The sequence below is a fragment of the Camellia sinensis genome, chromosome 13 (genome assembly GCF_055761805.1).
Source record: "Camellia sinensis isolate YWXY chromosome 13, ASM5576180v1, whole genome shotgun sequence".
In the NCBI taxonomy this organism is placed as follows: Eukaryota; Viridiplantae; Streptophyta; class Magnoliopsida; order Ericales; family Theaceae; genus Camellia; species Camellia sinensis.
In genome coordinates, this window is record NC_138973.1 from 124,611,717 (window position 1) to 124,755,895 (window position 144,179).

Consider the following 144,179-nt stretch of genomic DNA (forward strand, 5'->3'; position numbering starts at 1 on the left):
GTTCGAGTCAAGTTCTCTAAATCCCCAACAGAGTCGCCAGAAACTGCGGACGTGCTTGAACATCCCTAGAAAATCCCGTTTCGTTCATTTGGGCTTACCACAGTTCGGACTCAAATGTCACGGTTCTAAATCTAATCTCGCAAAGTGCAATGCAAGACCGATAAATCACCAAAGAGGCTAAATCCGGCAAATCGTTTTGGAAAACTGATTTTTAAGAAATAAGTGTCAAACATGGACTGTTTTGCCAGATACAGAGTCGCTACCTAAATATTTTATTTTGGAGAAATTTAGGAAACCCTGACTCGTGCTTAAGGCCACGTGTCCGTCATCACCAAAGTTGCCTCAGCTCGAGAACTTGGGTACGAGAGGGGAAGGTCATGCAATTAGCACCCCCGCTCGCCCGATCAAAAATCGGCCTGTACTAAGCATGATATCTTATTTTTGAAAACACATGCGTTCTTATTCCGGTTAGTTACCTAGAATTACTATGTGATGTGCACAACACACAAGTATAGGCTAGATCGCCTAAGTTGGAACAAAACATTGCATATTCGTTTGTTTGAAAACGGTTTGAAGTTTGCTACTCGCAAGTAGGCTAAATCGAGGATTTCAATGAATTGTTCCAATTCAAGTAATCCAACCTTCACCCACAGGCATTCAGGCAGTTTATATCAACTAAGCAATTAGCCTTATGGCAAGCATGCTAACATGGCAACATTAACACACATGCAGTATGCTAAAGCATAAACACTTACAGTGTACTCCGAGCCAAAATAGAGAACTAGTTAGAAATCAATGCATGACCCTAGTTCATGTTAAGATGGATAATGCAACACATGCAAAATGCAACTAGAAATAGGCTCGGCTATTCTAAGATGGCATATGAGATGCGACAACTCGATACATGTATTCAAGTAGGAATTGAAATACAATGCAGTTAGTGTGATGCGCCGAGCCCGGTGCATGCAATACAGATGAATGATGCAAACATGCATAGCATAAAGATGCTAAATGAAATATGCCCTAAAACTAACCATTGTAAGCGGTTAAGTAAAAAGGAGAAAGACGTGGGGTTGGAAAACATGCATCACACACACGCACACTTATTACAACAATTGGCCCTCTCAACGGAGGGTCCGAAAGAATAATACAAATCAACTAATTAATCAACTAACAAGCTAATTAATTATTACATAACTCTTAACTAATTAAACATATTAATTAAGCTACAAAAACAATAAAGCGGCCTCAACAAGAGGGACAAATGCATGCTCGATTGGCTTCGCTCGGAAATCTGTTGCCATGCCTTATGTTGCCTCTGTTTGCACTGTTTTGCACCCCTGAAAACTGTGAAAAGTCCTATGATGCTCTAGAACCACTTCAAGGACATGTTGAGAGGCCATCGGCCAAATGGTGAAGCCATCAGCCAAAGGAAAGGTATCATCGACCATTTATGAGGTCATCGGCCAAACACTTTTAGCCGATCGGCACACCAGATAGCCGATCGGCCATCTCTTCCTGCAAAATGCTGTTTTGCTGCGGCAGAGGACAACAGAGGTATGGAAATACATTTGCAAGGAAATGTTGTGCAACTACACCGCTTATCATGTTTAACACTCAAAGGAGTGTAGTGCTCGACCCTCGGGCCATCAATCAGGCATTCCAATGCATGATGGCCAAAGAGGCTGAATTACACAAATCAATATGGAATGAATGCACAAAAACGCATGAATGCCTTAACCTCTATCATGCATGATCAAGAGGGTTGGCGACCGAGGATTGAGGCACGCTTCATCACTTCAAGTATGAAACGTCCCTCCTTCCTCGTGTTTGGTTTAACACCCCAAACCAAACACAATGCAATACATGCAACATGGAGATGTTTATGCAATGCAACATAAGCATGCCAAATGCAATATGACTCAAACATACACACAAGGCTAGGGTAACAAGCATGCCAAATGCAATGCAACCTAAGCAAGCATATGACAAAATGCAAACTACCAAGCATGCAAAATGAAACCTAAACATACAAACATGCATGACATGCAAAGATGGACAAGCATGTAACAACATGCAAACTAGCAAGCATGCAACAATATGCAAATATGGACTTAAACCAAAATGGGTAGGCCTCAGCCATGCCCAAATCAGTGGCCAAAATGATGAAATGAAGGCATGAAATGCAAAACCAGCATGCATGCCTAATGGCTCAAGAATTAAGGCATAAGATCACAACTCTCAAACATAAGCAAGGAGTGACAAATGCAAGTGTATGACCACACTATAAGCTCTAAAATCATGCATGGAATGATGCCAAATCAACGAAACGATACAAGTATGGCATGCAAGAGGCTTAAAGCTTGAAGCTAGCAAAAGGGACTTACACCACAGCTATGCAATGCATGAAGCATATGGCCAATACAACCCAAAACAGTCCTAGAGCATACCAAAGTGAGTCTAAAACATTCATGGACCAAAGCCAAAACAAGTCAACATGAAAGGCATAAGGCATGATGCATGCAAGGCCAATAAAGAGGGTTACACTACACCTACCAAGACCAAGCATGACATGACTTAACCAATAAAAATCAGAGCTATGGCATGTCAAAACAACACTAAAAATGGGCTAAAACCAAGTCAAAACATTCTGGAACAATAAGCTCACTCATTAGGCATGCAAGGCTATCAAAGAGGACTTACACTACAAGTGTAAGAAGCAAATGGGGGATGCTCTAACCAAACAAAAATAGAGACATATCATGACAAAATAGGACCAAATGCACACTGAAATGGTGGCCCCAAAGTCCTAGATATGATGGCATGCACAATGACCCATTCTTAAGGCATTAAACACCAACTCTTCAAAGCATTGAAAGAGTGACAAATATGAAGGCATGGCAATGAAACATGCTCTGAAATTACAAAACAAATGATGCAAAATCATTCAAATAGGTCAAGCAATGCATGCTAGTAGACTTGATGCACAAAGCTAACCAGCTAGGATGAACCATAGCTATACAAATTATGGCATGCATGACCAAAACAACAAAAATCAGAGCTTAAGCATGCTAAAACATGACCAAAAGTTTCTCAGGGTCAAGCCGAAATCATGCAAGAATGATAGTCAAAAGCATAATGCATGTTAGGCTAGTGTGCAAATTTACACTACAAGTGTATAGAGCATGCAAGCAACCACCAAACCAGCTTAAACAGAGTTAGAGCAGGCCCAAAAGGTCACAAAAACATGCTTGAAAAGAGCTAACATAAGCCACAAAAAGATACTACTTTATAGAGCTAACAAGGCATAATATGGAGAGACAAGGAGGGAAGGCTATCCCCTCCCATTTGGGACTTCAAAACAAGCTTTTTACCACTGAAAATCCTTTGGATTTCAGTGGTTCTAAGGCCACGAAAATTTGTTTTGAAAGGCCTTAGAAGATGGCTCAAAAGCTATACAAGTCAAGGAGCAAAATGGAGGAAACACCTCCCAGCCAAACAAGGCACAAACCAACACTTTGAGGACTGAAAAATAGAGTTTTCTTCAGTTCAAAACCAAGCCAAAAATAGTTTAAAAGGGTGTCAAAATAAGCATGCAAGAATGGCCAAGATAGTGTACAAAAATGAGCTTAAAAGAGGGAGATGCTTACCCTTGAAGCACAGCTGCAAAACAACCACTTTTCTGAGCCAAACAACCTTCAATCAGCCCAAAAATGGGTTCCAAGGGACCTCAAGCCAATGGTGATCAACTTTGATGAAGGAAGTGTATGCAAACTAGAAGTATTTCTCTACTTCTATGCACTTTTATGCACAAAAGGAGCAAGAGAGAGAGGCTCTAGAGAAAGAGGCAAAGATCTTGCTCTGGAAATTTTGTAGAGAGAGGCAAAGATCTTGCTCTGGAAATTTTGTAGAGAGAGAGAGGGATTTTAGTGAGAGAAGCTCTCAAACTTGTCCAAGAAGTTCAACCTCTTCAATATGAGATATTTGGCTCCATATATAGCAAAATAAAAGCTTTTGGTCGAAAATATCTGATTTGGGATAGGTGGCACAAGCTGGAAATAGCTGGAGGAGAAATATCTGCCAATTTTGCGCTTTTTGGACACTTCTGGCCAACTGGCTATCTTTGGTGCCGACCGGTCATTAGTTTTTGCCGATAAGGTTCACTTTTGGCCGACCTATGGCTGATGTGGTCAAATTGTGGCCGATGAACTTCCATAGAGGCCGATGGAAAAAATCAGTCCTGGTCCCTAAATTGAATCAAGCCTAATTCCTTCATCTGGACTCCTTTTCAGGTCATTCTTGAGCCTAAACTGTAGTCCCGGAAGTCTTCTTTCCAAATTTGGAAGCCTCACCTCAAAATTTCTTGTGTGATAAGAGATATCCCTCTTTTAGTGAAGGTTGCTCAGTTTCAGTCCAACTGGAATGATGCCCAACTTCAACCAATCATATCTCTCCCATCTGGACACGGCTTTAGGAGATTCTTAAGTGAAAAATGAAGCCCCGGAAGTAAGCTTTCCATTGGTGGTGGCCTCATAGCTGAAATCAAAGTATTAAAAAGGATAGGCCTGATTTAGAGAGGGCTGCTCGACTCTCTCTTAGCGATTCATGCCCATCTTCTTCTCCAACTAGGTTTCTTCCATCTTCTCCTCTTTTCTTCAACTCCAAACCCCTAAGCAAGGTGTTTTGAAAGATTTTTCAGATATTTCACCTCTCTTTCATTCATTTCCACTTTGTCCTTGCTTAATTTACCGAAAAGCGCAACATTTAACGAAATGCGAGCGTCGGAACATCGTAGAAACTTTATTTTCAAAACATTTTAAAAGAGAGGGTTTTAAGGTCTAAAATATTTTGATCAAGATTGTTTTGGTCCAAAGAGGGTATGAAGTTGGGATTTTACTCTCTCCTTGCCGAAGAAATTGAACCTTTGCCTTGCACATCTTTCATCACCAAGTAGACCATCAGTAGCGCCCAAGTCTTAAAGGCGATCAAAAATGGCGTGTCTACAGTTTAGCGTCGTAACCGGCCAGTAATCCTTGGATTACCAAAGGCCTCTTGACATAATAGCATATAGTTAGGGGCTGTGGAAGCAAATATACAAAACATACGAAGTCCATTGTGATGTGAAGACATACATGGAATTGAAAACCTTAAACTTTATATACATACAAGTGACGTCATAGGTACAGTATTTACAAGTCACTAACAAGTACATACAAAAGGCGACTTGTTCATAGAACAAAAGAGACAGTCTTATATATCCATATTGACACAACCGTAATACATGACTTGATCTGGATCCACCTCGTGAGGCGCAGAGGGTGGCTGACCAACACAAAATACCCCAGGCATCATTTTAAGCCTGATCATGAGCTTGCTCACCTACATGCATAATAAATAACTAGTGAGCGGAGGCCCAGTGAAGAATAACAAAGTAAAGGGATAAATGAATGATGTCCCATAACTGTAGCTGAAATTGAAATTCACATATGTATTCTCATTCTAAGCATATATAGAATTCAGAGTTCATGCTTAGTCTTGCATAGTACATCCATCAACGTTGACAGATCACACACAAAATATCTTAAATTATACTTGTCAGTTCTATATAAAAACCTCCGGCCGGGTAAGAATAACTTGTCAGTCCCATAAAGGAACCTCCGGATTGGGAACTTATAAACTTGTCAGTTCCACTTAGGAACCTCCAGCCGAGTATAGCTAGCTTGTCAGTCCCATAAGGAACCTCCGGAACTGGGAACTTGCATATACTTGAATCATGGCATTACTTGAATCATAGCATAATGTCGTAAGTCCCTGTTAGACTTAGACAATCATTCATTGCATAAAACATGACATTTCATAGAACAGTTGTTAATCCGTGAGTAGAAAATAGTTTACTTGAACATAACTTTACTAAGTTATTACTCACAGATAACTGGTAGCTCCAAATTGGCAGCAAAGTAGGCAATTTACCTATCCTAAGGCGCGTGACCTACATAATATGGCAGATTCATATCTTGACTACACATGCTCAAATATTTCATTTGTTCTTAGTGTGTTTCTAGCCTTTAACCTCATTATGGAGTCTTAATCATGGCCTAGGAATGTCTATGATGGAATGAGAATGCAAAAAATGCACTTGAAAACTTTTTTCAAAACTTACTGAAAATAGGGTCCACGCTCGAGCGTGGATTTTCTCGCTCGAGCGTTCATGCAAAAAGTGAGGGTTCGCTCGAGTGTGACTTACCTCGCTCGAGAAGACTGTAAACTTTGAAAAAGTACTGGTTGCTTGTTTTTCACGCTCGACAAATGCTCAATCTCTGCTCGAGCATGAGACTCAGACCCTCGCTAGAGCGTGACTTTTGTCGCTCGAGCGTGCTGCAAAACACATGAACTTCTGGGTACATGCATTTCACGCTCGAGCGGGAATAAGGTCGCTCGAGCAGAAGTGTATGTATTTGGAGTTCTCGTTCGAGCATGAACTCCTACGCTCGAGCGTGAATTCAAATTCTGGAATTTCCAGATTTTATCTCCAAGCTTCAAACTCAAACTAAACACTTCAAAACTCAATATTTTGGGCCAAAATTCTGGGAAACATTAAGGAATTCATAAAACATCATGATTTAAAGATTATTTCATGAAATCAAGGCCCAAAAAGATGACAATTGCTCAAAAATCCATCTTGAAATGGAAGAACGTGATGTAATTATGCCATGCATGCATTCATTTGAATTCATGATTTCCAAAACATGATCACATGAGATATTCTTTCCCAAAACATGGTGAATTCTTAGATTACAACTATAATATGAACATGCATGTGAGAATTCTCATGAAAACAACTTCAAAACTCCATGGTACAGACATGCATGCATGGTACAACTTAATTTTCCTTAATCCTAGCTCAATTCTTGAATCAATCAACATAATTCTCTTGAATTCTTGTAGGAGTGAGTCAAATGAAAGTTTAAGGGATGTAAGACCTACCTAAAGTTCTCAATTCTTGAACTCTTGGTGAATCCTAGCTCAAATCTCCATTTGCCCCTTATTTGCCTAGCAATTCTTCCTTTTGTTTCTTGAGATCAACTCTTACTCTCTAATTCTCTCTCTCACGTTTTTACCTCTTGGAGGCTCAAAGATGAAATGAAAACAAAAGGCTCAAAGTGAGGTGTATAAGCCTTATGTAGGCTTAAGTAGAAGTGTAATTAAATAAGGCCAAATAAATGGGCATTAAATTAAACTAATTTAATCATTCCAAATCGAATTTCAATTAAACCTACCATAAAATTCTAAAAATCCCAATTAACACATAAATCAAGTCAATTTCTGAATCGGATGCCAATAAGGCCTTCAATTCGTAAGCCGAAAGAAAAACATGAACAAATCTTTCTACGTTAAACAGATATAAACACTATAATGCAACACACACACGCAATTTACTCCAGAATTTCACCTTAATTACGAATTAGGCATAATTAATCATGGATTAACGTTAATCGGGGATCGAGGTTGTTACAGCAGGCCATGAACAGATTGAGGTGGCTTCAGTGAAGAAGGTTGAGCTAGATTTAACTCGGCAGTCCATCACTTGGTTGTTTTCATGGTTTAGTCAGAGAAAGAGTGGAGTGAAGTAGCTCGATTGAGTATCAACAACCGAACAAGGTGTTGCCATCCCACTTGGCTTGCAATGAGGAAGTTGTTCCAAGGATAAACATTATCCTTTAGGATTAGGATTCCTATAAGGACTCTGTTAGTAGAAGTAGAGTCCTAGGATTATGTCGTGCAGAATCTATAAAAGCTCATTGCAGGACCTATTCCCAGGTATTGCAATTCTTACTCACAAACACATAGAGCTTATTGTCTATTGTCTACTTGTTGACATAGGCATCAGAGGGGTTTCTGGAACACACCCGATGGCTAGCTCACATGTGTTTTCAGGTAGTAAAGCGACGACGTTTGGAGGAGTGCAAACTTGATCAATAGGATTATACAAGAATATTATTTCATGCTCATATATATACCATTTTATATTTTCCAATCTAATCTCTGATAGCTCAAAGTCCACCATCTTAGTAATCTCATATGGTGACTATGCAAGAAGCCCCAATAAGACATAATCTTAATAATCTCATATGTGATTGTAGTGCCTCATGAGGTGACTAAAGATCATGTCAATTGATTATATCTATCGGAAAGCAAATAAATGTATAGATCTTCTAGCAAATCATGGCAGCCATGCCATTGTAAGATTGCATGTTTTTTTCCTTAGTTTCTTTCTTTGTTTATCTAATGAATTGTATGATCATGCAAGAGGGGTTTTATACCTCAGAACTTTGCTTTATTAATATATGTTAGTTCTCTGTGTACCAAAAATAAAAAAAATAAATTTTATGTATTGTGTTGGGCATATATATATATATATTGATATTAGGGAAAATTATATTAGTTGTCTATTGTAGACACCCCATTTTTGACCAATCTTGAGACTCAGACGTCTCCAGTTGAGCACTCGGTGATATTGCATATTGTGCTTGCTCAGAAGTTTCGGAGTCTCGGCTGCGAGCCTTGCCTCCGGACTTCCGGGCTCTTTTGTGCTTTGCCTCGGTTTACGAACCAGGCTCTATTTTCTCTGTTTTCTCTTCCCGAAGGGAGGGAGAGGTCTCATAGATCATCTCTCAATGGCCGTAGGCTACGTTTCGTGGTCGTAGGCCATTTTGCCCGTTTGGAGCCCGGTTTCCGATTTTTCGGGGCCGTTGGCCGTGTGCCTCGGTTCGGGACCGCTTAACCATCTCCGTTTGCTCCGGTTTCTGGCATACATCTTATTTGCTCCCTTTTGAGGGACACTGTGGTCCGAGAAACCAACTTCGTAGTCGAACACCACTCCCGGTGCCTGACGGTCAGTTTTCGGGGCCTCGAACTGCGTGTTTCGGCCCCCGAACCTTCATTTTGCATCAGTTTTGGTTCATTTTTGGCAGGGACCTCTGTTTCATTGCTAGGAAGGCCGTAGAAGGGTGGGAGGCCAGTAATTGTTCTGTCAGCCAACTTTATCCCTTCATCGCCCTCCGTCGCCCGATTTTGTCCACTTCAAAGCCATTGTTGACCACCCTTGGGCCATTTTCTTGAACCCTAAACCCCATATTTGTGATGTACACATCTGGGAGGCCACCAATATTTGGTGGCCGGCCAGTAATTGTTGTTGAACCTTTTGAACCCCTTTGAAAAATGGGTTGTTCTCTCTCCTGGTTCACTTTTTCCAGTTTTTAACCACAGGGTTGTGTTGTGCACACATTAGAGGCTCTCATTCTGTGGTGGCCGGCCATTAATTCTCATTGACCCTTTTGACCCTAGGCTGGCCGGCCATGGGAAGTAGCCGGCCGGCCACCTGCAACCTAGATAACTGGCCGGCCAGAATCCTCACATCAGCTACAGTGCAGATATGCATTCTTTTTCCCCCCAAATTCTGTATCCGGGGGGGCAGCATTTTGGAGGGAAACTTGGTGTGTTTTCCCTCCATTTTTTCCCCCATTTTCCCCCCCTTTTTGGCCTTTATAACAGGAGCTCCAGCTCTGATTTTAGGGTTGGAAAATTCCCCCTTAAGCCCCTTCCATTGTATCTCTCTCTCCCTCTCTATTCAAAGCACAAAAACTCCCAAGTTCTACACCCCTTTCTTCATCAACCCATAGCCCCACCCTTACATCCTCCATTCCAGCAGTTTGAGGGTGTTCTCTAGAGCCTAAGAGTGCTGCATTTTGGTCCAAGAGTTGCCAAAAGAGTGGTCTTCAAGGGTAAGTTCTATTTCCCTCCTTTTGGTCCATATTTTGCATGCTATTCTAGCTCCTTGTGCTTACTGTTTTGGGCTCCGACCCTAACTAGAACTAGGCTTATTTTGAGCTATTTTTCATGTTTGTTTAAGGGTATTTACCTGTTTGAGGTCTCCTTGTTGCACTTGCTTCATTATCTCTTTTGTATGCCTATTGCTTGTGTAGTATTTTTGGCCTATGTATAATTTGTTTTGACCTCTGTCATGAACTAAAAGTAGCTTATTTTGAGCCCTTCTTCAACATTTTTGAAGGACTCATTGCTGTTTGAGGCTTTCATTTATCACTTGCCTTTATATCTCTCTTTTGGCTCCATTTTTGCATGATTCATTAGCCTCTTGTGCTTCTGTTTTTGGACTCTGCTCCGAACTGAAAATGGTATTATTTTGACACCCTCTTCATGTTTCATTAAGGATATTTCACTTTTTGAGGCATCCTTTATATACTTTGTGTTATATCTCTCTTTTTGGCCTTATTTTGCATAGCATTTTGAGCATTCTTGCATACTGTTTTGGGTCCGGCCACCAACTGTAAAGTGCAATATTTTGGGCCCCTCTTCAACATTGTTGAAGGCCCCCTTTGTGTTTGAGGCCAGAAACCACCACTTGGTTCTTTGTCCCTCTTTTGGACCATTTCTTGCATGAGAGCTTAGCCATACCTGTGTTGGTTTTTGTGGTTTTTTGTAAACTGTGAAATATCATATTTTGGGTCCCTCTTCAACATTGTTGAAGGACCCTCAGCTGTTTGGGGCCAGCAGCTGTGACTTTCTTCATTACCTCACATTTAGGGCCATTTTTGCATGCTAGTTTAGCCTCATTTATGTTCATTGTTTGGCTTTGATATAAACTGGAAACATGCTTTTTTTGGGACTTCCTTGAACCTGTCTTTGCATTCCATGTACAAATAATGCATGCTTGATGTAGCTACAAGTCATTTCGAGTGCTTAATCTTGCATTTCAGGACCATTCCTTGCATCGGGTGCCCGGTTTTCATGATTCGGGGCTGTTTTGTGTCGCATTTCAATGATGACATTTGCATGTTTGCCTATCATATTTCATGCCTTGCCATGTCTTGTTAGAGTGGCATTCGGTGCCCTAGGGTCGGTCCTCGGTTTGCATGCATGCGTGCACGCATTTCGAGTGTCTCATTTTCATCTTATGGCCTCTTATGTGAGTGTGGCTGAGGTCCACTCATGTTAGTGTAAGCCCATTTATGCATTGTGTATGCCATTTTATTTCATAGCATTGCGTATGCTAGGTTGTATGTTAGCGCATTGTGTATGCCATGTTACCTCGTGCATCGTGTATGCCATTTCATAGCATCGTGTATGCTAGGTTGTATCTTAGTTGCATTTCATGCATATCATGCATATTGCATTGTGCTCGGGATAGGAGTTAGCCCGAGCACGGGAAACGAGATACGTTTCGTACTCCGAGTGACGGAACGTGTCTCAATTCCCCAGTCACCGACACTCCAGATTATCCACGATGGAGTTAGGTTTTAGTTGAGTTTTTATGTGCATTCATTCTATATTGAGTTGCACAATTCGACTCCTCGGCCATCATGCATCGAGATGCGTGATTGGTGGCACGAGGATCGAGGCATGCATACATTTGTGAAAATACATTGCTATGCCCCTTTCCTGCTCTCTGTTGCAGCAAATCAAGAATCAGCAGTCTTTCGGAGCTTGGCGCGCTTTCCAAGAAATCATTGCAAAACAGAGGTTAATTGGGGCATCCCAGTGGATTTCCGCGCAAGGCAGCCCAAACATACATCATTCATCAGAGTCGAGGCAGTCCTTGGCTTGCATGCCAGGTTTATTATTTTCTTAGTTAAATTTGTAATTTAATTAGGATTTTGTAATTATTTGGACTGTAATATTTATTCGGGACTGTATTATTCTTTTGGACCCTCTGTGTGAGGGCAATATTGTAATAAGTGTGCGTGAGTGTGATGTATGTCTTCCAACCCCACGTCTTTCTTCCCTTTTATTTACCTGCTTATGATGGTTAGATTAGGGCATGTTTCAATTAGCATACAGTATGACAGCATGTTTGCATCATTTATCTGTTTTGTATGCACCGGGCTCGGCGCATCATACTAACTGCATTGTATTTCAATTTCAAAGTTGAATACATGTTGGCTGTAGCATTTCATATGCCATGTTTAGAATAGCCGAGCCTGCTATAGTTGCATTTTTGCATGTGTTGCATTAGGCATTTCTGTATAATTAGGATCATGCATGGATTTCTAATTAGTTTCTGTTTTGGCTTGGAGTACTTGGTGAGTTTTATGCTTTAGCATCCTTGCATGTGTGTGAGTGACTACCATGATAGCATGCTTACCATGAGGCTATATGCTTATGTGATATAACTGCCTGAATGCCTGTGGGTGAAGGTTGGGTTATTTGGATTGGAACAATTCATTCACTGTGTGTTTTAAGCCCACTAGATAGTGGCAAAATCATGTTTTCTAAGCCCACCCAAGGATGGCAAATCCACGTCTTAGCCTACTTGCGGGTAGCACCATCAAACCATTTTCAAATAAACAAACATGAAATGTTTTGTTCCAATTCAGGCGACCCAATCTATACTTGTATGCTGTGCGCATCACATAGTAAATCTAGGCTAATAACCGGAATAAGAACGCATAATGTTTTCAAAAATAGATATCATGGTTAGTAGAGGCCGATCTTTGATCGGGCGAGCGGGGGTGCTCACGAAGTGACCTTCCCTAATCGTACCCAAGTTCCCGAGCCGAGGCAACTTTGGTGATGACGGACACGTGGCCTTAGGCAACGAGTCAGGGTTTCCTAAATTCTCCCAAAATAAAATATTTAGGTGGCGACTCTGTATCTGGCAAAGCAGTCCATGTTTGGCACTTCTTTCAAAAATCTGTTTTCTCAAAACGATTTGCCGGATTTGGACTCTTTGGTTCAGATTAAGAACCGTGACAATTTGAGAGTCCGAGCTGTAGTGACCCCAAATGAACAGAACGGGACTCATCCCTCCCGGGGCGTTCGGGGACGTCTACATCTGTGTACCAACTTTTCCTTCTCTATGCTCAACTCGGCCAGAGTTGCCTTAAGCACTTTCAGCTCAATGTCCTTGGCCTCACTGTCAGTAATGGCCGCCCGAGTTGTCTTCCTTAGCTCAAGCACACGTTAGTGAGCAACATGGCTCTTCTGCACGGCCTATAATTTGACCAATAAACAATTAGATAAGCCGAGCAAAAAGTTCAAGTGAAAGGAAATGCAGAGCTCAAGCTTACCAGCACCAGAGACTTGGTAGCTGACCGAATAACTTTTAGCTCGGTCAGCTGTTCGTGCCACTCCATGTTGGCCTACAAACATAGGCTCTTGGACAAATTGAAGGCCAATAGATGGTTTATCTTGGTGCTCACAAAGTTAGTGGTGGTCATAGCATGGCCTTTGAAGGTCACAGCTAGTGCCCACACTGGTAGGAAAGAAAGGTAAGCTTGGCAGGCTATGATTCAGGCAGGTCAGCCTCAGGAAGCATGGTCTCTTCCTTATCCACCAGGTGTTGTTGCTCGGTGGATGAAGTGCGAGCACGCTTGCTGGGCTAAGATAAGGTTGCCTTGGTGGTTGGAAGGGCAACGACGGTCTCACGTGGTTGATCGGTTGGAACTAGCTCGGTCTGGACCTCAACAGAGGCAACGGAGGTTTACTCGGTGATAAAAGCTCACACGGCTCTCTTTTTTTCCATTTCTTGTTCTTCAGTGTGGGGGTTAAGATTGATTTGGGGAAGATACGGGTCTGGCTCAGGCGAAGACTCTAGAAAGAAGTCAGTGACCATGCTCTTTCTCTTATCGTTGTAATAGTGAGTTAATTCATAGCCCAAGAGCTCAGTCTAGTCCCTCTGCCTATATCTTAGCATGGTGCAGAGTGCGCTCTGATCGACATAAGCATAATCAGCTTTCAACCAGTTTAGATCTGCAAAAAGGAACAAGTGTTAGCATGGCTGAAAAAGTTAAAATGAGCTATACTTGTCAGCTGTTCCTTTATTCCAGTTGATGTTATAGCCCGGTATCTGGGCTTCATGGTCCTCATAGACTCCAGAGACCCAAATAAAGTCATCATCATTCAAATCTTTGTCTCACATTCATTTGATAATTTTCTCTCGGCCTCTTTTTACTTTGAGGTAGTGACCCACCGTCATCATTCTGACCAAGCGAGTATTAATGAAATATCTCGGCCAGTCTAAGGTTGAGGCTGAGATGACGGTTGAGCTCAGCGATGCCATTTATAATTCTATATATATTGGTAGACACCTGGGTGGGGCAGAGTTTGGTCTACCTAAGGAATTCACAAATGAGGGGTTGGACTGGTAACCAGAGTCCACCCTCTACAATCAACAATACGGTGAAGGGGCAAAAATCAGATTTGCTCTAGGGTACAGTTTCTTGCTCGGCTAGGGTGAACTGCACATCATTAGGAATGTTATAATCCCTCATAAATTTGGCTATGGCCCCTAGCGAGCTAACTGTGAAATGGCATTTTTCCATTGGCTTTAAGTTAAAGGTTGTTGGGGTTTGCTCGGCTGAATTGATCGGCGTTGTTTGGCTGCTCAGTTGAGCAACACCGTTAAGGGGCCATAATGAATGGTGTGCCTAGACAACCTAGTCTAGTCTACAAAGTAAAAAAATTAAATGTGTTATGCCCAAGTGTTGACTAGGCTAACGTAATAGTTTGCCCAGTCAAGAGTGTGCGTGTGAAGAGACTTGGCTCGGTCATGAGTTGGGCACAATTCGGCCCACTGCCAGGGTAAGGTTTTAGCCCGATTCTAGCTAAGGATAAGGTTTCAATTCAGTTTGGACTGACGGGCAAGGTTTAGTCCGGTTCAAATAGTACTCCTAGTTCGGTTGGGTGCACTTCTTATACAGACAGGTTTTTAGCTCGGTCGTAGCATGATTTTGGATCAAAATCAACGATGTGACTAGATTTGATCACAGTCATTCGGTATTAATCTTACAAAATTTCAAGGATTGTCCAAGGGCTTTGATTCAAATCCCAAGCTCTTTTAAGCACATTTTAGTGGATTTCTACACTAAAATATTACTTTTAAACCTAGATGGTGGGTTAATAGTACGAAGAATGCTAAACAGCTAGAATATTCATGGAAAAGTAGTGAAAGGCACGGAGAACTTACTAATTTAGGCGTGAAGTTAAATTCCAGTCGGTAGAGGTATCTCGTCGTGCCAATGCGAATTTATGGGAGCTAAAGTCAGCGTCGATCCGGGGCAAAGGTGGAAGAAACAAAAGATATGAAGCTCTGGTTCGAGGGTTCGAAACTGAGAAGATGAACAATGAGAGTGACTCTTCACTATATTTGAACAATATATGTATTGGAAGTGAAAAGGCAAGACGATTCGTATTTTTGGGATAGTGCGTAACAGTTGTAGCAAGGGTACGGGCATAATAGGGGCATGCCACGTATCCCAGAGGTGACGTTGTGTCAGACATGTTAGATATGACATATGTGCTCGATGTGACAGACTGATGGACAGATGTGCTGGGCAATTAACAAGACTTCTTGGAACCGAGCAAATTTGGGGACCGAGCAACTCTTTGCACTCTGCTCATTTGAGCATTTTTCGCTCGGCTAGATAAAATTAATCCCAGTCATGCTTCGTAGATGGAATTAAAGGGAAATTGAGAGGGTAATTTGTGTAGGCAAATTGGGCCGAGCTAAATAAAAGTGTCTTCGACGTTTGGGTCGCACATTGGGCCAAGATAAGAGCATGGGTAGCCCAGTTCTAGGATGAATGGATACTGGGCCAGATAATGGTATCCATGTGCATGCTAGGAACAAACCGAGGTGGCTTCGGTGAAGAAGGCCGAACTAGATTTAGCTCGGCACACCATCACTTGGCTGTTTTCATGGTTCGGCCAGAGAAAGAGTGGAGCGAAGTAGCTCGGTTGAGTATCAATAACCGAACAAAGTATTGCCATCCCACTTGGCTTGCAGTGAGGAGGGTGTTCCAAGGATAAGCATTATCCTTTAGGAATGGGATTCCTATGAGGACTATGTTAGTAGAAGTAGAGTCCTATTAGGATTGTGCCATGCGGGATCTATAAAAGCTCATTGTAGAACCTATTCCTAGGTATTGCAATTCTTACTCACAAATACATAGAGCTTATTGTCTATTGTCTACTTGTTGACTTAGGCATCGGAGGGGTTTCTGGAACACACCCGCCGGCTAGTTCACTTGTGTTTTCAGGTAGCAAAGTGATGACGTTTGGAGTGAAAACTTGATCAACAGGATTATACGAGAAGATTATTTCGTGCTCTTACATACACCATAATAAATTTTCTACTCTAATCTCTGATAGCTCCAAGTCCACCATCTTAGTAATCTCATATGGTGATTATGCAAGAACCCCTAATAAGACACAATCTTAATAATCTCATATGTGATTGTAGGTATACTTCATGAGGTGACTAAAGATCATGTCAATTGATTACATCTATTAGAAAACAAATAAGTGTGGATCTTTTAGCAAATCATGACAGCCATGTGTAGACACCCCATTTTTGACCGTCCTCAAGACTCGGACGTCACCGCTTGAACACTCGGTGATTATCCTTGTTTGTGTTTGTTTGGAGTTCCCGGAGGTTTTGGCTCTCGCGCCCTACCTCAGAATCTCCGAACTTGACCGTTCAGTGTCCGGTTTTGCACCGAACACTTGTGTTTTGCCTTGGAAGGGCAGGGTAGGGCTTGTAGACCATCCCCACCCATCACCGGCAGTGGCTAGAGGCCACCGGCTGGTTTTTGCTGCCACCGGCAAAATAGTTTGCCGGTCGGCACTATTTGTTGCCGGTCAGCACTTTTTTGTGCCGGTCGGCACTTTGTTTGGCCAAGATGGCATTTTTTGCCGGCCGATTGCTGTTCATCTGCTTTTGTAGATATTTTAGGACAGCTGTATAACTTTTTCTCCCCTCCATACACGTGTATGGAGGGATCTCCCTCTTGCAAAGCTTGTTGAATAAGCTTTACAAGAGGCTTATAGAGAGGGCTCTCTCTAAGGCTTAGAAAAAAAGAGGCTTAGATATTTTTGAGAGAAAAAAGACAGAGGAGAGCTCTGGTTTTCTAGGGTTAGGGTTAGATACACTCAATCTATCTCTCTTTCCCTCCCATTTTGCACACTAGGTGTTTTGTGCCTTACTATTGCACACAAACACCTAGTGTTTCACCTTCCTCTTAAGATTAGAGTTCTAAGGGGTTGTTCTTGAGCTTCTTGACTGATTTGGAGCCAAAGGAGGCCATTGGAGCATCCTTGTTGAAGAGGACTACAAGGGTAAGAAACTTACACCTTTATTCCCCATTCTTGCATCAATTTTATACCTATCTTAGAGCTGTTTTTGTGATTATTGTATAACATAAAAAAGTTCTATTTTTAAGCCCTCTTTATTGTTTATTAAGAGTGTTTTGTTGTTTGAGGGGTGTTGACCACCCTTAAGCCCCAAAAGGCCTCATTTTGAGCCATTTTGTGCTAGCTCCGGGATTTTGGTGTTGAGGTCTCTTCACCACTGAAATCTTGAGGGATTTCAGTGGTAAAGATGATGCTTTGAAGTCCCAAGAAGGAGAGGGCCACCCCCTCTCCTTGTTGTCCTTGAAAAGGGCACATTTTGGCCTCTTAAAGAAGCCTATGCTTGAGTGTGTGTTGAGCATGTTTGGTTTGTTTTTCATGCTTATATATCCATGATATAACATGATTTCAAGTTGGTTTTGGAACCTTATGCATGTTTAGCATAGTTGCCATGTAATGCCTTATTTGTGCCTTAACATGTTCTAGGTTGTTAGCCTTTGTTGGAGCATGTTTTAGGCTTGTATTTGTGAAGGTTATATGCTTATTTTGCCATGTTTTAGATCTGTCCATAGTCGTTTGGGTCGATTTTAGCATGCATTATAAGGCTCCTTTGCATTTGGGCTTGTTGGCCTTGAGTATGTGCATGTGTAGCATGCCATCTTTGCATTGTTTTGGTGATTTGGGATCATTCTATATGTCATTTCAGTCCCATTTCCATGCTTGTTTGATTGCCTCGCATGTCTCTTTAATGCTTTGAAAGCATGTTTTGCAATGTTCCATGTTTTGGTGCCTTTGCATGCCTTTGAATTTGGGCCACTTAGATGCTATCTAAGGAGTCCTTTGGCCTTGTTATGAGCTAAAAATCTATTTTTAGTTGTTTAATGCATGCCATGTTTGGTCATGATAAGTGTAGTTCAATGCCTTATCAACTTGCCTTGAACACTTGGACTTTTTGTTGCATGCTTGACTTGATTTATAATTTGATTTGGCATCATTTTATAACATGATTTTAAGGCTCATGTTGCATGCTAATTTGTCCATGTTTCCTTCTTTCAAGTGTGCTTGAATGTTGTTTGATTCATGCTTAAGTGTTGGTCCTTATGAGCATGTGTGTGTGCATGCCATTTAGCTCTCACTCTTTAGCACTTTTGGCTACTGTTTTAGGCCTATTTTAGAGTCGCCTAATTCATGTTTAAGTCCATCTTTGCCATCCATTTGCATTGCTCTATGCATGCTTGTATGCTTGCATGAGTTGATTGCCATGCCATGTTGCATTCCTAGCTTGTATGCCTAGGTTGCATTGCATTTCGCATGCATGCCTTGTTCCTTGAATTGGTGATAGGAATTGGGCCTAATTCGTTTGATTGGTTTGCATGCATTTGAAACCAAAGTTGCATGCTCGGTTCTTTGGGCCATCATGCATGGAAATGCGTGATTGGTGGTCCGAGAATCGAGGCACATGTCCCTTTGAGTCATTACAATGATAAGAGACATGGTTGGTGCATACATGCCTTGAAATATGCTGCCATGCCTTGTTTTGCCCTTTGTCGCTGTGAGTTGCAGGTTCTGCAGGAATACTCTGCCGACCGGCAGTGTAATGTGCCGCCCGGCACATTTTTCTCTGCCGACAGGCCCTATTTTGTGCCGATGGCCATACCACACTGCCGGTGGAAGTTTCATCTAGCCGGTGGTGATCCCCTCTGTCCAAGGATGTAGTCCTGAGGTTTTGACAACCTCCAGAGGAGGAAAGGGAGGAAAACAGAGGCAGCTTGCGCATGGTGGCGCGTTTCCCGAGACGCTTTCCTGCTTTAATTAATTTAATTTAATTTGTTAATTAAATTAGTTAATTTGTAATATTTAATTAGCTTGCATAGTTAATTAATTTGTAATATTTATTTGGTCCCTCCGAGCGAGGGCAAACTTGTAATAAGTGTGGGTGCGTGTGTGTATGTCTTCCAACCCCCACTTCTTTCTCCCTTTTATTTACCTGCTTATGATGGTAGATTAGGGAACATTTATTTTAGCATACCTTATGCTATGCATGCGTGCATTCATGCATTTGTTCACATGCATTAGGCTCGGTACATCACGCTAACTGCATTCGTACTTCAATTCAAAAATTGACTATGTGATAGTTGATCGCATTTCATATGCCATGCTTAGGTTAGCCGAGCCTGCCTAATTGCATCCTGTATGTGTTGCATTAGACAATTTAGCATGAACTAGGACACGCATGTTTTGCTAACTAGTTTACTGTTTTGGCACGGAGTACTAGGTAAGCTTTTATGCTTTAGCATATCGCATGCGTGTGAGTGTTGCCATGACAATATGATTACCATGAGGCTAGCTGCTTATGTGATATAACTGCTTGAATGCCTGTGGGTGGAGGTCAAATTGCTTAAATTGGGATAATGCGTTAAAACTACATTTGTTTTAAAGCCCACTTGACGGTGGCAAAATCTGTATTTTAGCCTACTTGCGAGTAGCAAACCATTCTCAAAACAAACATGAAATGCTTTTTTTCCAATTTGAGCGATTTGGTCTATACTTGTTTGCTGTGCGCATAACATAGTAATTCTAGGCTAATAAATGGAATAAGAACACATAAAGTTTTCAAAATCAGATATCACGGTTAGTAGAGGCCGGTCTTCGGACCGGGCGAAAGGGGGTGCTCATAGCTGACCTTCCCCGATCGTACCCAAGCTCCCGAGCCGAGACAACTCCGGTGATGACGGACACGTGGCCTTCGGCACCGAGTCAGGGTTTCCTAAATTCCCCCATTTTAAAATATTTAGGTGGCGACTCTGTATCTGGCAAAGCAGTCCATGTTTGGCGCTACTTTTTCAAAAATCTGTTTCTCAAAACGATTTGCCAGATTTGGACTCTTTGGTTCAGATTTAGAACCGTGACACAAATCGAGAGTCCGAACTGTAGCATGAGGTCCCACGCGGGCGCTGCTACAGTTTCTGGCGACTCTGCTGGGGATTTTTAGAGAGTTTGACTCGAACTCGTGATATCCTGTTTTGATTTCATTTATGTGTTTCTTTGCATTGCATGTGCATTGGTGCGCCTAGGAACACAGTGTTTGCCATCTGCCATTCCTGAACGGTTTGCCGGAGGCTTGTCTTGTCAAGGCATGTCCGTAAGGCTGACCGGCTATGGGCTCTGACAGTATGGGAACACAAACCCCGGTTTTTACCGGGGCACCCTTTTTTTTGACCATTCGACCTAGTGCATATTCGGAATCCATAGTGACCATTCCAAGCTAGGACAGGTTGCTTACCCGATTATAGGTTGTTTGAAACCGCTGCGTGCGTAGTGAAATCCTAGTTCCTGACAAAATAGGACAGGGAAACCCTACCCCAACATAGGGGTGTTTTGGCTCTCTCTTACTTGCTATGTGCTTTTAGAGTGTATCTCTACAGGAATGTACATACCAGTTTGCAAGTTTGGGGCATCAGGCCTAAGGGCATTGGTATCAGAATCTGAGAATCAGTTATCCGCGGGTATCAGATTCAGTATTTTGGGGAACAGAAATCTGGGAACAGTGATCAGCAGTAGGGAACAGTTGTTCGGCTACACCCGTGTTTGATCAGTTTGGGCTGAAGTGCTGTCTGTTTTTCTTTCAGTCCAGAGAGTTGCAGAGTTGATACAGAACAGCCAGTGTCTCCCCTTTGCTGAGGCAAGATTTATGGCGACACAAAGTTCAGAAGAAATTGTGGTTATGACAGCCGCACCGGAGCAGGGAACCACTCCGCAGAATGAAGCCAGCATCAGTATGTCATATCCGCCCAGGTCGCCCGTTGTGCACCCGGTTTGGGCTCCCCAGTTATACCAGGCTCGTGAGCCCACCACCTTCGAATTGATGGGGATGATAGGCGATCTCCAAAGGTCTGTGGCAGACCTCGCCTATGGAATGTCGGCTTCACCACCAGCGGCACCGTATGCCGGGAATTTTGTACCACAGGAGCCCCCGCTACTGGGGCGGATTGTGATAGAGCTCAGCCAGCCAGAGATGGCTTCTGGCTATAGCCACGATATGTCAGCACTAACCCCGACCCTCGATCAGGCTGAGGCCAAAGGAAAGGACAAGGCAAAGGTAGATGCCGACCCTATTGAACAACTGCTGTGGGCAGTCGAGGCTCTGAAGGCCAGAGGGATGAACAAGCAACAAACATCCGCAATAGTGACCAAAGCTATAGATGATGCTTTCCCCGCTCCAACCAAAGGCAGTTCAAGCCAGGCAGAAAACCGGGATGGGCCCCGTCATGCCCAAACAGTTCCTGTTGTTCCCAACCCTGCACCGGGAAAGGTTCAAAAAGCCAAGGCAGCGCCAGCTGATCCTTTCGCCAGCGCGTCTGGCAAGAATCCTCAAACTGCAAAGTACCTACCTCGAGGGCGCAGAGTCTTTCACGACCTCCACATGCCTTTGTCTAGGGCATTGTTGATATTGGCGAAGAATGGGCATCTTAAGCCTTTGGAGCCCCGACCGCTCCCGAAGAATCTCCCCGCCACCCATGATGCTACCTTGTACTGCGCGTACCATCAACAGTCCGGTCACAGCACCGATGGATGTTCCCGCCTTCGCCATGAAGTGCAGGATTTGATTGATAATAAGGTTATCCTACCACCTACCTCAGGCAAGCCCGTCACCACTCAGTTGTTGGATTTCGAGGGCTCAGATACTACGAGTATGTAAAGTGAACCGCCTGCGGGCAACATTTGGTATTTTTTTTGATGAAGCGTTTGGCACGCATTTTTGAGCATCGGTGAAACCGAGTTTTGTAAATTCTGGCTTGGATATCGAGTCGGTCTTTTGTTTTGAGTCTGTCTCTTTGTCTTGAGTCAGTCTTTTTTTGCTTAAGGGTCTGTCTTGTTGTATCGAGTCAGTCCCCGGTGTATATAATACCCGGTGATTCAGGGGTTGTTGTCCCGAACACCGTCTTGTTTTATTATTATCTGTTTTTGTTTTGAGTCTGTTCCTGCCGAGGGGCCAGTTACACCAACAGAGCCGATTGAAATAGCTGTTGCTATCTCAACTTCATGCTTGCTTTCAGCATAAGGACCAGAGAATTTGATTGGGCTGACAGTACATCTCGCCTGCTCTCCTGCGCGCCAAACTCATAGCATTAACCTAAGTTTTCAAAAAAAAAACTTTTTGAACACTGCGGTGATGAAAACGAAGAGGAAGGAATTCCTTGGGTTTTGTAAAATTTTGATCATTTTGAGAGAAAGAGAGGCGTGCTAAGCCTTTTATGAATGAAATCATGCTTGTCGGCGTGAGTACTGAGAAGGACCCTGGCCTGATCCAGATTGGTTCCACACTATCTTCGGCACGAGCGATTCGTCGCTTTCTTAAAAACTTTCAAAAACAAATATTTTACGCGGCCTTGTGAAGACCTGTGTGGAATCGTTCTTGAGATCGCGCAGCTTAGGATCGCTCTCAGCCTCAAGATTCAACCCGTTCCGACTTTGAACCCATTCAGACTGTTCAAAAAGTTCAACGGACAAACGCCATGAAAGGCCCGTGTGGCCAGTTTTGAGGTAGCCTTCGATCAAGAAGCATCAAGGCCGAATCAGAAGGAGTAGATCTCGCCGGAAGAAGCTCGTAGAGTAACCCTGATGGGTTCTCCGCAAATCAGTGCAACAGCCTTTCTCTTAGACACGGAGAGGCTTCCAGTTCAGGAACCATTTGGCATGGACTTGCTACACTTTTACCCTTTGAGAGGCTCGCTGGGCCGAAAACCCAGAAGGGCGACCCAGGCAAAAGTTAGAGCAAGAGAAAAATACAAAAAAAGAAGAAAAGAAAAGAAAAGACAAAAGATACCAAAAAGAAAAGAAAAAGAAAAATGCAAAAGAAATGAAGAAGAAATAGAAAATGAAAAGAAGCTCGCAAGGTCGAAAACCCGCATTGGGCGCCTTGGCAAAAATAAGAGCCAAACAAAGTGAAGGTTAAAATACCCGAGTGGACCTTAACCGGAACTACGTAAGGCTTGATTCCCATGTTTGGGATACGTAGGCAACTTCATCATGAAGTCCAGCCCCCAACGCTTTCATAAGCGTCTCAGTCCATGCAATGGTTTCAATTTCGTTCCAAAGTCCAGTGGCCAACACCCTTCAAGGTGACCGTGTCCATATATGTGTTGTGACCGTCTTCGTCATCGCTGTGTCTAAGAGCTCGACCACCGCCAATGAAGACTGTCTGTGAATTGCTGCGGCACCATCCCAAACAAGGGGCAACTTTCCGTTGCCACGAGCCGCTGTGAGCCGCCTTTCAAACTAGGGGCAACTTTCCGTTGCCTCCCACCCTCCTTCAAACCAGGGGCAATTTTCCATTGCCTCCGATCCGAGGTCGCGCATCTCGAAGAGTAAGTTCCATGCTTGTTGAGCATCAGCTGTTTAAAAAATAGTTTTTGAAAATTTTTACTGAGGTTGACTATTTTCTCGAAAACTATTTCATTTTCCAAAACCGGACCATTGTCTTGGACCTAAAAGGAAAATTTTCAGTGCTTGCTGCCTGACTTGCATGCTTTTCAAAACAAAAGTCGAACAAGTACGTTAATCCGACTCTCATTTCGATCAAAACCGTTTTAGTAGAAAGCAAAAACGAAAAAAATGGTTAAAATGATGAACTAGGGGCACAGTTGAGCCAGGCGTTCTGTCTCTCCCCCGTCATCGACGTACTTGCCAGAAGAGCACTCTGCCTGCCCGAAGAATAGCCGTGAGCTAATGGTGTCGAGCATGAACCCACACCTTTCCATTTACCCATCAATCACCCCGGGGAGGGATGAAAAATGAGAGAATGAAGAATAGAGAGGTGTAAGTTGAGAGAAAAGCGAGGAAAAGGGTTTCGAGAGAAAATCCGAGCTTGAGAATTGAGTGATGTGAGAATCACAAATAAGAAGGGGTGGGAAACAATACCCAGATTGAACTGGCTCCTCGTGGTCCGAGGTCCCCCATCTTTGGTTACGCGTCTGCGTGTCGTGTCTCTTTCATTTGACGGTCTCGTCTTTTGTTTTTAGTCTTTCCCGAGCGTGTCTCGTTGTGTTTAGGTCGTGTACCTATATTTGAGTCCTTTCCGCTCTGTTCAGTGGTAGGCTCGATATCCCGGTTTGAAAAACCCTCATTCGATTTCAAAAATCGCTTATGCTCAGAATGCTGTGCCATTCTCTACATTGGAACGTGTTCCGACTCCAACCGGTTCCATCTTTGAGGTCCGTCCTGATTAGATTGGGCTGTCTTGTTTGAGAATTGCAGTGTGCAGAATGAACTGAATGCTGTGTTTTGGGCTGTATGCAGATCAATCCCCAACAGAGTAAGGGCTGTGTGTCTAAGAATCAGGCAGTGGGTTGCTTGGGTTGTTTCGGTTGTTAGCTGTTTAAGTTATCTGATTATTACAGTGCAAGTGTTCAATTTTCAGACAACCAATCAATTCCATTTACATTGAGGTGTAACATGATGAGATGCGATGCAATGCATGAAATGTGTAAATGTAAACACTTTTTCAGATAAAAAGCTCGTTTCGTTTCATTTCATTATCTTTTTCAAATGTACAAGCTTTGGAAACAAAACCTGCCTGTGGCAGTACAAGGTAATCTATCTACCAACCAAAAAGAAAAGTACAAGGAAAGAAAGAAAAGATAGCAAAAATCTACATCTATGTCAAGCACTCCGAAGGGCCGTCAGTCTGTCCTGGTCCTCTTCCTGGACGAGGGTCCAGGAGCATCAACAGCGTCGTCATCAGAGCCCGAGCTAGAACCGTCTGCGGTCTCCTCCTCCGACGACCCTGCCTCTGCCTCTGACTCCTCGTCGTCGTCATCGTCCGGGACTGGAGCCCGCGAGCTACTCCCGACGTGAGTACGCCCACCCCTAGTGCGGGGAAATATCCTGCCCTCCTCATCTCTCCCCCAGGCAGGGACAGAAGGTCTGGCTGGAGCACCTCCTGCCATGAGAATCTGGAAGGGAGGCTGAAAAAGCACACAAAAAGTGAAATGCATCAGTATACTGTAGACAGTTTATCAGTGCAGAATGCAGTGTATGGATACAGTGTATGAATGCCGTGAGCAGTTTGTCAGTACAGAGTTTAGTGCAGAATGCAGTGTATGCAGTGCTCAGATACAGTGAGATCAGTGTATCAGGTGTTGTGCCGTGAATCAGATTATGCGAAGCAGTGTATGAATGGTTTGAGGCCAGTGTCAGAAGGACATACCGGTATGCTGTAGACAGCCAGAAGGTCAAATGTCCGCTGGAGCATCCCCATCATCGAGGCATTCATCGCCAACGACTGACGGGTGTACTCAGGAGAAGCCTGCAAAGGTATCAGATGCATTAGTATTCTGTGGAATATCAGTAAACTAAAGTGAGATAACTGTACGAAGTGCAGTGATACATACCGGCGGAAGGTCGGGGATGTCAGTGAACTCATGCCCAGCTGGTGGAGGGGCGAAGGGGATCTGATAGGTCGCCCCACCCTGCCCCTGGAAAGTCAGTACAGCAGGCAGGGCAGGCCAGCCAGCTCCTCGTCCTCCCCGCGCTCCGCCCCTGCCACGGACTCGGGCCCTCCTCGAAGATCCAGCCCCTGCTCCTGCTCCGGCCCCAGCCGCCGATGTTACAGGCCTGGCCCCCTCTGCTCGACGACCGCTCAAAGGTCGCATCAGGTACGTCCGCACGTACTCCTGATAGTCGCCGGTGCCTCGGAAGCCGGCCTCCTCCCAGCCGATGGAGTAATCATCCAGCTGCTCAGGGGTCAGCCCCTCGGTCTCCCTCATCTCTGCAGGAGGGTGAGCCGGGACTATCTGCTCAGGTAACCCGCGGGTCTGGCGTAGAAAACGCTCCCCCAGGTACCAAGCCCGACAGACCGGGCCCTCTAGCAGAATCCAGAAACGCGAGGTCTCCTCAGCACCAGGGAACCGACCCCGCATCGCCGACGGCAAGGAAGCCCATGGCCGCCAAGTGATCTGAAAAGTAACAAACAGTTTGTTATCTCCTGTTATTGAAACATGCAGTGGGAAAGCGAAGCTAAATGAACTGAAAGTAAAGCATACCTCTGTGGGGGTGATGGTGTCGAAGTATCGGCGGAAGAAGCCGAATGTCTCCCGAGGTCGCCGGGTGCATCCCCCGTCAAAGCGACTCGAGAAAGGAACAGCCGGAGGAGGCTCCGCAACTGGTACAGGTGCAAGCCTAGGGAAGTAGGCATAAACCCACAACTGCAAAACAGATGTCAGTATGACCTTCAGATAAAGCAGGGTATACAGAATAAAGCAGAAATGGCAGAGCCGTGTGTTGTGCAGTGTATTGTGTGCAGTGTACAGTGTGAGCAGTGTACAGTCAGTGTAAAACAGAATGTATGTGTGTGCCGTGTGTACAGTATACAGTGAGTGTAAAGCAGACCGCAGTGTGTGCAGTATACAGAGTACAGAAAGTACGAGACAGAAATGAAAAGTGGAGAAGAAATGTACCTCCCAAGCTCGCCAGTAACCTCCGAGCAGCTGGCCGCTGCCGCGAGAAGCCGAGCTCATATATCCGTACAAGGTGGCCAGAGCAGCGCCGCCCCAATCGAAGTGCAGAATATCTCGGACGTCCACCAGTGCACTGAGAAGGCAGAGAGGCACGGTGTTCGCCCGGTCGGCGAAGATAGTAGTCCCGAAAAGGAACATGAGGAAGCCCCGAGCATATCTCTCCACGTCCTCCTCGGTCATCTGAGTCTCCTCCCCCAATGCGGGCAGGACCCTGAACTGTGCCTCGAACCAGGAATAGCGGACGAAGCCTGGGCGAGCTAGCGGAGGGGCCTCCCCTAGTAAATGAACCTGAGCGGCGGTCCACTCATCCATCGCTATGTCGAAGGGGATCGGATCACCCCCTACCCCGATGCCTGTGAGCATCGAGAAGTCATAAGGGGTCATCGTCATATCCCCTGCGGCAGAAAAGTGGAAAGAATCGGTGGTGTCCCACCACCTCTCCGCCAGAGCAGCAAGAAGAGGTCTGCAGGTGGACAACCTAGAGAGCCCTCGGCAGAAGGTGCCGAAGCCCGCTCGGTCCACGATGCGCTGGACCGCATCAGGGAGCTCGTCATACCACTCCCGCGCACCAGTATTCCCATACCCGCGAATGGTATGGGAACCCTCCTGTAAACAGAAAACAACAATTGCAGGACAACATTCAAAATGCGATTTTGAAAAGACAAATATGGCATGTATGCAAGTTTGTCAGATTCAGGCAGATACCGGGTGCCGGTGTGCTTATAGAAAATACGTGTGCTGTGTCAGCGTGTTTGGGCGTTTCAGAACAGATGTGGCATGTGTGCAAATCGAACAGATTCAGACAAATACTGGGTACCAGTGTGTGTGCAGTAGAATACAGTGTGTGCCGTGTGTTTGGGTGATTCAGGACTAGTGCAGTGTGTGTGCATGTGTCAGTCTCAAGCAGATATCAGTTGTATGTATGTTTACAGTCAACTACGGTCTACGGCATATCAGGTTTCAGCAATTAAAGAATACAGCTAACTATGGCAGTTTTGTATCCTACATTGCAGAAAGTAAAGCAGAAGATGAAGAGTTACCTCGGGAGTGCCGAATGAAAGGTGGGAGGTAGGCTCACGCAGCAGTAGCTCAGGGGCCGCGTACCTCTCGAAACTCCGGAACTGACGCAGGCCGTCTGGGGGCAGAACGTGAATCGCCGGCCGGTAGGTCGCCGGGTCGAACGGGCGCTCGCTCAGTGGTAAGAGCTCGACCCCGGGGTCCATCTCGTGGTCCGGGGGAGTCCCGACACGTGGAATGTCGTCCGCCATGTAGAGAGTGGTGTGAAAATGGCCGGAAAAGGAAAACCGAGCCGGAATACGAAGAGCCAACTGAAAAGTCAACTCCCGAGAGGGTCGGAAATGGCCGGGAAGGCCGGAATGTGAAAGGACACGGAAATGAAGAGGAAAGTGAGGGGAACAAACCCCGAGAAGGCGAGAACGCCGAACGAGGCGCCGAAACGAGAATGTGATCGGTGGAAAGTGTCCGAAACGCGAAGAGAAACGCGAATCCGACGACGAAACGGGCGTAGAACGCGAAGAAACGGGCGAAAAATGAGACAGAAGCACTCTAGAGAGAGAGGGCAAGAATTTTCGGCGGTGGAAAAGTGAAGAATAGGGTTTTCAAGCCCTATTTTATAATGCCCGAAGTGAAAAGACAAAACTGCCCCGATTCAGCAACTGTTTGCCGGTCGGCAATGTTTTGTGCCGGCCGGCACTTTTTTGTGCCGATAGAATTATTTTTGTGCCGATGTCCAGCCGGTGGCCTCCCATTACTGCCGGTGGGGTTCCCACAGCCTTGGTTAGGCCATATGAGAAGTTTGTGGTCTTCATAGCTCAAGAAAGTGCAAGAAAGTGCATCTCCGATGTTCAACCGGCCTCCGTTTTGACTTCGGGCCGTGTCTCCAGTGCGTGGCACTCGAATTCGTGCAAGGTGTATCCTTTTTGTATCCTTTTGAATTCAAAAGTTGCCCCATGTGTGTTGCACGAACTCATCACACTACTTCGGTGCATTACATCGCGCTGTCACGCGCCACACATTTGCATTGTTATGCACGTGTTACATGCGTTGCAACACGCACCCCTTTGCATTGTCGTGCACATTTCTCATGCATCATCATTGCATTTCCATTCCATGCATTGTCATGCATTCCGGAATACGTGCGTTGTTGCGCATTTAAGCCCATTTACACTCCGTGTGGCATGCACGTCACACTTGGCATTGCACTTGTTAGTGCATTGTATTTTGTTCGCGCTATTTTGCGCATCGCACTATTTTGTGCATTGCATTTGTTCGCGCTATCTTGCGCACCTTACTTGCACTTGTTAGTGCATTGTATTTTGTTCGCGCTATCTTGCGCACCTTACATTGCACTTGTTAGTGCATTGTATTTTGTTCGCGCTATTTTGCGCATCGCACTATTTTGTGCATTGCATTTGTTCGCGCTATCTTGCGCACCTTACTTGCACTTGTTAGTGCATTGCATTTGTTCGCGCTATCTTGCGCACCTTACTTGCACTTGTTAGTGCATTGTATTTTGTTCGCGCTATCTTGCGCACCTTACATTGCACTTGTTAGTGCATTGTATTTTGTTCGCGCTATTTTGCGCATCGCACTATTTTGTGCATTGCATTTGTTCGCGCTATCTTGCGCACCTTACTTGCACTTGTTAGTGCATTGTATTTTGTTCGCGCTATTTTGCGCATCGCACTATTTTGTGCATTGTATTTTGTTCGCGCTATCTTGCGCACCTTACTTGCACTTGTTAGTGCATTGTATTTTGTTCGTGCTATCTTGCGCACCTTACTTGCACTTGTTAGTGCATTGTATTTTGTTCGCGCTGTTCTGCGCATTGCACTTGTTAGTGCATTGTATTGTTCGTGCTGTTCTGCGCATTGCACTGTCTTGTGCATTTCAAACCTCGCGCTGTTCTGCGCATCGCACTGTTCTGTGCATTTCAAAATTGTTCGCGCTGTTTTGCGCATCTCATTGCATTTTGCATGCATTCCATCGCACTGTCTTGTGCACTCGCGTTGCCTAACGCATTGCGCTATTTTGCGCATCATACCGTCGTGCAATACCGCCGGTCTGGCGAGACCTTAAACACGCATGGTCTGGCGAGACCTTAAACACGCACGGTCTGGCGAGACCTTAAACACGCACGGTCTAGGAGACCTTAAATCCTTTGGAGGTGCGAAACCTTCAGCGCATTGTCACGCGTCTTGTAAATACCCCCATGGTCTGGCGAGACCTTAAGCACGCATGGTCTGGCGAGACCTTAAACACGCATGGTCTGGCGAGACCTTAAACACGTACGGTCTAGGAGACCTTAAATCCTTGGAAGGTGCAAGACCTTTATTGCATTGGTGTGCACACTATTGCTTTGTACATATCTTAAGCCGCGTGTTGTCGCGCATTCCATGCAACATGCATTTCATACATCATTTGCATTTCAAAAACAAAAAAACAAAAAAAAACATGCATTGTCATGCATCCATTTTGCATTCCGGTCTAGGAGACCTTAAATCCTCTGAAGGTGCAATTCCTTCGGTGTTTGTCGTGCCCGAACGACTTTCGGTGGTCTAGTAAAGCCACCTGTCTGTGCTTGCGATGAGTTCCTAGAAGACCAACGGGGACGGTGGAAACTAGAGTTCGAACGGCTTATGCCTAGAACGCAAAGGTTCGGGAGTTCCGAGACTAAAGTCTGGTTTAAATACCCAGAGGTTTACCCTCGGCTTGAAATCTGTATGGAAGCCCCATAGGTTGAGGCGGCATGTCTACGCCTCAGTTCTGGATACTGAACCAACCTAGTATATCACCCTGTTGGTAAGATAGGGAAAGTTGCAATCATAGTCATTGCATATTTGCATTGTCTTGCATTTGCATTGTAGTTTGCATGCATTCATTGCATCACCTTCCGCCTTTGGCTTGCGCCTTTCCAGGTTGAGCTTGGTCTGGTATGTGTCCTTACTTTTCATGTTAGAACACAGTTCTTGTGTATCGCGCCGATTCCGCGTTGATATGTTGGTTGAGGGTTGCGGCACCTTTTCTGTGTTACACATGGCTCGTATGTGTGCATGCCTTTCCTAGGCAAGATTTGGTTTGGCTTGTATGCCATATCCATTGTATCCATTCCATTGCATATTTGTAAATATTGCATTGTAATATTGCATGCATTCATTGCATCACCTTCCGCCTAATGGCTTGCGCCTTTCCAGGTTGAGCTTGGTCTGGTATGTGCCCTTACTTTTCATGTTAGAACACAGTTCTGTATGTGTATCGCGCCGATTCCACGTTGATATGTTGGTTGAGGGTTGCGGCACCTTTTCTGTGTTACACATGGCTTGTATGTATGCATGCCTTTCCTAGGCAAGATTTGGTTTGGCCTGCGTGCCATATCCACCCATTACATTGTAGTGTAATTTTTGCATCCGGCATTAGGATCGTAGTCCTTTCTCCAGCGGGTTGTTTCCCCACTTGTGTCATTCCACCCAATACTTGTTCTTGCGTCTGTCTACAATACTCATAGTTCAGTTGACCGTTCTATGGTAGACAGACTTGTTACCTCCATCAATCTATTTGACATAGGTGTGGTTTCGAACCGCTCGTGATTGGATCACGATTCAATTGCTTTGCATGTAGCTTGCATTGTTTCAATTACATTGCATCTGCATTTGCATTGTTTATACATTGTTTTGTATATATCGCATATCGTTTTGCATCCACATTTGCATTGTCATGCATGTTGCTAACAATATTGTACCTGTTAAGTTTGTTTTCTTTTTCAGGCACGATATTGTATGTACGGTTCATTTGAAGCTGGTGCAACCAGACGAGCCGCGCAGGTATTGTATCTCCCGAGTGAGACGTATTGAGAATTCCATAATTCTCTTACATCCTTTCTGCATTGTAGTGTAGTTTGGTATGCTAGCTTAAAATTGTTGCATGTTTGCTTCATTACAGCTTTCTTTGCATGATCATAAGTTATGCTCGGCTCTGTGCATTGTCGTGCATTTTGCCCCTGCCTTCGGGCGCATATCTTATTTGTATTGCATGTTTGTCTAAGTCTTCGGCCTTGTCAAAAATGGGTCGTCTCTAGGCTTTGACATTCACTCCCGTCATTGTTATGACTTTCGAGTTCTGTCAAAGAGGGGCAACTGTAGACACCCCATTTTTGACCGTCCTCAAGACTCGGACGTCACCGCTTGAACACTCGGTGATTATCCTTGTTTGTGTTTGTTTGGAGTTCCCGGAGGTTTTGGCTCTCGCGCCCTACCTCAGAATCTCCGAACTTGACCGTTCAGTGTCCGGTTTTGCACCGAACACTTGTGTTTTGCCTTGGAAGGGCAGGGTAGGGCTTGTAGACCATCCCCACCCATCACCGGCAGTGGCTAGAGGCCACCGGCTGGTTTTTGCTGCCACCGGAAAAATAGTTTGCCGGTCGGCACTATTTGTTGCCGGTCAGCACTTTTTTGTGCCGGTCGGCACTTTGTTTGGCCAAGATGGCATTTTTTGCCGGCCGATTGCTGTTCATCTGCTTTTGCAGATATTTTAGGACAGCTGTATAACTTTTTCTCCCCTCCATACACGTGTATGGAGGGATCTCCCTCTTGCAAAGCTTGTTGAATAAGCTTTACAAGAGGCTTATAGAGAGGGCTCTCTCTAAGGCTTAGAAAAAAAGAGGCTTAGACATTTTTGAGAGAAAAAAGACAGAGGAGAGCTCTGGTTTTCTAGGGTTAGGGTTAGATACACTCAATCTATCTCTCTTTCCCTCCCATTTTGCACACTAGGTGTTTTGTGCCTTACTATTGCACACAAACACCTAGTGTTTCACCTTCCTCTTAAGATTAGAGTTCTAAGGGGTTGTTCTTGAGCTTCTTGACTGATTTGGAGCCAAAGGAGGCCATTGGAGCATCCTTGTTGAAGAGGACTACAAGGGTAAGAAACTTACACCTTTATTCCCCATTCTTGCATCAATTTTATACCTATCTTAGAGCTGTTTTTGTGATTATTGTATAACATAAAAAAGTTCTATTTTTAAGCCCTCTTTATTGTTTATTAAGAGTGTTTTGTTGTTTGAGGGGTGTTGACCACCCTTAAGCCCCAAAAGGCCTCATTTTGAGCCATTTTGTGCTAGCTCCGGGATTTTGGTGTTGAGGTCTCTTCACCACTGAAATCTTGAGGGATTTCAGTGGTAAAGATGATGCTTTGAAGTCCCAAGAAGGAGAGGGCCACCCCCTCTCCTTGTTGTCCTTGAAAAGGGCACATTTTGGCCTCTTAAAGAAGCCTATGCTTGAGTGTGTGTTGAGCATGTTTGGTTTGTTTTTCATGCTTATATATCCATGATATAACATGATTTCAAGTTGGTTTTGGAACCTTATGCATGTTTAGCATAGTTGCCATGTAATGCCTTATTTGTGCCTTAACATGTTCTAGGTTGTTAGCCTTTGTTGGAGCATGTTTTAGGCTTGTATTTGTGAAGGTTATATGCTTATTTTGCCATGTTTTAGATCTGTCCATAGTCGTTTGGGTCGATTTTAGCATGCATTATAAGGCTCCTTTGCATTTGGGCTTGTTGGCCTTGAGTATGTGCATGTGTAGCATGCCATCTTTGCATTGTTTTGGTGATTTGGGATCATTCTATATGTCATTTCAGTCCCATTTCCATGCTTGTTTGATTGCCTCGCATGTCTCTTTAATGCTTTGAAAGCATGTTTTGCAATGTTCCATGTTTTGGTGCCTTTGCATGCCTTTGAATTTGGGCCACTTAGATGCTATCTAAGGAGTCCTTTGGCCTTGTTATGAGCTAAAAATCTATTTTTAGTTGTTTAATGCATGCCATGTTTGGTCATGATAAGTGTAGTTCAATGCCTTATCAACTTGCCTTGAACACTTGGACTTTTTGTTGCATGCTTGACTTGATTTATAATTTGATTTGGCATCATTTTATAACATGATTTTAAGGCTCATGTTGCATGCTAATTTGTCCATGTTTCCTTCTTTCAAGTGTGCTTGAATGTTGTTTGATTCATGCTTAAGTGTTGGTCCTTATGAGCATGTGTGTGTGCATGCCATTTAGCTCTCACTCTTTAGCACTTTTGGCTACTGTTTTAGGCCTATTTTAGAGTCGCCTAATTCATGTTTAAGTCCATCTTTGCCATCCATTTGCATTGCTCTATGCATGCTTGTATGCTTGCATGAGTTGATTGCCATGCCATGTTGCATTCCTAGCTTGTATGCCTAGGTTGCATTGCATTTCGCATGCATGCCTTGTTCCTTGAATTGGTGATAGGAATTGGGCCTAATTCGTTTGATTGGTTTGCATGCATTTGAAACCAAAGTTGCATGCTCGGTTCTTTGGGCCATCATGCATGGAAATGCGTGATTGGTGGTCCGAGAATCGAGGCACATGTCCCTTTGAGTCATTACAATGATAAGAGACATGGTTGGTGCATACATGCCTTGAAATATGCTGCCATGCCTTGTTTTGCCCTTTGTCGCTGTGAGTTGCAGGTTCTGCAGGAATACTCTGCCGACCGGCAGTGTAATGTGCCGACCGGTACATTTTTCTCTGCCGACAGGCCCTATTTTGTGCCGATGGCCATACCACACTGCCGGTGGAAGTTTCATCTAGCCGGTGGTGATCCCCTCTGTCCAAGGATGTAGTCCTGAGGTTTTGACAACCTCCAGAGGAGGAAATGGAGGAAAACAGAGGCAGCTTGCGCATGGTGGCGCGTTTCCCGAGACGCTTTCCTGCTTTAATTAATTTAATTTAATTTGTTAATTAAATTAGTTAATTTGTAATATTTAATTAGCTTGCATAGTTAATTAATTTGTAATATTTATTTGGTCCCTCCGAGCGAGGGCAAACTTGTAATAAGTGTGGGTGCGTGTGTGTATGTCTTCCAACCCCCACTTCTTTCTCCCTTTTATTTACCTGCTTATGATGGTAGATTAGGGAACATTTATTTTAGCATACCTTATGCTATGCATGCGTGCATTCATGCATTTGTTCACATGCATTAGGCTCGGTACATCACGCTAACTGCATTCGTACTTCAATTCAAAAATTGACTATGTGATAGTTGATCGCATTTCATATGCCATGCTTAGGTTAGCCGAGCCTGCCTAATTGCATCCTGTATGTGTTGCATTAGACAATTTAGCATGAACTAGGACACGCATGTTTTGCTAACTAGTTTACTGTTTTGGCACGGAGTACTAGGTAAGCTTTTATGCTTTAGCATATCGCATGCGTGTGAGTGTTGCCATGACAATATGATTACCATGAGGCTAGCTGCTTATGTGATATAACTGCTTGAATGCCTGTGGGTGGAGGTCAAATTGCTTAAATTGGGATAATGCGTTAAAACTACATTTGTTTTAAAGCCCACTTGACGGTGGCAAAATCTGTATTTTAGCCTACTTGCGAGTAGCAAACCATTCTCAAAACAAACATGAAATGCTTTTTTTCCAATTTGAGCGATTTGGTCTATACTTGTTTGCTGTGCGCATAACATAGTAATTCTAGGCTAATAAATGGAATAAGAACACATAAAGTTTTCAAAATCAGATATCACGGTTAGTAGAGGCCGGTCTTCGGACCGGGCGAAAGGGGGTGCTCATAGCTGACCTTCCCCGATCGTACCCAAGCTCCCGAGCCGAGACAACTCCGGTGATGACGGACACGTGGCCTTCGGCACCGAGTCAGGGTTTCCTAAATTCCCCCATTTTAAAATATTTAGGTGGCGACTCTGTATCTGGCAAAGCAGTCCATGTTTGGCGCTACTTTTTCAAAAATCTGTTTCTCAAAACGATTTGCCAGATTTGGACTCTTTGGTTCAGATTTAGAACCGTGACACAAATCGAGAGTCCGAACTGTAGCATGAGGTCCCACGCGGGCGCTGCTACACCATGCCATTATAGGAATGCATGATTTTTCCTTAGTTTCTCTCTTTGTTTATCTAATCAATTGTATGATCATGCAACAGGGGTTTCATACCTTAGAATGTCGCTTTATTAATATATATTAGTTCTTTGTGTACTAAAAATAAAAAAAATAAATTTTATGTCGTGTGTTGGGCATAAATATATATATTGATATCAGGGAAAATTATATTTTACCCCCCTAAATTGTTGTCTCATATCACTTTATCTCCTTGAACTAAAAATTATAATTTATCCCCTTCAACTATAAATTCTGAAAGTTTCTATTTGCACACCACAAATTAACATATTATATGCCATTTTCTTAGTTCACACCGCACACTACTTTTGTTTTGTTTTGTTTTTTTATTTTATTGACGGTTTAACTGTGATGCTCCAAAATCTACACTAAGGTTGGTAGTCAAGAGAAAGTAACTAATGAGTCCTATGGCCAATGACCAAGTAAGATCCCAGATCACCGTAGGAGTTAAATTAGTCTCCCTTCTAAGTCCAACTTTCTTAAGTAGCGCACTACCCTTTTGACAGTTCTTAAAAGGTATTGACGCAAGGTCTCATAAGTAATGTAGGGAATTATATTGGTTTTTAAAAAGGAAAGAATATAATAATAATAATAATAATAATAATAATAATAATAATAATAATAATAATAATAATAATAATAATAATAATAGAATAGATATAGAATGTACTTAGTTACAAAAATTAGTTCTATCAATATTACATCTAAAAATAAAATTCTAGATGGACTATGTAAAATATAAAAAGAAATTTCTAACTTCTCTAGAGCAGCCAAAAGTCTTCGGAGGTTTCCGGCTTGTCGTTTTCTGCTGCAAGCTCCTCTTCAGCACCTGGCATGATATGCTGTGAGCTTTGAAAGCCTACGGCATATCATGGCATATGCCTCCGGATGATATGCCGTGAGCTTTGAAATCATCCTCCAAAGAGACGGTTGGCATGTTAGATGGAGGTTTACAATGTTAGTTGTTAGTAGTCTAGAAATCCCCCAAAAAGATTTCATCCTCCAAACCCTAAGAATCGGACGCGAATTATTCAGTATGCCCTTTCTTTTGATGCTTTGCAGACCTTACCCCAGATGCCTACCAACAGTTACATACTACGTAGTGCCAATCGAGGACCTGAAAAGAGATGGTAAAATAGGGTCTTGCTCGTTCACTTCTCACACCAAGCCACCTAGGGTCCGAATACAACCGCTCCGTTCATGGGTTTCAAACACACACTTGCGTAAGACTTTAACCCTCAAAAGGGAACATGTCCCACTAACCAATTCAATTTGAACATAACTTCATCTCATAACAATACTCATGTGATCGAAACCCTATTAGCCACCACATTAATTTTTCTGTTTGGATTAAGTTAGTTAGTACAAGCAAGTAACAAATGAATAAATTTGAAAAAATGTGAGCATTATTGAAAAACTAAAATAAAAGGTATACAACCATGACATATGTAATATCATACCAAGACATGATCATATATTAACAAGCATATTCATGAACACAAGAGCGTAACATACCAATGCCAAACAGAATTTCCAGATTCAGTACCACTTAGAGATTAAAATAAAAAGGGCTATTTCAGATTTTTCCAGAATTCAACCTTTCTATGGTTAGTAGAGAATTTAATATAGTTTTTAGAACATGTTTTGAAAATGGAATAGCTTTTCTAGATTTTTATTTATTTAAGAAACACTCCAGTGCTGTCCAGATTCGTCAACCGTTACGAAAATAAGATTTTCTTACAAGCCGCTCACGTTTTTTTAATGAAACCAATTTTCCTTGACAGATATCTCTCTAAGGAAGATTTTGACATAAAATTGAAGTCCAGAAGATTTTTCTACATGTTTCTATAATTTTGTGAAAGTTGGCTGTAAAACAGATTTTTCATGCATAATACTCAAAATAAGAAGATTGGTAAAAAAAAAGAGGCCAACTAAGGGAAATTTTCTACTTCTTTTGTAATGAAAACATACTAAATAATGTATCAATAACTCATATTTTTAGAGTGATGGTATGCCTTTGAAAAAAATGTAAGATATGGGAAGCAAAAGGGAGTTTTGCATCTATTAAGAGAAAATATGAATAGAAGAAGGATTAAAGCCCAATTCATCAACTTTGAACACATGAACACCATTACAACACATTTGAAAATATGATTTCAAGACTCTAATAACATGTATTTGAAAAGGGAAATAGAAGGAGAGATGATAATGTGGCTTATTCGAGACTTGGTTAGTTAGCTAACAAGACATTCTCTCTCTTTCCTTTCTTTCACCTAACTCACTCTCTTCCTTTCTCTCCCTCTCAGCCGAATGGGGTGTTTGTATAAGAGTTCTTGTGTGCAAAATGCTAAAGGAGAGGTAGTTTTTATAATAAAATTGGTGCAAAAGGTCTAAAGTACCTATTGGTTGGAAATGAATTGGATATTTTGGATTTACTTGGAACCTAATGGAATAGTGAATGATTAGGGGCCTTAATTGTACAATTAATCATGATCTAGTTAGGCTTTGGTTAGGATTGGACTTAGGGTGGAGGAATGGTTCCATGTTTTGGGGGTACTAGCAAACTTTTTTTTCTTGATTTCATGAATATGGTTTGAAAAAGTTGTATATATTCATCTTTCCTAGGATGGCCGGCCATGTGGGGTGATTTGAGGGAATTATTTTATTTTTTTCTTGTGTACAATTGTTGAAATTTTCAAAATATGGTGTATAAAATAGGTTTAAAGGTACAAGTGTGTGTGTGTATATATATATAATAGTACTTGTTTGGGGGTCAATTAGTGATTTAATAAAAATGTGAGGGCTTTGGGTTTAATTTATGAATTGGAACATTTATTTTAGTGTATAATTAAACTAAATTAGGGTTAGAGAATCTAATTTGGTTTAGATTTCTTGTTTCGAATAAAAATGCTATCAACCGACAAACGTGATGAAAATCGAAAAAACCTAGGGTGTTAAGTGGTAATTCCATATTTAAGGAGTTAATTAATCAGTATTAGGATATTAGAAATTATTCTTAAGTTATCGAAATCGATTAGGATTTGCGAGTTTTCAATTGGCGCATATATTTTGATCCTAGGGTTAAAATTGCAATTAATTAAGAAATTGAGAGACTTTAAAGAAACAATTTAAAAATAAGGTACTTTTAATAAAATTTTCAAGGGGCTCACATTAACAGGCTGGTACGATCCAGTTTTCAAAACATTACTTTTACCTATAAGAGTAAATTATATTTTACCTTCTTGAACTGTCACTATCACTATCACTATCACTATCACTCTACCTCTCAATTAAAAAAATGTTTGATTTTAAATTTAAAATACAAATTTTAAGTTCTTTTTTAATATTTTTTTTGTATTTTTTATTTTTAGTTTTTTTTTTCATATTTTAGTCAAAAAATTTACATTTTTAGATGCACCTAAGATTTAAATATTTGGGAAGAATTTAAAATTAAAAAAAAAAATCATTAAAGAGGAAAAATACAAAACATAAACAAAATACTAATATATTTCTATATTTCCTGTGTTTAGTGACATATTTTAAAAAAAATTCATAAATATTTTTGTTGTTTGATTTTTAATTTTTAATTTTTTTTCGTCTAACAAACTAAAAATCAATTTAGTGATGAAATGAAAAAAATATAAAAATTTAAATTGAAAGTGATATTAGATGATAGTTCAAGGGACTAAAATGAAATTTATCCAATTAAAGAAAAGATATTTTAATTATAAAGGTCATAATTTAAAAAAAAAAATTAATGAAAAGAGTTAGTAGTTGCTATAATTTTTAATTGAGAGGTTTAGACTCATACGAGACAATAATTAAAGAAGGATTGGTTTAATTTAACTTGACATGATTGAGGAAAGGCAGTGGTTTTGGTCCAGTCCAAGATCGAATTAGACTGTGTTGTTGGATTCATGGGAGTCCACCACGGGTCCCATTTTGATAATCTGAACCGTTCAATGTGTAGAAATCGTCGAGTACTATGCGCCTGTAAAAAATCAAGTTGATCGGATATCGATAGCTATGTGAACAAAACAGTTTTTTATCAACCGTTAATTTTTTCACCGCCTATTTTTTTTATACAAAACTGATTTGATCACATGGCTATTAATATCCGATCAACGTGATTTTTTATAGGCATGTAGTACTTGACGAGTTCTACACATTAAACAGTTCGGATTATCAAAACAGCCCCAAAAAATGAACTCCATAAACCGAACTGAACAGATCCAGTCTTGATCTCAACTTGAGACAACCTAAAGTTGAGGAAACACCTACCCAACAAGCAAATGACACCAGTGATCAGCCTCGTCCTCTACAAAACTTTTACACTGGGTGGCAAGGGTTTAAGTTGTTATTTTAATAAGTTATTTTAATTTTTGATTATTTTAATAGGTTAAAGTTTTTATATTTGAAAGGATCCAGCTTGTCTCAAGTTGAGATCAAGACTGGATCCATCCAGTTCGGTCCATGGGGCTCATTTTTTGGGACCGTTTTGATAATTCGAACCGCTTAATGTGTAGAACTCGTTGAGCACTACATGCCTGTAAAAACTCACGTTGATCGGATATCAATAGCTATGTGATCAATTCAATTTTGTATAAAAAAATAGACGGTGAAACAATTAACGGTTGATAAAAAACTGTTTTGTTCACACAGTTATCGACATTCGATCAACGAGATTTTTTACAGGCATATAGCACTCGACGAGTTTTACACATTGAATGGTTCGGATTATCAAAACGGGACCCGTGGTTGGCCCCCACGGGCCCAACAGCACGGTCTAGTCCGATCTTGGATTGGACCAAAGCATTAGATTTTTTTATAATTAGATGTGATGCTTGTTTGTTTGTAAGAGAAAAAATAAAATGATTATGAGGGTTGGTTTGGGATGTTCTAAAAAAGTGTACTTTTTGACTTATTGACTTATATGGGGTTAGGTTTGATGTGATGTGTTAGAGAGGTGATTTGATTTAAATAAGATGATGTGACTTAAATAGGATAATGACTTTTTAAATTTTTATATTATTTAGTTTATGCCAAACCAACCCTGAGTTTAATGTAACATTTTATTTTATTAATTATTTTAACATTTTTTTAATATTTTAACTAAAAAAAAAAAAAAAAAAACTGAAAATCCACATGCCAAACAGGGCTGAGAGTCAATGCCGTGCAGTGCACGAGAAACTTTCAAAAATTATTAGACCCAGTGACGGAAAAGTGTACCCGAAATTCACACTCCTCTATAGATACCTAAATATAAATCATAAGCCTCGTTTGGGAGCTAGCCGATTTACTCAAAAAATTAAAAAGTTAACAATTTATATTAAAACGTTAAAGATTCACTTTTTTTTTTTTACTTTTTGTACATCTTTTGGTAAAAATTCAAAAAGTTATCCCAAACATACTAATTTTTTTTAACTCATATTTTAGTCAAATAATCAAAAAGTTACTAAATTAACATGTTCCCAAACAAAACTTTAGTCCTGATTTGACAAAACTTTCCAGGCTAAATAATTATAAAAGGACAAAAAAAAAAAATAATAATAATAATAATAATAATAATAATAATAATAATAATAAAAAGTTTGCCATTTTAAAGTTAAAAGGTCAACCTCGAAAATCAAACAAATAAAAAAATTCAGGCTAAAAAGCCAAAAAAAATTAAAAAACTAATTGAGAAAGTCATTATCAAATAATCCCTTAAATTTAAACCACTTATGATAGAGCCCCACCTTCACAAGATTCCTATAAATCTGAACCACTTAAGACGTGGACCTCATACATACATGAGTGGACCTCCACACATACATAAAGGATCATAATCACTTTAAAGGTGTGTGGGTTATCCCAAAAGCAATCTCAAACATTTTTCTTATAATTAACTATTATTTATGAATAATAATAAAAATTATGTTTAGGTGTTATTAAATCGATTTATTGATCAACAAATCTTATAATAATTAATTATATTTTTTTATCATATATTAATTATATTTTTTTATCATATATTTTTTTATCATATATTATTAAAAAAATATTATTAATTGTTAATTTTTAGTAATAATTTTTAGTAATAATCACTTTAAAGGTGTGTGGGTTATCCCAAAAGCAATCTCAAACATTTTTCTTATAATTAACTATTATTTATGAATAATAATAGAAATTATGTTTAGGTGTTATTAAATCGATTTATTGATCAACAAATCTTATAATAATTAATTATATTTTTTTATCATATATTATTAAAAAAATATTATTAATTGTTAATTTTTAGTAATAATTTAAAATTTTTATTACAAAAAATGTCACTAATTATAAATTTTAGTAACAGTTTAAAAAATCGTTACAAAAAAAGTCGTTAATTTTTAACTTTCTGCAACAATTTAAAAAAATCGTCACAAAAAAAAAATATTAATTGTAAATTTTACCAACAAATTATAAAAAATCATGACAAAAAATCACCATTGTCAATTTTTGATGACATATAAAGAATTATCACAAAAAATTATTTTTAATGACAATTGTATTATAGTTTATTTTAAACAGAATTTAATAGGAATTAAATCTAACTATTTAGGCTCCTTAATGATTTACCCCCAAAAAAAATAAAAATAAATAAATAAATCTCTCCTTTCTTTTTCCAATTCATCCCAACATACTCCTTTCACCTCAAAATAATAATTTGTTATTCTATTTTTTATTATCCCAAAATATTAATACATTTTTAAAAATTAATGACTAAAATATAAATTTCTTATTTTGTCATTTCTTTAAATTTATTAACAATACAAAAAAATATAATTATGATAATTAATATTCTAAAAAAATATATACTATCAAATGATAACTTTAAAAAATTAATATTTTTAAAATGTAATAATTAAACTATCCAAAAAAAAAAAATTAGAAAAAAGACTTATGACTTCGAGACAGAGGGAGTAATAATAATAAAATAAAATATTGATCACTTGTACATTTTCCACTCCAACAGAAATTCTCCATTTCAAGTTTCTCTACTCTCAGCCATCTAAAAAAAAAAAAGTTTCTCTACTCTCTCTCTCTCTCTCTCTCTCTCTCTGCCTCTCTCTCCATGTCTTCAAATTTGACTTCACAAGGGGTGGTCTTCGCCACCGCCATGGCGGTCTCCGGCACCGTAATCCTCCTGGCCCTCCGCCTCCAGAAGTCTTTTCCGGCAACACAATTCCCTATCACCACCCACTGCCCACCACCACTCCCTCGCCCCTGCATCTCTTCAGGTTATCTTTAACTCTCTAGTATTTCATTCATACCATATACGATTTTGGGTAATGTTCAACAAATCCAACTTTGATTGAAAACTTAAATCATTTCCACATATTATTTTTATAAAGAGTGATAAAATTAAGGCTCGATATGTCATTCTCAAATTTTTTTATTTTTTTATTTTTGGGGTTGTAGAAGATTAATTTTGTATGTGCATATATACATGTGAATAAGTCTGGGAACACAAACATTAGTCAGAGAGTATATATAGATATAAATTGTGTGTTAATTTTGGGTGTGTAGTTGGAAAGAAGAGAGAGAAGAAAAAGAAGAAGAGGGTGCACTTTGCAGAAGATGTGGTGGACCCAGTCGGAAACAGTAAAGAGTTTAGGAGGAGGCAACAACACAACAGTGATGATGCTGGTTTCTCTCCAAATTCAAATTCAAATTCAAATTCACCAACAAAGAATAGAGGAGGAGAGAGAGGGAGAGAAGTCCGAGGAGGAATGCCAGAGAACAGGGTGGCACTGTACAATGGAATTCTGAGGGACCGTTCGGTTCATCACCGGTTGGCCTATTCTTCCTCCTATTGACTTGACTTTGTTGGGACTTTAAAAAAAAATTTCTGTACAATCTCCTATCTACCCTCCCCTTTTGCGAGGTGGATTATAATCTATTTCTTAAATTATAACTCATTTTTTTTTTCAAAAAAAATTACTTATAAGCAGTTTATAAGTAACTTTTTACCAAACAACTGATCATAATCATCTTTCCAAAATAGCCTACAAAGCCCCCCCTTTTGTGGTGTAGAAATTGATGGGTTGGTAATTAATTGACAACACTTGGTTATTGCACGTGGGATTGTTGTAGGGCTTTAATATTTTCATTTTCATTTTATTTTTGTTTATTTTGGATTTTAGTTTTCTAGATGGTATTTTGGGTTTTAGTTTTTGGATTCAATTTGTAGATAAATTGGATTTGGTTGAAATTTCAGGGGCATTTTTGTATAATTATCTCCCAATTCTCTCTTTCGCGGGTAATCCTATTTAAACATCACACAACTTCGTACATTGATGGGTTGTTAATTAATTGACAACACTTAGTTATTGCACGTGGGATTGTTGTAGGGCTTTAATATTTTCATTTTCATTTTATTTTTGTTTATTTTGGATTTTAGTTTTCTAGATGGTATTTTGGGTTTTAGTTTTTCTATTCAATTTGTAGATAAATTGGATTTGGTTGAAATTTCAGGGGCATTTTTGTATAATTATCTCCCAATTCTCTCTTTCGCGGGCAATTCTATTTAAACATCACACAACTTCTTACATTACACTTTTTTAGTTCTTTCATTTCAGCTCACTTCGCACCATTAATTTTTTAAAATCCTAAATTACCCTCATCTTTTTCAACTCTTCAACCCTCTATCCCAAACTCTATCCATAACCCTAACCCTAACCATCACAGTTAGCCGTCACTCCCTCTCCAGCCGTTGCCTACTCTACCACATATCTTCTCGTCACCGTCTTCCCAATGCCCTTAGGGTTCTCTTTCTCTCTCTCTCTCTCTCTCTCTCTCTCTCTCTCACTCACACACACACACTCACGTGCGCGCGCGCCCACCAGAACAGTACAGTAGAGAACAGCGAGTCTAGATTGTGATAGAGGGTTGGATCACGATGGTGGAGGTGGAGAGTAGGTTGTTCGCGATGGAAGTGATGGAAGATGAGGCTATTTGCGGTGGTGAGGAATCGCCGGTCGGGGAAATGGAAGGGATTTGTGGTGGGAAAAGGGGTAGCTAGCGAGTGAGTGGTTGTAAGGGTGGTGAGAGCGAGGATGAGAGGCGGTGGGATAGTGAGGTAGGAAGGTTGTGTGGCTGCGATAGTGGCTAGAAAGGATAGTCGTGGTGGTGGATGCCAGTGACAGTGGCCAAAGTTGGAAAGCAAGCGGTGAAGGCTGGTGGTAGGTAGTGTTGTCGAAAGATGTGTATTGAGAGTTAGGGTTTAAACATATGTCCAAAATGGTAATTTGATAAAGGATATAAGTATAATAAAAAAATTATGAAAATAGTGTGTACTGAAAGATTTGATGATGTGTAAATAAAATTTATCCTGTCACTAGATCACTGAATTAATTGTGTAGACTTGCCAAGTCCAAGGAGCTTGAGATTGATTAAATTCAAATCTAGGGAAAGATGGTGGAGAGAAAATGTAACACCTTATTTTGTTTTTATTTTTTATTTTAAAATATTAAATATTTTGTCTTCATAAATTTTGGGTACTAACTAATACTAATAGTATTATAAAATTAAAAAAAAAAGAAAAAAAAAATTGATGCAAGGAAAATAGAGCTAAGCATGTAAGCCAATAAAACAACCCTAAAACTAAAGAACATGAATGGATAAGACCCATAATGTAATTGCGACAAAAGATAATAAGTGAAATATAATAAATAAATATAGTCATCTTAATATTATTGACAAACATATATTTGTTCTATGCACATATGCATGCATGTATGGAAGTTTGGCCTTCATATTTTCACAACTCTGGTTCCATAACTCTTTTTCTTTATTGTTATTTCCTTTTGATTAATGTCCTATTAGGAGGAGGTCTTTAAACCATGTAAGAATAAATGATTAGCATGTTTAAACAAATGCATTGTACTTGGTACATGTTAGGTCTCTCCATGATTTATGTAACATTAATACCTCTTTTAAGAGCACTTGTTTGATTTGGTTGTAAAGGATAGTATCCACTTTAAATATAATGGGTAATGTAAGGATTTTATTTTTAAAATCTTTTTGGATTGAACAATTCAATTAACTAGGAGAAGTCCAATTCAACTGATTTTAACTGGTTGACTAGAATTAACTCCATGTGAAAAACTTTTTAACAGAAATGATGTTTGGATTACTACTATGTTAAATTAAGGTCTGGCCTCCCAATTTGTGGTCCAATTGTTTAGAAGCATGATCACAATGAAAGTTCAATAGAACAATTATTTGGATTTAATTATTTAAAGCTAGCTTAAGTTTAGAAGCATGATAACAATGAAAGTTCAACTAACTTTTTTTTTTCTTCTTCTTTATTTTTATGATGATAGACCCAACTCCAACTACTACCTTTTGTTATTATTATTTTAGCCATAATATATATATATATATATATATAGAAATTTGATACAGAATATTCCATGCAGAATATTCCAAAATATATGAACTTTTTACTTTCAAATAAAATACTCATAAAAAATATATTTACTTAAGAAAATGATATTTTCATATCATTCTTAAATTATTATACTTTTTTTATTATTATTATTAGTAGTGTTTCCTTAGTATATATTTATTTTTTTTTTTATAAAATAAATCTTGGCCTTTAAAGCCAAAACATTTGATTGGGGGAATACGTGTCAAACATTGGTTGGAGAAGGCAATGAGGCAAGAAACATGGGCAAGTAGCAACTGAAAGGCGGTAGAGATGGGGTTGGGGTGGGTGTTACTACATTTTTGACATTCTTGTCTGAACAGAATCTCATATGTCACCTTTCATTGTGTAGCCTAACGTTGCCAAAATGATATGATTTGGTGATGTAGCGATGATGTAGAAATTATTTAAATATATATTTTTTAGGATATTATATGTAGTTGTTGTTGATAATATACGATTTATCTGAAATTTGATTAATTCTTTTTTTAGTAAATTTTATATCTTTAGTAGCACCAATATTTAGTATATTTTGTAAAAAATTACGATATTGTTGACAGTTTGCTTTTAGTATTAGTAATTGATTACCATCTAGTGATATATTTTGAACATAAAAGTGATAATAAAAACTCATAAAAAGGAAAAACTTATTACTTATAATTGCAAAATGTTTTGATTTTAGATCTACTATACTTCCAAAATAAGAACAGTATCTATAGACTTTAATCGTTCACACTTTAATCGTTACCTGAACGTAGTTGGCGTAGGGCTTTGGCGTTGGTAAACTTTCAGTTTACAGAGGTGGCTATTCTCAACATTTTCTTCCTTAGATCAAGCTCAGTACAGATCTGATTTGTTTTCTAAATGTAGAGTAAATTAAAGGTGTGTGTGTGGTTTTGAAAATGCGTTGTATGTGTTGAGGTGCCCAATTGTCTTCCCTTCCTTCGAGGTCGAAAAATATTAGGATGCTATTGGTGATTTTGATAAAAGTGTATTAACTTTTGAGATAGTTCAATGAGGAAGAGATTTATCTTTGGGTAAAGACAATACTTTTCATTATGTTATTTCACGAGAATCTACTGAATTGATGATATCTATAGAATATTTACAGATTTTAATTATGAAAAGGATATTAAATTTTAGGGACATTACAAGAGTTTGTCATCGGCCATCGGTGGAGAACGGTATTGCTTGTTGTTGAATAGAGTACACATGTTATGTGTTATGTTTAAAATGACCTAGAATGATGTGTACATGATGAGATGGATGACGAATGTGCTGCATAGAGGTAACGCGATCCTTCCGGCTAGCAACCGATAAAGCAGGCTGATGGGCTATATTGAGGTAATGCATTCCTTTCGGTTAGCACCCGGTAAAACAAGCAGATGTGTTATATAGAGCTAATGCGTTCATTCCAGTTAGCACTTGGTAAAACAGGCTGATGGTTGCTATGTAGGACTTGGCGAGACCACGAGATATTTAAATGTTCGCAACTTATTAGTTGGTATTGATATATGTGTTGTGATATGTGAAATGGATAGAAATATATGAGATGTCCAATTGACTCTCCATGTTCAGTAATCGGTAAATGTAATATTACATAATGATACTGAATGTGAGATTGTGTTTGGTATTCGGTAAATGTAATATCACATAATGATATTGAAATGTGAGATTTTGTTTGGTAGTAGGATGATGTAGACGTTTGGTATAATGGTAGTGCGGATTTTCTTTCAAAAGTAAATGAAGTTGATAAACTCTTTGAATCAAATAGAGAAATTGTAAAAATAAAGATTGTTTTCTTGAAATTGTTAAAGAAGGATTCTTTTAAGGAAAGATATAATTATGTATATATATTTTGGTTATGAAAAGGCACATTACTTATATATTAGCATTCATGATACTATCTATTCATGTGATGTTATTTTTTAGAGTCATTGGGATTCTTATTGGACTATATGTTCATCCCATGTTGTTGATTACTTTTTAGGTGCATGTACGAATGGTTTCTTTAGAGTTGAGATCTACTTATTTGTTGGTCACGGGGCTTATTTTTTTTGTAGACAGGATGCCAATGATATGTATATAGAGGGTAAAACCCTTTTGTTTTTTTGTTTTTTGTTTTTTTTTTAATTTATTATTATTTTTTTTATGTAAGCCTAAGGGTGTTATAACTAATTATCATTGTATATACAATAGAGAATATCACTGTTTTATTGATTATCCCTATTGCTTCCGCATTTATGTTATGGAAAATGGACTTTAATCAAGTATTTGGTAATGTTATTCAAGTAATAAAAGTCAGGGCATTTTCTTTTTTGTTATTCCGCCACCTTCAACCCAAATTGCCATTGCCATTACCACTTTCAGCCGCCATCTTCAATCATCAATGACCACCTTTGACTGCCAGCAATTACCTCTAACCATCAAGGACATATTTTCTGATGACCACTGTTAGTCCATTTTTGACAACTCTTCGGCAAAGTGAAATTCCATTGATTTAGCACATTAAATTCTCTGATAAGTCTCTAACAAAGTAAAATTTTATAGACTAAAATTTCTCCGAGTAAAATTTTACTGTCATGCTGAAATTTCCATTGTGCGACAATGAAAATTGAATTGTTTTGAACAAAAAAATAAATAGAAAAAGAGAGAAGAAGAATAGAAATCAAAGTTATAGAGTGTGGTTACAAACGATGTGATGTGTTTAAGATCTGAACGACGGTAGTAATGGATCTGGAAACGGCGATAACAGATCTAGAAGTGGCAGTAGCATATCTGGAAGAGACAAACAATGGATTTGTAGTCATGAATGACACTTAGTTCATATATAGACTATTGTTGCGAATGGTGGTTGTGAATAGAAGCAATGATAGCGATAGATTTAGAAGGGCAACGATGGGTCTGAAAGTGATAGTAATGGGAAGATGGTTGAAATGATGTACACAGAGAGAGAGACAGACAGACAGACAGACAAAAATACGTAGAGAGAGAGAGAGAGAGAGAGATGTATACAAAAAAAATCTAAAATTGTTGTAGTATTTTTAGGGTTTAAGGGTATTTTTGACCATTTATCTCAAAAAATTTTCTTATCCTACTAAAATTTGAAATTTAAGGACATTAACCAATATATAATATTTCAATGTCCCTTAATTCTTATAAAAATATGTAGAGAGATTTATCCCTAATTAGTCCAAATTAAAATAGTTCACTTGCTCGTTGATTGAATTGAACTTGGGTGATTTACTCACTTTTTCAAACTCAAAATTAGAGGGTTAATTGATGAAAAATGTATTTTTATGAGTCTACTAGCGTATGCCCATGCCTAAAGGCACGGTGTAAATAATATTAAGATTAAAATGCAGTTATAAAAATATATTTAATAGACTGTACTTTACAATTCCAAATAAATCAAATATAAAAAAAATTAAATATCAAATAATGCACACCAGCCAGTACACTACAATTTAAAAGAAATTAAAACTAAAATGCACACCAGCTAGTGCTACTCCTGCCAATCAAATTATAACTACATAAGAAAAACAAACATTATATTGTCAAGACCCACGCCTGACAACACAAAAAAAGAAAAACAAATACATATCAATTTAAGGTTTAGAAACACCAATCCAAATAAATTGAAAGCTACATAAATAAAAAATGAAAAAGAAACATAACAAAGAGAAGATTGTGAAGATCATCAAACCTGCAAGAGTTTCGAAATGAAAAGGACAAAAAAAGAAAAAGAACAAAGAGAAGATTGTGAAAATCATCAAACCTGCAAGAGCTTCGAAGCAAAATTCAAACAACCCAATTCTTCTTACCAGGTTGCCTGAACATTATATTTAGGTACGTAAACATATATTTTAGTAACAGATAAATCATATTATTAGTAATTTAAAAATTAAAGAAGTCAATTCTATTATTAGGTACCTAAATAAGCCAGAAACATTATAAAAATTATATTACGGTGGTACCTAAAATAAGCCAGAAACATTATATTTAGGTACCTAAACATATAATGTTAGATACCTAAATATATATTATTTGTCATAATATATATTTATTATAAATCTTCAACCTGTGAAGCCAGAATTGAGCTTCACCAATCATCAAACCTGAAGATCATCATACGCTAGATGAATCTTCAACATATTTGGTGATATGTTGCAACCTGTTACATTGAAATTGAGATCTCCATTTCTTGCCACAAATGGAGAGGAGCCAAACCAAAACAGCTAAATAAGCTTATCTGTTAATAGGTTTAAGTTAAGAATTGCAAAACTCACAATACTTTTCTCATATATGATAATATGAGCAGAAATGGGCTTTTCTCCAAAAAAACTATGCAAGCTTACACATGTATTTCAGCACCTAAGTCAATAACTCAACTTGACTAAAAAGATTAGCAATCAAATGGAACAAACAGGTTTATTATAACCATTATAGACCTCAATTCCACCAACAAACAACACACCCAAATGTATATAATGTTGGAAAAATAATTTAATATAGGCATATTTTTTAGCCCAAATTTGAGTGGGCCCCAAACGTCTTTTGGGATGGGTCCGAAGAGGTGAAGTGTTCCTTGCCGTGTGGCAAGTCACACGCTGAAGACAGAATGTCAAAACCATTTATGAGTGAGTGGGTAGTTGACGTCATTTTCGGGTCTAACATTAATTTTTTAGATAAAATTCATTTGAATTTTTTCAATAAAAATTATTGTGGGAATTTAATTTAATTCTACATTTAAATTTTTGGTTCCTAAGTGGTTTCCTAAAGTTTGTAATTGTGGGATTTTAATTTAATTCTAAATTTAAATTTAATTTAAATATAAATTTATTTTTGATTTCCTAAAGTGGTTTCCTTAAAAATGATTAAACTATTCAAATAGTTTAATATAAGTATTCCATTTGTTTAGGAACTGTTCCACCTCTAATACCAACGGATCTTTTCTTTTCAAATTGTTTGAATATGTGTTCAAAGCAGCGGTCAGGATTGTTTGAAATTTTTGGTCTTAGCAGCGGTCAAAACAACTTTGAATAGTTGGTTTTCCTGTTCAACTCTTTGGTGAACCTTTTCACTTCAAACATTGGAACCTGTTCGGGTCTTATGTTTGCCTATAAATATAATCTTTTTTCAGCAGTCCGGAGATCCGAAAAAATGAGTCTGATTTTTGTCTCTTTGCTGTCCATTTTGTTCTAGTGCATTTATTCTTCATATATTAGTTTTAGATTAAATTTAAGAGAGTATAAAACACAAGGTTTGGTTCGCCGTACAATTTTGTTTGGTGTGCTACAACAATTTTGTGAAAATCATTGTATCTTGGGAGATAAACGCCACTCAACCGTAAGCACCGTAGCGGGGCGAATCTGTCTTAACGACAGAGTGTCACACACTCGACTTGGTCTTTGAATTTTTAATTCGGTTCAATAAATAAATTCGGTACGTTATTTATTTATTTGTTTGAGTTTGTTTCGATTTATTTTATTTACACAGAAGATTGTTTCAACATATAATTCCTCTTACCAAGCCTGAATTCACCTCCAAATTCAGTCCCAGCTCACCAAATTACCTCCAATGACAGCAGCCCACCAACAAAACTACTTCTATTAAGTCTTAAAAGTCAAAGCCCAATAAAAATTTTATTTTTTCTGGCAATAACAAACACAAATGAGTACTCTGTTACTCTGGATATATGATCAGAGGTTAATGAAAGAAAAACAATAAGGTTTTTTAGTTCTTAATAGTAATCCTATAAAAGAATAAAAATATTATAATAGCAGGTATAGTGAGCTAAAACTTTGTGTAAGTAGAATTTTCCTTTCATTTTATTAGGCAGTTCACAAAATGTTTAACTTTTTGTGTTCATAGAATTACACTGCCTTCGTGCTTGTTGTTGGCTTGAATTGGCAAGGAGTCAGTTACAGTAAATTGGCAAGGAGTTGGTTACATTGTACTGTAAATCTTTTTCCATCTATAACATTATTTACATTTGTGGTATATGACTGCAGTTGGGAGGCTTTAAATGCATCCTAAAATTTTAAGTGCATTTAGAGTCTGCCCTATAATAATTGTATGCATACCTAGGATAAATGACAAATATACCAAGTAATTCATGGTTTCATATATTGAGTTTTGGGAAATTTAAAAAAGAAAAAAAAAACTTCAAAATTTTGATCTCGGTAACAAATCAATCCTAACTTGAAATTATTTTAATTCTAACCATTCATTTCTATGGGCCATTTAAACAGTCTAACAATTTTTTTCCCTTTATTTTGGTGTTGACAATCATTTGCTACCCTTACCATGATCCGTCACTACCCCCATCTCTTCTCCCCATCTACCACTACTCCTCATTTTCCTCACCTCACTACTACTCATTTCATTCCTTTCTCAATTCATAAAAATTCCAGTAAAAAAATATGAAGTGCTTTCTGAACGAACCTTTAAACATGAAGCAGAGATGGTTGGTTTATTTTGTATTTGCACCAACACAAAATAAAATACATCACCTCTATCTTATTTGTAAATTGTGTTTTTTTATTTTATTTTTAATTACATGATTGTGAATGTATATATAATTGGATTGGAGTATATAATAGATATTGGGTGAATCATAATTATGAATGAGCCATAGCCAAAATTAACATTTGAGCCAATTTTGATAGTTGTATTGTTTAGAAGGTAAAAAATACACATTGAAATAAGATTGTGTTAACACATTTCAATTCAATAAACCGGCCTAGCTTTGTTAACATTATGCACTACTTCTTTTTAACATTCTTATGTATGGAACCGAAACCAATTTTTAAGAGAACTTATGAAACTATCTTGTTTGCGTTCAATAAATGTAATCTGTTTGTGAAGCTTCATGCTTTATGCTGAAAACCTTTAGGAAGGCATTGTCAGATAATTAGTGTAATAGTTTTTATGCTGTCCTTTTTATCAACTCATAGCTTATCTGATTCTTTTCATGAACTATATTCAGACAGATGTTTTAATGTCTACTTTAAATACAATGGGCTATTTCTTTCTCACTATAATTCTAATTTTTAACAATCAAATAAAAACAAAAGATCACAGAACATTACTTTGCATGTTAAAAAAGGAAACTCAATTCACACATTTATCAAAATAACCCAAATTATTTATCAAAACACTAATCATATTTGAAACACTTCAATCTCATTGATACTTTATTTGGTTCACTGGAATGAGATAAATGATGATTCCCATTACAATGAATTTTTCATTATTCTTTTAAACAACCAAATATGAGAAGTGTAAGGAATCTTTGCACTTTATCATAGAAGATTAACACATAGTGAAAAAAAAAATGTAATGATAGGAAAAATCCAAAAATCAGCAAATTTGACTATCCAAGCCTATAAACAACAATTCCTATTTAGCAAAGTTGAGAGCTCTATTTGCTAAACAACAATTTCCAACAACACATAAAACATATGTTAAAAACTTAAATCCCATCCCAAAAATGTCTGATTTCCTGAGATGAGAAAACAACAAAGAAAAACAACCCATTTCCATTATTCATTCATAATCAACAATGATTCAAGATACAATTATAGCCTGCTTAATCCATTTCAAAAGCATAACAACAAACTAAGCATCACTGTAACAATATAATAAATATATTTTAAAAAAAAAAGAAGGTCGAATGTAACAATCAATCTTCAAAACAAACTAAAATAGATATGTAACGACATAAAATGAAATGAAATGAAATGATGGGTTTTGAAGGTGGGGGTGGGGAGAGGGCTTTGAGCGAGGGAGTTACATATCAGAGCCGTTGGGGTGGGAAGTGGTTTTTTGGCTAAATGTCATATAAGACTCTGTATTTTCCTACCTCTTCATTTGGTTTTCCCCTTTGGCTTTACACACTTTTAACTTGGAGCACGAAACTGATCAATTTTGCAATATGTATTCATCGGACTGGACCAAACAGTTGAATATAGTTCTCTAGTTGTGTGTAAACTTGGTGTTTTATCCAGTTCCTAAAAAACCATTTTGACTTAAGGTTATATTAGTTGCTAAAATCAGAGGGCTTAAGTTTTGCTATTTTTTGAATACATACTTGGGTTTTATATAGCCAAATAGAAAACCAACTACAATTAAAAAATAATATAAGCAAAAAGCCACAACTATATAAGAAGCCAAAAAGCAAGACAATCCATTTCAATTATCACAATCCAATTTACCGGATTAATAAATGATACTGATTACTTGCAAGTAGAAAAATGAAAGAAAAAAGTAGGAAAAACACAACCCATCATTGGATTATTAATAGGAAAAACAACCCCAAAATGTCCGATTTCCTGATTAATCCCTAAAATCAATCAATTTCAATTATAACTTGCTTAATACAATTATAAACTGCTTAATACATTCATAATCAAAAGCATGAACAACAAAATGATTCAAAAATTGTAACCTGCTTAATACAGATTTATGGATAAATAATTCAAAGGCATGAACAAAAACAATGTAACAATCAACAACAGTAACAATATAACATGCTTAACACAATCCACAACAGGTGGGTATAGAATTAAATTGGAATTATATTTAAATGAAAAAGAAGAAAAAAGTAAAATTATATTTCATTAATATAATTTTAGGGTGTATCATGTACAGACACTAAAAATTCTTGGTTCAAAAGATTGGTATTATCGAAATTTGTTTTCTTCTATAAATTGAAATTAAACAAAACTAAGATCAGTAATATAGAGTAGGGATGAGGTTGCCAATTAAAATTTTATTCAAGTCTAAGCACATGGAAAGAGAGGGGGGGCTGTGTGTTTTCAAAATTTGAAATCAAAAAAGAGATAAATGGGAGAGACAAATGGGAGTGAGAGAGAGAGAGGGTCTGTTGAAAATGAGAGAGACAAATGGGGTGAGATATTGGCCCTGTTTGGTAGGGCTTATTTCTAGCTTATTTCAGCTTTTAGCTTAATTTAAGCTATTTTGATGTGTTTGGTTCAGCTTAACAATACAGCTTATAGCTTTTTGTAAGTAAAAAATCAACTTATTCTTTGAGTGGGGGAGGAGAAGCTTAATTTATAAGTCAAAAATCAGCTTATGTTCACAGCTATAAGCTATAAGCTGTTAGGCTATAAGTTATAATCACTTTCCCACAGCTCTACCAAACAGGGCCATTTTGAGCCCTTAGATTAAATCAATCTAATGGTCCAAATTTTGACACAGGTATAAAAGTCACATCCGGATTCAAAAAGCCTCTTGCCATATTATATAGATAACTACAAAACTATAAGAACATAAAAGAAACAATATTGCACTATAGTTCCTATTTATCAATTTTAATCACTTTTGTAGGCATAACTCATAAGAGTAGTGATAATAACTGACAATGTTTCCTACATTGTCTTAAAAGGTACATTTTCACAACCATCAATAAATGCATCGTTAGATGGGAGCCTTCAGCCAATGAAAACTGAAACCCAACATGCACAACAATATGTTTCTAGAGATTGTTAGTCCCACTAAAAGAATTGACAAATTTTAGTTCCCAATATAGATTAGACTTTATGTTTCTCTTGATACCATGAGCAGCACCAAACCATGGCATACACCAAAGGAAACGTGTGCCCCCTACTGTGATGAGATACAGAGAGCAATTATTTGAACCCAGGTCTCTTCAAAACAAATAAGCATAATTAAACCAACAGGAAATAAATAAATAAATAAATAAAAGGTTTAGTTTATAGCAGGAAAGAGTTTAGAGGTTGTTTTGCATAATTCATTGCCATTGCCTGGTGCTTTTATGATTAATTTGCTATACGTGTTCTCTTTAATAAGCACAAATTATTTGCATGGTTCAAGGCTAGTCCAACAATTATGCTTAATTTATTCATTAAAAATCGATAATAAATCACAATGAATTATTAATACAAAGGGTCTAGTACAGCTTAGGTGGAGGGCAAAGAAGGCCACCTTCCGCAGGGGGGCTGAGCAGAAAAGAAAGTACTATTTACACCAACAATAACAATGACGAATTAAATAAATAAACAAACAACTAAATAAAACCCATGAACCTTTCATACATGTCTGAACCACTTTCACATGAACCTCAAGCTGCATTGTAACAAACCAATAAAACTATGATATACACACCTATAAGGCTTGATTTTCAGTTCAATTTGGCGTAACAATGTCTGTATCAAGAAATGAACCAACTGAATAGGTTCTGATATGACCATACCCTAAGCTTGCACCAGAGCAAGTGCCTTGAACTAAACCAAACTAAACTAATCCTACCAACTAAAGCCTTTATAAGTCTCAAATTGCAACAGACGAAATTGAACCCCTAGACGGCAAATTTGATCTCAAAGGATTCTGATGAACCCCAGTAGTCACAATACTCCTACTCAATCCAACTCAACTTGTAACACCATTTAGATAATTTATTTTTTACATTAGTTCTAGCCTGTGGATAGTTTGTCTTATAGCACAATCAAAAGTGAATATAAGAGAAAAAAGGCTTGACAATGCTTTTGTGCTCGCATTGATTGATTTTTGACATTGGTTTTCTTTGAGGGTTTCCCTCTCTTGACACAGAAATCAGTCAACTATAAATTGATTTTTAACCAAGAGAAACACTTTACTGACTAAAGATCTGGAAGTTATCTTCAACCTTTGTTAGATTATCTTGTTGCCTTTCTTCTGTTGTTTCTCATGGCAGGAGAGGATATCCTCCTGCCTTCTCCTTATCATTACACCAATAAATTCAATCTCAAATCAAACATCAACAAATAAATAAATAAAACTATTAAAAAGTATAAACTAAATTTCCTTAAGTATCTCATAAACAAATAGCACAAATATACCTGATTCCAAACCTATGTGATTCTACCACTAACAAAATTTACATGTGACAGTAATAAAATTAGATTGTATTCATCCAAATGAATTAATAATGTTGTAATGTTCTAAACTATTAAAAAACCAGGCTTATAAATTTCCTACACAACCAACCAAAACAATGATCAATCACAAACTATAAATAATGTTTAAATGTTTCAATCACATTGTTTCAATACCACACAATGTTTCAATCACAAATTCTTTAATGTTTCAATGTTTCACCGAATCAATGTTTAAATGTTTCAATCACAAAAATTAATGTTGAAATTAATTAATTATAAAATTAGATTAGAGTTTAGTAAAGACTAAAAATTAGAGATTAGAGATTATAAAATTAGAATAGAGTTTAGATTAGATTAAAGATTAGAGTAGATTAGATTAAAGATTAATTAGAGTAAATTAGATTAGATTAAAGATTAATTAATTATAAAACCAGGCTTAATTAATGTTTCAATCAAAAGATTAGAGTAGAGATCATTATCAATAAAGACTAAAGATTAGAGTAAAGATTATCCAAAAATTAAAGATTAGAGTAAAGATTATCCAAAGATTACCCAAAGATAGAAATATAAACACTAAAGAAAAAGCCCAAGTTTGCTCACCTAAACCGTATGTATACCGGATTATTTCTTTGTTGAACACCATTGTTCCCTTTTGCAGTCCCCTTGTTCCTCTTTTGCAACGGCTCCGTCAATTGGGAGACAGAGGGAGGAAGAGAGAAGATGAAGAGAGTAATACGGGGTTTGGGGTTCAATCGCCAGCAAGGGTTGGGCGGAATGGGCTCCGATAGAGGTAGAGAGAGTGAGGGGGTGCCGTCGTCAATATTCAAGGGTGTTTGGGGCTGCCACTGTTGATAAAGATTGGGATGGTGGAGAGATGGAGGGAGGAAGAGAGAAGATGATGAGAGAGAATGGGCTCCAACAGGGAAGGTTGGGCTCTAATGGAGAGGGAGAGTGAGAGAAAGAGATGGGGGGGTTGTGTGTTTTCAAATTTTGAAATCAAAAAAGAGACAAATGAGAGTGAGAGAGAGAGAGGGTCTGTTGAAAATGAGACAGACAAATGGGGTGAGATATTTTGAGCCCTTAGATTAAATCAATCTAATGGTCCAAATTTTGACACAGGTATAAAAGTCACATCCGGATTCAAAAAGCCTCTTGCCTTATTATATAGATATATCTTGAGGTCCAATGATTAATTTGTTTTGATTATAAAGGCATGGTTAATGAAATAAATTGGTGGGAAGTATAAATTATTGCATTAATATATGGATACTCGGTCCATAAATTCAATTAAAAAAATTTTTGTTGCCCAAAGATCCACACTCTAAAATATATTGTTCGTAAGGACAAGTTCCTATAAAATGACCAAACTACCCATATATATAATATATATTATTTCACAAATCAAACCCTAAACAACTCTCTCTCTCTCTCTCTCCCGATCTAGGGTTTCCTCCTTCTATTTTACCGTCGTCGACGGCAACCTTCGTCGCTCCTCCTCCATCCACAAGATCCAGATCCGTATATATAGGGGTTTTACTTAGTCCTTTGGCCATTGTAGGGCTTATGTTGACCATCAACAAAGAAATAGACAATAGGAAACCCCTAATGCTATGTTTGGTTGGGAGATTTGAGGAAGAATTTAGAAAGAGAAATGGAAAAGGTAGGTGAAATATGAATAAAACATATCTATATTTCACTTAATTTCACACACCTTTTCTCTTTGTCTTTCCAAATCTCTCTCTAAATCTCTCAACCAAACACAACATAAATCTCATACTCCTCCGTTAATTTGATCTGATATTCCTTCATTAATCCAATTTAATTTAATTTTTTTACCTAGAGATCCACACTCTAAAATACATTATGCATAAGGACAAGTTCTTATAAAATGACCAAACTACCCATATATATAAGATATATTATTTCACAAATCAAACCCTAAGCAATTCTCTCTCTCTCTCTCTCTCTCTCTCTCTCTCTCTCTCTCTCTCTCTCTCTCTCTCTTTTCATCTTCGTGATCGAAGCCCAAGGAGGATAAGGAGATTTCGAAGTCGTCGTAATTGTTGAAGTCATCGTTTTCTTTGTCGAAGAGTAGATCTAAGTAGTGAAGTGGTGGTGAGAGGTAGAGGCAGAGAAGTCATCGTCAAATGTAGAATTCGAGAAAACTGAGGTCTTCGTTGAGGTCGTCGGTAGTGGTGGTGGTGGTCGTCATCGTGGAAGAGATAGTGGTGAAGAGAATGAGAGATGAAACAGATAAATTTTTATTTGTTTGAACAGATAGGGTCTGGTTGAAGATTGTTTGTTAGAAAAATCTAATTGAATTTTGAACAAAAGTAATAGCAGCCAAAGATGAAGATTGTTTCTTCTTCTTCTTATTTTTTCTTAGCTCAAATCTGTTGTTTCTATTGTTGATGATGATGATGATAAAATAGATTGCAGCAAATTAAAAAAAAAATGAATAGATAATAGGATAAAATTGGTCAAAATTTGAACAGATAATAAAATATGACAGATAATTGAAAAGATAAAGGAAAAAAATTGAACAGATAATTCTTTTGAATAGATAAAAATTTTAAACAGATAAAAAAAAGTCCCACGGATAAAAAATTTAAACAGATTAAACAATTTGAACAGATAAGAATTTAACAGATAAAAATTAATTTCAACAGATAATCAACGAAAAGTCAAACAGATAAAAAAAAGTCAATGGTTAAAATTGAAAATAAAATATTTTCTAGGACTTATTACCAAACTACTTTATAAAGTATGGACTTCTCATCAACAAAAAATATCTAACCTCATGCCTTATACCTTTCTTATACTGGGTTTATTACCAATTAATCCTTAATATATATGTATGTATTTTTTTTTTCATTTTTTACCCTTAATATTTTTCTATTTATACTTTCTCCCACACTATTATCAATTGCTACCCATTGTCGCCTCTGACTAGTCGGAAAGTCATTGAAAAAATTGTCAGCGATCTGTTGCGACAAACAAGTAGGCACAGAGATAGATAGATAGGACATGTGAACAAATAAGTAGACTGATAAGTCAAACATGTGAATAGATAGGAATATTATGATATTTCAAATTGCTTTTGGCATAAGGATCCTGTAGAGTAATCCTCTAGAGTGATCTCCTAAAGTGGATAATCAGACAGCTGATATTAATACTCACCAAAACAACGTCGTTTTGGTGAGTATTTTGAAGAAAAAAAAAAAAAACAGAATCAGGGGTTTCAAAAGGGATTTTAAAATTCCCCCCATATGTATACAGACAGCGAGAGGGCGAGAGGGCGAAGGAGTTCAAAGGAGTGTTTGGGGTTCAAAGGACGAACGGCGGCGGAGGCAGATGAACCACGACAGAGGATGAAGGACGACGAACCACGACGGAGGACGAACGGGGAGCCTGTGACAGCGAATCGAGGTAAACCTGAATCATAGTGAAGTTAGGGTTTACATTTGGCTTCAATTTTTGTAGAAATTAGTCGATTGGGAGTGTTTCGGGTTGGATTTTGTTTGCTATTTGTGTTAGGGTTCCAGATTTGGCTTTAATTTGTGATACCTGTTAGGCTTTGGGATTTGCCTTCATACCTGTTAGGCTTTGGGATTTTCCTTCATACCTATATATGCATTTATTTTGGGACATTACTAGGATTTGCCTATATTCGACGCTCAAAGTCATCAAAAGACTCAAATGAGTTCATACTTTGCCTGTCATTTTGCCCCTCATCATCAACTGTTTAGAAACAGGAATCAGATATAGAATATAGAATTGCCTTTAAAGCTTGTAAAAAGTGCATTCCTATAGGCGCATAACCAAATATGACTAGAGGTTACAGGGTACCATCTCTGTAATAGAAATCTAAAAATTAAAACATGAACTGATGGGCCTACAGGTAACATGTAAATGTGATATTATGGCGTAATTAGGGCAAATGCATCTGTACAATCATCAATTTCTGAACCTTGTTAGCTGGGGTTGATTACTAACATAGTTTGAGCTAGATGTTTAGAGGCTCAGATAAACATGTATCAAATTTGAACTAATTGGACAGACCTATAAAGTAGTAGGAGTATTCTGCTCCCATCCCATGTGTTTAGGAAGGATAGGATGAATGGCTTTTGTTGCCTAGATGCTACTTTGATGAATAATTATTATACTTTTTTTTTTATTTAGTTAGTTCATTGAGTTCTATAATTAGTTAATTGAAGTTGTATTTTGAAAGCTCATGTTTTGAAAAAAAACCAAAACACCCCCTTAGATTTGAGAAAATAAGTTATTAAAGTAAGATGCCAAACAACTCAGGTTTGTTAAAAAAGGACATATATTTTGATGACAAGATGATGAATTTTATAGAGATGATTGGCATTTTCATTGGAAAAGCAGTGTTCAACTGGTATTACCAAAACCAAACTAATACCAGCAAAGTTTAGAGCCTTCATGAAAACAACAGTTTCATATAGAAGCATATGAGAGAGTAAAGAGAGGTATACTTTAATGTGAGTGATATTGTCACCATGAAAAAGAGATGACAACAAAATAGGGTAACACAGGCCATCTTATTATAAAGCTTTGCGTTCACATGAAGAAGCTTTATAAAGAGATGACAAGAAAATATATATAAATAATTGAAGAAGCTTTTTATTCTTTTTTCTTTTTTCAATTTTCTTTTCCTTTTCCCCCCCCCCCTCTACAAACCCAATATCCATGTATGTGGTATTTTTTTTATGCAGATAAACAAATGGCTTCATCTTCTACTAATAATACGAACTTAAGATTAAAGCCAAGGTTTTGTAATTGTGGAAGAACAGCTTCCATGCGTATTGTACGAACCAATGCAAATGGAAATGAAGGACGTGTCTATTTTGTTTGCCCAAGAAAAATATGTAAGTACCTGTTATATAAATGAATCTGTTACTTTTTACAAATTTCATTTGTCCTTTATTGATTAACTGATTCTTGTCCATTGTAGTCTACGAACGACCACTGCAATTACTTCAGGTGGTTCGCAGATGATGATGACGACGACGACATTACCTCATCAACTTCAACCAATGCTGGACCTCGAACAGATTCAAGAACAGAATAAATGAATGATCTAAGGACAAGGCTTGGTGAGAATGATAGAAGGTTTCAAAGGATGGAGAAGATGTTCAAGGCAATGACTTATGTCATTGTATTTTGTGTATTTTTGTTCTTTATCATGTAAATGACTCGGTTGTTAGGTTTTCGAACATGCTATGAATGTAATCTACTTTTCTACTTGTTTTGTATTTTTTTTTTTAGTGCTTCAAAATCTGATGGCTTGCAAAAACAAGTGTATAACAAGTTTGTTCAAGATGAAATGTGTTGAATGAACAGTTTGTGAAATCTATTGAGTTATGTTGGTTGCTTAACAGTGTGTATTATATGTGATGGTTTGAAAAAAACAGGTATATTAATTAACAGGTTGAACATGAGCTATTGAAACGTGTTCAATGAACAGGTTGAACAAGTTGAATAACGAGGTGTTCAATGAACAGGTTGAACAGGTTGAAGGTGTATAACAGGTTTCTTTGAGATGAAATGTGTTGAATTTTTAAAGTGGGTATTGATTATGAACAGTGTGTGAAATCTTTTGAATTATGTTGGTTGCTTAACAGTGTGTATTATATGTGATGCTTTGAAAATGTTGTATGAAATGTTCAATGCTGTATAACAGGTTTCTGAAATTCAGGTTGTTCATGACCAACATTTTAACAAAAAAATTTATTTCAAATTTTATTTCAGAAAAAACTAGGAACTCATTTACTAATATAACATATTTATATTGACAAAAAGATGTAAGATGCATTTAGCACTCTGGGAAAACATAATAAATAAAATTAGAGAATGAGTACGGGACCTTGCAGCTTCAAAGATCACACAGATTGCACTTAAACTTTGACATGTAACATATTGCACATGATATCCTACTAGATAAACAAAAATGAAAGCAAACTCTTTTTGCTTGTTTTTGACCATGCACAATGACACAGAGCTACACCAAATTAATACCCACTATGATCAATAAACCTGAATAAGTAGAGTAAATGAGAACATAGGAGTTATGTCTGATAAACTACTCACTAGACATGTTTACGTTACCACATAAATGACACAATTGAGCATATTTAACTACTTTGCTACAGACCAAAAGGGGGGGAAAACAGAAACAAAAAAAAAAAGAAACCTGATTATGACAGAAAACCAGCACAAAGGTGATGATTTTCTTGGATAAAACCAAACAAACAAGCAAATAACTTCTAAAAGGAGCTGCTACTTACATGGCATGGATGTTATAAATAAATAGAGATACAAGTCCCACAATAGAAACAGGCTGAACAGAAATTTCAGCATTATTCAGCAACATTTCAGCATTATTCAACTACAAATTCAGCAACCTGTTATACAGCATTATTTCAACATTATTTCAGCAACCTGTTATACAGAAATTTCAGCATTATTTCAGCAACCTGTTATACAGAAATTTCAGCATTATTTCAGCATTATTCAGCAACATTTCAGCATTATTCAACTACAAATTCAGCAACCTGTTATTTCAACATAAATTCAGCATTTCAGCATTATTCAGCATAAATTCAGCATTTTAACATTGTTCAAGCAGCATGTCAACATTGTTCATCAACTGTTCAGCAACATTTCAGCATTATTCAAGCAACATTTGAACAGAAATTTCATCAAAATTTAAGCAACAATTGAACCCAAATTTCAGCAACATTTCAGGGATGGTATCACCAAATTTTTAGCACACTACTAAAAAAAATACTTTTTGCGACCGCCATAAACCGTCGCAAATAATAAAAAACAGTCGCAAAAGACTTTTTGCGACGGCCCATGCGACGGCAAATGGGGGTCGCGAATATGGGGTGGCAAATACTTTTTGCGACGGCAAAACAACGGTCGCAAATTATTTGCGACTACCTAAACTACTTATGGCGACCCCTATTTTGCCATCGCAAAAAACAAAGAAAAATACTAACATGATCTTTGGCGACCATCTTGTTACCGTCGCAAAAAATTAAAAATAAAAATAAAAATAAATAAATTGTGAAACATTAAAGCCCTTTTACCTATCCAGCTGTTTATCAAACAAATTAGACAAATCAAACCCACAGCTAACCTCTAGATATTCTTCCTATTTTCTTCAAATATTAAAGCTTGAACAAAATAAAAACAAAAAATGTCACAATTAAACAATTACTTTTAATATGTGAAACTTTTTTTCATCATATTCCAGTTGGGGTAATATCTGTCAAAACACTTCCAGTATACAATACTACTAATAGAACTTATAAAAGGCGTGTCAATGAAGCACAAGCATTTCAAAGCCCAAATGATGAACTAAAGGTTTAAGATCTAACACGAGGCCTTTCAAGGACTGGGAACATCATTGTGAGAAGACATAAAAATGCAATCAAGTAAAGACAACCAAACATGCAGAACTAAGCTTCTTATGGAGCTCATCCAATTCCGATTGATAGCATGAGAAACCACATGTTTTAACAGCATCAAAATCCACAAGCAAAAATAAAGGTGAATAACCAGTAGCAACAATAATTCTTTGTTCTCACATGATAAAAAAATCTTATTCCAATCTCTAATCAGAGTAAGAGGGGAAGGGGAATGGAGGCAGGATAAGACAAATCATTGCTTACTTCTAATATCCATACTACCCTTGTTTTTTACCGGTCATACCTGCAACCACCTGCAAAGATGCAATCCGAATAATCAAATTAGTTAAAATTACCCGTGCACAAAATTCTTCCATCAGGTACATATATATTTGAAGTAGTACATAAAATGCCCGTAACGTAAAAAATCACTTTCGAAATGTTGAAATGCATAAAAAAAAACCTTAGGGGTAAAGTACATGGTTTTTATAGGGGAAGAATCCTAGTAATTTTTCTAGGCAAGACATCAAAAAGGAGCCCAAAACTCCACTTATCAAGGTCTAGAGAAAGCAGCTGGGAAGCACTAGGGTCTACAAAAGGCAGCTATTGGAAGATGCCTAGTGATTACAATAACATCCTAATCTCATCATACCAGCACCAAATATAATATAAGGCCCACCATTTGATAAGTCATACAGTTAATTAAATTACTAAGAAACATCAGATGGAAGGACTGGAATACTAGCACCATTTGTTCACTACTCTTGAATTTCAAATCCTCAAAACAATTTTGATATCCAAATTAAAAATTCAAAATCCACTATCAAATTCAATGTATTTCTGCTGATGCATGTGGATTTAAACATGTTGCCAAACAGAGTTAATGGCATATCTATAAGCTATTCTGATTATTTCTGTTGTCAGAGGAAAACCTGCGACATTCCTTTGTACTGTGATTGTACAGTATTGATTGAAGGGCAGTGCAGTCCATAAAAGAAAATCAAAGATAGGACATGTTTATATATATAGTTCCAGCACATGATTAGAGAGAAAATCACAGTATATACGCATAATATGTATAGAAAAATCACAGTTTATATATATAGTTCCAGCACATGTTTATATATATAGTTCACAGTTTATATATATAGTTCACAGTTTAGAGAGAAAATCACAGTTTATATATATAGTTCCAGCACATGTTTATATATATAGTTCCGACATTCCTTTGTACTGTGATTGTCCCAGCCCCAGCCCCAGAAACAGAACCAGCCTCATCATGATTAGAGAGAATTCAGTTAAACATTGCACAAGGAATACCAAAAGCACATGTTTATATATATAGTTCCAGCACATGTTTATATATATAGTTCTGCGCTCTTCATTGCAGTAGAGGTGTTTATTGAGTGAACATGGGACCTGTAACTTTGTTTATTCCAGCACATGTTTATATATATAGTTCTGCGCTCTTCATTGCAGTAGAGGTGTTATATCTGGGTAATCTAATTGGTAGTTCAATAAAAACTGATGCTTCTACTTTTTCTATATTGGTTTTATAATGTTCTAGAAATTCATGTGTTTCATTCAATATCAAGTTGGTGGATAGCTAGGTTCTTAATCATTTGAAGCCATATAATTAATAAATGACATAATGTACCTGTTCTTTCGCGTAGGGCATGAAAAATTAAGTATTTGTGCTGCATACATTCTCTTCATACACAGCAAATATCATAAATACATGCATGGGGAAATATAGTGATATCCTTCAAGAACTTCATACACAGCAAATATCATAAATACATGCAGAAATATAGTAGAGTGGCATACCTATTCATTTTCTTTTGAAGCTTGCTGCCCACTAGATGCATCCGACACCTACAATATGTTAGTATAATGTGTTAATAATTTCCAATGTGGCTATCCCTTGCGATGAGTTGGAATAACATCTGTAAAGTTTCTAATGTGACACCCAAGGCATGTGATGCTCTTTTATTTGTAACGAAAATATGGGCAGTATGCACCAAGAGCATGCAATTACAATCAGGCTAGCTTGAGGTGTCTTATTTTGTCCATTTTTCATTTAGATTTTCAAAACATAATAAGGAAGTTGTGCATTCGTGGGATTTTGTTTAGGAGTGTAGGGGCATATGTTAATAAGATTTTAGACGCTTAGGGTATGCGAAGTTTCATACAATGCACAACTCTACTCAACTCCTCTTGGCAATACCTCAATCAAACTACTCATGTTAGACCCAATGACAGTCTACTGTCTACGCTACCATTGTAGATGAATAAAGTTAGTAGATTGTGATGTTTGAATTATTTTGATCCAGAATTGAGAATACAAAGCCAAGAAGAGAACAAAATGAAACAAACAAACAGACTACCATAAACAACATCCAAATCAAGCGAAAAAAAAAGAAAGAAAAAGGCAGTTTGGTGTTGCTTTCTAGTACAATTGTTAATACAACTTCCCAGAATTAGGTCACTCACTCTAAAGATAATCTGCATGGATATTAGCTTTCAAATAATAGCATCCACATTCATTTCTTAAACCTTCTAGCTAATTAACAAAACAATGAACATTAAAAAAATAAAAAATAAAATTTAAAAATTAATCTAAATTGGAAGGATCTGAAACAGCTAACATATTTCATAATAGGCCACTTGTCTCTTTCCTCATGACATTAAAAAAACAACTCCAAGTTACATAAGTAAGAGTAAATGCATAAGTAAGAGTTTAAATGCATAATAGGCCACTTGTCTCTTTCCCCTTTTAAAAATTTGCATAAGTAAGAGTTTAAATGCATCACTTTGACTAGAAATCTGCATGGTTATTAGCTCTCGAATAGGTTAAAAATGGACAAACGATTACTATACTTTTGGGAGAAAAATTGTTGCCTCAAAAATAAATAGGAGGATTTATTAGAAAACCCTTTTTCAAATACTTGTATCTCAATTAATTCATAACATATTCTTATATTGCAATAAGTCCTATCATTTGGATATTTGATTAAACAAATCTTAATTATCATATTTAAGGTATATTATAGACAATTTTATCTTTACAAATTTTTTTTGAATGTTTAGCAACTTGATAATGTAAACATTCATATATATTTTTTTAAAGATTTGATGTGAACATTCATATTTAACAGTGTGAATATTCATATCATGAAACATTCACCATTAATGCGAATATTATTAAGGGTATTTTGGTAATTATATCACCCATAAAACTTATTGAAACATAAAAAAATATTTTAAACTAAGTAGAATATAAGTAGATGAAGAGAGATTTATGAATAATTGTCCCAAATAAAAATTTTTTGACAGCAAATTATTTTGTCCCAAACTACATTTATTAGCGTCTTTGGTAATGTTAGAATAATTTTTTTGTTTGTGTCGCAACAAGATATGATTGGCAGAGTGGTAAACTAGACCCTTCCATGATGAATCGAAAAGCAGAGAACTTATTGCCTCACCTTGTTCAGGTTCTCTCTCTCACTCACCACGTCAACTCAAAGCAATTTGATTCTTTTAATTTTAAAAAGTTTTCAGAATTAAATTTATAATATAAACTTGATTTGGTACGGATTACACATTCCATGTTTTGAAACATTTCTAGATATTTTTCTATGAGTACATAAACTGATACATACAGATGAAATTTGCAAAACTTATTTTACAAACTATAAGGCTAGTATGTTGTTTTAGTGGGTTTCATTTCAAAATCAAATTTTGTCATTGAATGTCACCATATGTGGTTAAGATTGTGAGGTATTGAATTATATAATTTCAATATACATAAATCTCAAACACCTGATTTAATAGTTGAAAGTGGATTGAGACAGAAGAATCAAGGGATTTAAGGACACAAAATCATGTGCCCACAAAATTTATCATTCTTCTACATGCACAGAATCCGATTCGATTCAGTGAGATAATTGTGTTAGGTTGCATGATCAAATTCAGTACATTTAGAATTTTCCCAAGATTTATCACAAAAGGTCATCTAATTTTTGGGCCTTTGCATCTATTGCCAAGAAATTAAAGAGGGTTTAAGTTGATTAGAGTATAAGCTAGATTTGTCTACATTAATGCAGGTGTCAATAAACTTGGATGCAAATGGTGAATGCCAAGAATGTTCAGTGAAGTCATTGAATGAATGGAAAAAAGCATCCGATTTCCCAGTGATAAATCAAGACTACTCAGGTGCCAAAAACACATACATTTATGCAGCAACGACCTCTGGTTCAAGCCAAGCATTGCCACATTTCCCATTCGACACAGTGCTGAAACTAAACACTTTGAACAAGTCAATCCCCAAAACCCCCCAAGTTATGTTTTCAAACAAGATTTCGAAGTTACAGTCGCATTTTGAAAACACGACTTCGTAAAATAGAACATAGATTTGAAATATAAGTTTTAAACTGCTTGGATTTGAAAATTTTCTCTTAAAAATGTTAGGTAAAAAACACTAAGGAGCATAGTTTATCTTGAAATCTTAGAGCAGCCATGAACTTTGAAAGTTTTCATCAAACTTGGACTTGAAAACTAACATTAGTGCCCCATGGCTTATCTCATAAGCACGCTTCTAAGTGAGAACGTCTATCCTAACAATGCTTGCTCACAAAACTAATTTAATCACAATCAATCAATCCAATCATGCTAAAACTAATTTAAAATCCTACAACTCAGTTATAGATAGTGAGAAAACACCCATCGATTAGTTTGAAATGAAGGCATTGAGGTCGTTGTCTAACCTTAAATCAATGAAATAACTGTCAACATTAAGTCTCTCAGAAGTCCTTATACGCTAGCTGAGTTAGGTTTGGGCTTGACCTGTAATGACAGAAACGAGAGTTAAAAAAATATTAGATCTAGAATTTTTTCTTTCCTAAATAGAACATGTCTGATTGATATTCAAAGCACATGTAGCAGCCATGAAATGAACATCATATTCAACAATTTTGCAGAGAGAAGTAATTTGAACAATTCAAGCAATGAAGTGTTTCCAGTAAGGAGCTTCCAAATTACTGTCAACAAGTCCGGCGGAGGACCGTTAACTGACTGTCCTGTGTTTTATAAAATGCGAGAAAATTAAAATTTGAACCTCACGAAAAATACTTGGCTTCAGTGGATGTGAAGAAGAGATCGTTTTCCAACATTTTCTCGGCAACCAAACACAATAATATCACAAGAAAGCTAAATAATGTAAAGAAAAAGAACGAAAGAGACGCACCTGAAGCTGTGAATCCCTCACATTTTTTGCAAACTTCGAAGCTTGTGATCCAAAGGAGAGCTTCGACCAGTGATCAGAGGATTTGCCAAAACAAAGAGAACGAATACCTACACACAGAGAGAGAGAGAGAGAGTAAATTGAAAACCTAGATTTCCTAAGTCAGATAGAGAGAGAAGCAGGGGTGATAGATTAAATTAACTGATTTGATTCAATTCATTTAGTGATATCATTAAACAGAACATAGAGTGATGATTACCAGACGAAGCAAAGGAGCTTCGGGATTCGCAATACGAGTTAAGGCTATGTCAGAGCTAAATAGATCCGACTCGGCTTGAAATCGGAGAGCAATGTCGGAAATTAGAGAGTTTCAAATTGCTAGAATGAGCAGAAATTTCGACGGATTTGAAGGCGACGAAGATTGATCCGACAGCGGAATAAGCAGCCGTGGAAGCTCCGGCGATTGAAGAAAGAGAGAGAGATGAAGAAGAAGAAGATCGCTACAATGTGTTGTGGTTGATTAATTTGCTTTGGAAGCTCCGAAGAGTGTGAGAATGGCGATGCATTTGAAGAGCTTTGACTGTGGCCAGTCAGATTCGAGCGAGAGAGGGTGGAGAGTCAAAAGAGAGTCGAGCGAGAGAGATTTTGAGAGAGAGAGAGTTCATACAGAGAGATTTGGGAAATAAGTGAAAAAGGGGAGATAGTTTTTTAACAACGCGGGTCTTCTTTTTTTAATGTAAAAGTGATTTTTTGCAACCACTAAATCATCCGTCGCAAAAAAATAAACGCAAAAAATCATATTTCTAGTAGTGGCAACAGTTTAATGAAAGGTTTTGAATATTACATATCCAACAAAAAATTCACAAAAATTCCCAAAACAAAATAACGCTAAGATGTTGGCGTGTGATCCACATCCCCATGCCCACGGCCACACCCACAACCACGACCATATAGTACCTACAAAAAAATAAAATAATATTACATCAAAGGAACCATAAAATAAAATGGAACTTTAAATGAATGAATGACAAAATAAAAGAGGAAATGTGAAAAATAAATTACTTGACTACATGCGGGACTATTTGAAGCTTGCGAGTGATAACTACTTGCATTGTTAAGCAATGCTTGATAGGTTCCATGGACGGAATACATTGATGGCATTGAAAAATGCATATTGTGATGAAGAAAACTTGGCTGCAACAATAACAAACACATATCAATTTAAAATGATAATAGTCACCCACAAATCCTTACTAAAACTTTTTATTAACCAACTTACATCATAGGCGGGATACATAAATTGAGACGAAGAAGCTCTAACTTGAGGAACACTCGGCGAGAATGGACGAAGTTGAGGAGCACTTGAAAATAAAGGAGCCGACTGAGGAAATAAGGAAGGTGCTTCAGGAGCACTTGCCGAAATATGGGAGGAGTTTGAGGAGTAACAGACATGGAAGTTTGAGAAGCATTATGTGAACTTGTTTTATTTTTCTTTGCCAACGCAAGCTCCAAACCACCTTTTGTCCGCCTTTGTCCCTTGCTAGTGCACTCTCTTCTCTTGAGTCCTTTTGCTTGAACTACATTTTTATCCGCTACACCATCCACTTCAAAGCTTTCAGGGCATGTGTTGGGGGGGCTTTCTTGTTGAACAGTATCTAAACAAGGCATATCGAATTTTGCGCTTAACATGGTTTCAATGTCTGCAATTAATTCATCCGCTTTCTCGACCGTCAAATTATATGTTTCCTCACTTTCAGAAGCTCTACATGCTACGGATCTGAATATTGCCATCAATGACCTATAACGTGAAGTTTGATGCAATCTTACATTAACCTGAATATCATACCCACACCTATCTTTCACATTTTCAGATCTTGCTTTTTTAGTCCATCTCTTCAGAATATATTGTGAAGGAATCTCTTTGAATTTGAGTCTTTCTCTAAGGATCTTCAAACAATGACTACACAAAATGCCCTTCATTTCAAACTTCCTATAATTGCAAGTGACCGAATCATCACACTCCTGCCTCACCTTCCTCACCTTTATACCATCACTATCAAGAACCGTATAAACGGTACTCTTACCATCATTTTCAATTTCTTCAATGTTGACTTCAAGGGACTTGACATACTCATCCTGAAATTCTTCAAAAATTTTATTTGTGTAAACATCTGCAGCTTGCTCCATAATCTTCACTTTAATATTCACCCTTGGTAACTTTTAGCATAGAGCATATTCGGCTTGTAACTCTTTGTACCTCTTCTCAGAAAGAACTCGAACAAAATGCATGAAAATTTGCATTAAGTTATGATCAGACTGAATGAAATTCTTCAAGAAAACATTAAAGGATTCACTAAGTTGGGTGCTACTCATGCCCGCACCCCATGCATTTTTAACATATGGCCAACCCCATTTTCCCTTGACCCCAAATGTTAACTTCAACCAATGATTATCTCTTACTTTATACTTGTCAAGCATTTCCTCCGATTTTAACGTAAACTCTTCCTCATCCTCAATGTCGTACATAAACGTGGATAAAACACTCTTCATCCCCTTATCCTTCACCGCCTTATCCTTGAAGATAGAATTTGCATGCCTTAATGCATTTTGCATCAAATGCCAAGTGCAAAGGCGGTGGGTTGTGTTAGGCATGACAATAGGTATGGCCTTAGCCATTGCAACATCCTGATCCGTATAAATTGTTTTTGGAGCCTTACTTGACATTGCCTCCAAGAATCTTCTAACAAGCCATACAAAAGAATCAGCGGTCTCATCATATATCTAAGCTGCACCAAATATCACAGTTTTCCTATGATGGTTAAATCCAACAAAAGACGCAAATGGACTATGTGCACTATTTAACTTGTAAGTAGTGTCGAAAGTCACAACTTCACCAAATTGCCCATAATCCATGATCATCTGAGCATCGGCCCAAAATATGTTTGTAATCTGCTCCTCGTTATCTAATTGGACCGAGTAAAAAAAAGATGGATTCTCCAATGATTTGTCACGAAAATATTACAAAATGCTACATGCCTCCCCATATGCTAAACTGTTTTGCCTCTTCGTTCTCAAATAATTTTTTTGGTCCAGTTTTGTGAACCCAAGTGACTCCCTTCCACCAACTTCATTAACCATGAGCTCAAATGCAGCATTAAAACGGATTCCAGATTTTTCGACTAAATCTATTTCAGTTGCCTGTGATGCAGATATCTTCCTTTGGGATGGTAACATATGCGTACATTCTGTTGGTACAAAGATATGATTATGTTGTTCAACAAAATCACTAACAAAAAATTTCTGCATATTCCTATCCCACTTAATGACAAGTCGAGCTTGACAACCAGTCTTCACTTCTTGCCTAGGATTTTTTGTTAATAGATCTCGCTTGTCGACAACCCAAAATCCCTCCTTATTACAAACAAATTGTCTTGAAGTGATTTGCCCCTCTTTGCTCTTGTTTACGTAACCCATTCTAATACTAAAGTCCAACCTTCCTCCATAAGTATTATAGAAATCATATGCTTCTTGTTCTGTATCAAACGTCATGCAAACTCTAGGCTTCCAATCACACTCACCCCCGTCATTCTCATGATTGTTAGGTTCCATATCAATGTGCCAAGTCACTTAAAAAATAAAGAAGTGCTCAATATTAGCATAAAAACTGTAAATTATGTTTGCAAAATAATACAAACTGAATAAGATAATCAACAAATAAAAGAAATTAGATAATCAAGGCAAACAAAAAAAAATAGAAATTAACAAAAACCAAATGCAAAGTGCAATATGCTATCTTTGTGGTTAGAGTTCCAGTAATAAACTTCATTTCAGGAGGGTCAAACTTTATCAATAAAGTAGGATAGAACATAAATAAAAAGAGTGGATGCCATTTATATATGAATGGAATTTGGGCTATGATTAATGTCAAATAATTTCTTTTGCTACTATTGCTTGGTGGAGAAGGGCACAAATGATACATTTTGCATTAGCTGTAAAACTTGAAGAATGAGCCTTAACTCTTATGAGCCTATAACAAAAACTACAGAACGTCATAACAAGTTTCTAGCTTGTATGTTTGTTATAGAGATTTATCTACACAATATGTTTGTCAAGTTTCATTTTATTTGAAATTCTATCAGAAGAAGAAAGAAGCACCTATAAAACACATTGAGGAGCAATCCCGTTGAAAAAAAAAAATTGCTGCTTGCCCTCACAAATTGTTGAACCTTCTCAGATGTTGCCAGTGGTGGACGTTTCTTTATATGTTCCTTTAACCCAATTAATGAATATCTGATAAAAAAATACATGTAATGACTACAAAGAAAAACAATGACTACAAGGAAACTTCAGGATGTAAATTGCCTATGTCCACTTAAGAAACAGGAAAAAAAAAAAAAAAAAGTTTGACAGAGAAATAATCTGGTTAGATTTGCATACAGAGATGGGAGAGCTTTACGTTGACTTACATAAGCATACAGAGCTGAACCCATTTTTTTCCTAAGGTTGCATATACTGTGTGTGTATATATATATATATCTATTATCACAGGGATTGAGCAACATATATCAGCAAGATTGAAGCAAGATTTGTGTGGAGCAATATATATCAGCAAGATTTCAGCAAAAAAGGCAAACATAATATAATCACCTATATTTTCTTCAAACGGTTGGAGCAGGGGCAACGGCCACGGCGGCGGCAGGACAGTGGCGACAGCAGGACGGCGGCAACGGTAGGGCGACAGGATGCTCTTCGCGACGGCCAACTCTTCTTCGCTCTCTCGTTCTTTCTTTGATTCTTCCCGCCGTCTGCATAGCCGTCTTTATACATATGGAGGGAATTTTGAAATCCCTTTTGAAACCCCTAATTCTGGTTTTTTTTTTCAAAATACTCACCAAAACGACGTCGTTTTGGTGAGTATTAATATCAGCCGTCCGATTATCCACTTTAAGAGATCACTCTAAAGGATTACTCTAGCGGATCCTTACGCTTGTTTTTGTCCTTCTGGACCAAAAAGAACAGAACTTGAAACAATTGGTCCAAAAGTTGGAAAATTTAACTTTCAGCCCAAAAGCCTAAAATTAAAAATATATTTTGTTTAGTTTGATTTTTTAAAAATTATTTTTAGACAAATTTTCATTTATCTTTAATGATTTTATATTTTATATTTTATTTTATATTTATTTTTTACTTCATAGATTCATCATAATTTTTGTTATTTTTTTGTAAATATTTTAAAGTATAAAAAAAATTTAAAAACAATTATCTAAAACAAATAAAAACCATCGGAAAAACAAATTGTGAAAAATCCCACAAAACAAATAAAATATGTAAAAATAATTATGAGCAACTAATTTGGTGGTCTAATAAAGTAACCGCTTTTGGAAGGCAAATACAGAGACAAAAGAAGGCACTTGTAGCAGCATCGTTTTCTTTCACCATACAACTTTAGAGCATCACATATCTTTTTTTTTCATTATCGAGTGAAAATTTTCATTTGATATTCGAATAGAAGATTTTGAGATTGTATCAAAATGACAGTCGACCAGGTAGATGTCCTGTCGATTGATCGATCAGTGTATTTGTTTTATATAATTTTTTACAAAAAGGTGATTATTATGGAAAATAGTGAAAATTTAGGTCCTGTTTAATATAGTTCTAGAATTAACGTTTCAGAGCTTAATTTGAACACGACATTTGTTTACGTATTTCAAAACTTAATTTCACGTTCACTTTTGAAAACGCAGTCGAAAGCGGGAAATTTGGACTAATCGATAGTCCAGCCGGTTGACCGGAATACTGCAAATTTTTTTTTTTTTTGCAATTGACATATATTAATTTTTATATATTCGAAAAAAATATTTTCCGAATTTAAAATTTTTTTTATGTGTTTTAATAGAATTTTGAATTGTATGTTTAGTTATTAATTGTAAGTTTTTATATCAAATATCATATGTCACATCAAAAATTTCCCACTCAATTTAAAAAAAATTTCAAAACTTTTTCACCAAACAAATTTTTCACATTCAAATCATAATTTCAAAACTCACAAACTCAAAATACAACTCATACTCTCAAATCACAGTTAGAAAGTTCTACCAAACGCAACCTTAATGCCTATGAATAGTGATTTGATGAAAAATTTCAAGGGTCCTCAATTTGGTAAAAAAAATTTGAAAAAATAATTAATCAGCTTGTTTGTTTTCATTTTTCAAAAAGTACTTTTCAAAAAATTCTACTTTCTTATTTTTCGTACTTTTTGTTTTTACTAAATTTTTTTAATATTTTAAGTAATTTTTTTACTTTTTAGACACACCTAACATAAATATACCTAAAAAGTAAAAAAAATATTAAAAAAATCTTATAAAAATTCACTAAATATCAAAAATACAAAAAAATGCAAGAATTCAGTACATTTTTTTTTTATATTTTTATGTATTTATTCCAAACCAAGCCTCAAGTCCCATCAAATAGGGTCGGCTACATGAATCCTTCTTCTTCACGCGGCCCTATCAAAGGCCATTTCATTAGTCAAATTAAGTAGATTCATATCTCTATTTAAAACGCTAGTCAACGTTCATCTAGGCCTACCCCGTCCCCTAACACTTCCATCTACCGTTACAGTATCGCATCTCTTCACTACTGCCTCTGTTGGTTTCCGTTGAATATGACCAAACAATCTCAAACGATTGTCTTTCAACTTATCTTCTATCGGTGCTACTCCTACCCATTCCCGAATACACTCATTCGTAATCATGTCTTATCTAGTCTTACTACACATCTACCTTAGCATCCTCATTTCAGCCACACTCATCTTATCTACATGTTGTTTCTTGGTTGCCCAACACTCCGTCCCACACAACATAGCTGGTCTAATAGCCATTCTATAAAACTTACATTTTAGTCTAGTGGGTATTCGTTTATCACACAATACCCCAGACGCACTTCTCCACTTACACCATCCCGCCTTAATTCTATGGGTCACATCTGCATTAATCTCTCCCGCTGTTGTGACAATCGACCCTAGATAATGAAAATGTTCACTCTTAGGCAATTCTTGGTTCTCAATCTTCACTTCTTCTCTACTTTCATTGTTACTGTTACTAAATTTACACTCCATGTATTCTGTCTTAGTTCTGCTTATCCGAAATCCTTTAGATTCAAGAGTTTTTCTCCAAATCTCTAACTTTGTGTTAACTCCTTCTCTAGTCTCATCCACTAGCACAATATCGTCTGCAAAAAGCATGCACCATGGCACGTCATCCTGAATATTTATCGTCAACTCGTCAATAACTAAAACAAAAAGATAAGGACTTAAGGTAGATCCTTGGTGTAACCCTACAGTGATAGAAAATTCATTTGTCTCTCCAGCTGGCGATCTAATGGTGGTCACTACCCCTTCATACATGTCCCTAATCACGTCAATGTAATCTTTTGTCACTCATTTCTTCTCTAACACCCACCATATTATATCTCGGGGCACTCTGTCATATGCTTTCTCAAGGTCGATAAACACCATATGAATGTCTCTTTTCTTTTCTTTATACTTTTCTATTACTCTCCTCAAAAGATAGATCGCTTCCATTGTTGACCTACCAGGCATAAACCCAAATTGATTCTCTGACACCTCTGTTATATCTCGCAATCGGCGATCCATCACCCTCTCCTACACTTTCATTATATGATACATTAGCTTGATTCTTCTATAGTTGTTATAATTCTGGACATCACCTTTATTCTTATAGATTGACACTAAAATACTCTTTTTCCACTCATCTGGCATGTTCCTAGTCAACAAAATTTTGCTAAACAACTTAGTTAACCAACTAACTCCCTTTTTACCCAAACACTTCCAAGTTTCAATAGGGATATCATCGGGTTCTAAAGCCTTATTTGATTTCATCTTCTTAAGTGCAATTTCCACTTCAAAGTTCCTGATCCTGCAATAGAACCTATAGTCTTGGTTTATCGTATTACTGGCTATTTCTTCCCTTATTGTCGTACCTCCATGTTCCTCATTTAATAGTTTCTCAAAATAATTCTTCCATCTTTCCTTAATCTCATCATCCTTCACCAATACCTTAGAATTCTCACTCTTGATGCACTTTACTTTATTAAAATCTCTTATTTTCCTCTCTCGTATCTTAACAAGTTTGTATACCCTCTTCTTTCCCTCCTTACTATCTAGTCTAGTGTATAGGTCATCATATACTTTCAACTTGGTCTCTCTCACTACTTTCTTGACCTCCTTATTAGCTAATCTATAACTCTTAAGGTTTTCCTCAGTTCTATTATTCTGTCACTTTTTAAAACACTCTTTTTTTGCCTTAACTACCGCTTGCACCTCTTCCCTCCACCACCAAGTTTCCTTAGAACTGGGTCCCGTTCCTTTCGACTCTCCAAGCACTTCCCTTGAGATTCTCCTCATACAATTGGCCATCGAGTTCCATTTTTATGTATTTATTAATTTTTAAAAATATTTTTTATAAATTTTTTACTTTTTAGATACATCTAAGTAAGGTGTATTTAAAAAAGTAAAAAAAAAATGTTTAAAATTTTAAAAATATTCACTAAAAACAAAAAAATATAAAAACAAAAAAATTCAATTTTTAAAAAATTTAATTCAAAAAACTCCAACCAAACACAGTGATGGTTGTTTTTTTTGTCAAATTTAAATTTGACAAAGAATTGATGAACGATGTATATATATATATATATATCCATCTATACATTGGTCTTTGCGTTCATAATTATGGGTAACCCTACAGATCAGTATCATTTCCTTTTCAGATCCTTCTATTATTGAAGCCCTTCGATTTGATTCGATGAGTCCGCCTTACCATCTTTGTTTCCTCATCTATATTTAGCCCTGAAAAAAAAAAAAAGGAAGAGAGAGAGAGAGAGATGATTTTGTACACTTCATTCGCTGCTTGGACCAATCACTTTTTCGCTTGTATGGGGTAAGTGCTTGCTTAGTACTTTTTTTTTTTTTTTTTTGAACGGCTTGCTTAGTACTTGATTTCACCTCCTCAAGCTGGTATTTTACTAGGTATTTCTATGTTTGGATTCTGTTTGGATGCTGAGAAAATAGGGGAAGTGGACTCCTAATTATTATTTTTTTACTAATTTGGGGATGTGGGAACTGTTGGCAGCTGTTGAGTTGTTTAGAAATTTAAACAGCATTAATATTTTTTTGATAAATTATATGATTCAAAATAGTCAATATAGATTTTGAATTTAAGTCTGATGGAATGACCTGTTTTGTTGAAGACATATTTCCGTGGAGGTTAAATGTTGGTTTCAGAAGCAATTTTTGGGGGCCTTTTAGAGCAAAAAATTACATTTTTTCCCCCTTTCTTTTGGTCTTGATTTCCTCCAAGATCATGGATGGTGGTTATTAAATGCTGACCAAGAACTTGCTTCGTTTTTGATGTGATATACATGATAGAACACATTTATGCTTCACATCAAATTGGGAAGGAAAAAGATAAAATAAAAAATACACCACTTATGTTTTACCTTACAGGGAGAAACATAGATGTGGAGAAAAGTAGTATCTTGATTAAAAATTATGTCCTAATTTTCTTGCATCATATGATACTGACTGCTGTTTTAAAAGGAACAGAACCACCAACAATTAGGCCTCATAAAAATTACCCACTATAAGAATTCTGAAGAAATCACCTTCCTTCCCATATCTAACTTGTAAACTGTTTTTTCGTTGATCGAACATTCCAACATAAGTTAAATAACTTTAGGAATTCAAACCGAGCTTCAGCACATAAGTTGAGTGGTAACAGAAAAATAATTGCAAATCAGGGTTTTTCTTGGTGCTTTACTGGTTTAGACCTTTGCCGTGCCATAGCAGAGAGCTTCTGCTGAAGGTAGTTGCGCTCTGCAAACCTTAGCATTAGTCTGTTATAGTTTGAGCCAATGATGGATGAATCTATCTTAAAGATGCAAGCTGTAGGAAAGAAGAAAAGACCTGAACGCCATTAATGGTGTTGACATTAACTGAAAAAGTTTGGAGAAACTGGAGGTTAAAGGCTTATTAGGGTTTGAAGTATTGGACTGCGCTGTTGATTGGTATGCTTAAATTCTAATACTGTACATGACAAAAAGTTTTCCTTCGGTAGGAAGTACGTGATGAGATATAGGGGCAATTATGGGAAGAGCACATCTATTGTTGTGAAAATATGAGAGTGGTTTAGATTTTTTTTTTCCTGGGGTAATATGAAAGAGTTAAGCCTAATTGCTTCTTCATAATGGTGCCTCAACATTCTTCTAATTACTAAATTTATGTGTGATTGAGATGACCATGGTCTGGTTTGGTCATTATCTTTTATTTGAAACTTTATTACATGGTCTATCTTTTCTATTGAGGCTTGTATATGTAATTAATTACATGAGTTTATGGTCAGTTGTAATGCATGAGTGGCTATAATGGCATTGATGTTTAATAGGTTTTCTTTTTTTTCTTTTCTTTTTTTTTTAATAAATAAAATTGCTTAAAGAGTGGATAAAAAACCATTGAAAAACTTCATTATGGACCTGTTGAACTTGTTGATGGACTGCAAACCTGACTTGAGTAAGACTATATAATGGAATGGAAAATTTTGATTCACCTGACTTTTCACAATTGCTGGACAAAGGGTTCAAAAAAGTAAGAAAAAAAGTACTTTTTTCTGGGTTTCCATGTCTACGGCTGTTTTGAGCCTTCTTTTGATTGCATCTTCTAGTTGCCATATTCGCTTCAATGAATCACGTCGTGCTTTATTTTCCACAGCTGGTAATAATTAAATTGATAACAGTGATTATTGATGTTTTACCACAATATATCCAATGACAACTACTTGCTGTCATTTATTCATCTACTTTTCTTTATTTTTATTCACCTAGAATTACAGGTTCCTCTGTGGAATACAGTTCAAAGCATTTTGAGATTTGCTTTGAAGAAACCTTATTAGGATGCCTAAATAAGTTTTCCGTACATTGAGGTTGCATTTACCTTTACAGATATTTTAGAGAGATTTTCCTTTAATCATCTATGAGTAGCATTTTCTTGGGTAGAAAAAAAAAAATTCTCTTGCAAAATAAGGGATCATTATGAAATTGAATGGTTCATAAACATGCTTTCAAATATTCATGAACACTTTAATGACTAGACTGCAGATGTTGTGTTTGGTTGATATGAAAACATTGTTAGTTCTGGCCACAAACTTGGTTTGCCTTGCTGCTGGAATTTCTTGTATATGTGGATAAAACTGAATTGTAACAGAGCAGAGGTTGTTTTGGATGCTATACCAAACCCACACCGATTATTGCTGTGGATGAGCCATCAAAGGGACTCAGAATTCAAGGGCAAACGGTGAAGAAACCCAGTGCATCGGAAGATTTTTGGAGCACCAGCACATATGAGATAGAGAATAGTGCAGTTCAATCTCAGAGAAGCCTTTCATCTATCAGCATATCGAACCAGAGCCTGATGCACAATGGTGGCACTGGCAGCACTAGCAACCATTCAGAATTTGTAAACCATGGTAAGTTTTATGTATTTGATATCCTTTCTTCTATTAAATCACGCCCAGCTATTGATCTATAATCTACCTTTTGTGTATGGTGTCCATGTAATTGTGGGCTTAATTCTGCTACTCGTGTGACATCATGGCTTGTCCTGCTACCTACATTACATGGACTTGGGTGTGGGTATCGGGTGCGGGTGTGGGTTCGGGTATCGGGTGCGAGTGCGTATCTTGGGGTCGAACACTTCAAAACTAAAAATTGAGGTGGATATGGGTATGGGGATACGTTAAATAGTTATTTTTAAAATATATTTATTATATAAAGATAAGTTAAATAGTTATTTTTTAAAATATATTTATGATATTTTATCTTGTATATTATTTTTATTGATAGTATTTTTAATTTATCTATATAATTTGTTCTTTTATTTTTGATTGACATAGATATATAATATTATAAATAAAAAATTATAATAAATAAGGAATAATAAATTATGTTAAAATAAATAAAAAATACAAATTGCATATTTTATTTTATAGATTTTTTTAGATTTTTTTATTATATATGATTTAATTAGATTTCTTTTAAACAATTAGATGATTTATTTTATTTATTATATGTTAAAAAGTTAAGAAATAATAAATTCTGTTAAAAAAATAAAAAAGAAATAATAAATAAAAACAATATGCATAAAAGAAATTATATTATATATATAAAAATTTTAATTTATAAATTATATTATATATATTATATATGATAAATTCTATTATATAAAACAAATTCTATTAAGAGAGAGAGAGAGAGAGAGAGAGACCATCGAGATCGACAGTGAGAGAAGAGAGTGACGAAGACGATTGAAGCCCTAGTCTCCCCCCTAATCGCAAGTATGCCACCGTATCCACTTTCTCCATGCCGTATCCCGGCCAGATTCTATACCCGTACCCGTGTCGTGTCATGTCGATACGGGTACTTCGCCAAAACTGGCGAGTCGGTGTAACGTGGCCTGCTGCTATTCATTATATTGCTCCTGTTGTTAATTTTTATTTTTCTGTTATTATTATTTTATCTTTTTGGGAATTTCGTTATCTTATTCTCTAGAAGTATGTAGTGTAAATCTTGCTAGTTTCTTTGATTGCAGGCCTTCTTCACTGGAATCAGACCAGACTTCAGTGGATGGAAAATAAAAGGTGTGAGAGCCATAGAGAAGTTCGCAAGCCCAGTTTAAGGTATCTGCTTTGTTTCTTATGTTTCCTTCTAACTGTGGTTGGATATGAGTGATGGGTGTAGATATCATGTGAACAAAATTCTATAATACACAATTTGGAAGGGTGATCTTGTGTGGGGCCAGTTGATAGAGGAAACATTATACCTTTATTGTTCAATCGTTTATCAAGCCTCTATCGCTCATGATCCCTATCCTGCCTTTTATATATATATATATTGATGTAAACTTTTCCCTCCCAGCCTGTGTTTCTTATCCTATTGCCAACTGATTGTGTTTTTGCAGTTGGAATGCGACTTATGAGAGCGTGCTTGGAAATAATAAACGTTTCTCCCAACCAATCCCTCTCCCCGTAAGTCAGCACTGCAATTTGGTGATTTGATCAGTTCTGTTAATGTTATACCTGGTAACTTCGGACTTTTGCTAACAGTTGTTGGGCTCCTTCTGGCAGGAAATGGTAGAATTTCTATCGGACATATGGGAGCAGGAGGGCTTGTATGATTGAGGAACTCCTGGATATTGTATTAACTGTTTTGTATATGGTAAGTGTCGGTACTTATCTGCATACAAGAAAAAAGAGCAAAAGATCAAAGGGTTTTACTGATATGTTGTATGCCAGTTGCAATGTCACAGACCAATGTTCAATTTAACCCTTTTTCTTTCTTTTTTCTCCTTTTTTTCCTGACAATCCTTGTACATGCCTATTTCAATATGTATATGCCCCACAAGTGTATCTCATATATGGAAGCATTCTCCTTTTGATGAATTATTTTATAAATATAATGAGATGCAAGTGACCTGTCTTTGGGTTTCCTTCACTTGTGGTTGATCCTGTCCATGAGTTCGAAAGAGAAATGTGGAAAAGAAGAGAGTGTGCTGCCAAACAAATTGGCTGCCTTTGGGTAGGTTGGTTGTTTGATGCCTTTGTTGTTGAAAGAAATGCTTATATGTGATCTTTATTTATTTATATAGTTTCATAACCAGCCCTAAAATGTTTTAGTATTAAAATTTTGGCACGGTTTTATTAGCATTTCGGAAGTATTGCATTAAGTTTTGCTCTTGAAAGCGAGTACTCCTATATTGTTGATTAATATATGTTATGCAGACACATTGTAGATGTTTCATGTATATTTCTTTTACTAGATGAAAAAAATTAAACATATGTCTCACCAATTTGTCCGAAGCCACCTATTTTTGTTCAAGCAGAGAACATAGTCTTAAAATTTTGTTCTCAAGTTCAGATGTTTTGGTTAGGCAGTGCTAAATGCAGTAATTTCTTTAGACTCGTGATTGTGCTCAGGTTCAGATGTTGCACTTTTAACCTAATGATTTTATAATCATTGTTGCTTTTAGGTTCTTGAGTCGTGATTATGTCAAAGTTTCCTTTTGGCTCTTGTTTGCTGGGCATTCGTTTCCTGGATCTTTCAAGATTAATGTTTTAGTGCATGAAATTTCTTTATGCTTATCCCAAAAAGAGAGTTGTTCTGGTTATTGAGAGTTTTTGAAAAGTCTCTTAATCATGTATTAGGGCTTTGTCCTAGATTTTCTTGATTATGTCCTAAGATTTGAAGGGAAGATTATATGAGCATTTTCTTGTATTTACTATTGCAAGGGTCCTTTCTAGGTTTCCTTGTAGAGTCCTGGTCACTTGAATAAGATTGGGAAGCTTTCTGTCCACATATAGGCTTCAAGAAACAGTTGCCCAGAAAGCAGTGCAGAAGGATACCCATAGTATAGAGATCTTGTTTAAAAGTTTGATAAATTAGTTGCAAACAATTTTTATTTTATTATTTATTTATTTATTTATTTATTTTTGAGGGGCACATTAGAGGCTGTGGCCTTGGGGATGAGAGTTTTGCCTGTGACAAATTTGAACCCTCGTCTTCGTAGTGAGGTGCAAGGGATTTAACCAATTAGGTTAGCTTCGGTTGGTTATTTGCGAGCAAATTTAGTCACACAAATCATGAATATTTATCATCTTGCACACAAATTTGTCTGTTTGGCGCATTTTTTTCAAGCTAAAAACTAATAATCAAAAAATATGAGGCAAAAACATCCTTTTCTTTGCTTCTCAATAATCATCATTTTTTTCAGCTTTTATTAACCATTATTGTCTGATAACTTGTAAGCAAAACCCATACTAAATACTTTGACATAAATTTCTAAAAAAGAAGTTATAAGAGTTCATAAGTTGCACCAAAAAGGGCCTTTCTCCATTACAATTGTATAAGAAGAATCAAGAGCAGATTATCATATATGTTGAAGAAATCTGCCTAAACATAACCTCACAACCTCCTGTGTGATCATGCCAAAAAACAGAAAAAATGGCCTGCATGATATCAATTCCAATCCGATAATTTTTACTTGATCAAATTTGGATACCACCTGATTTGTACATTTCATATCTTATACTAATGTATTAATGAAATATCGAATAGTAATCAAAATTAGAAGCTCAAATTTAGTCATCGTAGCATTATTGATCCGGGGCCGATGGTAGGTAGAATCTTGTTAATTTGTTAGGATGGTTCAATGTGTTTTCAACTTTCAATATTATTAGGTACACACTTGTTTTACTCAGATGGTTGTTGGAACAGAATTGAGCTAATATGTTTCGTGTAACCTTCTTCCTTCTTTCGTACCAAGAATGTAAAGTTTTTGAATCTTGCTTCAAATGTATTTCTCATGATTATATTTGAATTCTTTACTTACTTCTTTTCCAACTTTTTCCATGTGAAATTATGGTATTGAATCAATATCTAATGATTTGAATCGTTTACTTTGTAAAAAAATTTCTATTGAGATCATTTATGTAAAAAATATAATAAAAATTTCATAATGATCGTATAATTATACTTACATAATTTCATCCTATTTATTTTTAAATACATAGATAGTTTATTTTAAAAATTATATTTGTCAATTTTTATATATATAAAAAAAATTAAATATGATCAAATTATATGACTATGACTTTGATCACTAGAATGAGACTCATCATAGGTCTATCAGCGTAAATTTGTGAAATTCTTCAATCCAGGACTAGAGAGAAGCAAACTACACATCATGATCAACACCATCATGTAACTTGGGCTATAAATAAACAAATAGTGGGTTATTCAAATTTGACATGTAAATTTGACAAGAATTAAAACATGTTCAAATTTAATTATTTACTATTCATAACAATTTCAAACGTGATTTAATCGAGCTAATTACAATTTAAACTTGTGTAGGTTAGCCGTGTAATGCACATAAACTTATTGAGTGTAAAAATTTAATAAATTTCAAGATGTATTCGAGTTAAATTTGTTTATGATAACGAATCAATCGGAAATTATTTTTATCATATCAAACATGAATTAAACATAAATAGTTAGTTCATTTTACAATCATCTCATATCCTATATCCTAGTTTAGAAATTAAAAAGGATTAAAAAAATAAATTTAAAAATCAAATGGGCTAGTTTGAACTTTCCACACAACAGTCGGGCAAATTTTGCTCAAGCATCATGTTATTATGCATGTGTACAGAAATATTTATCTAACTTAAAAAAGAAATACATAAAAAAAAAAGGGGGATTATTTTATTTGATAAACTAATTTTTCAAGTTTAGGTCTCTTTCCTGCCACGTCCCTTGACATTATTTGATAAACTAATTCTTCAAGTTTAGATCCTACAACCAAAAAAAAAAAAAAAAAAAAAAAAAAAAATCTTCAAATTTAGTCTAAGGCCTCGTTTGGGAACATGCTAATTTAGTAACTTTTTGGCTATTTGGCTAAAATATGAACTAAAAAAAATTAGTATGTTTGGGATGACTTTTTGGCTTTTTACGAAAAGAAGTGCAAAAAGTAAACAGAAAAAAGAATCTTTGACTTTTTGATATGGATTGTTAGTTTTTTGACTAATTTAATAACTTTTTGACTTTTTGACTAAAAGGGAGAGCTCCCAAACGAGACCTAAATGCTTAATTTGATATAACTCACTCCACTGGTAAGAATCAAAATTTTTATCAACTCTTTTTAAAAACATTGAACTTATCTCAAAAACTTTTGTTAACCAATTTTGATGAAAAAAATCATCTCCAATGCCTATATCTATTAACAATTTCATCAAATAAGTAAAAAAATGCTTGTTAAAAATTTGGTTAAAGATTTGGTTCATTCTTAATTTGATAAAAAAAAATTGATTTTCTCTTGATTTGATACAAGTTTAATAAGGATTAGACCTCATTTTATCAAAATTTTCATCAAATTTAAATTTGATGAAAATTTGGCCAAGAATTGGAGATGCTCTAAAATATGCAAATATATAACAAAATTTTAAAAATAACTAAATCCTAAATGTTCTCTAGTTTCTTTGTCTATCAAAGATAAAAAATTAAAAATTAAAAAAAAAAAATCATGACGAATGATTAATCAATGAGTTCCGCTTCTCTCAATATACAAATCATATATTTGAAAAAAGAAAACATAATTCCAAGAGTAACTTTAATTTTGTTAGGTTCGACTAACTGAAAACTTAAAACGTATCTCTCACGCAATTTGCGTATGTTTTCATTATTTACATGCTTATTTTTAATATTGATTTACTAATTTTCATAATTATTTAAGTTGTTTAAATTCGTTTCAACCAACTTGACTAAACATGCCCCAAGGACTCCGTTTTGGCCCCCAATGACCGAGTCTTGGCTTCACCCCTGCCAACAGTCTACAAATGACATACACCACAAACAAAAGATTTCCTTTAATCTCTAAATTTATTTGACTTGAACATGTGAGCATTTTTGTTAGGGTATGCTATTTACATAATTACATTTCACTTTAAATCTCTCACTTTTTTGTGTTTTTAATTTTTTTTTAAAATTTTTTTAGCATCTCAAACAGTGCTGGCTCTATAAAAAAATTTCAGAGTAGACATTCAAAAATTGAAACTTGAAATTTCTTAAATCACAACAAAAGAAAATTCTAATAAATTGATACCAATGTTTCAACAAAAAATATGCAAATACAAAGAATTTTACATAAATATATTTCATTCTTATCGCTATGATGTAAAAATGAGACTTTTTTTCATAGGGTCTAGTTCCACTAAAGTTAATTTGTGCTATAAGTTACAAAGTAAAATTCTAATTAGTCAACAAATTGTGAAAAAAAAAAAATTTAATTAAACAAAAGATTTGAAACAAGAAATAAAATATATGAATATATACTTTACACTAGATTGTTGTCTACATAGTTATGTATGAAAAAAAAAAAAAATAAAAAAATTTGTATAAGGAGCCAACCGTTATCACGACTCCCCAAAGCCATCATAACTTTACAAAAGCCGACGTAGCTTTCTTGTCGAAGCAACGAAACCCCAGACCTACAAGGTGACGTCATAAATGGGAAAATCTTCCCATGCGTACAAGGAGAAAATGTAGAAGGAGTGAATTTAAACAGTTACCGGAATCATGCAGGGTGCCTTTATTAGGCGAATAATTATCATTAAATGAATGTTGGTCCAAAACCAAAAAGAAGGGGTCAACCAGAAGAACAAACCAGATTCGACCTATTCAAACCAAATGGGCCAAGACCAAGAAGTGGCCAAGGGAAATTGCTGAAGTATTACTTGCTGAGGTCCATTGTTGAGGCAGACCCTACCTTAGCGCCGCCATTTTATTACGACGCCACCTTTGTCACTTGCTAAGGAAAGGGAGCCGTAACAACTCCAATCTCTACAACTACTTTTTAAGACATAACAGTTTTCGAAATAGGCCTTCTCCATACAAGATAATGTACAGACACTTGGCGCCAATAGTAAACACCGATGTACTAATAGCCAAGGGCTGATAGTAGGTCCAAAGCACATATACCTTGGCGTAGATAGCATGCTCCAACACTTACTGGTTGGGGTTGACAGCAAGCACCAAATATGCCATTATACCACGGCGACCCCATAAAGATGAGAGTAAGATAGCTCGAAAGTAAGGGACTTCCTTTTCATATACCTAGGTCAAAGACCTGCCTTGGTTATATAGGTAGGTCCAGAAAAGCCCCTTTGGGCTTGGTATGAAGCACAACCCTTACTGTGGCCTATGCCCTAAGAAGTTAGGGAGTTTGGGGTTATCTGGTTAAGGATGAAAGAGTCGTTGAGGTACAACTAATAGCATGTCATAAGTCCTGAGAGTACATGTTTTAGGAAACCAGACTAAGAAGGCAGGTGCGATGACAACTAGGGCATCCACAGAGGTTCGTATCAAAAAGGTATCTGTTGAGGCTCGTGCCAAATAGATAGTACAGTGGCACCTGCTGAGGTTTTGTGCCAAACATATAGTACATGTCTAGGGATACATGTCTACCAAGGCTTTGTGGTTCAAGATGGAATATCTCGAGACACGTCGCTACACTATTTGGCTACTTGGTATATTTTGATATCAAGAAAAAGTCTATAAATATAGCCTAATTCCCAATGTTCAAGGGAGGATTTTTTTTTTTTTTTTTTTTTTTTTTGATTGGGGGGATACGCTACCTGCTTGATTACATTGTCATTTTCCTTCTTCTGAACCACTTGCTCCATTCTCACTTGGTTACTCACTCTCTGACCAACCTAGACTATTGATTCATTAACATAGCTTTATCTTTCTAAGTGATATTATGATTACTGTTTATTATGATTATATGAAAGTTAGTGTAATCAACAAAATACAACTATTTTAGGTTTGCTTAACGTGTGTCCTACAAACACACATTAACAAGACCTTATATATAATATGAGTTGGGTTTCTCTCACGTTGAGATCTTAACATGAGAGAATTGAGAGGCTTTTCAGGCTTATCATGGGTCTCGTTTCGATAATCCGAGTTGTTCTTTTTGTAGGGATCTCAATATATATTATTCATGAAAAAAAATTAGTTTGATCCAATAATTATAATTTTTTCATTTTATCACATCTATCTCCAAAAAAATAGACAACAAATATAATTTAGAAATAGACTATTGAATTTTTTAGAGACAAATGTGATAAAATGAAAAGTTACAATTATCGGATTGACCTAAATGTTTTCATTAATGACATACATTGAAAATTCTATAAAATAAATAATTTAAAGAATAATGCTTGGGACCCCCTTTTGGGGGTCACCCCCTCACCCCCTTTGCCACGTGGCAGGGGGTGATTGGTGGAGCAGGAAAAAAAAGAAAAAGAAAAAGAAAAGGTAACCAATGAAAGAGAGAGGGGGTCAAAGGGGGTGGAGGGAAAAGGGGGATGAATCATTACTCTAATTTAAATTATTGAAAAGAGACCGTGATAGACACTAGGGGCTTCTCAAATTCAATTCCAATGTGTATTCCAACAATTGGATACATTTTCCAAAACACAGCATTTATTGAAAAATAATTATTTGTATTGTAATTTACGGAATGTCTCAAGTTCCCAACGTCAGAATCTCCAACGGTCTTGCCAAGGTATAAAGACAGGCATCTTTTTCCACAAAATGTTGAACAAAGCAAATGTATGTACATAATGTGCCTATAAAATAATATTTTTTGTCAATTTGAATGAAATAAATTATAAATATCACAAGAATTATATCAAATTATATATTCAATTTTACAAGGAAGTCCAACAATTATAAGCAAACAAGAAGTCCATTAATCACAACAACTGGAATGCTATCCACCGAGTAGAACTCAAGAGCTCAACACGATTGAAATAGTACTGTTAATCTAATATTACTGAACCACACTGATTTCGGCCAATAAATTTGTGCTGCTGCTAACAATTTTCTAGGGACACAAGAAAAAAATGAAAAAGAATCCCAACATGTTGTTCACTGATTTCATAACACTTTTCACTTTTTTTTTTTAAAAAACTTTTTTGCAATTTTCAAAATAGTTTTTACGAAGCCTTACATCAAACAATACCCAAGAGATACTTGTTGGCATTTGCCTAATAAAAAATAAAAATAAAAATAAAAATAAAAAATTGCTTTGAAACAATTACAAAAACCTTTTTCCCAAAGGCCATCCACAGGTGTAGGAGTATGATAATAATAACAAGTTGATCATTCAAGGATTAAGGCTACAATGAATCTGGTCTTCCAATCATAACAAAATTTAACCAACTCATTTGACTATAATCCGTAATTCCCGCTTTCCCCATTGATTTATTTTATTTTATTTTTAATAAAAAAAATTATATTTGCCAATGCTAATAACATTAAAATAATGGGTTAATTAATTATTGATATTTTGAGTAATGAATGAATTGTTTACCCACATAATCAAATCTTTGCTTCCAATAAACAAATTCTGAAACCGTGTGGGTTATCATTTTTTCAAGGCCCCAAAATGAGTTTATTCAATCAGACTTAGGTGGATTTTGAGCCCCGAGTCATTAATTTATCTATATATAAATTTTATTTTTACCCACTTAGTTTAAAGTGATGAAATGCTCACTAGTGGTTACGTAATATATGTGCTATTGTGTAATCAACTTGTTAAAAATTGGGTTGGATTTGACCCGACCCGACCCATAACCCGTGGACCGTCCACATGGGTGGTAGATAATTCACACTATTTAATGAATAAGATAATTAAGAGAATTATCTTTTAGGTATTTGAGTTGTTGTGGGAGACTATAACTCTACCTCTATTAGGAGAGAATCTCTATATCTTTGATATAGAGGCTTCGTTTGTTTTCAGAGATAGAATGGAGGAGATTGATAGTGAGGGGATTAATAGTGAAGGGATTGTTAGTGAGGGGATTGATAGTGAGAGGATTAATAGTGAGTAATTGTTAAATTATTTTTATATAAAATAATAAAACAAATAAAAAAATATAAAAAATTAAACATTAATATTTTAAAAAAAATTCCCAATATAAAAAAATAAAAAAATTTATAATCTCCTCACTATTTTTCTAATATCATCTCTACCTCCTCCTTCCAAATCCCCCTTTCAAGGCCTTTACTAATACCAAGGGATTAGGAGTCCCCCCCCCATCTCTCAAAACAAACATCCCACGTAGTCTCACCTCACTATTAATCTCAATCCCCTCCCTATAATCCCAAACAAACGGAGCCAGAGAGAAACAATAATACGTATTATTATTGGTATGTGAGTTTACATGAAAATCTCTTGCAAAAAAAGATTTTTCTCTGTGTTATTCTTTCTTAGGTCACCACTATAGAATATAGGAATTTGGAGTGTGGATACAATATCAAGAAATTCTAGTAGCTTTTCAATTGACGACGAAAGAATTTTCAGATGAGACTCATAATTCAAATATCCAATCCAAATCATTTCCACTTCAAGTAATATGATTACCCGCTTCTTTTCTTTCAAATTTTATAATCCTTGATTTCATTTAAAATAGTTGTGCGGCGTTAAAAAATATGCATAGAATGGAGTGACTAGAGAAACGAGTATAGACCTCACGATATTGTGGACTCATCTCTTATCTCATCTTTTAGGTTCGTGAGTCGTGATTATGTCAAAGTCTCCTTTTGGCTCTTGTTTGCTGGGCATTCGTTTCCTGGATCTTTCAAGATTAATGTTTTAGTGCATGAAATTTCTTTGTGCTTATCCCAAAAAGAGAGTTGTTCTGGTTATTGAGAGTTTTTGAAAAGTTTCTTAATCATGCATTAGGACTTTGTCATAGATTTTCTTGATTATGTCCTAAGATTTGAAGGAAAGATTATATGATCATTTTCTTGTATTTATTATTGCAAGGGTCCTTTCTAGGCTTCCTTGTAAAGTTCTGGTCACTTGAATAAGATTGGGAAGCTTTCTGTCCACATATAAGGCTTCAAGAAACAGTTGCCCAGAAAGCAGTGCAGAAGCGTACCCATTCTATAGAGATCTTGTTTAAAAGTTTGATAAATTAGTTGCAAGCAAGGTTTTAAAAAAGCGGTCGCAACCGTTACGTAATGCCGTTACGTAACGGTTTTGGCGGTTACCGCCACCCGTTACGGCCGCTTTTGCAGTGTGATTGAAATTCACAGGTGTGTCGGCCGCAGCGGCTGCCGTAGCGGTCGTAACAGGCCGTTACGGCTGTTACAGCACCGTTACGTAACGGTTCCAAACTGTTTCTTCCGAAAAAACACACAAAAAAAAAAGCTAAAAATGAGGGAAGAGGGATAGAGAGAAGAGAGAAGATAAAGAGAGAAAATGGAGGAGCAAGAGATAGAGAGAGAGAAGAGGAAAGATGAAGAACATGTTATTAATTTGTTGAAACTGTAAGACCTATGCTATTCTATTCAGCTGCTATCACTAAACCATTTTGTTTGTGTGTGTCTATCTATATATTGTTTGAAAATAATAATAATAATAATAATAATAATAATAATAATAATAATAATAATAAGTGTGGTCATTATCTATTGTCATTATCTATTTGGCTTGGTTAAAATATGTATATATATATATATTTAGGCTCTTATTTATTCTCTTACTTTTGTCATTGTTTATTTTATGTATAATAGTTAGTGATTGATTTTTTGTATAATATAAAGTCATTAATTATTAAAATAAAATGTAAAAAACTCAGTTTATAGTGATTTAAAAATATGAAATATATTGCATCATACTTAAAAATTTACAAAAATTGATCAATATTTATTTTTAACCCAATAAATATGATCATGGAAAAAAAATATGCGTATCGGTAAGTTTTTTTCAAATTGTGCGAAAAATAAAAAAATTCACGGTTCCGGTTACCGCAACCGTTACACTACGGCCTTTACACCTCGCAACCGCAACCGCGTCACCGCCACCGTTACGGCGACCGCAACCGCTTTTCAGAACCTTGGTTGCAAGCAATTTTTTATTTATGTATTTATTTATATTTTAAGGGGGCACATTGGGGATGAGAGTTTTGCCTGCGACAAATTTGAACCCTCGACTTCCTAGTGAGGTGCAAGGGATTTAGCCAATTAGGTTAGCTTCGGTTGGTTAGTTGCAAGCATAGTCACGCAAATCATGAATATTTATCATCTTGTACACAATTTTATGTCTGTTTGGTGCATTTTTTTCAAGCTAAAAACTAATAATAAAAAAATATAAGGTAAAAACATCCTTTTCTTTGCTTCTCAATAATCATCATTTTTTTCAGCTTTTATGAACCATTATTGTCTGATAACTTGTAAGCAAAACCCATACTAAATACTTTGACATAAATTTCTAAAAAAGAAGTTGTAAGAGTTCATAAGTTGCACCAAAAAGGGCCATTCTCCATTACAATTGTATAAGAAGAATCAAGAACAGATTATCATATATGCTGAAGAAATCTGCCTAAACATAATCTCACAACCTCCTGTGTGATCATGCCAAAAAACAGAAAAAATGGCCTGCATGATATCAATTCCAATCCGATAATTTTTACTTGATCAAATTTGGATACCACCTGATTTGTACATTTCATATCTTATACTAATGTATTAATGAAATATCGAATAGTAATCAAAATTAGAAGCTCAAATTTAGTCATCGTAGCATTATTGATCCGGGGCCGATGGTAGGTAGAATCTTGTTAATTTGTTAGGATGGTTCAAAGTGTTTTCAACTTTCAATATTATTAGGTACACACTTGTTTTACTCAGATGGTTGTTGGAACAGAATTGAGCTAATATGTTTCGTGTAACCTTCTTCCTTCTTTCGTACCAAGAATGTATAGTTTTTTAATCTTGTTTCAAATGTATTTCTCATGATTATATTTGAATTCTTTACTTACTTCTTTTCCAACTTTTTCCATGTGAAATTATGGTATTGAATCAATATCTAATGATTTGAATCGTTTACTTTGTAAAAAAATTTCTATTGAGATCATTTATGTAAAAAATATAATAAAAATTTCATAATGATCGTATAATTATACTTACATAATTTCATCCTATTTATTTTTAAATACATAGATAGTTTATTTTAAAAATTATATTTGTCAATTTTTATATATATAAAAAAAATTAAATATGATCAAATTATATGACTATGACTTTGATCACTAGAATGAGACTCATCATAGGTCTATCAGCGTAAATTTGTGAAATTCTTCAATCCAGGACTAGAGAGAAGCAAACTACACATCATGATCAACACCATCATGTAACTTGGGCTATAAATAAACAAATAGTGGGTTATTCAAATTTGACATGTAAATTTGACAAGAATTAAAACATGTTCAAATTTAATTATTTACTATTCATAACAATTTCAAATGTGATTTAATCGAGCTAATTACAATTTAAACTTGTGTAGGTTAGCCGTGTAATGCACATAAACTTATTGAGTGTAAAAATTTAATAAATTTCAAGATGTATTCGAGTTAAATTTGTTTACACTACAAGAAAAGTGGGTATATGAGACGGGACTATTTGCGACGGTACACTTGCCGTCTCAAAAAGTCACTTTTTGCGACGGCAGAATATGCCGTCTCAAAAAAGCAGAGTATTTGCGACGGCACCAAATGCCGTCTCAAAAAAGCAGAGCATTTGCGACGGCACAATTTGCCGTCTCAAAAAATAAGAGCATTTGCGACGGTATTTTCTGCCGTCGCAAATACTCTACTTTTTTGAGACGGTAAATTTGTGCCGTCGCAAATGCTCTGCTTTTTTGAGACGGCATTTGGTGCCGTCGCAAATATTCTGCTTTTTTGAGACGGCATATTCTGCCGTCGCAAAAAGTGACTTTCGTGTTTTTTGTTAATTTTTAGTGAATATTTTTAAAATTTTGAAAATTTTTTTAAATGCACCTTAGATGTATCTAAAAAAAAATTATGAAAAAATATTTTTAAAAATTAATAAATACATAAAAATACAAAAAAAAAATGTATTGAATTATTGTATATTTGGTATTTAGTGAATTTTTAAAAGATTTTTTTTACAATTTTTAAAATTTTTAGGTGTATTTATGTTAGGTGTATCTAAAAATTAAAAAAAAATTACTTAAAATATTAAAACAATTCAGTAAAAATAATATAACACGGAAACACAAGAAAGTATAATTTTCTCAAAAGAATTTTTGGAAAACTCTAACCTAGCATAGTGATTGTTGTTTTGAGACAGCTTCATATATATACAGTCACAAAATGGTTTGAATAAATTCTAGTACTTTTTTCTGTCGCAAAAAAAATTTAAAAAAACAATGTCTTCTTACTCTTTTGATATAACATTTCTCTTTTCATTCATTTTTCCATCTTCATGTCTCTCTGTCTCTATCTCTCTCTCTTCTCTTTATCTCTTTCACTCATCACTCTTCTTTCTCTGTCTGTCTGTTTCTCTCTCTCATTTTCTCTTTGTGTCTCTCGCCTATCTCTCTTCTCTCTATTTCTCTCATCTGTTTTCTCTCTCTGTCTCTCTCGCTCATCTCTCTTCTCTCTATCTCTCTCATTTATTTTCTCTCTCTCTCTCTTATCTTTTTATCTTTCTCGTCCCTTTCTCTTCTCTCTCTGTCTTTCTCTTTTTCTGTGTCTCTCTCTTGCTCATCTCTTTTCGCTCTATTTCTCTCTCTTTTTGTCTATCTCTCGCTCATCTGTTGTTTCTCTCTCTTTTTCTATCTTTCCCTCTATCTCTATCTCTCTCTCTCTTTCTCTCTCTATCTCTTTTTCTGTCTATCTCTCTCTCCCTGTCTCTCTCTCACTCGTCACTCTTCTCTCTCTCTACTTGTCTATTTGTCTATTTCTCCCTCACTATGTTTGCCTTGCTCACTCTCTTACTCTCATCTTCTCTATTTATCGAGCTCCTTCTCGATTTATCGATCCACTATAAACGACGTCGTCTTACTCTTTTGAACATTTCTCTTTTCACCCATTTTTTCATCTTCCTATCTCTCTGTCTCTGTCTCTCTTCTCTTTTCCTCTCTTACTCATCACTCTTCTCTGTCTATCTATCTCTCCATTTCTCTATGTGTCTCTGTCTCTCTTCTCTGTCTCTCTCTCACTCATTACTCTTCTCTGTCTATTCGTCTCTCTCTTTCTCTCTGTGTCTTTGTCTCTTTTCTCTTTCTCTCTCTTACTCATCACTCTTCTCTGTCTGTCTGTCTGTCTGTCTCTCTTTTTCTCTGTATCTCTCGTCCATCTCTCTTCTCTCTATCTCTTTCATCTATCTTCTCTCTCTGTCTCTCTTCTCTCTCTATTTTTTTTTCTCTCTCGCTCATCTCTTTCTGTCTCTCTCTCGTTTATCTCTTTTCGCTCTTTTTTTTTTCTCTTTCTGTCTCTCTATTTGTCTATATCTTTTCACCAATTTTTTCATCTTTTTCTATCTATTTTCTTTCTCTCTCTCATTCATCACTCTCATCTCTCTGTCTGTCTATTTGTCTCTCTCTCTGTGTCTTTCATTCATCTGTCTCTTCTCTCATCTCTTTTCTCTCTGTCTCTCTATGTGCGTGTGTGTGCCTCTCACTCATCTTTCTCTCTCACCACTCATCTCCTCTACCACCTTCACCACTACTGCAAACGCCATTTCACTACCACCATTACTACCACGGTCGCCATTTCACCTCTACGGCTACCATTACTACTACCATCGCCACCACTTCACTACCACCACTACCACTACTACTACTACCTTTACCTCTCTTTCACCCCTGCTACTCCATTTACTCTACTACTACCACAACTTTACCACTAATCTCCTTTGTCATCACCACCACCACCACCACCACCATCATCTTTTATCCACCACCTTCATCACTACTGTCAGTTCCTCTTCTCTACCACAAAATATTACCTCTCTTCTCTCTTTCACTCATCACTTTTCTCTGTCTGTCAGTCTTTGTCTTTGTCTCTTTCTCTTTCTCTCTCTCTCTTTGTCTCTCGCTCATCTCTCTTCTCTTTATCTCTCTCATCTCTCTATCTCTCATCTCTCTTTCTCATTTATCTTCTCTCTATCTCTCTATCCGTCTCTCTCACTCATCTTTCTTCTCTCTTCGTCTCTCTCTTTTTCTATGTCTTTCTCTCGATCATCTTTTTTCGCTCTCTTTCTCTCTCACTCTATTTATCTCTCGCTCATCTATTGTTTCTCTTATTTTTCTATATGTCTCTCTCTATCTGTTTCTCTCTCTGTCTCCCTATATCTCTCTCTATATCTCTTTCTCTCTTTGTCTCTCTCTCACTTATCACTCTTCTCTCTCTCTCTTTCTCTCTCTATGTTTGTTTGTCTGTCTTTCGCTCTTCTCTCTCTCTCTCTTTCTCTCTATGTGTCTGTCTGTCTGCTTGTCTCTCTCTCCCATTGTGTTCACCTTTCTCACTCTCTCCCTCATCTCTTCTCTATTTACCAAGCTCTCCACTACAAGAAAATGCACTTTTAGCGATCACTTTGTCTCTCTCTCACTCATCACTTTGTCTCTGTCTATCTGTCTGTCTCTCTTTCTCTCTCTCTATCTCTCTTCTCTATCTGTCTCTCACTCATCTCTCTCTCACCACCCATCTTCTCTACCACATTCACCACTACTGCAAATGCCATTCCATTATTACCACTACTACCACTGCAAATGCCACATTGACCACAAAAAATTAACTTTATTTGAATGAAAAATATTATCCCTACTTCTACCAAATAAAAAAAAAATAATAATTTTTTATTCATTAAAATAAATATGAAACAAATAAATTTTCAACCTTACTAAATGAAAAAATAAAAATAAAAATTCATTAACTATAAAAAAATTATTTTAATGAAAAATAATTTTTTTTAGCAATGACATCCTCTGTTGCAAAAAAAAAAAAAAAAAAAATCATTTTATTATTTAAATATTTATTTGTAATGAAAATAAAAATAAAAAAATCCAAAAAAATTTCCAGCCCCCTCTTTTCATTCCCGCCCGGCCCCTCCCTCTTTCCATTCCCGCTCCCCCCTCCCCCTCCCCCTCCCCCCAAAATCCCCAATCTGTTCAACCAAAATCCCCAATCGGGTTCTCCCCCAAAACCCCAACCTCTTCAACCAAAATCCCCCCCGAAAAACCCAAAATCCCCAATCTCTCCTTCCGTTTATCTCTCTACCCATTTGTCTCTCTAGGTTTTAGGGTTTTGAGTGTGAGAGAGATGGGGCAACAGTCTTTGATCTACAGCTTCGTGGCTAAAGGAACAGTGGTTCTCGCCGAACCCATACGTTTCTCATCCGCCCCTTCCTTCTTCAGCTACCAAATCCACGGCCTTCTTAAACTCTCACAAATGGGTACGTTTCTATTTAACATTTTTTGTTCCACAAACTTCAATCTTTATGGTTTTTCTCTAAATTTTGATGCCATTGATTTTTCCTTTAGTTGTTAAAATTTGAATCCGAACCAAGTATAGTCGGTGAAAAATAGCCAAAATGGGGCTTTCTTTTTTTATGGACTTCTTGAATCGTTGAAAGAGTCTTCGCTCTTTGGATTTGTATCCGATAAACTATTTGCTAGATTTTTTTTTTTTTTAAATTTTTTTTTTTAATGTGTTGTAACCTTGTTTGTCTGAAACTGTTGTCTTCTCACAGTTTTCTTTCTGTCTCTCTCAAGAATTCTTGTTTTGTTTAACTGAGTTAACCATCTATCTCTATTAAAGTTCTAATTTTTTTTTTCAGTTTCATTAATGGGTCTTATGAATTTTATACAAATTCAGATCCTCTCTTTTCTACCTCTGTTGACTCTGAATTTTTCTGTTTCATTTGATAAGAATTTTTCTGTTTCTACCTCTGCCTTGATATTTTTGCACCACTTTTTTTGGCAGTCCATGGATGACATGAAATCCATAGCAGTTGAAGCGGTTTTATTGCTGCAAGGGAAGATAAATGACGAAGATGATGACACTGTAACTATCCGGCTTCTTGTTCCATCTAAAGTTATTGGTTGTATAATTGGAAAAAGTGGTTCAATCATAAATGAGATCTGGAAGAGAACTAAAGCTGATGTCCGTATCTCCAAAGGCGAGAAGCCTAAGTGTGCTGATTCCACCGATGAACTTGTTGAGGTATATTTCATGCTGTTTCCATAAGCTTTTAATATAATTCGTATTTTTGTGGTACTGGTGCCGATTCCACCGATAATACTTCTGCTGGTGCCGATTCTATGTATTCTAGTGGTACTGATTTTTCTATGCCTTCAGTTTTGCCTAGGGTTCCCCCAGTTGCTCCAATGGGTTATGAACAGAGAACTGAATCTGGGAGTGGCTTAGGCATGCTTTCTTCAGGCAGCCTTTATGGATATGGATCTTTATCAGTATGTCAATGTTGTGGCATTTAATTTCTTTGTTATTTCCTTAGTGTTATGGTCATATGATATTTTTAGATCTTGTTATTCATTTTTTTTTCCAGTTACAAGTTTTCTTTGGTACATTTATGGCAACGTGCTTGCTTATTTTTCTATATTGTTTTAATTTTGTTACTTAGGCATTGTTTCCTAAAACTGAAAATTAACTACTGAAAACTTTAAAAGTTGAATTTTTTAATTTGAAAAACTGTTTGGTATCTACTGAATTTTTTAATTTGCATTTAATTTCTTTGTTATTTCCTTGGTGTTATGGAGAACATTGCTGGTTTTGATTTCTTATATGGGGCCTTTTTTTGATTTCTGAAAGAAAAAATGTATTTTCTTGGGGAAGAGGTACAAATGGACAGCTTGGGCATGGGGAATCAGTTGACCGGTAATAACTTTTGGACTAGCCCAATATTTTGACATTATGAGTTTCATATGATACTTTGTATTTGGCTTTGGGCATGGAATGCCTCTGAAATGGTGTTGAAACAACTCATTGTTTTGTTATTTTTGATGTGCTTATGTGTGATATGATAAATTTGGTGAGAATCTTGTGATTTTGAAGTTTCACTAGTGTTTTTAATTAGTATCCCAATCAAGGAAAACATTATATTTCGGCTGATTTGGTGGAAATGAGATGACATTTTGTTTCTTGTATGTGAGTTCAACCAACCCAATCAATCACGTGACATCGATTATGGAAGCCATTGGCTCTTTGGTAGGGCCTTGATGGATTCTTTTCTTTTTGGAAACATACACATTAAGGGGCTGATCCCCATGAAACAGACATTGTGGGCAGAGTTTCCCATTCTACTAAATGAACATGCAAACGCCACACACACATGTGCGTATGTAGCATGAATCATTGCTGTCTCAATATTATACTTAAAAGCGTTCACTTCCCTTCAAGATCGTAATAGAAACAACATAAATACTTTTTATCATAATACAAGAAGGGACATGTAAGAGTGTTTAACAGTAAGCAGTTTCTCAGTTTTTTTTTTTTGCCTTCTTTTTGTTGGTTTGTCCTTGTTGAAGATCTTCACAAATTCAATGGTGTGTGCACCCGTTTTGCGCCTTATGAATATATTTTATATAATATAATTATCAATTCTACATTGACATATGCACACAAAAGAATTGGATTCACATTCACACCATTTGGACTATATCATCTATGCATGCCAGGAAATAATGACTGAAGAAGCCAATCTGATTACCACAGTATTTTATGCCACAGACGTGGATATTAGATCCTTCCTTGTTCTTCTCTAAATGTTAATTACTAATTTCTTGGCAGTTAGTGTTGCATATATAAAATTTTTCTTTCCAATCTATAATGTTTGCCCCTTTGTCATTCTTTTAAGTTAAAGATTTTGACTTGGTGATTGAAATATGGATGACTTCAGACTTTCATGGTTAATATGTGGCTAGATGTATATATGTATGCAAATATTATTTCGTAGGCTGCTGAGCTCATATAATGGTTTTTGTCAAATGAATTCAGGTGAAACAGGATCCAATGGAAGTAAACTCTGTGTTTATTCCATCCACCAAAGGTTCAAGCATTTTTCTGATTGGTTACTGGAAATCATGGCTATGGGAGACTTGGATGCTTTCTTTCCTGCTGCAACATGTGAATATGCTCCTATTGTAGATGAGATTTGGAAGGATCCTGCCATCCAGGAAACCTACAAGAGAAGGAAAGAAATTCATTTGCTTCCAGATGTTGCCAAATATTTCTTAGATCGGGTATGGCGTGTCTGCATCATCTTTTACTCTATCTCGTGATGATGACATATTTATTGCTTAGCTGTAAATTGTTCTTGCCACTTGTATATTTTTTTTTATTATCACTTGTTTTTATTTTCCCCCCTTATTTCATCCCTTGTTCTTAAGTCTGGAGTGAAGTTGAAGTTAATGTTTACTAGCAGCATCTTCAGGTTCCTGGTTTGTTGAATCAGTTTGTGAAAGGTTTTTCAGTTTACATATAATAATTTTCTCATTAGCTTTTATAAGTTCGCCTGCTTTTATAAGTTCACACGTATTAGGATTTGGCTCATAATCATTTTACATGCACGAGAGATAAGTTTAGCCCATCTTAGTTCAACCATGTGATAAACTTTTTTGAGTACACATGTCATAGTCTAATGCATGGAAGAAAAAAGAACCAAAGGACAAATGTCCAGCTCATGACAGATGGGCTTCAAAGCTGATGGACAATACTTAAAAACAGATGGGCCATTTCTGTATTTTATAGTAGTGTATTTATTTCATGTAAATAGTCAAACTGTGAATGTGTGGTGTAGTAAATAGCCATACTTCTTTGTTAAGATTCCAAAAAATAGAAAAAGATACTGGCAGGTCAAAAGCAGCTCACATATCCTTGAGCATAGACATGTTCTTAACTTGTTCATCACTTGAGATTTCTTTTAAATCCCATACTTGGTTCTTGTAATAAATGAACAAGGTGGAGTGAGCACCTGCATTTTTTCAATGTATCATTACTGGTGTTTAAATAGTTGGAATGTGTGGAACACCTGCTAATAGATGATGGAAGCGGCACTCATTAAAAGAAAAAAAAGGGGAGGTGGAAGAGGCAAGATTAAGTGTTCTTACGAGTAAATCAAATTCTAGGGCTTGAAGCTACAAACTAGTTATTCATATTTAAGTTTCAACAAGCACTGCATAGTGCAATACAAATGATATTTAAGCATACACGTATTTGAATATGATTGGAGGACATTTGAAATTTCTCAAATATTACAAAGTCTGTCACTAACACAGTTCTTTTCTGGCATATGAACTTTGTACGTTATGAACCCTAGTTCTTATCTTTGCTCTGTCATTATCATGGGGATTTGTGTATTAGCTTTTATCTCTTTATGATTTTGATGGTATTTATTACTTTGTTCTAGATTTTCTTCAAAAAGATTATAATTTGCAACTGTTATCTATTTATTTGTAGGTCAAGAGGATAAATTTTGCCGAGGGGAAGATCTGATTCTAGAAGGAATTTGCAGCTTGATTTTTGAAATAGGCCCAAAATTGAAATCTTGTTGGAAATTTTTTATTTTTTGTAAGAGCATTTAAATATCCAAGTGTGTTGATTGGTGAATTTTAGATTTTATTTTATTATTTTATTTTTTTTTAGGATTGGGGTGAATTTTATAATTTAAATACGCTTTTATGAACATGTACAGTTTAATTGTTCTTTGTAAAATATTGAATTTGATGGTTTTATCAATTTTTATTTTTATTTTTATTTTCTGTTATGATGTTTTTGTGAATGGAATGTAAATAATCAGTTCAGAGCATATTTTATATTAATTAAATTATGAAATTAAGTAAAAGGGTGGCGTTTTTATTCAAAACGTCACTATATCGTGTGACGTCATCAGTTATATTGGACAGAATTATTTAAGCAGATTTAATAGTATACCGGCGTTTATGAAAATGTCACTATAAGTATCAGTGACGTTTATAAAAGGCCTTATACCTATAGCGACGGCGTTTTGTCGTCGCAAAAAAACAATTTTTTTGGCTGAAATGTAACGCCTTTAGCGACGGCTCAGGTTGCTGTCTCAAATACACTTTTAGCGACGGTATTTTTACCGTCGCAAAAAACCCTTTTAGCGACGGCAGTGCTGTGCCGTCGCAAAAAACTGAGATTTTCACCCATTATTGGCGACAGAAATTTGCCGTCGCGAAAAATGCATTTTCCCGTCGCAAAAACAAAGGCGACGGCAAGTGCCGTCGCTAAAACTCTTTTGCAACCCCCCTTGTTGCGACCCTCACTTGCCGTCGCAAAAAACTATTTTACCGTCGCAAAAACCTTTTGAGACGGTGTTTGGGGTATTTGCGACGGCATTTTGCCGTCGCAAAAAATAATTTTTTTTGTAGTGTTATGATAACGAATCAATCGGAAATTATTTTTATCATATCAAACATGAATTAAACATAAATAGTTAGTTCATTTTACAATCATCTCATATCCTATATCCTAGTTTAGAAATTAAAAAGGATTAAAAAAATAAATTTAAAAATCAAATGGGCTAGTTTGAACTTTCCACACAACAGTCGGGCAAATTTTGCTCAAGCATCATGTTATTATGCATGTGTACAGAAATATTTATCTAACTTAAAAAAGAAATACATAAAAAAAAAAGGGGGATTATTTTATTTGATAAACTAATTTTTCAAGTTTAGGTCTCTTTCCTGCCACGTCCCTTGACATTATTTGATAAACTAATTCTTCAAGTTTAGATCCTACAACCAAAAAAAAAAAAAAAAAAAAAAAAAAAATCTTCAAATTTAGTCTAAGGCCTCGTTTGGGAACATGCTAATTTAGTAACTTTTTGGCTATTTGGCTAAAATATGAACTAAAAAAAATTAGTATGTTTGGGATGACTTTTTGGCTTTTTACGAAAAGAAGTGCAAAAAGTAAACAGAAAAAAGAATCTTTGACTTTTTGATATGGATTGTTAGTTTTTTGACTAATTTAATAACTTTTTGACTTTTTGACTAAAAGGGAGAGCTCCCAAACGAGACCTAAATGCTTAATTTGATATAACTCACTCCACTGGTAAGAATCAAAATTTTTATCAACTCTTTTTAAAAACATTGAACTTATCTCAAAAACTTTTGTTAACCAATTTTGATGAAAAAAATCATCTCCAATGCCTATATCTATTAACAATTTCATCAAATAAGTAAAAAAATGCTTGTTAAAAATTTGGTTAAAGATTTGGTTCATTCTTAATTTGATAAAAAAAAATTGATTTTCTCTTGATTTGATACAAGTTTAATAAGGATTAGACCTCATTTTATCAAAATTTTCATCAAATTTAAATTTGATGAAAATTTGGCCAAGAATTGGAGATGCTCTAAAATATGCAAATATATAACAAAATTTTAAAAATAACTAAATCCTAAATGTTCTCTAGTTTCTCTGTCTATCAAAGATAAAAAATTAAAAATTAAAAAAAAAAAATCATGACGAATGATTAATCAATGAGTTCCGCTTCTCTCAATATACAAATCATATATTTGAAAAAAGAAAACATAATTCCAAGAGTAACTTTAATTTTGTTAGGTTCGACTAACTGAAAACTTAAAACGTATCTCTCACGCAATTTGCGTATGTTTTCATTATTTACATGCTTATTTTTAATATTGATTTACTAATTTTCATAATTATTTAAGTTGTTTAAATTCGTTTCAACCAACTTGACTAAACATGCCCCAAGGACTCCGTTTTGGCCCCCAATGACCGAGTCTTGGCTTCACCCCTGCCAACAGTCTACAAATGACATACACCACAAACAAAAGATTTCCTTTAATCTCTAAATTTATTTGACTTGAACATGTGAGCATTTTTGTTAGGGTATGCTATTTACATAATTACATTTCACTTTAAATCTCTCACTTTTTTGTGTTTTTAATTTTTTTTTAAAATTTTTTTAGCATCTCAAACAGTGCTGGCTCTATAAAAAAATTTCAGAGTAGACATTCAAAAATTGAAACTTGAAATTTCTTAAATCACAACAAAAGAAAATTCTAATAAATTGATACCAATGTTTCAACAAAAAATATGCAAATACAAAGAATTTTACATAAATATATTTCATTCTTATCGCTATGATGTAAAAATGAGACTTTTTTTCATAGGGTCTAGTTCCACTAAAGTTAATTTGTGCTATAAGTTACAAAGTAAAATTCTAATTAGTCAACAAATTGTGAAAAAAAAAAAATTTAATTAAACAAAAGATTTGAAACAAGAAATAAAATATATGAATATATACTTTACACTAGATTGTTGTCTACATAGTTATGTATGAAAAAAAAAAAAAAAAAAAAAATTTGTATAAGGAGCCAACCGTTATCACGACTCCCCAAAGCCATCATAACTTTACAAAAGCCGACGTAGCTTTCTTGTCGAAGCAACGAAACCCCAGATCTACAAGGTGACGTCATAAATGGGAAAATCTTCCCATGCGTACAAGGAGAAAATGTAGAAGGAGTGAATTTAAACAGTTACCGGAATCATGCAGGGTGCCTTTATTAGGCGAATAATTATCATTAAATGAATGTTGGTCCAAAACCAAAAAGAAGGGGTCAACCAGAAGAACAAACCAGATTCGACCTATTCAAACCAAATGGGCCAAGACCAAGAAGTGGCCAAGGGAAATTGCTGAAGTATTACTTGCTGAGGTCCATTGTTGAGGCAGACCCTACCTTAGCGCCGCCATTTTATTACGACGCCACCTTTGTCACTTGCTAAGGAAAGGGAGCCGTAACAACTCCAATCTCTACAACTACTTTTTAAGACATAACAGTTTTCGAAATAGGCCTTCTCCATACAAGATAATGTACAGACACTTGGCGCCAATAGTAAACACCGATGTACTAATAGCCAAGGGCTGATAGTAGGTCCAAAGCACATATACCTTGGCGTAGATAGCATGCTCCAACACTTACTGGTTGGGGTTGACAGCAAGCACCAAATATGCCATTATACCACGGCGACCCCATAAAGATGAGAGTAAGATAGCTCGAAAGTAAGGGACTTCCTTTTCATATACCTAGGTCAAAGACCTGCCTTGGTTATATAGGTAGGTCCAGAAAAGCCCCTTTGGGCTTGGTATGAAGCACAACCCTTACTGTGGCCTATGCCCTAAGAAGTTAGGGAGTTTGGGGTTATCTGGTTAAGGATGAAAGAGTCGTTGAGGTACAACTAATAGCATGTCATAAGTCCTGAGAGTACATGTTTTAGGAAACCAGACTAAGAAGGCAGGTGCGATGACAACTAGGGCATCCACAGAGGTTCGTATCAAAAAGGTATCTGTTGAGGCTCGTGCCAAATAGATAGTACAGTGGCACCTGCTGAGGTTTTGTGCCAAACATATAGTACATGTCTAGGGATACATGTCTACCAAGGCTTTGTGGTTCAAGATGGAATATCTCGAGACACGTCGCTACACTATTTGGCTACTTGGTATATTTTGATATCAAGAAAAAGTCTATAAATATAGCCTAATTCCCAATGTTCAAGGGAGGATTTTTTTTTTTTTTTTTTTTGATTGGGGGGATACGCTACCTGCTTGATTACATTGTCATTTTCCTTCTTCTGAACCACTTGCTCCATTCTCACTTGGTTACTCACTCTCTGACCAACCTAGACTATTGATTCATTAACATAGCTTTATCTTTCTAAGTGATATTATGATTACTGTTTATTATGATTATATGAAAGTTAGTGTAATCAACAAAATACAACTATTTTAGGTTTGCTTAACGTGTGTCCTACAAACACACATTAACAAGACCTTATATATATTACGACAATGCTACGTAGCTCAAATTTTGTGGCTCAAAAGTGGCTCAAATGGCCAAAACGACGTCGTTTTGAGTACAGAACAACATAAAAATGGCCAAAACGACGTCGTTTTGGCCATTTGAGCCACTTTTGAGCCATAAAATTTGAGTTACGAGACATTTTCCTATATAATATGAGTTGGGTTTCTCTCACGTTGAGATCTTAACATGAGAGAATTGAGAGGCTTTTAAGGCTTACCATGGGTCTCGTTTCGATAATCCGAGTTGTTCTTTTTGTAGGGATCTCAATATATATTATTCATGAAAAAAAATTAGTTTGATCCAATAATTATAATTTTTTCATTTTATCACATCTATCTCCAAAAAAATAGACGACAAATATAATTTAGAAATAGACTATTGAATTTTTTAGAGACAAATGTAATAAAATGAAAAGTTACAATTATCGGATTGACCTAAGTGTTTTCATTAAAGACATACATTGAAAATTCTATAAAATAAATAATTTAAATTATTGAAAAGAGACCGTGATAGACACTAGGGGCTTCTCAAATTCAATTCCAATGTGTATTCCAACAATTGGATACATTTTCCAAAACACAGTATTTATTGAAAAATAATTATTTGTATTGTAATTTACGGAATGTCTCAAGTTCCCAACGTCAGAATCTCCAACGGTCTTGCCAAGGTATAAAGACAGGCATCTTTTTCCACAAAATGTTGAACAAAGCAAATGTATGTACATAATGTGCCTATAAAATACCATTGGTCAATTTGAATGAAATAAATTATAAATATCACAAGAATTATATCAAATTATATATTCAATTATATAAGGAAGTCCAACAATTATAAGCAGACAAGAAGTCCATTAATCACAACAACTGGAATGCTATCCACCGAGTAGAACTCAAGAGCTCAACACGATTGAAATAGTACTGTTAATCTAATATTACTGAACCACACTGATTTCGGCCAATAAATTTGTGCTGCTGCTAACAATTTTCTAGGGACACAAGAAAAAAATGAAAAAGAATCCCAACATGACTTTTCACTTTTTTTTAAAAAAAAAACTTTTTTACAATTTTCAAAATGGTTTTTACGAAAACCTTACATCAAACAATACCCAAGAGATTCTTGTTGGCATTTGCCTAATAAAAAATAAAAATAAAAATAAAAAATTGCTTTGAAACAATTACAAAAACCTTTTTCCCAGAGGCCATCCACAGGTGTAGGAGTATGATAATAAGCTCATGTATTAAAAACACATTAACCCTGTGTTTGGTTGGGAGATTTGATGAAGGATTTGGAAAGAGAAAGGGAAAAGTTAGGTGAAATGTGAATAAAATATACTTATATTTCACCTACTTTCACACATTTTTTCCCTTTTCATTTCTAAATCTCTCTCCAAATCCTCCAACCAAACATAGCATAAAAGAATAACAAGTTGATCATTCAAGGATTAAGGCTACAATGAATCTGGTCTTCCAATCATAACAAAATTTAACCAACTCATTTGACTATAATCCGTAATTCCCGCTTTCCCCATTGATTTATTTTATTTTATTTTTAATAAAAAAAATTATATTTGCCAATGCTAATAACATTAAAATAATGGGTTAATTAATTATTGATATTTTGAGTAATGAATGAATTGTTTACCCACATAATCAAATCTTTGCTTTCAATAAACAAATTCTGAAACCGTGTGGATTATCATTTTTTCAAGGCCCCAAAATGAGTTTATTCAATCAGACTTAGGTGGATTTTGAGCCCCGAGTCATTAATTTATATATATATAAATTTTATTTTTACCCACTTAGCTTAAAATAATGAAATGCTCACTAGTGGTTACGTAATATATGTGCTATTGTGTATCAACTTGTTGAAAATTGGGTCGGATTTGACCCGACCCGACCCATTACCCATGGACCGTCCACATGGGTGGCAGGTAATTCACACTATTTAATGAATAAGATAATTAAGAATTATCTTTTAGGTATTTGATATAGAGGCCCCGTTTGTTTTTAGAGATAGAATGGAAGGGATTGATAGTGAGAGGATTAATAGTGAGTAATTGTTAAATTATTTTTATATAAAATAATAAAACAAATAAAAAAATATAAAAAAATTAAACATTAATATTTTTAAAAAAATTCCCAATATAAAAAAAATAAAAAAATTTCTAATCTCCTCACTATTTTTTTAATACCATCTCTATCTCTTCCTTTACAATCCTCCTTCCAAGGCCTTTACTAATACCAAGGGATTAGGAGTCCCTCTCTATCTCTCAAAACAAACACCCCATATAGTAGTCCCACCTCACTATTAATCCCAATCCCCTCCCTATAACCCCAAACAAATGGGGCCAGAGAGAAACAATAATACGTATTATTATTGGTATGTGAGTTTACTTGAAAATCTCTTGCAAAAAAAGATTTCTCTCTGTGTTATTCTCTCTTAGGTCACCATTATAGAATATAGGAATTTGGAGTGTGGATACAATATCGAGAAACTCTAGTAGCTTCTCAATTGACGACGAAAGGATTTCTAGACAAGACTTATAATTCAAATATCCAATCCAAATCGTTTCCACTTCAAGTAATATGGTTATTCGCATCTTTTTTTTCAAATTTTATATTCCTTGATTTCATTTAAAATAGTTGTGCGGCGTTAAAAAATATGCAGAAAATGGAGTGACTAGAGAAACGAGTATAGACCTCACGATATTGTGGACTCATCTCCATTTTGTGTATCATTTTTGTCAACCTAGTTTTTTTCCACTAAAAGGCATAATACATAATTATCTATGATTTATGTTGTCTGGATCATATTATATCTCGAGTAATGATCCATCCCCCTTTTTTTCCCCACCCCCTTTGACCCCCTCTCTTTTTCATTGGTCACCTTTTCTTTTTCTTTTTCTTTTTCTTTTTCTTTTTTTTCCTGCTCCACCAATCACCCCCTGCCACGTGGCAAAGGGGGTGAGGGGGTGACCCCCAAAAGGGGGTCCCAAGCATTATTCTAAGTATTATTTGGTTCTATGGAATTACTTTAGGCAAGAATGAAATGATTATTCATAAACCTTTCAACAGGGTTTAGGGACTAAATTTTTCATCCCCAAAAGTAAAAATTTTATTGTAAAAAATATTAGGAACTAATTATAGTTGTCATATGAGTCATTGCAAAAAGACTATCCAAAAAAGAACATTTTGCAACAAAATTTTTAAAAATGTCACTAATTAATGTACTTTTAGGGTAAAACAATTTCTTGTCAAAATATTTACTCTTTGAAATGAAAATTTTGGTCCTAAAATGATAGTGATTTGTTACTAAATGTTCAATTTTATCACTAAAAATATAAATAATGACACTTTTGAAAAATTAAGATATTTGACTCTTAAATTTTTATCTCTAAAACCTTAATTTGTTATAATAAATGGTAACATTTGTCTTAAATTGGTCAATGATGATTCTATTTGCAATATAAGTTCCTATCTAATCAAATATGAGAATGAGTATTCCAACATAATAACTATTTCATTTCAGTCTCATTTTAACAAACCAAACACAATACAAGAGCAAGTTTTGAAGGCTAAACTCTATATGAAAATGAGAAAAGCAAAAAAAAAAAAAAAAACACAAAAAAATAAAACAAAAAAATAAAAAATAAAAAACAAAATTAAAATTAAAATAATAAAAATAAAAATAAAAAAATAAAAAAAGAAAGAAAGAAAAGAGGCAATGCGTATGTATGTAATGGAGTTGCGAGAGCTGCAAAATGTAAACAAAGTACAAGTGCACATGTTAGCCCACAAAATCATATAGATTTGGACAAGCTTCTCGTGGATTGTTTAATTTTATTAATTTTTATGTTATTTTTGCAAATGATCTTTGATTAACATATGAACTGGCATGACTGACTAATCTCTCTGACATTGAGATCAACAAATGTGTGTCATTTACAGCTAGTACTATAGTACTTAACTTGTTAATCCAGGAATTAAAGAGCTAGAACTTTTTGATGACAGCTAAGGATTGAGGTGGAAAGCGGTATGGAATTGATTCAATGTTAATTTGCTTAATCAAAGTTAATTATAACAGTTGGATTTGCAAGTTGATCATATGCTCTTAAACTTAGAGTGAAGGGTCACAATATGGGATTAGACTATTACAACGTGATGAAAAAAAACTAAGAAATGGCTTATGATGGTGCTAAACACCCTTTATCCCACTTTCCTATGTCTCAAATCAATATTAACTATTCATTCAATTTGAAACAATTGTCAACATTGCAAATAGTCAACTTGTTGGAGAGACATAATGTTGGCTTATTTTTCCTACGAAGAAAAATATCATAAATGCGAGTGTGTCAGTAAAAATTAAAAAATCCTTACAGATTAAATTTAAGTCAATTATCAAGTGAATGTGTTGACGGTTCTTTTGCCACAATGGAGACGATTTCAAAATTGCCAAGTGTAGAGAAAAGAAAAATTAAAAATATGAGCGAGACGGAGAAAAATGTTTGAGTAAACAGTCGGGGTGATTGAGTGAAACCATTAATTTACCTCTATTCCTATGCTTTGAAAATGAAGTACATAAAATAAACTACAAAAAATTTATCTCTACTCTTATGCTTTGAAAATGAAGTGCATAAAATAAAGTACAAAAAATTAAGTGCAAGAAATATAAATGACAAGAAAAATAGAAATTAATTTTTTTTTTATTTTTTTTTATTTGAGTTCTGAATCCTTTACAATGTAGTCATGAATGACTAGTTATACGCAAATATTTGTAAGAAAAAACTACCTACTACCCTATTCTCCAATCTTCATCCTTGTTTTGCCATATGTCTCTCTAACTTCTTCTCTTTACTCCATGTTCTTCCACATTATGATCCATTCGCATGTACTTAATTATTCATAACTTCTCATAACCTCCAAATGAGTAGGAGAGTGTCATGTGTCCTGTAATTTATCAATAATAATAATAATTATTATTATTATAGATTTATGGTGCCAACATTACCTCCCACGACTCTTTAAGAATGAGGTGCCCCGAATTCTTGAAGAGTTGTATATTTATGCCAATATAGGCCTTATTTGACAATTAATTAATTGCTACTTGAAGGGAGGCACATGTTCAAAGGTCCTCTTGTCCCATGATATGCATTGAAAGTGAACATAGAACCAAACATATGTTTTATAAGCCTTGACAGAAAATGAAAACCATCTTTAAATGTGTTTACTACATACATCAAAGACTAGCAAAGCACCGAAGGTGTGCCAGAATTGCAAATTTTATTCTTCACGCAGCTTCATGAAGGAGCAGCATTCATCTATCAAGACAATGAATAAAAAAAAAAAAAAAAGAACATGTAAAGAACTAGCTTCATGAAGGGGCAATATTCATCTATCAAGACAATGAATCAAACAAACAAGAAGAAAAAAATAAAATAAATAAAGAACGTGTAAAGAACTAGCTTCGAGGCATATTCTACTTTAGCAAACACACATATTTTCATATATGATTTTGCAAACAAAAGGACCATCCAATATGGTCGATTTTCAATCTTTGAAGCTTGAATTTTTACTCGAAGCCTTATTTAAAGTTCCATTAAAGTAGTACAAAGCTTTTGAAAATCATTTAGGCTGGGCAAACCAATAATTGTTTTTTTTTTTTATTTTTTTTATTTTTTTACAAATGTGGTTTTATCAAACTGTAGTTGGCTTTGTATCTTTGAAGGATGCCGATTATAAATTTTAACTTGCAACCGCCATGATTGACTACTAAAAATGGCCATGAAAAGTTTAAATTGATCGGCCATTATTTTACTCTCTTAACGTAAAATTCAAAATGAACATACTTCTAGAACTTTGATTTTTTGCAAACCATTTTATCAAAATCAAGTTTTACTATGATCTAAAAATTCAAAATAAATTTTGAACAACAAAAGCCATCACATGAAGGAGCTTTGAAAATTCATGTACCTTGACATCTTGAACAATCTCAAAAAATTCGAACTCATGAACATTGGTTTGTTCGTCATTCTCAGTCACGTTTGGCTTGAGAACATGTTTTTCGACCACTTCAATTTCATTATTTCTTGGTCTAATGGGCTGTTTTTCTATTTTAGCTATTAATGGATTATGAAAATCCTTCATAGGCATGTGAGTTTCCTCATTTATTGGCCTAATAGGCAATATTTCTATTTTAGCTATTAATGGCTTATGAAAAACCTCCATAGGCATGTTGTTTCCATAGTTTGACTCTCTAAGAATGGATTTTTCAACCCCCAAATCTTATATGGAACATCATTTTAACCATCCTTGGCTCAACAACATGCTCTTTAACCATGATACTTTCATAAGCTAGCTCTTTAAATTTGGGTTTTCCAACCATTAATGACTTGGAAAACTTCTGAAAAAATTCACCAATTCCAACCATTAAAGTCTCGGTTAAAGACTTGGTAGTAAGAGTTGACAACTCATCATTCTATTGGCGAACTTCCATATTGAGTTCATGAATTTCTCCAATTAAATCGTGTCTTTTGTTTCCACTAAATAATATTGTATTGGATGGACATTTGTTTCATAAAGAAAATGGATCTCTTCTTGAAAATCCAAAATTCTTTGTTTATGCCAAAAGATTTCATTTAGACTATTTGGAATGGACTAATCTGATTCATTTTTTATTTCTTACACTTGATGTCCCATTAGACGTACCAAATATTGTTGACTTATTTTTCCTACGAAGGAAAATATTATAAATGCGAGTGTGCCAATAAGGATTGAAAAATCCTTACAGATTAAATTCAAGCCAATTATCAAGCGATTGTGTTGACGGTTCTTTTGCCTCAATGAAAAAGACTTTAAAATTTCCAAAGTGTAGAGAAAAGAAAAATTAAAAAAAGGAGTGAGATGGAGAAAGATGATTGAGTGAAACTATTAATTTATCTCTACTCCTATACTTAAAAAAGAAAATGCATAAAATAAAGTGCAGGAAATTAAGTGCATGAAATACAAATGACAAGAAAAATAGAAATCAATTGTCTTTGATTTGAGTTATAGATCCTTTACAATGTAGCCATGAATGGATATTTGCAGGTAAACATTTGTAGAAAAAAACTACCTACTACACTATTCTCCCATTTTCATCCTTGTCTTGCCATGTGTCTCTCTAACTTCTCCACTTTACTCCATGTTCTTACACGTTATGTTCTATGATCCTCCACATTCTCTATCATCTTTTCACATGTGTTTAATGATTCATAACTTTTCATAACCTCCAAATGAATAGGAGAGTATCACATATCCTACAATTTATCAATAATAATAATTATAATAATTACAGATTTATGATACTAACAAATGTATAATGTCTCACCACTTTCTGACCGAAGTAATTGAAGAAAGTAAATAATGAAGAATGTGATTGTTACAAAATAAACTAGTAGTTAGCCCAATGACCTACACGGTTGTATGTATAGTTAGTTCTTATACCATTTGTAATGTCCAAGAAAGTGGGTTTACTACTGAACAATGCTTAAGCCAAATTATTTAATTGCAAACTAGTAGTCTTTTATAAATCCAAAATCACCTGTACAGACAGTGTGGGCATCACAATTTTTATCCAATGGGGTCAATCTAAAAAAAAATTGAAAACAATGCAAATTATTTCCCTAATTTTAGAATATTTAAATGGTAATTAGTCCAATTGGAACCATAATTAAAGATTAATTTTTAAGTTGACTTATGGGGTGAGTTGACATCATTTCCTATAATTTGATGTCACCCTTATATACAAACTTCTTATGTGAGACGGGATTTTTCTAGAGAGAGAGGATGGGAGAGAATCCTATAACAAATTTTCAAATAGTTATATTTAGGTAAAATTTTGATTTATAAGGCTCTAATTATCTAGTTTTTGAATGTTTTAGTGAAGCTCGAAGACAATTTCAAAAAAAATCTTTCTCGTTTTTCTTTTTTTTTTCTTTTTTTTTCCTTTTAAATTGTAAAAGAACATGATTATATACGGAGGGAGATTTGGTGACAACCATAGAAATCACACAATGAGGGTGGACACACTACAAGAATTTACACCATTGCCGATCACTTTTGCCGATCAAAAAAATTTCGGTCGCAAAAAAATGACATTTGGCGACCAAATATTAATTAGTCGCGAATGATCATTATTTTTGGCGACCAAATATTATTGGTCGCAGAATGTTATATTTTGGCGACCAAAAAATGGGTTGGTCGCAGAAAGTGGTATGCTTTTGCCGACCAACTACAAATTTGGTCGCGGAAGGTCACATTTTTTTTGGCGACCAAAAATTTGGTCGCCAAAAACTTATTTTCAGCAACCAAAAGAAATTAGTCGCCAAATTAGTACTTTTAGCGACTAATATTTTAGTCGCCGTTGATTGAGATTTGGCGACTAAAAATATTTGTCGGAGAAGGTATTTTTTTTTGCGACTACTATGGTCTTTTGGTCGCCAAAAATTATTTTTTTCTTTGGCGACCAAAAATTTGGTCGCCAAAAACTTATTTTCAGCGACCAAAAAAATTAGTCGCCAAATTAATACATTTAGCAACAAATATTTTAGTCGCCGTTGATTGAGATTTGGCGACTAAAAAGATTTGTCGGCGAAGGTACCTTTTCTGCGACTAATATTTTCGTCGCCAAATATTAATGAAATTTTTTTACTTTTGATCTTTGCCGACCAAAAATGTGGTCGGCAAAATACTTATTTTTAGGGACCAAAAAACATTTTGTCGGCAATAAAGTTAAACAATTTCAAAAACACAGATTCATGTTTTTGGTGGGAATACACTCTTACATTACCGTCCAATTTATTTTCTATCAATATGTACATAGACCCAAATAAGTTCAGTCTCTTGCTCTCTCTGTTTCTCCACTACTACAAAAATAGTTAAAGACCACACTTTGACAAAAAAAAAAAAGATCTCATTTTTATTGGAAGTGTGATAAAAAAAATTAGATTGATATTTTAATCACACTTAATTTGATTGAGTGTGATAATATTTATTTTTTATGTCACTTTTCAATTAAGTATGATTATATATATATATATATATATTTTTTTAATCACACCTTCTAATTAAAGTGTGATTATATATACACTACTACTTTTTAATCACAATTTTTAAACAAGTGTGATTATATATATATTTTTTAATCACACATTCTAATTAAAGTATGATTATTTATATATTTTTTAATCACACCTTCTAATTAAAGTGTGATTATATATACACTACTACTTTTTAATCATACTTTTTAAATAGGTGTGATTATATATATATTTTTTACCCACGCATTCTAATTAAAGTGTGATTATTTATATATTTTTTAATCACACATTCTAATTAAAGTGTGAATATATATACACTACTACTTTTTAATCACACTTTTTAAATAAGTGTGATTATATATATATTTTTTAATCACACATTTTAATTAAAGTGTGATTATATATACATTACTACTTTTTCATCACACTTTTTAAATAAGTGTAATTTTATATATATATATATATATATATTTAATCACACTCCCTAAATAAGTGTGATTGTATAAAATATTTCAATTTGATTTTTATATAAAATATACAATTTCCAAATCCGCGCCTCTATTCTACCCATGAATAATAAAGACAACTTACTACTAGAAAAGGAGACTTTAGACACGGAACTTTTTCACCCATTTTTTCATCTTCCTATCTCTCTGTCTCTGTCTCTCTTCTCTCTCTGTCTCTCTGTCTTTCTCTCTCTCATCACTCTTCTCTGTCTGTCTGTCTGTCTGTCTCTTTCTCTCTGTGTCCACTACAAGAATTAACACTTTTGGCAACAAAAAAATTGGTCGCTAAAAGTCTATTTTTGGTCGGCAAAAGTTATCCGCGACCAATTTTTTTTGTCGCTAGTTTGGTCGCCAATTGAGGGTCGGCAAAAGTAATTCGCGACCAAAATTTTCGTTGGTCGGGAAAAGTTACATTTGCCGACTAAATTTTTGGTCGCTAAATATTTATTTACTGCGACTAATCCATTTTGTCGCTAAAACATTTTGGTCGCGAAAAGTTGCCTTTTGCCGACCAAATTTCTTGGTCGCCAATTGTCACATTCCACGACCAAAATTAGTTTGGTCGCCAATTGTGACATTTCGCGACCAAAAATTTTGGTCGCCAATTGTGACATTTTGCGACCAAAATTAGTTTGGTCGCCAATTGTGGCATTTCGCGACCAAAAATTTTGGTCGCCAATTGTGACATTCTGCGACCAGAATTAGTTTGGTCGCCAATTGTGACATTTCGCGACCAAAATTAGTTTGGTCGCCAATTGTCACGTTCCGCGACTAAAAATTTTGGTCGCCAATTGTGACATTCTGCGACCAAAATTAGTTTGGTCGCCAATTGTCACATTTGGTCACCAACATCCAACAAAATAAACCTGTAATTTATAATAATCCATCCAATTTATTCAATATAATCTGTAATTTGCAAAAATCATTCAAACCAACAAATAAATTGAATCATGAACATTCAACAAAATACATAGATCAACCATTTCTGAACCTGTTTAATTAAAATCAGCAACTACATATAATTCCAAACTACATATTTCATCTAACATAAAAATTTAAGACATAACAAATACTTGTTATTATGTTTAAAATTTTTATCCATGTACATCAACTGAAAAATATAACTAGTAGTCTACTAAATATTTTCTATACACACCCATCCAAAAATATAACTACTAGTGTATCCAAAAATATAACTACTAGTCTACCCTTTTTCTACCCATATCGAATCTCTAATCTCCTGGACTGATAGTCAGTGCAGTTTGAACAGGAAACAAGTTCTCTGTAAGTGCTGGATGCAAGAAACCATCCTTCCAAATCATACTTCTTTGCAGCTGTATCATTCAAAGCACCGGAAACAATAGCCACAATTTGATAGGGTAGTTTTAGCTGCAATAGAGAGAATTATGTCATACTTGTAGGAAAGAATTTTTGCATAATTAAATAGAGAAAAATCAATTCGTCATTAGCAGGAGCCCATATATAGGACCCTCGAATTTCTTTGGCGTCAAGTGGCAGACTTTTTAGCATTAACCAAACAAAACAACCAATTCCAAAATCACTCATCTTACATGACATTACAAAACCTGGCAAGATAATCTATGAGTACTATAAGAAACATTATCAAGCATCTCCAGATTAAAAAAAAAATGAATATAACGAAGAAATAACCAAAAATTGTACACATCATTCCCCTACAATTCTGAGGGCAGGAAAGCTCTATACCGTCTTGTAAAACTCTTCTGAGTTCGTTATCATTTCCTCGTGCATGTCCCAAGAGTCATATATGTTAAACCTACTATATGTGATTTAAAACAGTTACGCATATATAAGGTAAAAAAGAAGCATAAAAAAATTAATTTTGTGAACCAAGTGGATCTAATTGGGCTGATCAAAATTTTGTGCCTTGTTAATTGCCTTGTTAAGAGTCAAGGAAGATTTCTCCTTCCTGGACTATGACCTCCAACTCACAAAATATATATATAGAATTGTTTGATCTAAATTCATTCTGAGTGACATTCATTTAGGTCACCCTTAATGAATCTATCACATATTGAATTTGTTTGCCTATATTTCTAAAAAATAAAAAAAATAAAAATTTCCGTGCGCATATGTGAACTTGGATTGTCATAATAGAATACTTAATAGGAAATGCTAACCATCGCCATTGGATGGTGATTAATGTTCATATATGTGTAAAAATTATATTAACATATATTAACATATATTTTTTGTTTTTTATTTTTTGTAGACATTAAACAAAGAACTATAAAGATAAACGTTACAGTCCTAAGATTTTAATTCCCCCAAATTAGAGCTTTGTTCACCACTTAACCCTAACACGCCATATAAAAACAGAAAAAGAAAAAGAAAAAGAAAAGATGACGACGGTCATTATGCTTTGTACGGTTTGTTAGAATCAACTGGAATGAAATAGTCATTTCATCATAATGTTATTCTCATATTTGGTTCAATAAAAACTATAAAATATATTTGCAAATAGAAGCAGTATTTATCATTATAAATGAATACTTACTGTTAAGGAATGACCATTTCAAAAGGACAAGACCAATTCTTGGCCAACATGAATATATGATATCCAATATATGGACCATTTTTAAAACCCCAACCTTGAGAACCTTAACAATACACAAAACAATCTGAAAACACTAAAATGAATATAAACCACCATTTGCCTATCTTATTTCTTATACCACATGCTTAAAAGAATTCAAAACACTGCTTGCTAAACCTAAAGAGTATTTTGCCCTTACCAAACATGTACAATTTTTTCTCTATTCTATTATATTTATATACCATATATTCATAAGCATGAAGAGAAAAAAGAGATATTTACTCCACTTCTTCAAAGTTCTTTTTAGAGCTCTAGACAGGATGATCTTGAAAAGGAGCTTGGGGGAGATTAACAGTGTGCGGTTTGATGTCTCTACACCGCATGTAAGTCAAGAACTGACCAGGTAGCTCTTCCAATAGACTCTGAACAATTGATATCTGTCCACCTGCAGAAACACAAAACAAAATTTACAAGATAAAGTGATAATAGAGGCACAACTGGCAAAAGACCAGAAAAGAAATTACTGGTGCATGGCGAAAACCTCCAAAATGAGAGAAAGAAGAAGAAACAGGTTATATTAGATGTTGGTATGGAAACCTAGCATCTTGTGAATTGCACTAAGGTCCCTTTTAGGAACAGAAATGGAGCTGACTTCCGTCATCATCTGAGTTTCAAAACCCAGTTCAGGTTTCTCCTTTTTACTCTTATGTATCTCATATTTTTTTACAAATAATTTACAAAATTACCTTACATTTTAGTTTTTTGAAAAAATAGGCGCAATACAGTATTTCTATATCTTAAATTACATTTATGGCCTGAAGTACCAACAAAAAAACCATACACCCAAAGTATTTTGCCCACCGGATATGTATTTTGCATACGCTTACCCATACCAGGTAACTACCTTGAACTTGTACAACAATATTTTAGAAGCACTTCATAAACAAAAATCTTGAGAGGGAATGAGAATCTCATTAATAGTAATATGATTGCTACTAATAAAAATCTTGTGTTATTGCATCAATGCTATTCAAGTATTTGGTTTCATTAGGAATCCTCAATGAGAATAATAAAATTTTAAATATTGTGAGCCCAATTATTATTTTGTACTCTTAAATGGTCAACATTCGTCTAGGAATGTGAGATTTCCCATAGAAAAGTGGGGGAATCAGATTCCTATTAAATTGGGGAGTGTGATACTTGTTGAAATTGATAATTAATAATCATTTTCCCATTTTGATGTGTTCCAAACACTAGAATCATGGGAATCTGGAATAATATTCCCATTCCCCCTCTCAAACTTTGTCATCCAAATCAATCCTAGAGGTGTTCCGAGCTTAACAAAAGAAAATAAATACCAGAAATACTAAACTCTCATGAGCACTAAAAAGCCAATTGTGCTAGATTCCAGTACGTGTCCTGCCCAAATGTGGCCAAAACTCTAAACCAAAATATTCTACAGACTTTGAAATAGTAAATCAAATTAAGTAAGAACTCACCATGTACATCACGCATTGGAACAAACTGTACAATGTCTCGTGTAGCTATCCTCCCTGTAGAACTCTCCAATCGATGTCCATTGTCAGCATCAAGGATCTGTCAAATAATGAGAAATTGATTGCCATAACTTTTCTTCTTACAATAGACATCATATTAACTGCTTCATACCTGCTTCATACCTTCTTTGTTCTGGCTATTACTATTAACTTGAAAAATTAAACAACATAATGACTAGTATACTTGTTGGCCTTCAAAAAACATCCCAATTCATTTATTCTTGAATCAATACCAGAGTTTCAAAAACATTGGTTCACTACACTTGGTTCTTTAGCATAAAAACTGGACTAGCAGTTAATCAAAAAAAGAACAAGGGGAATAAACATAGGAAGACTTTCTGAAGATATAACATCAAGCAGTAATTAAAAGACAAGGACAGTACAATAACTCTTAATTCCTTGCAAAGAGAATTTTACCTCAAAGCCACTTGCACCTCCATTTAAGTTAAAACAATGAGATATAGAACCGTCATATGTTCTTCCACCAAAGCCCCAAGCAGGAAAGCGTCTATCAGAATCATAAAATTGTATGACCTCCCCAACCTCCATTATGGCCTATAAGGAGTTCAGTCAATACAATATAAAATTAAAATATATAAAATATAAAAATACATAATTAAAGTCAACAATTCCTTAATTCATCCATTCAAGATCAATATGTTCCTTAATTCATCGGCAACAGCAGCCACATTTGGCAAGGTTGCACTCATACCAACAATTTGGAGACCACGAGCAGGATCAGTCTTCCCACTGCTTGTACCTGAACTTTCTCCACTAGATGATTATATATTGCCTTCACCAGCTGCATAACGAAGCTTTGTCAACATAAGCTCCAACAGATAACCCCTATTCTGATCACCTACCTGTCAACAAACCCCAGGGATGAGAACCATCTCTATAATCTACTACAATTATAAAGCATTAAAACAATTTTGAAAAAAGAAACAAGAAGTAATTGATGAACATCACTAAAAATTAAAAAAGACTACATCAAAGGCAGCTACCATGTGCAGTTCATCTATCACAATAATCCTAAGTTCTGACAGACGACCCTCTTCTAGAAATCTGTTAATTAAAGAGTTTGCCTTCTCAATTGTACAGACAGCTACAGAGGTATCTTTTGGAAGAGTCCCACCACCTTGGTTTCCATAATAACTGCGAACATGCTTGCCAAGTGGTTCTAATAGGACCTCCAGATGTTCTGCCTGCTCCAAGCCAGCCATAGATTCAAGTACAACAGATAGATTAGGATCAAAAACTGATTCAGAAGAGGGGGGTGGGAATTACAAACCTTTTCTGCACAAATTGATACATATGGAAGTACAAGAAAATTAAAAACCACACGAAGATCAGCTTCAAACATAATGTTAGAAAAATAATATATATAAAAATGGAAAATAAAAATAAAAACAGATACATCATTTTGCAAGTCAACCCGAAAAATTGTCATATAAAAATCATATCATGATCAAACACAGCATCAAATCAAACTTCAACAAAATGGGATATAATCAAGTGAATAAAATAAAAAAATTGGCAACAACAGCTAAGTTTATACCATAACATGAATGAAATTAATATTGGTGGGGGGGAGGGAAGAGCACAAATACATATCACACAGAAAAAACAAAATACATATAAGCATATATTTAATAAAGACAGGAACAATCCATAAAAATTAAAACAAAAGTATATTTCACAAACATAATCACTTTCTTCCATTTTACAGACAGCAACAAGGCAGGCGGGTGGGTTAAGGGGCAGAGTCTAGACAGCAATTCCTCAGCATAAACTTAGCCCACCCCCAAAAAAACTGGCAACAAACTAACAAAACATTATAAATTATATTTGAATATAAAAATTCCTAGTAAAAAATCATACAGATGACAAAATATATAACTCTACATGATGGAAATTTTCCTAACCCAGCTTGCCTTGAACACAATTCAAAAATAAATTTATCAATCCATATACCCAATGATGAAAATCCAGAACCTTTGTGAATATGATAAGACAGGACCACCAACTAATCTGCGCTATTTCTATCAGTAATTCCTTTATAGTGTAAGAAGTTTAGTGAAAGTAGGTTCATCCAGAAGTTAGAAAAATACCTGCCATGGATACAATTTTGAAATTCCTTTCTTCTTATATATGCCACATATTTCAGAAGGAAGCCAGAAGCTAAGATCTAAACAATCTTTTAGCGGTGCAAAACTTGATGGAGTACTATCTCCAGCATCTTCACAGAAAACCATGCAATTTCATTTTTCCTTTTCCGGTGCACTAGATGCGATAGTATCATTATCTTGACTCAAAAAACACTATTTCCTTTCAGCTACATCACAACCAGATGTCAGTTGTTGCATTGCGCCATTCAAGCGAGAATGCGTTGTTATATTAGCAGGTTGAAGACTTCTATTATCTACAGAAGCACATCCAGCTTGTGCACCTTTTCTATGGACAAGACCTTTGTATCATCTGCAGATAGATCATCTGAATTTTTGTCCTCAAACGAGAAGTCAAAATGCTTCACTGGCAATGGGGATGCTTCTTCATGCAAATCCTTTCCATGCTTCCCTGTTGATCCTGTAGAAGCATTCATTTCCACACCACCGACTCTACTTTCAATTTTTGTTTAATATTTGAATGCACTTTGTTTATTAGTTTGATGGAAGACCTTCTGAGTCGTCCAACCATACTCTGGCACTCTTAATTGTATCCGAACCAATTGTACCTAATCATAATCAATTTCCGAAAAATTAAAAACCTTATTCATTGCCACAAAATTTCTCAAACATTGATTCCAGTACTCGTATTTATATTTACTTGCTCTAAAAGTACATAAAGATTATTTGACATTTCCATTTTTCACATAGGGGATAGGAAAATTCAGCCTATTAAACATTTTCTTAATTCCTAAAGATCAACATGAGCAAAAAATATAAGACTAACTAACTCATTAAAACATAGAAAGACAACCAAAAAAAAAAAGCTAATTATGGGTAACCAAAATTATGCTAATTATGCTAAAATTATGCTCAGTAACCAAAATTATGCTAATTATTCACTACCAGACATCTTCCCACTTACAAAGGCTCAGCTAGGTATTTCCAACAAAATGAAGAAACATCAACAAAATAACACAATCTCAAAGTCTGAAGTTAACTAAGCTAATTAGGCTTTTTAATTAAAGTATGAGTTTTCCATATTTATCAAAACATAAACCTGGTTTATGTATTTATATGTTTCCTCATTTTCTCATCAATCAAATTTGAGTAAAACAAAATCCTAAACATTCAATTTGAAACCCTAGAAACCCTAATCGACATGAATCCACAATTCACGTTAAATTCATCTGAATACCGAAAAGAAAGCAATCACAACCAAAGTAAAGAACAACAATACTACAAAATCCTCAAGAAAACTCAGATTATATAGGTGAAATTAGATGGCGAATCAGTAAATCCACATTACATCTATCACAACACAGGTTTGCTTTATGACCTCAATCCTCTCTTCTTCCATAGCCCCCAAATTCTACAACCACAGGCACCAGTGTATAATTTTGATGTTGCACTTGTCTCTTCACAACACTTGTCCATGTATCCTACTCAATTGAACTAGCACTTTAGTTGCACTTGTCCATTGAAGTGAATCAATTATGTAGTCCTATAACCCCAAACAAACACTAGCAAACAAACTTGCAAACCCGAAAAACCCAATTGGCAATGCGGTCAGTTTAAATTTGTATACCCAAAAAGACTCAAAATTTTCAACCCTAGTCACTAGATCCCCATAACCAATTCTAGTCACCACTACGAGGATATATACATACATATATATATATATACACATAATCAAAGTGATAAGAAAGGAGGATGAGAGTATACCAGTGCAGATCTAGTCGCCGATACGGGGGAGCCATTTAGAATCGGCAGGGGTTTTGGTGTCGACGAGAAGGCGGGCCTGCTTACATCTGTTGCAGAAGGACCTGAAGGCATAGTTGCGGTTCCTGCATCCACCGCACTCCCAATCCCCTTCTCTCCCTTCTCCTCCCATCTTCTCTGTAACCCTCTCTCTCTCTCTCTCTCTCTCTCTCTCTCTCAACTCAGGATTCAGGGCCACAGGATTTTGGCCTCTGCCTCCCCTTCCTCCACGACCACCTGACCCAGATCGACCTCCAATAGGTGTGTAAACCTTCGAATCAGCCATACCACCACCAACTCCATACGATTAAGTTGTTAGGGTAGAAGCTGTTAGAGTATAACAGAGAAGATTTAGGGCAGAAGCTGTTAGGGTTGAAGTTTCCTCTTGGGTAAGATCACACGGAGGAAATGGTGGGGCAAAAAAAGGCAAAAGGGATGTAAGGGAAAGGAAAGAAGAATTGAAATCAAAGAGCGAGAAGGGAAGAGGTAGAAAAAAGGGAGAACTTACCTTGCGATGAAGAAGAAGAACGGGAGGGAGAGGGAACTTGGCACACTGGGTATGGAAGAAGAAGAACGGGAGGGAGAGAAAGATAAAGAGGGAATGGATGGGTGAGAACACTGCCTCTCTCTCTCTCTTCGGGTCGAACCCACGGCTTCTGATCGACCATGGTTTATTATTTTTACAAACCCTTTTTCCCCCCTTTTTGGCCTTGATTTCTTGATGACAATGATTGGGATTGGTTGTGGGTGTTGGTAATGGTGAGTATCGGGGGGTGGATGGTGTGTATGACATGATAGGGTAAAGATGAATGGTGCCTCATCTTTGTGGTAGTGTGGCATGGTAGAAAAGAGGAAAAGGGTTAACGGAGGTGATTCGGCTGCCGTGAGGGGAAAAATGAGGAGGGAGAGAGAGAGAGAGAGAGAGAGAGAGAGAGAGAGTCTCTGCGTGTGTGTTGTTGGGTTTGTTTGTTGGGTCTGTCAAGAAATTAGGGCAAAATCTAAAGGAAAGGGGCCCTGAGGTAGTGAGGGCGTAAGGAAAAATTGAAAATATATATATATATATATATATTTCCCTCCTCCATCTTTCAAATTTTCCCCCAAATTTTTGGCGACCAAACTCTCAAATTAGTCGCAAAAACAGGTTATTTTGCCGACAAATTGTTTTAGTCGCTAAATCTTAATCAACGGCGACTAAAATATTAGTCGCAAAAAGTAGTAATTTGGCGACTAATTTTTTTTGGTTGCCGAAAATAAATTTTTCGCGACCAAATTTTTGGTCGCCAAAAAATATGTGACCTTCTGCGACCAAATTTGTAGTTGGTTGGCAAAAGTATACCACTTTCTGCGACCAACATATTTTTTGGTCGCCAAAATATAACCTTCTGCGACCAATAATATTTGGTCGCCAAAAATAATGATCATTCGCGACTAATTAATATTTAGTCGCCAAATGTCATTTTTTTGCGACAAAAATTTTTTTGGTCGGCAAAAGTGGTCGCCAAATGTGTAAATTCTTGTAGTGGTCTCTGTCTCTCTTATTTTTCTCTCTCTCACTCATCACTCTTCTCTGTCTGTCTGTCTATCTATCTCTCTCTATTTTTCTCTTTGTGTCTCTCGTCCATCTCTCTTCTGTCTATTTCTCTCATCTCTCTTCTCTATCTCTCTTCTCTTTATCTCTCTCGCTCATCTCTCTCTGTCTCTCTCTCGTTTATCTCTTTTTGCTCTTTTTTTCTCTCCTCTCTTTGTCTATATCTTTTCACCCGTTTTTTCATCTTCATCTCTCTCTCTCTCTTCTCTTTCTCTCTCTTACTCATCACTCTTTTCTTTCTGTCTATCTGTCTCTCTCTCTCTGTGTCTCTCACTCATCTATCTCTTCTCTCATCTCTTTTCTCTCCCTGTCTCTTTGCTCATCTCTCTCCTTTCTATCTCTCTCATCTCTCTCTGTCTTTCTCGCTCATCTCTCTTCTCTCTATCTCTCTCTCTCCCTCTCGTTTTTCCCTCTTCTCTCTATGTCTATCTCGCTCATCTCTCTTCTCTCTATCTCTCTTTCTGTCTCTCTCGTTCATCTCTCTTCTCTCTTTGTCTCTTTTTCTGTCTCTCACTCTCTATCTCTTTATCTTTTTGTCCCTCTCTCTCTCTTCTCTTTCTCTCCCTCTCTCTCTCTCTCTCTCTCTCTCTCTCTCTCTCTCCCACTATGTTGGCGTTGCTCACTCTTTCCATTCCGTCTTCTCTATTTACTGAGCTCCCTCTCGATTTATCTATTCACTACAAGAAAATGCACTTTTAGCGACCACTTTGTCTCTCTCTCGTTCATCACTCTGTCTTTGTCTCTCTCTCTCTCTCTGTCTTTTCTCTATCTGTCTCTCACTCATCTCTCTCTCTCTTTCACCACCCATCTCCTTTACTACCTTCACCACTACTGCAAACGCCATTCTACTACCATCATTACTACCACTGTCGCCACTTCACCTCTACGACTACCACCTCACTGTTGGTACCTCTCTCTCTCTCCTAAACACCCACTGCACCAGCTGGGCTCATCCTCTTTCTCCTCCACTGGTGCCTCCGCCGGATCCGAAAGATCGTCGAGATCTGAATCAAATTTGAGTCATCGTCTCGATTCCTGATCTCTCTCAAGCTTCTCTCTACCACACCCCTCGAAACAAGCTAAACCCTAACCTAACCGCTCAATCTCGACCCTCAATTGAAGTCCTCTCACCCCTTCTCGAGCCCCAAATTGCCATGAAATCAACCAAACGCGCTTGCATTGTCGGAGTCGCGCTCAATTGCTACTTCAAACAGATCTCTCAGATGCCTAGTTGGTCCAAAAAATAGCTTAGAAAACATGAACCAGCTTAGAGTACCCAAAGTTATAGGAATGGGCCAAGTGCTTTGGATGTTTTTCAAAAGTGTTTTTGAAAATCTTCATCTTCTTCATCTTCATCATCTGCTAGAGTTTCCTGGTTTTCGAGCTCTTCGAAGATGTCAATGGCGTCGCAAGAGCATCTGGACAAGATGCAGCTTCACCAAAACTACTATAACCTCTGGCACATCGATCTGTCTTTCACTTATCTCTCTCTCTCACCACCCATCTCCTCTACCACCTTCACTACTACTGTAAATGCCATTCCACTACCACCACTGTTGCCACTCCACCTCTATAACTACCATTATTACCACCATCGCCACCGCTTCACTACCACCACCACTACTATTGCCACTACTACTACTACCATTACCTCTCCTCCACCACCGCCACTCCATCTCCTCTACCACTACCACAACTTCACCACTAATTTCCTTCACCATCACCACCACCACCACCATTACCTCTTATCTACCACCTTCATTACTGTTGCCGCTCCCTCTCTTCCACCATAGAAAATTAGTTCCTAATTCTTGGTAACTAAAAAAAATGGGCCGCGAGAAAATGTTTTTAATTGACCACAAAAAATTAACTTTATTTTAATAGAAAATATTTTTCATTAAAATATTACCCTAATTTCTACCAAATAAAAATAATAATAATTTTTTTCATTAAAATAAAAATGAAACAAATAAATTTTCAACCTTAGTAACTAAAAAAAAAATCAAAAAAAAAAAAAATCATTAACTACAAAAAAAAAAAAAAAAATTAATAAAACCACGTCACACCGCTTCTCCTCTTCTTTTCTTCTTTTCTTTTCGTTTCCCCATTTTTCTATCTAAATTCCCCCCTCCTTTTGTTTCTCACCAACTCAAAAAACTCCCTTAAACAAAAAAATCCCCAATTTCATCTCTCTCTCACTCTCACTCTCTCTCACTCTCACTCTCACGTCTGCAAGCAGCGGCAGCGGCAGTGGCAGCAGTAGCAAGGGGGGACGATGGCAAGCAGCGAGCGACGACGGTGAGCATCGAGTGACGATAGCTAGCAGCGGCAGCGATTGTGGCGTCTCAGATACCTTTGCCGATTCAACCCGTCCCTCCGATTGAGCTATTAGGGTTTTGCCCCAAAACGAAAACCTGGCAACGCCGACTAAGGTAAACCTCTCTCTCTCTCTCTCTCTCTCTCTCTCTCACACACACACACACACACACACACACACAAACACACACACATTTCAATCCAACATATATGTATATGCACATAAGTAATTGAGGCTTAGTTATGAACATTTGTGTTAATGCAGAGCCTAGAAAGCTTGAGAAAATTGCATAATAATAGATGAAGATTCAATTTTTTTTTTTATTTTTCTGTTTGTTGATTGACTTTGTACTCTCTTTTTTCCCCAGAATTATTATTGCTTTTGGTGATGAAGCACGGGTCGTTCCAGGACAATTCTTCAGTAACAATTTCATTTTTTTTTTGTTCCTACTTAGTTTTTGGGCATTTCTGTGACCATGTAGATTTATTTGTGTTTAATTTCTTCATTTAATTGGGTTGTTGATGAGGTTCTGTTTGTTAATTTCTTAGCTCATGTAAATATTATTATGCAATCCAAGAGTGACTTTCTCTGGCTACAACATTCCTAATCCTGCAGATGCTCAAGTAAACATAAGAAGGTGTATACTTAAGAAATCTAAGGTATGAAAATGTATACTTAATTGAGTGTAGTTTAAGTGAGTTCTGTATATTATTTTTAAGTGAGTTTTGTATAAAAATGAGTTTAAGTGAGTTCTGTATGAAAATGTATATTTCTTAAAGATCTTTAAGAAATATTATTTTTCAATCATCTAAGAAGGGTCCTTTTTCGATTCAATTGCATTGGACTATTTTGAGGTTCAATATGTTCTCTGGCTAATTTGTTATTCTCCATGGCGAGTGTACAATCATAGTGGAATTGCATAGAATGAAGGCAATGTCTCACTGGCTTCATTATGTGTAGTTTGTGTGTTTATATATTTAATGTCGTAACATATAATTCGATTGAAGAGTGTTTCTTAGATTTTTAGACTGCATCTTGTTTATATATTTTGTGATTCCTACTTTTGTTGTGTTGCAGTAAATGTTATTGGATAATGTTGACCTGGGAATAAATGTTTCAGGAGGGTCATTTAACAATTATGTAATGAACATTGCAGTAGGGTCATTTGCCACCCTACTGTAATTGAGAAAGTAAATAGCTTCCAAAAAATTATTAGGAGGAGACAATGCAATATTCAAAGTAACAAGACAAAATGACTAATTTGGAACCCTGAAGTTTCACTAGATTCACATCTTAATTTTTTGGTGTGATGGAAGCTCTTTCACTAAATTTTGAGCATGGGTGTTTTTAGAGGAGCTTTAATTACATCGTTCATTGCCTTAATCTCCAAAGAGAGGACTAGAGGACATGAGAAATTTTAGACTGATCAGTTTGGTGGGCAGTGTTCAAAAGATCATGTTTGATATTACAAAAAAAGTAATCGGTGGGGTGATTTTGGAGAGTCAAAATACTTTTTTGAAATGAAGGTAAATTTTGTTTCTTGATTTTTTATATGGTTGGGTATTTGTGGATTCTCATGCTTGATTTATTTCTGGGTTCGTAGTTATAGTCTTTTACTGTAGTGGTGCATAGAAGCTGCTATGCATATGGAAGAAGTGAAGCAATACTACATTGGTCATGGGGTAACAAAGAAGCATTATAAAAGGCATCACGAGGAGGGTGATCTTTTTGGTGTCTCCTTTGTGCTCTTGTATAGATTGTTAGGGAGAGGTTTTCTCAAGTTTGGTCTTGCTGTAAACCATTTGGATGGTGGCCTTTGGTTTCTCTGGAGGTGGCCCTTCACATGTATCCCATGTGCAATTTTTAATATTGACTCAGTTCTTAGTTCTTACTTACATAAATGCATCATCGTTTTGAAACTAAATTTCGGCATAGTAAGTCAAGAAAGCTTGATATATGATATAGGAAAAACTGATCTTGTAGATAATTTGTTTCTAAATCATCAGAAGCTCTGATGTGCTAACTATAGTATGATGTACTAACCATAGTATGTATTTATGCATAGAAGCAACATACTTTTTCTATTTCTCTGTGGGTTATTTAATTCACAAATATGACAACTTTTCAGTCTTGCATATATGGTATAACAACGGTTGCTGCTGCAGGTTTCAAATGGTGACCACTTTGACAGATTAATATCTTGCCTGCATATGGCTCTTCCATTTTTTACGGTACAAATTGTATTTGCAATCAATTTTACCAAATTTAGTGGATTATATGATTATCTGTCCACCTTAACTTTTTTTTTTTTTTGGGTTTCCAGAGGGGTGCATCAAGTAATAGGTTTCTCAACTATTTGAACAAGAATATTGTACCTGTTTTTGATAAGGTAATTAGTACTTTCCACTAATTATTTTATTTGGAGATTAAAATAAATAGTAGAGTTTGTAATTGTCCTACATTTTGCGCATTTGAACTAGACCCAACGTTTATAATGTCCCAACTTTGTTTTTGCCAACTTACATTACTTCATAATTGACTTCAATGTGTTACCTCATTTGGTAATGAAATATCATACAGAAGAATGCATTATAAATCATAATGATAACTATGTATTATTACAACTTATGAGCAAATCTTCTCAGGCTTTTTGTAGCAAATGAAGTAACTTTAAAAAGGGAAAAATAGCTCCTGTATTAGTAAGTTTGTTGTATTATTATCTGAATCTAAAGAAGATCCAATCCCAGCAAAATACTTTTTCTTCATGACGTGGAACCCCTTCAAGGCAAGGCCACTTTGGGCTGACCCTTGCAGGCTGAACCTCGGATACCAACATCCAATCCCTGCCAAATACATTCCTAAGATATCTTGTAATATTAATTAAGGCCTGGTTTGGCATGTCTTAAACAAGACAAAAAGTCAGGCATTCTTCTATCAGGAAGAATTCTCCTCAAAAGAACAGTCCAAGTATATGCTGAAAAATATTAACAAAAAAATAAATGATCATGATCAAACCCATTGCACAATACACACTTGTTTTCAGAAACAATCCCCCACTTAAACATTCTATCCATTGTAGCCAGTCCTCACTGAACAGCAACCCATTACACAAAGCTCCACTTAGGAACATTTTGAGGCAACCATGCCAATTTATGTCAAGGGACGATAGGGTATAGTGTTTGAATTGCTTGCCAAGCTATTCACCATTACTAGAGGGTAGCCAAAACACGGAGTCAGGCCTATTAGGATTCAATACAAAGCTAGCAGGGTATTAGCTTCAATCTCAGAACAGCAACCAATTGCACAAAGCTCCACTTAGCAACATTTTGAGGAAACCATGCCAATTTATGTCAAGGGACGATAGGGAATGCCATTTGAATTGCTTGCCAAGCTGAAGCCACAGTATATTCACCATTACTAGAGGGTAGCCAAAACACTGAGTCAGGCCTATTAGGATTCGATACGAAGCTAGCAGGGGTATTAGCTTTAATCTCAGTAATAACCACTCTTCTACCTCTAGGCCACTTCCAATTCCCAAAATTAATGATAAGAGGAAACTCTGCTATTCACAGCCATGCCCATATGAAAAGCAACCCTTTCCACATATTTCTTATTCAAAGGACCCAAGGGATGCCAATTATCAAATCGCGGAAATGTAACAGTCCCATCACCAATGATATATTGATCAAAGGCTGCCCCACAGCTCTTAGTTCAAAAAACTTCCTGACAGTCCAAGATGCCTCAGTAGGAAGACACTTACCCTTAATTACACAAGTATGGACCCACTTAACCCACAAAGAATCAGCTTTCTTACTTAAAGCCCACAAAGGTTGTCTTAGCATAGTGGCCTTATTCCACTCTCTCAAATTTTTGAATCCCAAGCCCTCTTCAGCCTTTGGTGCACAAATATGCATCCACTTCACTTTTGCACTGTAGTACCTAAACTCACTCCCTGTCCACAAATATGCATCCACTAGAGAGAAGTTTGTTTTATCTCTATTATTATTTTTAAGGAAAACTCGTCAGATGTATTCATTCATATCATATCTGGTAGGTAGGGTAGCAGAATGGATGAATATGCTTTCCCTTGATGTCTTGGGAAAGAGAACGGAAAAGAGGCACAAATGTTATGCCACCTTATTTATGTGAACTGCAAATTTATATTTTTTTTTGGTACACGTTAATCTTTTGTGTGTGATTACTTAGATTAGGGGCCTTGATCATCAGTGCTGATTGAATGTCTACTCAAGCTGCTCATCTACAACCCAAAGTTTAATCTAAAGGTAAGACCATCAGAATCATTCATGTTTTAATTAATCTGTGGTATTATTCGTTAAAATAAACTTTACCAACTTTATTAAAAAATTATATATAAAAGTGAACTGAATCAATGGAGCTTTGATAGTTAACTATGCCTGTATTTGTTATGGTTGTTAGCTTATTAATCATCGTGTACTGAAATTTGCAGGTACAGCAATAGGTACAGTTTTATTATGCCAGGTAGTTGTCTCAATACGATGTACATGTTTATAGGATTTAATTGATTTTTGCAAAGATACGGGTTTGCAATCCAGTGTTGCTGCCACTATCATGCTTCTCTGATAAATTTTTCAATTCTGTTTCTTTATTAGGTGCCTTACATCACTACTGCTTTGATGGATGCGAAGCGTGGCACGGAAGGGCGCAAGGATTTTTTGATTGGCTATCAAGGCAACTTAGTGGATTAAGCAATTTTCCTGATGCTGTAAATCTGAATTATGTATTGTTTCAATTTGTTATGCTAGGTGGATGTGACTTGTGAATGAAAACTTAGAATAGTTGTATTGTGTCGAATGTTAATGAATTATGTATTGTGTCGAATGTTAATGATTCAGTTAATTTGAAGGATGCTTTAAAATTATAGGTTTATTATGGATTGAATGAATTATTAGGAATTACAGGTGTATTGTTTTCCTGCTTTGGCGACCAATTTATTAGTCGCGACAAATAAATTATTTTTTTTCGCAAAAAATGACAATTGCAGACCAAGAGGATTGGTCGCAAAAAATACATCTATTGCCGACCAAAACAGTTCTTGGTCGTGGAAACTCACTTTTGCCGACCAAAAGTTTTGGTCGCGAAAAGTAACAAATGGCGACCAAAACCTTTTTTGGTCGTGGAATGTCACAATTGACGACCAAACTTTTTGGTCGCGGAATGTCACGATTGGCGACCAAAATTTTTGGTCGCGGAATGTCACAATTGGCGACCAAACTTTTTGGTCGTTGAATGTGATAATTGGCGACCAAACTTTTTGGTCGGGAAAATATCACTTTTCGCGACCAAAGTGTTTTGGCGACAAAATAAATTAGTCGCGGTAATTAAATATTTAGCGACCAAAAATTTAGTCGCGAAATCCAACTTTTGCCGACCAACCACAATTTTGGTCGCGAATTACTTTTGCCGACCCTCAATTGGCGATCAAAGTAGCGATCAAAAAAATTGGTCGCGGATAACTTTTGCCGACCAAAAATTGACTTTTAACGATCAATTTTTTTGTTGCCAAAAGTGTTAATTCTTGTAGTGACATATGAGGGCTCAACCACTAGACCACTAGATTCTCATAGTCTCTTAGAAAAAATATCTCTTGAGACAGTTTTCTTTTTAATTTTATTTATTTTGTATATTTATTTATTTTGTTCAGTTAAATTTTGAGTTAATTACTTAAAAGTTCTATTTACAAATGTTATGATAACTTAGGTCCTATTTAAGATTTTTTGAACCAATAAGTCTTATTTAATAAAATTGAGAATATTATCAATTTTTAAAACTAAGAATATTATCAAATTTACATAGTAATGTTCAAAATATTTGTTTCACTAACTGAAAAAAAAAAACATGAGATTAAACATTTTTGTCTTTCTACTTATTGATTTGATTCAACTATCTAATAAAACCGAAAACATTATCAGTTTTTTTCAGTTTTAAAACTAAAAGTATTATCAATTTTTTGAGGTGTTTTTTTTTTTTTTTTTTTTTTTTTTTTTTTTTTTTTTAAAGTTTTGCGTAACAATGTTCCATCATCATGCTCTTTTATATATACAAAATTTTCAATTTTACACAAAAAAACATAATTCAGTTTTTTTTTTTTTTGCACATAATTTTTTTTAATTTTTTTAATTTGAAAGTTGATATTTTAAAGTTTTGAAAATCAAAATAAATGTCATATCATCATGTTCCTTTATATATAATCATAAATGATGAACCATCATTATTTAAAAGACAATTTCGACTATTAAAAATTTAATGAGATTTAGTTGGAATTGTTGAGTTTAGCTATGATGCTTGATGCTCTGCCCTGTTTTTATTGATGTAAGTTCTCACTTGTATTTGTTTCTTTATCAATAAAATCTTCTTTTGCTGATAAATAAATAAATAAAATAATAGGACTTGAAGGTCCAAAAAATCTTAGTTAAGACTTAATGGATTATAAATTTATAAATTAAGATTTGTATGTAAATGCTCCTTGCATTTATAATGTAAGGGTTTTTAGTCCAAAAAAAAAAAGAAGTAAATATATGCTATGAACAAAAATTGGAATAAGTTGAAGGATTATATTTTGACATTGTTGAATTAAAAATTTTGCCTCTAAATTTATTTATTTATTTATTTATCAGTTGAAATGCATGACAAAAGGAGAGGGAGAGACGGAGAGAGAATGAATGATACTTGATAATTTTTTTTGGAATAAATTCCTTCAACTTCTTTCCTGTTTACCTTTTTTCTATATTACTGATCAATTTTAAAATATGGAGAAAGAAAGACAAGTGGGAACTGAGAAATTGAGAGCCTTCAAAGAGAGAGATCCAATGATCCTAGCCCCCTCTCTCTCTTCCTTGTCTCACCTTCTCACCCACTTTCTGACTCACATTTTATTATCATTATTATTATATTGGTATCCATACTAAGGATTACGACCTGCTTATCAACCCCATATGCCAACTCATGTTCAATGCACATCTAACACTTCATTATCTTCACAGAACTTACCTACATGACATGCATGCACCTCTTCCATCTCTCTCTCTCTCTCTCTCTCTCTCTCTCAAAATCACTCTCATAAACCATAGTATTAATTTTTAACAAATTATAAATTTGTCTCACTTGAATTGTTCTTATTATGCTAGTTTAACATATTCTGTTTTAGATTTTAAAATTTCATTATTATATGTTACAATTTTTTTTTAATCACGCAGCTTAAAATTGTGTTTTACTTAAAATGTGACAAGATTTCCATCATCACGCGGTTTAAAGTCGTATTTTACCTAAAGCAAACATGATTAAGACAGAGACAAGTGATGTAACAAATGCCTATAGGGGATTCATGCATGTGATCTACCCATATTCATCAATGCAAATATCAGATGTTACATGTTAAACTCATTTATGATGAATAATAAATAAATAAATATAAAAAATTCTAGGGCAACAGTCACATGAGTTGTTAAAAATTCAATCTTTGATTATTCTTCAAAGTTGATTAGAGATATTTTGTCTCCAAATCCTTGTTCACTATTTTCAATGTATTCTTAATTGTACCATATGATAAGAATTTCCAAACACAATTACACACGGTTTGAGAGATTAAAATTCTGAAAACAAAAAAAATCCGTACCTTAAAGTTGTTTATATATCTAGTAGATAACCAACCCTCTTACTCAAATGCATTTAACCATGCATTAAAAAATTATGTGATGAAAGTCTAAAGGATCAACTAAAAAAGTTATTTGATATATACAATATTAAGTATAAAATTGGTTAGTTTTAAATTATATCTTTCAATTTTTCTATTGTGATTGTGATGTGGAGGTGGATGAGGTGGTCGTGATAATGGCGGTGGCTATGGTGCCAATGAAAATGATGGTGGAGATAGAGGGAGGTGGCAATAGTGGTGTAATAATGGTATTGTGGCAGTGGAATATAGTGGTGGATATGGAAATAGTTGCAATAAAGGTGAAAGGTAGTACTAGTTGTAGTGATGACATGATTTTAAATAATAGTATCGGGATATATATCGGTATTACAATCATAAATTGACTGATATTGAAGGGTAACGAATAATATTAACTAATTTGCCAATGAATAACACTAACAGAATGCTAAATTCCTGTTACGTAACAACTGATACTGTTGGAAATTGTCAAACAATAGAGTTTCTGTAGAATTTTTCAATGTATATTCTTCTCCAAAACCGAGGCAATATATATAGATACTATTACATCCTAAAATTAGGTCCTAAACATAGGAAAACAAATCATTTCTATATTTATATACATCATTGCTTAGCTAACCGGATTTCTAGGATCAATTAGAATCAATCTAATATTGTGTACAGAGCTGATGCACACATTCCCCCTCAAGTTGGTGCATAGATGTCTATCATGCCCAACTTGTCAATTATACCATGAAACACCTTCCCTGAAACGGCCTTTGTGAGCATATCAGCTAGCTGACTCTTGGATTGAATAAATGGAAATTGTAAAATATTTTCATCGGAGTTCTCTTTGATGTAATGGCGATCAACTTCAACATGTTTACTGCGATTATGTTGAACAGGATTTTGTGCAATCTCAATGGCTGCCTTATTGTCACAGTGAACAGGAGGTAGTGTGTGCCTCCCTCATTGGCATGAACATGCCTCGATTTTATTGGGGTGAGGTTGTGAAATCTGCTGCCTACCTCATCAATTGAACACCTTCTCGAGTAATAGACTTTCAAACTCCTCAACAAAAACTGCAATCTTTACTTTTAATTTCCCATCTTCCGAATCTTGAACCTCGAGTTTTTGGATGTACCGTGTATGTTCACATCCCAAAAATCTTGCGAAACAAACTTGATCCATGTGCAAAACAATGTGTCTTTGTTGGTTATTCTGACTTTCAAAAAGGATATAGGTGCTATGATCCACAAACCCGAAAACTCCATGTGACTCTCGATGCCTCTTTCCTTGAATTAGAGCCTTATTACTCCAGAGGAGTCTCTAGCAATTCTCTTCAGGCTCAAGTGAAGAGAATGTTCAACAAGAGAATGGCGGAGGTGATGAGTTTACCGAGTTAGAAGAGATGAATGAATTTTTTATGCAACAAGGTTGTAATGATGTGCAACAAGGCTATGATAATAACCATGAAACGGAGAGTGACTCATTAACTTCTCCTGAAGAGGCATTGGTTTTACCTGACATAATTGAATCATCACCGATACCCTCAGAGTTGCCTCCGTTTACACCATTAACCGAAGAGTCAACCCAGAATGTTCCTCCTCAGGTAACTACAAATCATGTGTTTGGAGAGTCTAATGAAACATATGTTCCTGCAGAAAATATAGCTTCTAGATATCCATAAAGATTGAATAAGGGAGTTAAAAAAAAAAAAAAAAACCAATATGAACCTGATTCTAAAGCCAAGACCAAATACTCAATTAACAACTATGTGTACTCTCATAGGTTGACTGAATCATATGCATTTACTGTTAATCAACTATCCATAGTTTATATTCCTAGTAATGTGTAGGATGTATAGGCTAATCCAAAATGGAGAAAGGCGATGAATGAAGAAATGAAGGCTTTGCAAAAGAATGCCACTTGGGAACTTGTTCCACTACCTATAGAAATAAAGACAATTGAATGTAGATGGGTGTTCACAGTGAAACTCAAACTATATGGAAGTACTGATAGATATAAAGCCTGGCTAGTTGCGAAGGGGTATACGCAAAGGCATGGAGTAGACTATCAAGATACTTTTGCACCAGTAGCCAAGATCAATACAATTCGTATTCTTATATCTATAGCAATAAATCGAAACTAGCCTCCGCAACAATTTGATGTGAGAAATGCTTTCCTCAATGGAGATTTGGAAGAAGAGGTCTACATAGAGCTACCACCCAGGGTTAAAAGTAATTCTTCGAGTAAAGGTGAAGTCTGTAAATTAAAGAAGTCATTGTACTGGCTAAAACAATCACCTAGAGCATGGTTTGGGAGATTCTCGACTACAATGAAGGAGTTTGGCTATAAGCAAAGTAACTCAGATCATACTTTGTTTATAAACACAAAGAAGGAATAGTAATAGTTTTAATTGTGTGTGTTGATGATATGGTCTTGACAGGAAATGACCCATGCTGCGAAATGAAAGCTTTATAGGAGTATTTAGCCACTAAATTTGAAATGAAGGATCTCGGGCAACTTAAATATTTTTTGGAAATTGAGGTAGCAAAATCGAAACACGGAGTTTTTCTTTCACAGCGAAAATATGTGTTAGATTTTCTAATCGAAACCGGAATGCTTGATTTTAAACCAGCAGAGACACCCATAGAAACGAATCATAAGCTCGAAATTCTCCCCTATCAAAACCCAACAGACAAGGGTTGTTATCAGCAATTAGTTGGAAGATTAATCTACTTATCACATACAAGGCCAGATGTAGCATATGCAGTGAGCGTTGTGAGCCATTTCATGCATGCACCAAGTGAAGCACATATAGAAGCGGTCTATCAAATCTTAAGATGCTTAAAGAGTGCTCGAGGAAAAAGTTTGTTGTTCTCAAAAAATGGTATCTCTAACATTGAAGGATACACAGATTCTGATTGGGCTGGTGATCCGACAACCAAAAGGCACACATTTGGCTACTTTACTCTTGTGGAAGGTAATCTTGTCATTTGGAAAAGTAAGAAGCAGAAGGTAGTAGCAAGATCAAGTGCTGAAGCTGAATTTCAAGGTTTGGTTCATGGTGTATGTGAATTGATATGGACAAGGAATATATTGAGGGACTCAGGGATTGACTATGCAAAACCTATGAATCTTCACTGTGATAATAAGGTAGCCATTAAGATTGCACAAAATCCTGTTCAACATGATCGCACTAAACATGTTGAAGTTGATCGCCATTTCATCAAGGAGAACCTCGATGAAAAGATTATACAATTTCCATTTATTCAATCCAAGAGTCAACTGGCTGATATGCTCACAAAGGCCATTCCAGGGAAGGTGTTTCATGGTATAATTGACAAGTTGGGGCATGATAGGCATCTATGCACCAACTTGAGGGGGAGTGTGTGCATGAGTTGTACACAATATTAGATTGATTCTAATTGATCCTAGAAATCTGGTAGCTAAGCAATCATGTAAATAAATATAGAAATGATTTGTTTTCCTATTTTTAGGACCCAATTTTAGGGTGTAATAGTATCTATATATTGCCTATGTCGAATATTTGACTTTGATGTTCTTCAATAATTTGTAGTTGATTAAACTTATTCTTAAGTTTTTCTTTAAGTTTATATTTATTAGAATAATGACCCTTTTTTCCACAATTGTAACAAGTAACATCTTTGGTAGATTTTGACGACTTCTTAAAATGATTAGTTTGTTTGTGATATTTCTTTTTTGGTTTAGCATAATACTTATCAGGTGATTTGAAAGGTGAATATTTCTTCCTATATTTAGCAGAGTATTTGTGTGAAGATCTCTTTTTATTATGTTTGCGTTGTGATGGTGCAATAGGAGGTAGACCATATTGTTCGCATAAATTTCCTAATTCATATTTAGCTTTATGTTTATCATTAGTAGCTTTTTGACTAAGTTTCAAATCTATACACATTTCTAATCCTTATTTTTGAACTGTACTAATGATGTCACCATAAGTTAGATTATCATATTATATAATACCGGTAGGTTGACTGAGAACATCTATAATCTTATGGGAAAAAAGACTTAGTAATCTATTGATGAATATCTCTTTCCAAAATGACTTAGTGCAATCCTCTCTAAGCATGACACGAGAGGTAAAGACATCTTTATACCAACGAAAATCACTTAAAGTAGGGCAAGTGAGATAATTAAGTTCATCATGGATGTGAGAATGGATATTTGTATGTGTTCCAATAAAATGTTTGACTATAGTAAATATTAAAGTATCAATACCATCAGGTTTACTTGATCCTATATCTTCATCAAAGATTGGGAAATCGTTTTCATCTAATTGTTGAGCATGTTGAATACTTTCACGTGTATCAGAAGTTAGGTATTTATTCCACCAAGATTTGAGCATATCGGTAAATCCAAAGGTAAGTAGGGAGACTATTTCAGGTTGAGTGTAATTAGGATAATTACTAAGGTAACTATTTGTAACCATGTACAATGACTTCTTCAATTTACAAACTTAACCTTTACACGAAGAATTACTTTTGACCCCAAGTGGTAGCTCCATGTAGACCTCTTCTCCAAATCTCCTTTGAGGAAAGCATTTTTCACATCAAATTGTTGCAGAGGCCAGTCTCGATTTGCTACTATAGATATAAGAATGCAAATTGTATTGATCTTGGCTACTGGTGCAAAAGTATCCTGATAGTCTACTCCATACCTTTGCGTATACCCCTTCGTAACTAGTCGGGCCTTATATCTATCAATACTTCCATCTGGTTTGAGTTTCACTGTGAACACCCATCTACATCCAATTGTCTTCATTCCTTTAGGAAGTGGAACAAGTTCCCAAGTGGCAATCTTTTGCAAAGCCTCAATTTCTTCGTTTATCGCCTTTCTCCATTTTGGATTAGCCTATGCATCCTGCATATTACTAGGAATAGAAACCATGGATAGTTGATTAGCAGTAAATGCATACGATTCAGTCAACCTATGAGAGGACACATAGTTCTTAATTGAGTATTTCGTCTTAGCTTTAGGATCAGGGTCATATTTTTATTTTATTTCATTTTATTTTGAACTCCTCTATTCAATCTTTGTGGATGTCTAGGAGCTATGTTTTCTGCAGGAACATATGTTTTGTTAGACTCTCCAAACACGGGATTTGCAGTTACCTGAGGAGGAACATTCTGGGTTGACTCTTCAGTTAATGGTGTAGACAGAGGCAACTCTGAGAGTATCGGTGATGATTCAATTATGTCAGGTAAAACCAATTCCTTTTCAGGAGAAATTAATGAGTCACTCTCCGTTTCATGGTTGTGATCGTAGCCTTGTTGCACATCATTACAACCTTGTTTCTTAAAAAATTCACTCACCTCTTCTAACTCGGTAAACTCATTGCAGACACCCCATTTTTTACTGCCTTTAAGACTTGGGCGCTACTAATGGTTTACTTGGTAATGAAAGATGTACGGGGCAAATGTTCGATTTCTTTGGCAAGGAGAACGTCAAATCCCAACCTTACACCCCTTTTTGGACCATAACATTTTTGACCAAAAGATTTTAGACTTTGAAACCCTCTTTTTCAAAATATTTTTGGAAAATTTCTTATAGTGTTCCGACGCTCGCATTTTGTTAAATGTTGCGCCTTTCGGTAAACCGTGCAACGACAATGTGGAAATGAATGAAAGAGAGGTGAGCTCTTTGAAAAATCTTTCAAAACACCTTATTTAGGGGTTTGGATTTGAAGAAAAGAGGAGTGGAGAAAAGAAACCTAGTTGGGGAAGAAGATGGGCATGAATCGTTAAGAGAGAGTCGAGCAGCCCTTGCTAAATCAGGCCTATCCGTTTGTACATTTGGATTTCAACTATGAGGCCACCACCATTGGAAAGAAGACTTTCGAGCTTCATTTTACACTCAAGAATCTCCTAAAGCCGAGTCCGGATGGGGGAGATATGGTTGGTTGAAGTTAGGCATCAATCCGATTGAGCCGAAAATGAACAATCTTCACTAAAAGAGGGAAATCTCTTAGCACACTTGGAATTTTGAGGTGAGGCTTAAATCATTGGAAAGCTTACTTCTGAGGCTTCAATTTAGACACAAGAATGACCTACAAAGGAGTCCAGATGAAGGAGTTATGCCCATTTGAAATCGGACCTGGAGAGTAGATTTTCTTTGCCAGCCACTGGTGAAGGGTGCCGGCCATTGGTGATGCAGTGCCGGCCATCACTGCCAACAATGTCCAAAACTCTGATATTTTGCAGATATTTCTCCTCCAGCTATTTTCACAATGTGACAGTTGTCCTAGCTCAAATATTTTCGACCAAGCTCTTGTTTTTGCTATATATGGAGCCATATCTCTCATTTTGGAGGGGTTAGAAAATTTGGGAGCCTCTCTCTCTAAAAAATCCTCTCTCTCTACAATTTTGGGAGCAAAATCTCTACCTCTCTCTCTTTTGCCCTTTTGTGCATAGAAGTAGAGAAACACTCTTAGTTTGCCTAGACACCCTTCATCAAAGTTGCATCTCTTTGGGTTGAGGTCCTTTGGAACTTATTTTGGGCTGATAAAGGCTAGTTTTGGCTCAGATTTTGGCTGGTTTTGTTGTTGTGCTTCAAGGTTTGGTGTTGCAGCACACTAGTGCCCGGCAGTGGCACACTGATGGTCGGCACTCGTTCATTGTTGGCCGGTAGAGGCACACTCTTGGCCGGCAGGTGGCCGGCAGCGACCATTCATGGCCGGCAGGCCATTGGTGCACTCCCCAGCATTGTTTTGGTAAGTTTCAACAGAAAGATCTTGAAGACACCCTGCAAACAGAGCCTCTAAACAGCAAACCGGAGAGTTCTTCGGGACAGAAACCAAGCATGCATCTCCTACTTCTTCAAGCAGAGCTGAGTAGTGTAGTTTAATGCTTTACTTGTTAGTTAGCATGAATTTGTAATTTAATTAATTTGTTTAATTAGTTAAAGTGTTGTAATAATTAAGTAGCTTAGCTTTGCTATTTCTTTATTGGTTTTTAATAATTAGTCTAACTAGTTTAATTAGATTAGTTGGTTAGCTTAGCTTGAATAAGCTTAGCATATTCATTCAGACCCTCCGTCGAGAGGGCACAATGTTGTAATAAAGGTGCGTGTGTGTGTGCATGTTTTCCAACCCCATTTCTTTCCCCCTTTTATTTATCCTCTTTCAATGGTTAGATTAGGGCATATTTCGATTAGCATACCTAATGCTTGCATGTTTGCATCATTCATTTGTATTGCATGCACCAGGCTCGGCGCATCATTCAAACTGCATTGTATTTCAATACCTACTTGAATACGTGTTTCAAAGCATGTTATCAAGTGTTGTATTCATATGCCATCTTAGATAGCCGAGCCTATTTAGTTGCATTTTGCATGTGTTGCATTAGGCATTTTGTATAGTTAGGATCATGCATGATTTCTAACTAGTTTTCTGTTTTGGCGTGGAGTACTCGGTGAGTCTTTACGCTTTGGCATACTTGCATGAGTGTGAGTGTTGCCGTGACAACATGCTTACCATGAGGCTACTTACTTAAATGCGAAACTGTATGAATGCCTGTGGGTGAAGACTTGATTGCTTGAATTGGAACAACTTGATGAATGGGAGTTTTTAAGCCCACTTTGCAGAGTGGCAAAATCATGTTTTAAAGCCCACTTGAGGGTGGCAAATCTGCGCTTTAGCTTACTTGCGAGTAGCACTTTCAAACCATTTTTAAAAATAAACATGAATTGTTTTGTTCCAAGTCTCGTGATTGAGTCTATACTTGTATGTTGTGCGCATCACATACTAAGTTAGCTAATAACTGGAATAAGAACACATGTGTTTATAAAATAATATATCATGCTTAGTAGAGGCCGATCCTTTGATCGGGCGAGCAGGGGTGCTCATTTCAGGACCTTTCCCTTTCGTACCCAAGTTCCCGAGCCGAGGCAACTTTGGTGATGATGGACACGTGGCCTTTGGCATAAGTCAG

General features: G+C 35.9%; 3 protein-coding genes and 5 long non-coding RNA genes across 10 annotated transcripts; 4 read left to right on the forward strand and 4 right to left on the reverse strand.

The window, feature by feature from the left end:
- Positions 1–42,766: 42,766 nt before the first annotated feature.
- Positions 42,767–43,466, forward strand: LOC114273854 (uncharacterized). Its single transcript, XM_028215672.2, has 2 exons — positions 42,767–42,887; positions 43,177–43,466. Exons 1-2 carry the CDS (start codon positions 42,767–42,769, stop codon positions 43,464–43,466), a joined length of 411 nt encoding a protein of 136 aa, XP_028071473.2.
- A 21,078-nt stretch (positions 43,467–64,544) lies between these two features.
- Positions 64,545–69,947, reverse strand: LOC145806425 (uncharacterized). The gene is made up of 5 exons (XR_014349540.1): positions 69,923–69,947; positions 69,667–69,773; positions 69,188–69,266; positions 68,654–68,722; positions 64,545–64,735 (listed from the first exon to the last, which is right to left on the reverse strand). It is a non-coding gene; the product is annotated as an uncharacterized LOC145806425 (long non-coding RNA).
- A 1,936-nt stretch (positions 69,948–71,883) lies between these two features.
- Positions 71,884–73,272, reverse strand: LOC145805696 (protein FAR1-RELATED SEQUENCE 5-like). Its single transcript, XM_082900876.1, has 2 exons — positions 72,767–73,272; positions 71,884–72,403 (listed from the first exon to the last, which is right to left on the reverse strand). Exons 1-2 carry the CDS (start codon positions 73,270–73,272, stop codon positions 71,884–71,886), a joined length of 1,026 nt encoding a protein of 341 aa, XP_082757002.1.
- A 5,114-nt stretch (positions 73,273–78,386) lies between these two features.
- On the forward strand, positions 78,387–83,223 carry LOC114273853 (uncharacterized). The gene is made up of 5 exons (XM_028215671.2): positions 78,387–78,620; positions 80,944–81,200; positions 82,322–82,409; positions 82,691–82,757; positions 82,857–83,223. The coding sequence occupies exons 1-5, from the start codon at positions 78,565–78,567 to the stop codon at positions 82,908–82,910; spliced, it is 522 nt and encodes a 173-aa protein (XP_028071472.2). The 5' UTR covers positions 78,387–78,564; the 3' UTR covers positions 82,911–83,223.
- Positions 83,224–99,412: 16,189 nt separating this feature from the next.
- On the forward strand, positions 99,413–102,908 carry LOC145806002 (uncharacterized). The gene is made up of 3 exons (XR_014348402.1): positions 99,413–99,577; positions 101,121–101,365; positions 102,582–102,908. It is a non-coding gene; the product is annotated as an uncharacterized LOC145806002 (long non-coding RNA).
- Positions 102,909–117,608: 14,700 nt separating this feature from the next.
- Positions 117,609–120,742, reverse strand: LOC145806426 (uncharacterized). Of its 2 annotated transcripts, none has more exons than XR_014349541.1 (3): positions 120,629–120,742; positions 119,412–119,574; positions 117,609–117,943 (listed from the first exon to the last, which is right to left on the reverse strand). It is a non-coding gene; the product is annotated as an uncharacterized LOC145806426 (long non-coding RNA). The 2 variants fall into 2 exon arrangements; XR_014349542.1 differs by having other exon boundaries at positions 118,280–119,574.
- An 18-nt stretch (positions 120,743–120,760) lies between these two features.
- On the reverse strand, positions 120,761–125,095 carry LOC145806427 (uncharacterized). 2 transcript variants are annotated; one of them, XR_014349543.1, is made up of 3 exons: positions 124,576–125,095; positions 121,398–121,548; positions 120,761–121,240 (listed from the first exon to the last, which is right to left on the reverse strand). It is a non-coding gene; the product is annotated as an uncharacterized LOC145806427 (long non-coding RNA). The 2 variants fall into 2 exon arrangements; XR_014349544.1 differs by lacking the exon at positions 124,576–125,095 and adding an exon at positions 121,690–123,755.
- Positions 125,096–129,903: 4,808 nt separating this feature from the next.
- LOC114306543 (uncharacterized) lies at positions 129,904–133,413 on the forward strand. The gene is made up of 4 exons (XR_014349545.1): positions 129,904–130,747; positions 130,840–132,799; positions 132,985–133,016; positions 133,148–133,413. It is a non-coding gene; the product is annotated as an uncharacterized LOC114306543 (long non-coding RNA).
- The last annotated feature ends 10,766 nt before the right edge of the window (positions 133,414–144,179 follow it).

Bases quoted from the DNA above. Each gene is read 5' to 3' on its own strand.
- LOC145805696 (XM_082900876.1), bottom strand. From the start codon at position 73,272: ATGGAACCTAACAATCATGAGAATGACGGGGGTGAGTGTGATTGGAAG. The intron at 72,404-72,766 runs GTTCACAAAACT...ATGGCTTGTTAG, and splicing joins GGTGGAAGGGAGTCACTTGG to AAGATTCTTGGAGGCAATGT.
- LOC114273854 (XM_028215672.2), top strand. From the start codon at position 42,767: ATGGCGGTCTCCGGCACCGTAATCCTCCTGGCCCTCCGCCTCCAGAAG. The intron at 42,888-43,176 runs GTTATCTTTAAC...TTGGGTGTGTAG, and splicing joins TCGCCCCTGCATCTCTTCAG to TTGGAAAGAAGAGAGAGAAG.
- LOC114273853 (XM_028215671.2), top strand. From the start codon at position 78,565: ATGATTTTGTACACTTCATTCGCTGCTTGGACCAATCACTTTTTCGCT. The intron at 82,410-82,690 runs GTATCTGCTTTG...GTGTTTTTGCAG, and splicing joins GTTCGCAAGCCCAGTTTAAG to TTGGAATGCGACTTATGAGA. The intron at 82,758-82,856 runs GTAAGTCAGCAC...TCCTTCTGGCAG, and splicing joins CCCAACCAATCCCTCTCCCC to GAAATGGTAGAATTTCTATC.